The sequence below is a fragment of the Haliotis cracherodii genome, unplaced genomic scaffold (genome assembly GCF_022045235.1).
Source record: "Haliotis cracherodii isolate W230 unplaced genomic scaffold, xgHalCrac1.p SCAF_6, whole genome shotgun sequence".
Lineage (NCBI taxonomy): Eukaryota > Metazoa > Mollusca > Gastropoda > Lepetellida > Haliotidae > Haliotis > Haliotis cracherodii.
Window position 1 is genome coordinate 50391225 of NW_027266319.1, and position 130884 is coordinate 50522108.

General features: G+C 41.5%; 3 protein-coding genes and 1 pseudogene across 3 annotated transcripts; 1 reads left to right on the forward strand and 3 right to left on the reverse strand.

Moving 5' to 3' along the window:
- Nucleotides 1-9850: 9850 nt before the first annotated feature.
- Nucleotides 9851-10466, reverse strand: LOC139446479 (uncharacterized; annotated as a pseudogene).
- A 25420-nt stretch (nt 10467-35886) lies between these two features.
- Nucleotides 35887-81378, reverse strand: LOC139445154 (isoleucine--tRNA ligase, cytoplasmic-like). The gene is made up of 30 exons (XM_071226259.1): nt 81213-81378; nt 77895-78019; nt 73555-73711; nt 72720-72839; nt 72460-72594; nt 71613-71697; nt 70895-71023; nt 69569-69656; nt 69390-69450; nt 69075-69173; nt 68614-68736; nt 67241-67332; nt 66702-66800; nt 64824-64950; nt 62469-62542; nt 62109-62303; nt 59335-59421; nt 59104-59187; nt 58591-58735; nt 57401-57521; nt 56477-56646; nt 55696-55817; nt 54983-55085; nt 48035-48118; nt 46561-46851; nt 41116-41211; nt 39822-39983; nt 38947-39195; nt 37478-37765; nt 35887-36428 (listed from the first exon to the last, which is right to left on the reverse strand). Exons 2-30 carry the CDS (start codon nt 78008-78010, stop codon nt 36291-36293), a joined length of 3840 nt encoding a protein of 1279 aa, XP_071082360.1. The 5' UTR covers nt 78011-78019; nt 81213-81378; the 3' UTR covers nt 35887-36290.
- Nucleotides 81379-81621: 243 nt separating this feature from the next.
- Nucleotides 81622-89422, forward strand: LOC139445455 (protein kish-B-like). Its single transcript, XM_071226600.1, has 3 exons — nt 81622-81717; nt 82401-82532; nt 84533-89422. Exons 1-3 carry the CDS (start codon nt 81708-81710, stop codon nt 84613-84615), a joined length of 225 nt encoding a protein of 74 aa, XP_071082701.1. The 5' UTR covers nt 81622-81707; the 3' UTR covers nt 84616-89422.
- Nucleotides 89423-101265: 11843 nt separating this feature from the next.
- On the reverse strand, nt 101266-119619 carry LOC139445411 (dentin sialophosphoprotein-like). Its single transcript, XM_071226551.1, has 12 exons — nt 119511-119619; nt 118719-118770; nt 117623-117707; nt 116571-116636; nt 115996-116051; nt 114644-114745; nt 113510-113723; nt 110834-110938; nt 106541-106825; nt 105946-106060; nt 104772-105071; nt 101266-103997 (listed from the first exon to the last, which is right to left on the reverse strand). Exons 1-12 carry the CDS (start codon nt 119617-119619, stop codon nt 101794-101796), a joined length of 3693 nt encoding a protein of 1230 aa, XP_071082652.1. The 3' UTR covers nt 101266-101793.
- Nucleotides 119620-130884: the final 11265 nt, after the last annotated feature.

Sequence of the window (130884 nt, forward strand, 5' to 3'; positions counted from 1 at the left end):
GTCATTTAATTCACGGGTGATGAAAGAACGTAGTGTAATCAAATCCGCATGGCGATGGACAGCTCGCTAACCGGGAGCCTTGCAAGTTGTAATGGCACAGGTGGTTATAAAATACCCGCTACCTCTCCTCGGGTTTATTGATTCTGACAAAAACACACTCAAAGGACAGAATTCATCTACTTTCACGAGGCAATACTAGCACTCCGATTGCCGTATCTCTCATACTTAGATGTAGACTAACGACAGTGGTTGCGCTAATAATTAACATTGATTTGTGGAAAAGGGCGCTAGAGGGCATCTTATTTAAAGGCATCGATTCTTAATTACGTTAGTAAATGGATGACCGAAAAGTAAAGTAGAACATTTGTCTACAAGGGCCGCATAACAAACAACCAAAGGACGACGGTATCTAGTTAGCCCCAGGGAACGTCAAATTATAAAATTGTGGGAACTTTGTAATATTGGCATGAAAATTACCATGTGCAAATGGTAACAATTTGACCTGTGGGTTGTGTGACCTTTGAACTTCTGACTCCATCAAATACTTGACAATAGCTAACATGAGTGAATCTTTCGAACTTTCGAATCTAAGAAAGGGCACGCCCGTGACCTAAGTGAAGTTTTCAGGCCGCGGGCCCTTTTTGAGAAGACAAAAATGAATTTTTATTTTTTTAATCAAAGATGGCTACTTGGCGGCCATTTTGGATTTCCACTTTTGAAGCTTTGAAACAAAACTTGAAACCCCTTAGAGTAACAACTATCAACACAAAATTTAAAACATCAAGCTATTTCGGAGATGTCTAAAATGTAATATGTTGATGGGCGACACATAAGCTTACCTTTCAGGCTTGTTGAGAATAGAAAAGCTTTCCGAAAAACTCAAAAATTACGTCTAGCCATTACTCTGACATAAGTTACCGATGCATTAAATGTTTTTTTATAAATCTCAACCATGCAATAGTTGAGCTGAACAAAGTGGAATTCCATTCCATATGAACATTTCTTCATTTCTAAAATTATGCATACCTCGAGAGCCAAATAGAGCCGTCATTATACCTTGTTCTTTCATATAAGTGTTCTGCCGTTCTGGTGGGATACTTTGTTGTGGGCCGTGGATGTATGTATAGCAGAGAAGCACATGCATGGTAGTTTAGTAATAAAGATCTGACTGATTAATGTTCCCTTATGGTGGAATTACGTGTTTACTGGATAGAGTGAGTGAGTGAGTTGGGTTTAACACCGATTTTAACGGTATTCCAGTCATATCACGGCGTGTCAGCTTAATGTGGGAGGAAAGCCCAAAGTGATGCAGGTCTCAGACGTTTACCACTTCGGTGAAACCCACGAGCACGGGTATGGTGCTGACAAACCTAGAAACATAATTGGGGCGAAACGGGCTTCGAACCCACAATCATAGGTTTCTGGCGTGCCCAAGTGACGCAACTCTGCACAGCGAATCGCGGCGCCTTAGACGACTGGGCCACCAGTGCCCCCTTACTGGATAGAAAGCATATATACTGTATAATAGAACATTGAATGCTAATTATTGTAAACATGTGCGTGTTTAAGTTTTGTACTGTATTGCAGGAATACATGTATGTGTGTCTGGCTACAAATCGTTTCTGATTTGTTTTTATTTAAATCCTGCTGTCCGACTGACTTTATTATTTAATCATTATTCGGTCACTCTGTATAATGCCAAACACCTAAGAACACACGCAAACAACCTTAAGTCATATCTAAATATAACAAAATTGGTATTTACATGTACATGTACAGAGAAATTGCTTTTCTTTCCACCTTTTGTCAATATTGATTCTTAGAGAAGATTCGTCGTTATCAATTCCGAAATGACTTATGTCAGAAAGGCGACTCTAACACTTCAAGGCCATTGAAACGCCATTGGTAACGTTAATAATGAAGGATTCATCTGCCGACATCAACAGCAGGGGTACTTTACACCGCAGTTTTGTTGGGAACGGTTCATCCTCAAATAGATGTCTTGATCTGGGACCAACGTTATACAGATATCTTCCCACTAGAACTGCAACATCCCAGAGTGAGTGAGTGGGTGAGTGAGTGAGTGAGTGGGTGGGTGAGTGAGTGAGTGAGTGAGTGAGTGAGTAAGCCACTTTTGGCAACATTTTAGCTATATTATTTCGGGGGACAACAAAAATGGGCTTCACACATTGCACCCTTGAGGAAAATGGAGCCGGGCCTTCTGATTGATGAAGACCTATGTTGTCTGTCAACAGTGTTGTATATGATTAATTATTAATGTAAGTAGACCCTGGCCTATAATCAATTCAGGCCTATAGTTGTGTGATGAGTAGATTCCACCAACAAATCACATTACATGTGAAACATAATATTTGCAATATTGAAACATAGCCTCCAATCGAGGTCGTGTGCCATCTTTGCTGCCGTGTTCGAGTATTACAGGGAACTTCGAGTTGGATGTAATCCCCCCCACCTTAGTTGGCGAGGGATGGGGTGAGGTTCGACCTGTTTATCTTATTTGTGTGAGTGATTGAGTATGGTTTTATGCCGCTTTTAGCAATATTACAGCAATTTCACGACGGGGGGACACCAGAAATGGGCTTCACATAATGTACCCATGTCGGGAATCGAACCCGGGTCTTCGGCGAGACGGGCGAACGCTTTAACCACTCGGCTACCCGACCGCCCCTTATTTGTGTGAATCAGACATACAAATATACAGACCTTCGTGCTACTAATCTGCATCTTTTCATGTAAACAATGGTTAAAAACCCATCCTCTAATCAACGATATGTACAGGACCAAGGTACTATATTATGCCATTGTAGAATACATGACACATTGCGACCATTTTGAGTAAACTTGCATACAACTGTTGGGTTTTCAGAAAACTCTAGATACCGCAATGTACTCGTGAATATAATTTCCTTAATACCTACCCCGTTATAAGGTCAAAACACGGTTTATATAACTGGATCCCGAAATGTCAGAGAAATGTACCTCCCCTGAAACACGTTCAATAATCATGTGCTCGATCAATTCCGATTCCAGTCTATTCGCGGTACCATCAAACTAAATATACTTAGATAAAACTATTTCAAGTAAGATGAAAGGAAATGAGTTTATTCTTAATTGAAAACGATTCTCAATAAATATAAAAGACAGACCCCTTTCCATAATCATAAGAAATCACTGATATAAGCAGAGTTCATAGTACGATCCCGACTGTATCATGAGCTTGTGTTCATGAATCACCAGGTGTTCGCGAAGATATGAGTTTATCCTGCCCCACCGGGAAAACAAAATATGAAATAGCAACCTACACTTCAATATACTTCTACTCACACATAAATGAAAACCTGCCCCGCAAGTGTATACGTGTAAGAAATACGTTACCATGTTTCGCCGAAGCAGCACAACAATCCAAGCTTATGATGTAGTCGAATTCTTACAATTGGACTTTTCTTATGATTATGGAAAATGTTTTGTCGCTTTATTTGAACAATTTTTAACAGGAAGTTTCTAACAGGAAAATAGAACAATTTAAGTCATATATTACAAGATGCGACACTTACCTCCAAACCAGTCCATTTCAGTGAGGTATTGACAAGACCCCCGAGCCTGTAGATTCACAACCGACCCTATCCATGCCGTGGCTGGTCAATACATGTCGTTTTCTCCAGCAGTACAGCTAGCTGTGTGCTCCAACTGAGCAACTGACGCACACACCCTCCCTGCTGCAGTCCTGTAAAGTCGCCCTCACCGACGTCCGCGCACTCGATGCTCATAGTGAGGATATGAATATATTTATACAGATGCTCTGTTTGGGATTTCTTGAGAGATAAACGGTTTCCGGATTGCGTATTTTCATCAAACATTCTTCTATGTGAGATTCAAAAACATTTCTCACAGTAAAACACAATACAATTTTATTGTCATATTTGTATTGATTTGTGAGTGTTGGGATTTCTTGTCATTACGATGTATGTAATACTTGGCCAGTGCTGGAGTGAGTATTTTTTTTACGCCGCTTTTAGCAATATTCCAGCAATATCACGGCAGTAATTACGTTCAACGGGATACTTCTATCGATATTCACATACATTACACTGATATACAATAATATTAAGAGGTCAGAAAATGTCACTAGCAATGTATATTACTAACGATGACAACTTCAGACATCTCAAAATATATTTTGAAGGGTAAAAACGTTCTTCCTTTGGTCTGCACACATACACACACGCGCGGCAGAATATCGAATGGTTCCTCCTTTACAGTGAGTATTCTGAACAAATGAGCGAGTGAGTGAGTGAGTTATACCAAGTTTGATTTTTACGTAATTGAACACTGAAAGAACTTTAGTCAATTTTGATTATGTCTATGTAACCATCACTCATTCCTGCAACAATTTGTAAAAGTGAGGGAGTGAGTTGGGTTTTAACAGTATTCCAGTTATACCGCGGCGTGTCAGCTTAATGTGGGAGGAAAGCCCCAAGTGATGCAGGTCTCAGACGTTTACCACTTCGGTGAAACCCAAGAGCACGGGTGTGGTGCTGACAAACCTAGAACGGACCAGACAATCCATTGATTGACATCATGAGCATCGATTACACGCAACTGGGATACGATGACATGCATCAACCAAGTCAGCGAGCCTTACCACCATATCCGATATCAATCACTGGATTGTCTGGTCCAGGCACGATTATTTACAGACCGCCGTCATATAGCTGGAATATTGCGGAGTGTGGCGTAAAACAACAAACAAACAAATTAATAGAGTCGCTTGTGATTACAAAACGAAAACAGAATCAGTATGAAAGACAGAAGGCTAAGGTTAATATGAAACATGGCATCAACAGATTAACGATTGCTGCAATGTTGCTTTATTTCTCTGTATCAGTGTCATTGGTGTTTACGCTTTTCGCGAACACCTGGTGAAATTGGGTTTAACGTCGAGTCCAAGATTATTGCACTTAGCCACGTGCATGCACTTGTGTGTGTGGCTGCTTGTACTAGTCCGGACTGATGCCGGATAGTGCTAGCTCACTGAGATACCATGCCGCAGTTTAACATGAATACCCCACTCAGACACAGTACACTGACTCCGAGTCGACCAGTCCTTGTTTAGCCCCTTAATGCCGAGCGCCAGGCAGGGTAACAACAAGTACCATCTTTTTAAACCATTTTGGTGTGACGCGGCCGGGGATCGAACCCCGGACCTTCCGCTATCCAGGCGGACGCTCTACCGCTAGACCACGGAGGCGGTTGTCATTACTGACCTTCAGTGGTCAATCTATATTAAATGTTTTGCCCTTTACGCCCAATAATGACGCAGATAATAGAGGCTGATTATTATCTGGCGTTATTAGTACGTTAATTACGTGCATACAGTTCGTTTTTATTCATATTAAAACACGGTAAGCACAAAACGTGCTGGGTGAGCCTGAATAACATAAAAATGGTAGGACACAACACACACATACACACACACACTGTTTGTGCAGGTCGGGTTTTTTTCAGTTTCCATTGCAGACTCATGCAGAAAGTAATATTATTTTTAAGGGTTTCATTACGATTTATAATTTAAATATTTAAGTAGTTATTTAAACTTTTACAGGTACGCCATATTGAATATTAGTCTTTTTTCAAAGCTAACACAAATCCACAGATTTTAATGAAGCTTTTGAAAGAAGAATTGATAAGCATGCTTCCAAGTGATTAAGCTATTGACGAGCATCGTTATCTTCAAATTACCTTATTAAATATAAGCCTACACTACCGCACATAGAAGCATTATATCTGGAATTCCTCAAGGACACACTGATTTCTACGGAAGCCTTTCAGGGCTATTTGGGTTTTTTTTTTTTTTTTTTTTTTTTTTTTTTTCGGGGGGGGGGGGGGGGGGGGGGGGGGGGGGGTATCTTAAAATTTCAACTTCTGTTACTTGAAATTTCAAGATGCTATTCTGAAATTTCAAGATACATACTAAGTTGTAATTTCAAGATGCTAAGTTGAAATTTCAAGATAATAAATTTGAAATTTCAAGATAATAAATTTGAAATTTCAAGATTCTAACTTGAAATTTCAAGATAATAACTTGAAGTTTCAACTTAGTAGCTTGAAATTTCAAGAAACAAATAAAAAAACAAATGACCCTAAAAGGCTTCCGTAGATTTCCAACAAAGAAAACGAAATATGGATTTTTCCCTGTAGTAAATAAATAGACTTTCCAATTGGACATGAAATCGTACCGAAGATGACTTTTCAAACAGTAATAAGACTACACTGAACAACAATATAATCACTCTAATATTGAAAGTCTCCGAAGCTGAGCATTCCAGCTATATTGTAAAGACAGTCATTATGTCTTTCTCTCGCGTTACAATCGGTAATCGATTACACATGCAATTAGCATGCACGGTACTATCAAACATCGATATAAAGTCTGTCAGTGATCAACGCGCTACGACGACGACTGGCCTATGTCTGTTTGTATTATATAAAGTTTTCATATAGCCTACTTCGATCATGGTCGTGTTCGTCTCTTCCTTTATTTATCAATCAGATGAAAATCCGGATTACAAGGACAAATATTTTGGGTAATATAGTGATAAAATCCACTGAAACTGCCATGCGATAGTCCAGTATCTCACAGGGAGATTAATACCAGCGATAATGTTTTTCTTTTTGTTTGAGTGAGTGAGTGAGTGAGTGAGTGCGTGGGTTTTAATGTTTGATCAAACAGTCTTTCAGTTTTCCAACATATACAGTAGACTGCGGTTAAAACGAACTCGCTTATAACGAACTGACAGATAAAACGAACTTACTTTTTGGTCCCGACTATTTGCTGTAGTTATGCTGTATATATGCTTATAACGAACTACGGTTATAACGAACTAAAATTAGTAGTCCCTTTGAGTTCGTTATAACCGTAGTTTACTGTATATTATACTTATGTATGGACGCAGGTTACAAACCAGATGATAGCCAAGGATATAGATCTGGCAGACTAAGGATTATTAGGGTGAATCTTGTCACGATTATAGGAGGCAACTCTGCAGATCCATTGCGGCGTCTTAAATGACTGGGACAACCATTACCCTTAGATCGAAACATGGGATATGGCTATGCAATTCCTGCGCCCAAATGGCAATTAATTTCGTCTGTTTAGAGGCAACCGGTGTTTAATAACTCTTGATTGTCTGTTCAATAGGTATTTGTTTTTGCTCGATAACTGCCACATTTCTTAATTTATTCGACATATGTTTTAGTAACTAGGGATTGATAAACCACTTCTCATTTTGGTTATAAGTGTAAAACACACAGTACGTCAGGATTCGACCTCCATCTTTCCTAACCCGTCCCTGCTCAGATCTTACAATCTCAACCAAAACCTTTACAAAAATGTAAAATGGAGAAAAATATTCCCGAAGCTGCGATTTTAATTTCCTCACACGGTGTAAATTTACATCATAACATATTGACATGCTTAAACACTCACTCGCTCATGATTTATTCTATGAGGAAGTTTCTACTCTCTTTTTCCACTTTCCGACTCCCTTTGAACATCTGCCCTTGTCTTTCTTAGCAGCACTGCCAGATGATCCATCGACAGTGGCCAGAGCGTCCGTTACACAACAGAGACGTGTACCATCCACTCATTATCCTGTGCAATATGTGTGTGCAGCGTTCATGCTGAATAAACAGTACCGTTTACGTACACACATGTACATAAATTGAATACGTTTTGTGTTCGCTGTTTAACTTTCCATTCGCTTTGCTTAATTGGAGACCCATTGATTAAATGTTTAAGTTATTTCTCAATAAGGAAGTATTGAAGTTTTCACTGCTAAAATTTTGATCATATTAATGCATGACTTATGTACTTAAATTATTTAAAATGAGTGAATTTTACGCTGTTTTGAACAATATTTCAGTTACAAGATACTGTATTCATTTTGATGTTACAGTATATGAATATAGGTAATTATATGGCATTTTTATATCATACCCCATATCACTCCGAGACCCCCATATCAACCCTATACCCCCATTTCAACCCGAGACCCCCATATCGATCCGAGACCCCCATATCCCCCCAAGACCCCAACATCAACCAAAGAACACCATATCACCCCGGGACCCCCATATCACCCCGAGACCCCATATCAACCTGAGACCCCCATATCACCCCGAGACCTTCACATCAACCAAAATACACCATATCACCCCGGGACCCCCATATCACCCCGAGACCCCGAGACACCCATATCACCCCGAGACTCCCATATCAACCCGAGACACCCATATCAACCCGAGACACCCATATCAGCAAGAGGGCCGAAGGATATTGTGTATGACACGAAAACTGCCAAAAATAACCTCTGGTTGAATGAACGACGAGGTACTTTTGACGAATTCGTAGTTTGGTTCGTTCGGGACAGGAGCTGTAGGATAGGTTATGCATGAACTCGTATTCGAATCTCACTTAGTTCGAGTTCGGCCCGTGCGTAGGACAAGCCTGGCTGGTGAGCCAGTACATGATTTCCACATGTACCATGATAGACACTTTTCATGTGGTATTTTGAATTATTTCAAGATAATGCCAATCTAGAGCATACTAAATGAATTAATAACCAAAGGATTATGTAAAGATAAGTGTGGAGTATGGCCACGGCTTCATTCGTGAAATTACAGGGGGATGATATTTTGCATAACCCTGCAGGTTGAATGCCGGACCGAAGGCAATAGGACAAACAGAAAAGCGCGACTCGAGAGGATAAACACATAACGAGTCATCAAAAGGCGAAATGACTTTGATCCCCCCAGGGTACACCAAAGGAGGTCAACCAGCGTGTCATTAAGCAAGCTAGGCCCTCGCGGGTAGCGCTCATCGAAGGCCTCCGGAAATTACTATGCCCAACCCGCAAGTATTACGCCACAGGACTGTGTCCACACACAGACCCTCCAATACTTAGCACAGAAAAAAAGAACTTCACATTTAATTGCCAGTAAACACCTTTGACCGGTCATCAGAAGGAAGTGCTCCAAAGCCTCCTGATAGGTATTGACAAATATATGGAAAGCCCTACATCTGAAAGATGGACACCATCATGCCTGTACATCCCCAAGTCCTGTGCCCGAATACCATGCTTTATGTCTCGCTCTCCAACCCTTAGCACTGCACTCATGCCTGCTCTATTCAAGCGCTTCCTGGCCTCCTCCACCGATTTGTAATTTGCGGTCCTATGCCAATAGTGACGTGGCAGTAACTCAGACCATACAAAGACTGTGAAGGGAAGTATCTCAGCAAAATATGTGACATCCTCTGTGACACTGCGAACCAAATTCCTAATAGCGGAGCTTACCAGATCATTTGAACCTAAGTGGAGAATCATGATACTTGGAGGTTTCCTTTCAAGCTGGGTCAGCAATAGCTCTCTCCAGTGCATTCCTCTCTTGCCAAACCAACTTAAGGTGAACCCCGATTTATGTAAGCCTAGACGCCTCCCTCTTTTTAATCTGAAACTCTGCCGCTGAGCCCAATAGACAGATGATGAGCCTACAATCCATTATCTGTAAAAAAAAAAGACTTAATTAATGCATGAAAACATTTTCATACAACATACAATATGCAAATACATTGGTAAAGCAGGTAATAACATGATTAGAATGAAATGAAATGACTAGGAAAATAACATATACATGAATGTATAAAAATGAAAAGTACATGATATATGATCATGATGATTGTTATGAAGCTGAAGTTAGTTAAGAGGGTTTAGTGATGACTTCCCCTGAGTAAGAAAAGTACATTAATGGAATGAAAGCATAAATATACTGCTCAGACAATTCTAATGTAAGAAACGTATGCAGCAGACTGTCAGCGACCCCACTGCTGTATCTTTTCTGCAGATACACCCATGTCTGCTGCAGAGGAAGCCGCCCCGATTCTGAAGGAGTGGGATTTATACAGGGTGGGGTTTAAACCCAGTAGCCTTACACATTTGGAAACAATAGCTGAAAACTGGTATCTAGTGACTGGCTGAATGTCATTATGACAAAACAGGTAAGTTGAAGCTGGTGGTCGGACTTCCAAATACTGACGAAGGCAGCTGACAGGGCACATCCTACTTCCTGGTATGGTGTGTATGTACAATTGTAACTTTCCCTCTCTGATCCGTCTTCGAATGCCTGATTTGCACTCTCAAAGCGGTTTTCTCAAGAGAAACATCTTGTAACATCAACGGTCGATCCGAATGCTCACTGTCAGTGTAAACAAGTTCGCCAACCCGGAAAAAGCCGAAAAACGCTAAAGAGAAGGCAGCCTTAAATAGTATTGCTTCATATGATGAATTGCATATCACTCCTAAAGCCACAGGCATCTGCAGCAAAATCTTATAAGATATTGGAGCTCTGACATCTACTTTCTTTGTAAGGCGTCTGCTACCTTCAAGCATCTTCCGGACAACGACATGAACTGACGGATCTGACAAACCTTGTATCCTGTGTTGATAATGTAGACTAATAGTAGACTGAGGAAAAAAAAATTAGTGAAAGATATCAAATGTACTGTATTAGCTGCTCTACCGAGACAGGCGAAACTTCTTGTAAGCCTAAAGCCTGACGGAAACTAGAAAATGAATGTATTGCACTCATATAGGTCTTCCTGGTACATGTAGCCAAGGATGCCTTAATCAATCTATGGGACTCAGCTTCAAGATTTTCCAAACCCCTGATGGCACTGGTGTTGCTTTTCGTTCCGCCTCTGGAGCGAGCTGGTGAAACCTGGAAAACCCCAGTCGGTCTTGACCCACTCGCATTTTCACCTGACGAAGTGTGGGAAGGCGCCGTCCTGTCTGCTTGAACTTGACTGGGTCCACGTGCTGTCGCCAAGTTATCTGGCTGTCCCATCGCTGCTTCGGGCATGCCGGGCGGTGACGACTGCGAAGGGGCCTGTTTCCTTGCGTTTCGTCTTCGTGGTCGCTCTTGTCCCATGTGTCGGCCGCTTTCTCATTTGTTTCCCTCTCCCTGACATGTTGCGAAACACGAAAATATATGCTCGAACACGGAAAAACAGTTTGCATGTAATGACCGCCGAAAGCGAAAGGCTGATGGGAATTCCTTCACAATAAAGGTTTATTTCAGTTAGACCCGAGTAACCTCCCTTAGCATGCAACATAAATACTATAGTGCACAAGTTAAATGATGGGTCACCTATCTCAGGAATGCCCAACTGAAATAAACCATTTTATCCTGTAAAGATAAAATTAATTAAAATGCTTATTTTTTCAGTCGGTTTGTCCTCTAAAGTTTTGAAATTACTGCATTGATTGTACGTATCCGTGGTTGCAGGTCAAGGCTGTCCTTTGTTCCTTGACCGTTAATGGTCTACACAGATGAGTGAAGATACCGCCTGTTTGGTACCAGACTCGCATCCAAAAGTTTGACCAACTGCGCTGCTGAGATATATTTTACAGGTGATTCTGTTAGTTGGTGTGATCACGTCATGCCGTGCTTTGTACGTAGTAAACTCGACCGCTTGGTGTTTACAGGGTCATGTCTTTTGACAATACATTTTCAGTCTAAACATTTGGTTTTGGAGTAAGGGGTAAAGAAGTTCCAAACGATTTGCTCCCAGGAGGTGCTTGTGAAGGCCGGTGCACACGAACCCTCGTAGTCTGTTAGAACGTCATTAAGAGGAAATGAACTGTAAATGTTTGACAGTTAAAGCGAGGAAGTACATTTTCACAGCTGTAGGAATTCTTGTTTCTCATTCCAAATGACGTCGCCGTTTGATTATGTCTATGTTACCATCACTCATTCCTGCAACAATTTGTAAAAGTGAGTGAGTGAGTTGGGTTTAACGCCGCTTTTAACAGTATTCCAGTTATATCGCGGCGTGTCAGCTTAATGTGGGAGGAGAGCCCGAAGTGATGTAGGTCTCAGACGTTTACCACTTCGGTGAAACCCACGAGCACGGGTATGGTGCTGACAAACCTAGAAACATAATTATATATAACTGGGTCAAACCGGGATTCGAACCCACAATCATAGGTTTCTGGCGTGCCCAGGGGACGCAACTGTGCACGGCGCCTGAGACAACTGGGCCACCCGTGCCCCCAATTTTTAAAAAGTCATCTGTGGTTGGGTAATTTTGTGTAAAGATAAATTGGTTCGATGAAAAATGGGTAAGAAATGATGTTGCAACCACATAACCCTACCATGTTAGAAATGTTGTAAATTTGTAGAACGATGCTCATGATGTCACTCATTGGATCACTCGATTATTTACAGACCAACGTTATACAACTAGAATACTGCTGAGTGCGGCGTTAAACAAACAAACAAACTTGTGCCAACAAAGAAAGGATTACAATCGGAGCAAATCTTGGATTCGAACTCAGGTTTGCCAGGTCTGGCTATGAGACGAAACTCTGCACAGCGCATTGCGTCGATTTACATCACTGGGCCACCCGTTAACACCTGCACTAAATATATAATATGCATAGTACGATGCATCGTACTATTTATCAATATTTGAGAGAATCACGCGTTGGACAGAAATGCGAAATTATCATCAAAATTGTATTATTGATTATAAAGTATTAATGTCAACAATTGGAACTTATATTTCCCTGGCGCACATCAAAATACAATCTACTATCAATACCTAGTTAATAATATTCATGACCCGTGAAGATCCGGGTTAGAGTGGTGTAAAAAGCGACTATGCTTGTCGTAAGAGGCGACTAACAGTGTCGGGTGATAAGGCTCGCTGACGGTTGGTGCATGTCATCGTATCCCAATTGCTTGGATCGATAATCATGATATCAAACACTGGAGTGTCTGGTCCAGGTTCGATTACTTACAGAACGCCGTGCGGCGTTAGACAACGATCAAAACAAAATAATAATATTCATATTAGACGCCACAGGTAACCCGGACAGCCTTTATCAAGTCGACAGGCGTTTGGGCCAATTTACAGAAGCGGACGTAAAATCTCCATCAAATAGTATCGCTAGGCCACAACCAGGCAAGTGCATGAAGGTATTTTAATTTCAACGTGTGTTAATCCCATGGGTTTTGTTTGTTGTTAAACGCAGCACTCAGCAATATTCAAGCTATATGACGGTTAATCCCAAGGGTAAAACGTGTGTGTTCCTTTGAATCTGATATTGTTGTCACTACTTTAGTAAAATTAAAGAAAGCACACAGTGTCAAACAGTTCAACTCAGATTCCGACACAAAAATGCCAGGCAATGAGTATCTTCACCTCATCTATCCAACAGGGTAAGACATCCCCCCCCCCCCCCCCCCCCCCACCCCCATTAAGGAGCTTCCTTAATGCAGTGAGATGAAAATAAATCCTTTTTACCACCATCTGCTCACTGTGCGACTGTGGAATGTGTCAGTGGCCTATTGCCTTCTACACCTGCCCATTCACATTAAACCTTTTCACCACTCTCTATGGCCAACACATTTATAGTTTAATTTTCGATCGAGAAAATCATTTCCTGTAATGATAACAATTGTTATAAATTCTGTCATCAAAAGGTGAGCCGCGATTAGGCTTTTTCCTGTTGTCATATAAGTGTGCTGTGTGGTATTGGGCGGTTTTACCCATATTGCCACATTTAATTCTCAATGATGCATCGGGTTCTATTAAGAATGACCTGTGTTTTGCTCAAACAGCCTGTGCGAGCTAGCAAGTTAACAATGAATGCGAAAAACATTGAAGGGGCTTTTCGTAATATGATCATTCATAGCGTGTTCATTCATTGGAAACTTTTCGCCCTAAACATACTTCGCTCTGTGTGTTATAGTGAGTCTTTGCTTCTCTCTACCACATTATTTTATTGACAAGAGCTGAAAGCGAATGTGCTGTGAATGAAGTCAGGTTTTGTACGATTATTCTATTATGCTAAATACCCTGTACTGTATAAAAAAGTGTTTATGTATTCATCACATGCTAGAAACGTTCAGCTCTAAAGAGTATCGGATTGCGTTTAAACCCAAAGATGAAACAAACATTTTACATATTTACTCTAAGTCGTTATGGTCTAATCGTAAGAAAGGACTAGTTCGCTCACTTGATGCTAACAACATCCCCGAAATTTAAACATTTAAAGGCCTAAACATTTTAAGAATTGTGTTTAGGATTTCAACATGTTTGATATCTAAACATATTCCCAAAATGAATGTGTTTAAAACTTAAACGTGCTCGCGGTGAGTGGGTGAGGGAGGGAGAGAGGGAGAGAGGGAGGTTTTACGCGGCATTTAGCAATATACCAGCAATACCACGGCAGGGGACACCAGAAATTGGCTCTACACATTGTACCAATGATGGGAATGCAACCCGTGTCTTCGGCGTGACGAGCAAACGCTTTAACCACTAGGCTACCCCACCGCCCCCATAATGTATAGAGGTTATCATGCGAGTGTGAAGTAGCATTTATTAAGGTGAGCTAAATACATATACGGTGTCTATTTCTTATACAGGATATTTATCATTCCAAAATTCACAAGCATTATAACCGCTTTTAAAGGTGATTCTTAAATTCTAGCGTCACAAACGGTTCCTAAACATTGCAAGTTTTCCAGTTTTCCCGATCCTGAGCATTGCACGGTGCTTCGTCAGTCGGACAGTGGCAACTGGCAATACAGTCAAAACTGAAACATGTCTAGGCAGTGACCTAACTAGCATGTCGGCTAAAAGGCAATAAGGAGATAAACCAACTGTATCGAAATTTGTTGTAGTCCCACTGCAGGTTTGATACCCCTTATTGTAATCTGTAACCGAGCGCTTTATTTATATTTAATAACCGAACTATTTATATAATCAAGTTGTGCATATGTGTCCAGTGTATTAAGAATGAAAATGTTGACTTTGTTGCTTTTAAGAACACAATAAGAAGTATCTATGACGTTGAATATCATATTGCACGTAGAAAAAACGACTTCTCTGCCTTTAATAGAAAATGGGCTTTGTTTCCTCAAACTGCAAAATAACTTATTCACTTGATGTTTGCAACATAAATACCATAAATACCGCATCTTCTTAATTGTATACATAAATATGCCTTCATCTGTACCATGATGTGGATTATGCCTTCTTCTGTACCATGATGTGGATTATGCCTTAGGCCTCCTCTGTACCATATCCTTTTGAGAAAGACCGATATTCATAAAGCTGTATTGCTTTCCGAGTGCTTATGTATCCTGTGTAATGACTGAATAAAAAAATTTAAAAAAAGAAAGAAAAAGTTGTGCATACGTAGCAGGTGGTTTGCGATATCTCCCAAACGGTAATACATATTACGAATGATAGGCGACGAGCTTGAGCGAGACAGAAGGCTGGTCACGTGATTGTTTTCAGCTTCACAGCCGGCGGATTCCATCCCAACCCCCAACCCGTGTGATAGATATGTGTATATTATTATATGTGACAGTCAAAAGTAGATTACTTTTTTAACATTTTACGAGCAGCGCAAGATTGACACAAAGGGAATTAAATAGTTTTACCATTTTAAGATTGCACAGGTAATCATATGAAGGTATGTTTAACCTTGAAAAGAAACCTCATTGTCAACACACGTACAGGCCCTTGTTATCCTCTCTTCGCAGAGAACGTTGGTCACTAGGCGGCAGATAATGTTAGCCACTGAGCGGGAGAGAATGTTTGCAACTGGGCGGCAGAGAACGATACCCACTGGGCGGCAGAGAACGTTAGCCGGCAGAGTGAGTTCGTGAGTATGGTTTTACGCCGCTTTTAGCAATATTCCAGCAATATCACGCCTCGGAACACCAGAAATGGGCTTCACACATTGTACCCATGTCGGGAATCGAACCCGGGTCTTCGGCGTGACAAGCGAACGCTTTAACCACTAGGCTACCCGACTGCCCCGCTGGGCGGCAGAGAACGTTAGCCACTGGGCGACCGAGAATGTTAGCCACTAGGCTACAGAGAATGTCAACGACAGAGAACGTTAGCCACTGAGCGGTAGAGAATGTTAGCCACTTGGCGGCAGAGAATGTTAGCAACTGGGCGGCAGAGAACGTTAGCCACTGGGCGGCAGGGAATTTTAGCCACTGGGCGGCAGGGAATTTTAGCCACTGGGCGGCAGGGAATTTTAGCCACTAGGCGGCAGGGAATTTTAGCCACTGGGCGCCAGAGAATGTTACCCACTTGGCGGCAGAGAATGTTAGCCACTGGGCGACAGAGAATGTTAGCCACTGGGCGCCAGAGAATGTTAGCCACTGGGCGCCAGAGAATGTTAGCCACTGGGCGGCAGAGAATGTTAGCCACTGGGCGGCAGAGAATGTTAGCCACTGGGCGGCAGAGAATGTTAGCCACTGGGCGGCAGAGAATGTTAGCCACAGGGCGACAGAGAATGTTAGCCACTGGGCGCCAGAGAATGTTAGCCACTGGGCGCCAGAGAATGTTAGCCACTGGGCGCCAGAGAATGTTAGCCACTGGGCGCCAGAGAATGTTAGCCACTGGGCGGCAGAGAATGTTAGCCACTGGGTGGAAGAGAACGTTAGCCACTGGGCGGCAGAGAATGTTAGCCACTGGGCGGCAGAGAACGTTAGCCACTGGGCGGCAGAGAATGTTAGCCACTGGGTGGGAGAGAATGTTAGCCACTGGGCGGCAGAGAACGTTAGCCACAAGGCGACAGAGAATGTTAGCCACTGGGCGCCAGAGAATGTTAGCCACTGGGCGACAGAGAACGTTAGCCACTTGGCGGGAGAGAATGTTAGCCACTGGGCGGCAGAGAATGTTAGCCACTGGGCGGCAGAGAATGTTAGCCACTGGGCGGCAGAGAATGTTAGCCACTGGGCGGGAGAGAATATCAGTCGCTGAGCGGCAGAGAATGTTAGCCACTTGGCGGCAGAGAATGTTAGCCACTGGGCGGGAGAGAATGTTAGCCACTGGGCGGCACACGGTTAGTGTTATGTAAGTTAGTTTGGTGACATTTCGTCAATTAATCGCGAGTTTCAGTTTCAGGGGTAAGTTACATCTGGTATTTCCACTCCCTAGTTCCTCGCCTCTACCACTGCCGTGCTGGACGACTAACGGGATCGGGGGGTCAGGCTCGCTGACTTGGTTGATGCACGTCATCGATCCCAATTGCGTTGATCGATGTTCATGATATCATGTGGAGGCCCATGAACCTTCACTCGAACAGCGCCGCATTTAACTTTCTCTGCACTAAACTGCACTCAAATAAATCAAATCCAGCATACAATTGCGTTTTCCACCCTCAGTATGAAAACCTGTTTCGAAATCTGTCAAACCTGATTCCGTCACTTGGAATCAGAATTCTACTACACATCACTGCAGCTAAAATAGATCTAAATATAATATCACCTTCCCGACTTCTGTCTTCCCCTCCCTGGCAGATGGTGAAACCAGAGGTAAACCTCACTCTAACCCAACTCAAAAATTCCGAAACAAATCCTTTGGTTTATCAACAAGCCTACAACCAATTGCGAACTCAATATAATTCTCACAGGTCCATTTTTACAGACGGGTCCAAGGATTGTGGCAAAGTTGATAGTGCCACCATCATTGGATCTAGAACTGTCTCCTCAAGAATTCCAGATTTTAGTTCAATTTGTACTGCTGAGGTTATCTTAACAGCTTTGACCTATATTCAACAACAAAACCAATCTAAACATTTCATCATCTTCTCTGTTTTGTTGTCTTGCCTTCAAGCGCTTAAAAGTGTCTCCCCATATCACCCTATTATCCTTGACATGTTAGAACTCTATAATGATCCTTCTACTTACCAATGTGACATCATCTTTTGCTGGTTGCCAAGTCATGTAGGCATAATAGGTAACTCAAAAGTCGATGCTGCAGCTAAAGCAGCTCTTGACAAACCGTTATCTCCACTTCTTTCCCCGTACAGTAATTTCAAACCAACTATTAAAAGCTATACTCGGAATCTTATGCAAAAGAGGTGGGACATCCAGGTAGGAAGCAATAAACTTCACGAACTGAAACCAACAATCGGTCATACCTACTTGTGTGTCAGTCAAGACATGACGAGGTCGTTTTACGACGATGTCGTATTGGCCACAGTCGGTTTACCCACGAATATCTGCTTAAGACAGATGAGGACGAACCTCCTAAGTGTATCCTTTGTGATGAAAGGTTCACCGTCAAACATATATTGCTTGACTGTGTGGACTTTGCAATCACAAGGGATTCTCCTTATCAAAGCGTAAATCTGAAAGATCTCTTTTCCCATGTCAGCTTGCATCTCATTATCGGCTATTTGAAAGAAATTGGTCTGTATAATAAATGTTAAATATGTATGTGAATAATTAAATGCTTGTTTTTAAATTTGGTGTGATGCTATTATCAAGTGACATTATTGAAGGCTCTGTCCTGGAGGTTAACGTAGCGTAAAATACTGTCCCCCTGTGTGACATGTAATCCTATCATAATCGATGTAACTATCATCAACCATTGTTTTTTAACCAACTCATTGCTGAGTATTTTTAATATTGGCTAGTATTATGCATAACCACCAGTGGCTAAAGTGATGACGTAATTCCTGCTGGGGCATCATGAAGGAAGCTGAGGTACTGTAAGTCCCCATGATCCCCAGGGAGGTGGCCTAGCTTTGGTTACTGCTGGCCTATAGCCCCTGTTTTAAAACTGTGTACATGACATTGTTATGCTCAAATATGTTTCATAAATTGTTATTAAATATAGTATGCTCAAATATGTTTCATGAATTGTTTTTAAATATAACTTTTGCATAAATGACTCAATTGTGAATAAATTAACTTGGTCTCGTCGCTATATGGCTGGAGCCGGTGCACAGCCATTCATACATACACATACTGTCGAGTACAGATTTCCCTGTCAATTACTTCCAACCTCCGATAACCTTTTTGTAACACTTTGACCCTACTGCACACCCGTGTCTTGGATAAGCCTTTTGGCTGCGGTAGTGGCCACCCTTTGAAGTATTGTCTTGTTGATAAATATTTTGCGTTCGTTTGAGTTTAGAAAAAAAGTCATTTTACAAAACGCTCGGCAAGACATGTTGACAAACTCTCCTTTGAGGTTGTGCCGCGAAGCATGAAACGCAATTACATTCAAGCTGAATCAAAAGTGCTCCATTCAGAACTAGCAAGTCACGTGACTGCTAGCTGACGTCTGCTGAATCATGTGCAACGAGAAAATATTGTAAAAAAACAACATTGGAAACTACTCAGATTTGGCAAAAATATTCGGCATACTTAGGACAACCATCAACAGTATTATTAGAAAATATGGACGAGTGGGTTCGGTGGGAAATGTGGAACGAAGTGAGCAGAGGAAATCTTTTTGTATTAGAGATGAGACCAACTTTTCACGGGTCGTTAAAGGAAACAGAAAAGCAAGTCTGCAAGAAATTACCAACATTATTAATGTGGGAAAGGGGTTAATTTTCTGTAAAAAAGACTGTCCTGAGAAAGCTGAAAATAATGGGCTATCGCAGACGACCCGTTGTTGAATTGTTTTTTGTTCGAGAAGTATCTAATCTTCTCTGATTCTAAGCAACAATAACATTTTCTTTATCACCACAAAGTAATAATAATAATTTCATAATATTATTCAAGTGTATATACTTGTTTGTGAGTCATGAATTGTAACTATTGTCGGGAAGATGCACCTTTGGTCAAATGAAAAGAACATGTACTAGCCCGGATACAAGCAGATACGCAAGTTGACCAGGTCATAGTGACCTGGTCATAGTGATCACATGACCATGGTTCTATCTGTGCATGTAGAAGGGCCCCTTACATGAACCTGTGGAATGTTAACTATTGATTTTTACAAGGATGAGTCTCACAAACCAGGTAAGATGTGTACCTATATCGTCGTACATAAATTTTGTTTAAGTTTCTTTAATAATTTCATTCTTCTATACGTAATGCTTGTATTTAGTACCACGTGGATGGATCAGACAGCTATTCGTTACACGCATGTGACATTTCACAGATAATGAAAACTGACAATAACCTACACACCGCCTTATTAAAACAATACGGGTCTCTATACAAAAATCCTCATCTCAATTTAAATTAGTGTTCAAGGAGTGGCTAACAGCTTTTTAGAAAGTAAGAGTGTATCAAAATATATCAATATGAAGCTTTGTAGTAGTGTTGTATATGTATTTAGATCATATGTGTACCACTAGGGCATGGTCTCTGTGTTTAGAGTTGTTCATTAACTGCTTGACTGAGTTAAAGGGTTTATTGTTATTATTTAATCGATTTTTGTCTCCTTCCGTGTCTCTTTAACAAACATATGATATCATCTATGGTATAAGTTAAAAATACCACATGCATAGGCAATTATATCATGCTAAACGGTTTGTATGTGAGCCCTGTTGAATCATATTTATTCACGGGAAATCAATAAATAAAGCTACAGGAATTGATTGTTGATGAAAGTACTCTAGAATCAATTATGCAATTGATTCCACGCACCGCACCGCACCGCACCTCACGCGTTATCTTTAACACAATGAATAGAAGTGACGCAAAACACAGTATACAGTAGTATTAAATATTTAATGTGATTTCACAACGATGAATCTCACAAACCAGGTAAGACTATATCACCATGCTGAGAAACTACATACGTTCTTTAAACTATTCTTAAACGTGTAATTCTTATAAATGTAATGCTTGTATTTAGTATCACATGAGTGGACAGCTATTGGCAACAGGTATATGAGATCTCACAGTTAACGGAAACTTACAATAACCTAATCATCACTTTGTCAGAATAGCACGGGGCTCTGCACACAAATCATTCTTATCACTATTTCACTATTGGTCCAAACGTGGTGAATGCCTTTTGAGAAAAGGAAGTGTGTATCAAAATGTATCGGTAAAAAGCTTTGTTATTGTGTTGAAATACGTTCACGTATGAATTCCCGATATATATATATATATCTTCCGAGCCGATATTTGCTTTAAAGAGGGGATTGGATGGGTGAAGTAGGCATCGGTATGGTGCTGCTAAAGTGAAGCAGATAACAGATTACAATACTGCAGTGTCGTGGTGTTGTACTTCTATTTAGTCCTTTTGTGTGAAACTGAGACATGGCCTCTGTGTTATTAGTTTGTACATTAACTGCGGGAATGAATGAGCGACTGAGTATGGTGTTACGCCGCCTATAGCAATTTTCCGTTTGGGAATCGAACCTGGGTCTTTGGTGTGACAAGCAAACGCTTTAACAACTAGATTGAGACGCATTAACTGCGAGATTGAATGAGCGACTGAGTATGGTTTTACGCCGCCTATAGCAATTTTCCGTTTGGGAATCGAACCTGGGTCTTTGGTGTGACGAGCGAACGCTTTAACAACTAGATTGAGATTAATATGAATACTAATGGACCTGAAGTAGAAGGGAACTTATTTCAATCTTCCATATATCTTGTACAATGATGTGATACTATACGATATTCAACGGAACTGCTAAGTAATACCAAGAACATCTCGAGAGATCTCGCCAGATTCGAAACAGGCGAACAGGTCCCCATAAGTCGGATATGATAAAAGTAAATATCTAAAAAGACTCCATTAACAGTGCAAAGTCACGGTAAATGGTTTGTTTTATGAGATCTATTGAATCATATTTTTAATAACGTAAACCATAGTGCGTGAATGTTGCGTGACGCTGCTTGTAACACTAGTCCAGCCATATCACGGTGGCCTGTCAAACATCGAGCCTCGGCCAGCCAAACAAGCGGCTGATGTTATTAGCATGTAACGTCACAGAACAACCTGACCTGACAATCTGATCCAAATTAGTTGCCTCTTACGACAAGCAATAGAATGTTGGGACCTATTCTTATCTGGGTCACCACGGGAATTCAATACCAAAAGCTCCAGGGAGTCAATGTTGACATTGTGATATTAATCCTGCCACATATCACTTTGACCTGTAAATTACTGCATGAGAAACCATCAATAAACAATAAGTCAAAAGACTTGACCAACCCGACACCCACTTTCTAAAGGACACGCATTGACTAGGGGCCCGGTACGCACAGAAGGGAAACTATAATACAAAACATACTAAACGTTATGTGTATTTCCAATAGCTCTGGCATATATCACCTATCGTGACAGTTGACATGCGTTCAACTTGGGTCAAAACCAACAGAATGCAGGTCGGCCTGGAGAAACTCCAAACAGGTACCTAGTCAACATCGGATTATGTCGTAGATGTTTTTCAAACAAATAATCTGCCAATTACGTTCGAACATTGATCTCTGTTGTCTAGTAGATAGAACGCTTGCCCGGAGAACGGAAGATTGGTGGTTCAAATCCCTGGACGCGTCATACCAAAAGACGTTAAAAGATGACACTTGTTGTTGCCTGCCGGTGTCCCGGTATAAACTCTCCCCCGTACAAATTCTCCCCCCGGAGAGTTTATACCGGTACAGACTCTCCCCCGGAGAATCTGTTCTGAAATAAAATCTCCCCCGGGCGGATATATTTCGCGCACCCCTCAGTATAAAGTCTCCCCCATGATTATTCGGTTTGTTGCAATGTCTTTAAGTACTATATTCTTTAAATAGATATCACTAATGTAAGGAGGGTTGCTTTAAAAAAAAGATTATGAAATATGGTCATAATGAATTGATATTTTAGTATATTTTATTTGGTAACTGTACCTTCCATCCTAAAATAATTATAAGATATATATCATACCAAAAAAATTGAATGAAATGACTTAATGTAACAAATACATGTACTGTTACTGTTGTAACTGAATTCAGAAATCTTATTAATCCTCGCAAACATTCGGTTTTAACACTAACTACTTAAAAACTGTCAACATATCCATGCGCGCCTCCTGCTCAGGCTGTCCGTTAGGTCCGTGGTTATACTATACTCGGATTTAAGATCTAAAATATATTCCTTAATACAGGCTATACGATTTAAAAATGGTATCAGTGGCTAGGATATCATGGTGCAACCAGGTTTCTGTTAAACACCCCCCACACATACAAGTAACTAAATGTATATTTAGATAAATATTTAACCCAGAAAAAATAAAGGAGAGAAAAAAATAAATATAAAAGTACATAAACAAATAAACATTAAAACCTTGAGGAATGTGAAAAGCCATTGTGTAATGCTAAAGCCGAAGACATGATAAACTGTACCAACATTACAATGTTCCCCGATATGCATGCTTTACCTGGGTTACATACCGGTGATCTAAGTTAGAAATATATGACTGATGTAAATTCTTTCAACACGGTAATATCGCATATGCTTGGATTATCTTTTTTCTCTCAAATGTGCTCCATTCAAGAAAATTATATAGAATTATGTATTTACTCTCCCCCATGTATTTTGCTCTTTTATGTAAAAGCTTTTTACACCTTACACATTTTAATTACAGATTCCGTTGTTTTGATTTTAACGCAAACAAACCAGGCTTTTCAATGTATTTTGTTTCAACAGATTTTTAAATATATGAATGGGGATTGACAAACAAGCTTTACTGGCTTATGTAAAAGCCGCCGCCCTTTAGGCTGAGTTTCCATGTGCGCGGTTTGCCACGCGGTTTGGGGCACGTTTAGGAAGGCGGGTAAAATGCTATATACAAAAACTATGCTTAAATGTTCGGCGACTTAGTTTCCATGTGCTCGGTTTGCCACGCGGTTTGGGGCACGTTTAGGAAGGCGGGTGAAATGCTATATACAAAAACTATGCTTAAATGTTCGGCGACTTAGTTTCCATTGTGCGCGGTTTCACCAACTGCAAACCGCTAGGGGCTAGCAGTTGGTGAAACCGCGCAAATCGGGGGGGATTATTCTGGGGGCGAATATATTTCGTGACACCGGAACTACTGATGTAACTGATTTCAGAAATCTTATTAATCCTCGCAAACATTCGGTGTTAACACTAACTACGTAAAAACTGTCAACATATCCACACCGCTATACTCTGATTAAAGATCTAAAATATATTCCTTAATACAGGCTACGATTTGAAAATGTTATCAGTGTAATACCAGGGGCTAGGATATCATGGTGCAACCAGGTTTCTGTTAAACATACAACATCATAACTATCTTCAGCACTGATTAAATCTACTTTAAAATCTACTAAGACTGCGTACGTTTATATGTATAATCTTTATAAGCAATGTAACCCAAAATATAGATAAATGTGTATCATCTTCCTGAAATGATTAGCATGTAGAATAGATTCAAAAACACCTGTATTGAACAACATCAACCGGCATCGTTAAAGCAAAGTGTACATGTAATTGTTACAATGGGGCTGGCGGTGAATCTTAATGAAGAACATCTTGTTAAAAAGACACACCGAAACTGATTTGCATAACTGATGACCACAACACATTGCAAAATATGAAAATAGTAAAAATGAAACAATTTAACCTCACACTGAAGAGAAAACAAGAACGACACAGAGACGTAAAATAGTACGTCATATAGAACTGAGATAAAGTACTCTGAGAAGGGATTCATACGTTATATACAACTTAAAAATATATTATTATGAAAAACGAAAGGAAAGGTGGGACCCCCCCCCCCCCTCTCAACCCCCCTTCCTCACCCTCAAAATCAATAAAATAATAATAAAAATCCCCCTCCCCCCCCCCCCCCCCCCCCCACACACACACACACAAGTAACTAAATGTTAAACTCAGAAAAAATAAAGGAGATAAAATAAATGAATAAAAAAACACATAAACAAATTAACATTAAAACTATTGGCAACTGCATGGCAAGTATTTATAAAACGACCGGGGGAGGAAATATTCTTGGGGGGAGATTTTATTTCGTAGGGTGGGGGAGAGTTTATTTCGAGAGGGGCGGAACTGTACCGGTATAAATTCGCCGGGGGGAGATTTTATTCTGGGGGCGAATATATTTCGTGACACAGGCGCTCGGCATTAAGGACATTAAAACAAGGACTGGTCGGCTCGGAGTCAGTATACTGTGTCTGAGTCGGGTATCATGTTAAACTGCGGCATGTATCTCAGTGGACCAGCGATATAAAACTGGTATAAGTAAGGACTGGTACAAGCAGCCACACACACTGGTGCATGTATGTCCTTATTTAACTGCAAGAATCAGGAAACCGACGTTAAAACCCATTTCACCTCACGTTTTGCTGACTTGCGGTAAAGGCACTTAGTCACAGTAGCAGCAATGCTTACCATAAGAGGTTAATTCACTGACATATCTGACGTTATCAGTGTTTTGTCCGTGTACTGAGAGGGACGGCTGTACATTTTGATGCATGTTTCTCTTCAGATATCTGACCCGTGAAGATCCGGGATAGAATAGGTCTTTAGTAACCCATGCTTGCCGTAAAAGGCGACTATGCTTGTCGTAAGAGGCAACTAACGGGATTGGGTGGTCAGGCTCGCTGATCTATGCTCATTATATTAATCACCGGATTGTCTGGTCCAGACTCGATTATTTACAGACCGCCGTCATATAGCCGGAATATTGCTGAGTGCGGCGTTAGACAACAAACCAAATCGGATATATGACGTTTCGTCGGTGTACTCAGAGCCTTGCTTTTTACACTATGATGTATGCAACTCTTTAAAGGTTAAAACCATGCATCGTTCACTTTTACTCAGATATCGGACATCACCAAAGTGCACCTAGGTCGGCTGAAGGACTACTATAACCAAATGCTGATCACTGACAGGGAGAGATTCTACAACGCCATTATGTCTCTTGCAGACGAGACAGCTTTATATCACGAGGAGTTGTCTACCTTGGAAAATGGAAGGCCAAAAGCCGAAATAGAAGTAAGTCTCTTTATATCGCTGTTTCTCTACAAGGCCCAGTGCCCAGTTCCACAAAACATCCCAAGTTCAGACTAAACTCGGGGATAAGGTAGCCGTATCATTACGACTGTCGTAACTTCCATAAACTAACAATGGTTTAGTCAGAGCACTATGATCACTTTGAATAACGGGGCACAGGCCCTGACAAATCTTTATAGAGATAAATGATAATTTGTCAATAATTCTTCTGTGTACATGTACTAATTCCCAAAGCTTCACACGGCGACATGTCAACAGATGTGAGCAAGTCTTCATTGGCGCTGTCACTCATGCATACACTCTGATGAATATAACCGCCGATCCCTAGTTTGCCTATATGATTATGGTCATCACTGTTTCCAGGGCGACTGCTGGTGGGAGCGTATCTTCCATGAATACATCTACTACCACTGTAGATTTCTGTCTCTGTTGCTGCACATCGGGGTTGAGGAAGAGGAGCTTGCTCTTAATTTATATATCCGTATTTTCAACATCTTGGAGAACATGGACCAAATCTGAACGTTTATCAAGAGGACATTGTGGAAAAGAATGGACTGAGAGTTAAACATTTCTAATGTTTATTTGATAATTTATTTGGTTATGAGACGTTATGGTTTCTATAATCTAAATCTTTGTAGCTGTGTTTTTTCTGATATTGTTCAGCGATATACAGTGTAACTGTTTTCAAACAGAGTTGAAGGTGCTGAAAAAAAACTTACACCAAACTGCCGAGCAGAAGAAAGTATACACAGATGTTGCATGCAGATCCGTGACTTGCAGAGAGTGCTTTTAAATGACAAAGCAGATTCTGCATATTCCATGATGATGGCGTCCTGGGGTTATCGTTGCAAGGTGTGATGGTTTGGGGAGGAATTGGTGGCAACCAACGGATGGAACCCCAACTACCAGATCTACAGGGATGAGGTTCTTCATCCCATAGTGTTGCCATTCTGGGGTGGGGGGCCCAGTTGTCTAAGGCGCCCTGATTAGCTGTGCTGATTTGCGTCCCTTTTGCACGCCAAGAACCTATGATTGTGGGTTGGAATCACGGTTCTCACCGAGTATGATTCTAGGTTTGTCAGCATCATTCTTGCATCACTTCCTCCCACATTAAGCTGACACGCCGTGATATAACTGTAATACTGTTAAAAGCGGCGTTAAACAGGGGAGCACGACAATGCAAGGCCGCACACTGTTAGGCTTGTCCAGGATTTCTTAACTACATGCCATTTTTCCATGGTCAGCTCCCTCACCAAACTTTAACCCCATTTAACACTTGTTGGATCATCTGGATTGTCAAATCAGAATGCATCCTCATCCACCTAACCGATCGTGGTGGCGAGTTATGTGAAAAATGAAATTAGACTGAAACGATCTGATTTCAAAACAAAAGAAGCCTTTGTTGAAAATTGTTTGATATTGTCTATGTATTGTGACAGTGCGCAACTTATGATTAAATATTTATATTTATTTGTATGTATATATTTTCTATGCATTTGCCATATAGACTTCATGTAATTCATTCTAAACAATTACTTACATTGAAATGTCACTTTTATATTCCATTGTACCAACAGCCAATACATAACGGGCTAACAAATGGTGGAGAATCCGGAACAACAATCTTTTGAGAATCACAATCCAACTTACCCTCACCCTGCATATAGTCTATCAGTGGTTACATCCGCATTAATTGACTACCTTTCCTTTATGCTTCATGTTATTTCCATTATATGTCTCATTTCAATTGTATACCAACTTAAAGCGAAGAAGGCACAGTAAATCTTAATTTCACTTGAGTTTACAACAGGTTTTCTATGTGAACTTCCCATACTTAATACATGTCCATCCAATTGGGATGCTACCTTGCTATATATCTTCCCAACTATTCATATTCAATGGCCAGATTTTAAAATTAAACATACATTATGGCCTACCTATCAATATCCCAACCAAGTTCCATAAGAACTGCTTTAACGCTTAATGCATTCGAGAAATCTTAAAACATCCTTATCGACTACTGTTTCTATATCCCATCATGGCTTGTACAATATTCTTCATCTGGACAACTGTCTAATGTTGGTAACAGACTTCCATGCTAGTTGACCACAGCTGTCTCAGTAGTTAGCAGGGCAAACATGGGTACGAACAATAGATTATTGTGTCAAGCTTGTCACCCGAGAGTAGTGTGAAAGTGCAAAAATGTATGATTAAATACTTCCCATTTTTTTATGTTTATTTGTATGTATATATTTTGTATACACTTGCGATATACTTCATCAAGTCTTTGAATGGCATTTAGAAGTCATACACATAAGGAAGAGAATTTATGGATGTCAACTTCTTTATTACGAGAAACACGTTTCGGATTATATACTTACTACTTCACCTGATGAAGGAGTAAGTATATACTCCGAAACGTTGTGTTCCTCATAACAAAGAAGTTGACATCCATAAATTATCTCCCTTATATATATTTTATGTAATTCATTCTGTACAGTTACAAATATTGAATACAATAAACATTGGAACATCTCTTTGACTGATCAGTGACTCATGCAACACTCCCTTCTATTTTAAAGTTAAAATAACATCTTGTTTATCCAATGGTACACATGCATTACACTGGACACTTACCTACCATATTGGATTAGGTCACCTGATGTTCATATAATAAGAGATTCGCTCGTAAAAAATGGAAACGAAAACGGGGACATTTGGGTAGAAATTAACATTAAATTTAAGTTCTGTGCACCACTTCCGGTCTAGTAAAAAAGAGACTGGGTCCTTTATTTATGTTTAAATCGAAAAAAAACTATATGTAATGGCTCGTCATGTTTTTCTGTCTATGGATTTGATGTGATGCGAAACATCAGAGCGTGAGAGAAATCTGGAAATTAAGTGGTCGATAACTGGTCCAGCGAGACGTCAGACCCTAGTAACAGATAAAGAAGCTTTATTACGCTTCTTGAGAGTGAAAGGATTAATTGGCAACTGAGAGGGCAAGGTTTGTGCCAAATGTGCAAGGACAAATCCTACTGTAGTGATGGCATATTTTGGCATGTGGAAAGAAAGTTTCAATTAGACACAGTTCATGGCTTGGGCTTGAAGGGAGTAAACTGTCCATGGACAAATTCCTTCTAACCTATTGTTGGGTGTATAGATTGCCCCAATATTTTGGAAGGCGTGAGTTGGACATTTCATCATCCCATACGATATGTTCTTGAAATCACAAGCTTAGAACGTAATAAACAATATCGTCTCTCGACGAACAATCTCGATCGGTTCGGCAGTCTGACAGCGTTTCGTTTACCTGTTGTCATGCCCTTAGTAACGTGACATTAGGGGCAGATAACTCTGAATGGCAAAACTGCTTCAAAATACACATGTCGAGACGCTGACAATTGGGTTTTAAAACTTACGAGGTAGTTATAATTTATCTCAATTAGATCTGTTACCAACAGTAAAACAAAATTTTCAATAATATCTTCGTCATTCTCACTGATCTCTTATTATTATAAAAACACTTTGCACAATAACGTTTTTTTCTAAAATCATAAGGGTGAAAATATAATATTCATAATATTATTAACAATTGTATGAAATTTATTAAATATGTCATGGTTTGAATACACAATGCCACTTAGAAAGAGGTCAAATGTAACAAATGTCATATTTGGGGCACCTAATCACTCTGGCAGTGTGGGTTCGAATCCTGGACGAGACACAACCTAGAAAAAGGACGAGAATCTGTACTTGACTAACAAAGTGTTATCCCAAATATAACATTTGTTACATTTGACCACTTTCCCATATGGCATTGTGCAGTCATAGCTTTTGGCCATGGGAGCCGTGCCATTTTACACTTGTCAGAGGGGTACACCAAGGACGTGATTTAGACTACCAGTTGTCGGACTTGCATTTTGTTGAAGCCTCGGTGACCTAGTGGTTCAGATGACTGTGTGCTGGCGGTTTGGTGCCTCACTCTGGCAGTGTGGGTTCGAATCCCGGACGGGACTCAACCCAGAAAAAGTACGAGAACCTGTACTTGACTAAGGAAATGTAACATTCGTTACATGTCATGGTTTGTTTAAGTTCTTATTTTGATACATCATTTCAAATGATTTCATGCACCGAAACCGTAAATAGCAAAACACCTCAATGGAGAAATTACAGTTAAACCAAACTGCATTGGCGGTCCCTGGCATGGTTTCGGTCACTCTGGCCCTCCATCCTATTTGGGCGAAAGACTACTTAATACAGGTAGGACAATAAAACAGTGCACTGGGGTAGAACTACACCTACTATAGTAGCTAGAGGTGAGTTGGGGCGTTTCATTCTTCGGGTTAATCAGTATGTCAGGATAATTAACTATTGGGTAAGGATATTGTATCAGCAGGATAATATTATTTTAAAAAGAGATTATGAATACTGGTATATCATGAGTGACGGTGGACCTAATTGTCGGGCACTCCAGGTGTTATATAGTTATGGCGTTGGTTATACATGTATATGGATGAACCAAGACGTGGGCTGTATCAGTGTGTTCTTGTCTAGCTTTGAAGACAGGTGTGTCGCAATAGATAATCAAGTTTGGTTTGAAAGAAATGCTCGTTTCGTTAAACTTGAAACGTACAGAAGTATTAAGATCGAAAATAAACTTGAGAATTAGTTGATGATGGTTACAGTGCAAGCCTATCGTATTGCATTGTGTAAATTCCGTTGTTCTCATCATAAACTATTACTTGAAGAAGGGAGAAAAATGGATTCGCAATAAAAGATTATGTCCATTTAGTATTTTTCCAATATGTGAGTCAGAATATCACCGTTTTACATTGACCTACATAATGACCTTCTTCCCAGATACCACATTGTAACTCCCAATAGCACAAAGTTTAAGACCCGTGAAGATCTGGGATAGAATAGGTCTTCAGCAACCCATGCTTGCCGTAAAAGGCGACTATGTTTGTCGTAAGAGGCGACTAATAAACAAACAAATCTTATTATTGCAGTAATATATACTGAGTCAAATTAAAAACTTCACATTTTTAAAAGTAATCCCATATATGATATACAACGGACAAATGTATCAGAGAAGGTAATTTTTAATCATTAATGTCCAAAGAAGGATTTTAATTAACGGTGGTAACCATAATTTGTTCCAAGCACCTACGATATTCGGTAATAACATCAACAGTTTAAATCATAAGTCCCAAACACGAGAATCTGATGGCACACAAGTTCAGTAGCGTGTATGGCCACCATGTGCGTTGACAACTGCCACAAAACGCCACCGCATGGACCTTGCGATGCTTGTGAACACATGATTGGGAAGACGACGCCATTGTTGCTGCAAAATGGTGCCAACATCTTGCAAATTCTGTGGTTGGTTCTGAGAGTGCGCAGACTTCTGCCAAGAGCATCCCACACGTGTTCGATGGGATTGAGGTCGGGAGACCTTGACGGCCAGTCCATGATGTTGACTCCCGCATTCTGAAGGAAATTCCTTGTCAAAATTGCTGTGTGGGGTCTGGCATTGTCGTGTTGGAAGATCAAACCGGGTCCATGTGCTGCCATAAAAGGCAGAAGTTCTGGTGCCAGTACCTGGTCGCGGTAAGCAGCAGCGTATAGGTTGCCACGGATGACAAGAAGCCTGGAACGTGCATTGCCACAGAAAGCACCCCACACCATGACACTTCCGCCTCGAAATCTTTCAACTTCCTGTACACAACACTGGGCGTAACGTTCATGAGGGCGCCTCCACACCCTCGCCCTACCATCAGCAAATCGAAGATTAAATCGGGATTTATCACCGAAGACGGCTTGATTCCAATTCCTCTTAGTCCATCGTAAGTGTCGCTGTGCCCACAATTGACGTTGACGTCTGTGTAATTGAGCCAGAATCGGCCCGCAGTATTGGCCATCGTGCTTGAAGGTGAGCAGTTCTCAGACGGTTTCCAACAGTTTGCGCACTCAGTCTACCACTAAACAGTTCATTTCTGGTTGATGTAGCTGTCAAAAATCGGTTACGGAGGTGACGTAAGCAGTCTGACGATCCTCTGCATGTGACGTCACACGCGGTCGACCTGGCCGAGGGCGATCAGCGGTGGTACCCGTTTGCTGTAGACGCGTCTGTAATCATAAACAGTCCGTCGACTACAACCCATCGTCCTTGCGACTTCAGCTACGGACGTTCACGTTGCACATTTGAAAGGCGTGGCATGACAAATGGCCGTAAAGACTTTTGATTTCTTGTGTTTTTCTTTTTTTGTTAATGACCGCTAACAAGTATGGCTGAAAACACGCGCGGTATTATGGCCACGTGACCAGTTGCACGTGAAAAAACTGTGCACATGATTTTGATCGATTCACCTGCACAAGAACGGGTGTTATCTGAAGACAATACGTGGCCATTACTGTTTAAATATAGTTCAGTATATCACCAACAACTATTATTGATATATGGAGTGTAGCGGGCACGACAAGTTTGTTTGTTTGTTATTAAACGCCGCACTCAACAATATTCCAGCTATATGACGGCGGTCTGTAAATAATCGAGTCTGGCCAGACAATCCAGTGACTGACATCATGAGTATCGATCCACGCAATTGGGATACGATGACATGCATCAACTGCTTTTGGTGCTTTGTTTACTAATTTATCCATAAGATGTTTATTTTTGGTGTTTTATCAACTTTAGATATTTTCATGGTTTTCATTTTCTTCATTGATAGAGTTTCTTTTGTTTCTGTATGATCACATGTCCGCGAATTGTTTCCTCTCGGTTGTCATCGATTGATTAATTTATTTATGAGTTTACTTGTGTAAATTCTGTTTTCTAAGTGGCAGAAGAAACTACATCTGTTTTCTCCCCCTGTTCCTTCCTCTTGATGAGTGTCCATTCCTTTAGATTCTTCATTTATTCTAAATCTTTTTTGTATTTTCAGAATTCAGCTACTTTTTCTTCATCAATGCTTTGAAAATGATCTTTTATCTTATTTTCTAACTATTGGGTTTATTCTGGTTTCCAACTGTTTTGTATTTTTTTCTTTTTGTCCCTTTTTAAGTGTTGTGAACCTGTTTCAGTTCTGGCTATCGCTAAACAATGATCCGAGGACATCCCACTACGGGTCAGAACGACCTTTAGTCCGAGAGACCAAGCCCCAGTTTTAACATAAATACCCTACTCCGGCAAGTCCTGCGTCAGACAGGGTAACAAGTGCCATCTTTTAACGCCTTTTGGTATGATGCTTCCGGGAATCCATTCCCCACCTTCCGGGCAAACTCTCTATACCCACTCGAGGTCAATGTTTGTATCTCTTAAATCGAGCTGGTGGCACCATTCTGACCTGGACTCCCTTTTGAAAGGCAAACCAGTGGCTGATAATGTGAGCACCAACCCACAACAGTTCAGAAGGCAAATGTTTTCTACAGATCTTACCACAATTTGCTACTCCTTCAAAATCATAAGAAACAACACAACATATATTTTTTTCAAAACGTTTATCACTTTCTTACATAGCACCCATGTGGGGCTCGAAATTCAAACAGGACATCTCAAATCTATTGTTTTCTTATTGATGCATTACTGCACTGATTGTTTCACGATGTCTCTGTATAATATTTACGTCATGAGATTTAGGTGTGTACACTGTTTCTCCTACCTTAAATGAACATCTAAACAACCTATTATCCAGAAATGTATATGATCTTGTTTTACGTGCAGTAAAAAACTTCCCAGCTGCGTCTGGTTGACCTATAAATGATTGAGTGTTGGCCATGCAAACTGGTGGCTAATATTAAGAACACTGTGCTACTCTGTTGGGTATGATCACAGGGCAAGAATATATGATCCCAATTTAGTCACCTCTTTCAAAGAGCAATAGTGAGTGAGTGTGTTAAGTTTAACGCTGCTTTTAACAGTATTCCAGTTACCTCACGGCGTGTCAGCTTAATGTGAGAGGAAAGCCCGAAGTGATGCAGGTCTCAGATGTTAACCACTACGGTGAAACCCGGGTATGGTGCTGACAAACCTAGAAATATAATCAGGGCGAACCGGGATTCGAACCCACAATCATAGGTTTCTGGCGTGCCCAAAGGATGCAACTCTGCGCAGTGAATCGCAGCGCCTTAGACGACTGGGCCACCTGTGCCCCCTGCAAAGAGCAATAGCTTGGGAGGGACCTAATTTATCCTAGATCTCTGCATGAAAATAATGCATCTGATTTTAACCTCCTTATAATGCAAATTATACAAAGATTGCAGGCTTTCCTGTCAGGTAAATACTGAGGGAAAAAGTTGCTTCTTGACCTTTGGGAAAGAAATTTTATTTGAAATGACGACTTTTTGAGTAAAGTGATCTTTTCCACTATGAAATATTTAAATTCATTCAAATCGAAATGCATTAAATGCATGTAATCTTTTCATTATCAGGGAATCAACATTCCAGTGTGGAGTGAGTGAATGTTGTTTTAAGCCACTGTCAATATCCCTTCAGTGTGACCTGATTGTGAAAAACAATCTGGGCCAGGCAGACTAACATCCGACAAAGATCCATGCCATCAAGCCAGGGTAACACACAGTTTGTCCAACTGATTTGATTTCATTTGCCCCATGACGAGAACGGGATATGTGAGACCTATTCTCAGCAAACACAACAAACAAGTGTTCTATTATCTACATATTCTATCACGCTTTTTTGAGAGTGACTTGTGAGGGAATTACAGTGACACATTTCGGTGATACCTTAACCTATAGTTCAGTGAAAAGGGATCTCAAGAAGTTCTAATTAAAATAGTGGCATTTGATGTCTTTTTCTCAACCCAGTGATCAAATACCCTTCTCTCTATATGAATACACAAGTAGTGAAATGTGATCACAGAAATGTAACCTATCTACTATCATGTCATATTTCATTGAAAAACTCAATGCATCAACAATTATACCATCTTGTGTTCTCAGTATGACTTCGACTTTGCAAAAGCTTCTTTAAAAAAACTCCCTTATGTCTATATTGCACAATATTTTACACGATACATTTTCGTCTTGTCCAGCGGTAGAAACTAACAATAGTCCACTAGTCTTTATAATGATAACATATAGCAAAACCCTTAATAATGGCAAATTTCTACTAGTCCTTATGAAACCTTAACTATTGGGCAGTTTGGCAAGGACTACAGGACTAGTGCCAGTTTCTAACGCTGCTTGTTTAAGAATCCAGAGGGTCACTTTTAATTGACTTAAATTCCTGTGAAGCTGGCATCTAAGACAAACAATAACCCATGTTACATAGCACTAAGATAACACATATTAATTCGGCAAACAATAGAACTAGTGCTTTAAAACTCTATCGTATGAGTATAGTTATCCTATAAAGTAGACATTATTCTTAAGTAGACAATGTGAGCTGTAGCTATAATTACGCTTCTAATTGTTCAAATCATTTGGAGGTAGTGGAGTGGTTAACACGTTCACCTGTCACAACAAAGGTCTGGGTTTGATTCCTCACATGGGTCCAAAGTTTGAAGCCCATTTCTGGTGTCCTACCCTGATATTGCTGGAATATTGCTAAAATGACATAAAAACGAACTCACTCACTCAAAACACTTTTTTAAAGATAATAGGATTTGATGGTTAACATTCAAAAACTTCTTTTTTTTAAAAAAGCTTAATCTTTGGTAATGAAATAATGTTAAATCTCAATTGCTCTCATTTTTTGTACTATGAATGTTCTTAATCAGTCAATTGAGTTTACTTGTCTTTGAAAACTTAAGTGCTGTACACGAATAAATTCTCTTAATGTACAAAACATATACAAACAAAAACATCCCATGAACATGATGAAGTTCAATAATATAATAACCACTCTGAAAATATGACATTTTATTTTCTGACAAACAATTCATTAAACCTAGAACAGGTTTGGAAGTATCCATCAAATGAGTGATGAGTGATGAACTTTTACTGATCTAGATATTTGATGATTTTAACAACTGATAAACATAACCCTTCACTGATTCAGATATACATCTCTTAATGAGAGTGAGGTTTTGTTTAATTGTCAGTGTTATTTCAGCAAAATGGTGGGCTCCCACTTCAAAAGGTAATTAACGTGACCATGTAAGGAATCAAACCTGGTACTTCTATTTGACATGCGAGTGCCTTAACCACTATGCCAGAATCCCCCAACATCTTTGTCATACTGTCCCAGAATAGAACACAAACATACCTCCATGATGGTGAAGAGTAATTTGTTTGTCTGACGCGCCAGTTCGTTGATTTAGGAAATAAATCACATGAGCAATTAATCAAACTTCAAATTGTAAAGGGCGCAAATCAAAGATAGTAATTGTCTAAGTTATAATATCATAAATTAAATAACAAACTAAACAATTCCCATCCGTAAGTATGTTGCTACACAGATTCCATGTCCACATTAACTGATGATGGCGTATAGCGTTTCACTGTGTAGACTCAGCACGTCTTTCACTGTTGCCGACGTTAACGCTCCCTTGTTGTCTCTTGTTTTGCTGACCGTCACAGTAGAACTGTTGACACCGAAAACGGCTCTAACCTGGAACCCAGAACAATATTTTCTGTACCCATAATAAACTTTGTCATCAGAGATGTTTTCCTACATAGAAATTCAGAATAGCCACTTTTAAAGAATATGTTAAGAATATTAATCAAGTAACCAAGATGCATAGCTCACAAAATACATGTACATTTCCAGACTACAACTTGGCAAGCCATGTAGTAGTTTGTTTGTTTGTTGTTTAACGCCGCACTGAGCAATATTCCAGCTTTACGGCAGTCTGTAAATAATCGAGTCTGACTCAGACAATCCAGTGATTAATATCATGAGCATCGATCCATGCAATTGGGATCGATGACATGCTTCAACTAAGTCAGCGAACCTGACCACCCGATCCCGTTAGTCGCCTTTTACGATAAGCATAGTCACCTTTCACGGCAAGCATGGGTTGCTGAAGACCTATTCTATCCCGGAATCTTCACGGGTACAAAACCAGTATAATTAAAATCAGATCTGTTTCTATACATCTGCATGAACTTCTGACAACCCCTTCAAAGGATGTCGCAAAAACTGACGGCCAATTCTAAATGAAAGACATGTGGGTTCTTGAGACCAACAAATGAAAGCTTTCCAACATGATTCAAGTTCATTTATTTACCACTACAATTTAAAAATTTAAATTTTAAAAATATAATACCCCGAGTACACACATTTTTATTTGATGGTGCTCATGTTCGGTTGTAGGTGCTATAACACTCAGAAATGACAGGGTGTTTACAATATTCACAACATAATTGTACAGCCTTTATTGTAAACATTCAGAACTGGCTGTTTAACTTCACTTTCAAGATACAGATTAAGATGACATGGTCTGATTGATATGCTCACTCATACCTAAAATTTAGAAGCCTCAACGCTTCTTGGCTCTTCACTGACATGACCTTTGGAGGCAATGTCAGATTTTCATGCAGAGAGGAATTGTATCGGTGTAAAATATGTGATTGTATGGGGAATGAGACAGAACATAAGTATAGAAAAATGTAAGGATATATATTGATAATGAAAAGGATATGAACAAAGTAACTCACCTGGTCTACAAGTTGGTCTACAGAGAGGGTATCACCTCGAGGGTTCTCTAAGAGTAATGTCCCCTTCTCAGCCTTGCCTTTTGACCTGATGACCTCAACATTAGCAAAGTGACACACTGGTGTGGTGACCCCTGCTGGTGTTGGACCTGACTGATTGGATGAACCAGATATATAAAGTGTTCGCGTGGAGTAGTCGGCCATCTTGGAATCAGGTGAGAACTGTTTTGTGCGAGCAGCATCTTCGAACACCTTCACTTTCTGTCCCCGAACGCCAAACACTCTTTGTGCCTGTTGTCACAAGTATCAAAATGAAAGATTGCATCGATATTAAAACACTGCCATCAGAAATATTAAGCATTTTTGTATATGGCTCTGAGCCAAAAGGATAAAAATAACTAAACAATTGTTGAAAATTATTTTATTTAATATTTCCTGATTTGATGGATGAGAAAAGTAAAAATATTTTGTTCCACTACAAAAATAATATTAGGGTTAATTATTGAGGATGCACCCACTGCTAACAACTAAATTTCCCGACGGTATGGATTGTTGCTCATATTTTCAATCACTGATTTGTCTGGTACAGATGCAATTATTTACAGGCCAATGTCATGTAGCTGGAGTGAACTGACAACAAACAAACAACGAAACAAACAGTGTTTCCTGGCATGGACAAGGTAAACAAGCAGTAGCTTGTATATAGTACATCATATTGCTATATATATACATCCACTCCAAGTGGGCATTGTGACCAACCAACTCGCGTTACAGTCACACTTCACCATATGCATCAGGATATATTCTCCAAACGAATCTATAGGTTTCACAAGTTTGGATACTTACACAAAGACAGAGATCATAAATTTGAAACATTTGGCTTAATGGTGTCTTATTCTTGTACACGCACGCCAAAACATCGTATTTTATTTTATTTTATTACGCACACTGCTTACTTAATGCATATCAAACTTCACATTGATAGATGCAGAAATGACTGATGTTAAAAAATGATATTTCAATATGGCTGCCACGGGCAGCCATGTCTAATATCAGATCAGAACTGAGCACAATTCAGAGACACAACAGCTGGGATCCTTCATGCAAAGTTTCAGCTTCAAAGCCTTTGTAGTTTCAGAGATGTCGAAAATGTAAAATTAATGGCTGACAGATGACAGACAACTCCCCACAAAATTAGCTCACTGACACACAGCCAGGTGAGTGGAAAATTAAATCTTGACCAGGGATGAGCAACGTTCCATCCCATCAAGTTGAACATATTTGTAAGACATTGGACTCAGAACTCATACTATGAAAAACATTAGTTAAACTACCATAAGCCCAAATCCCTTATATAGTCTGATGAGCCTCTAAATGAATCCACTCAAATAAGTCAAATTAAATCACACAACTAATTGTGATCAGCAAATAACCCTCAAGTGAAATCTAACAATTTCCAAACACAAGCCTACCTCAGCTGCCAAGTCTTTTGCTGCCAGTGGGAAGCTCCCGACAGGGTTCTCCAACAGTAATGTGCCTTGTCTGCCAGTGAAACCCTCTTGGGCAACAGCTCCTAACAGGGTCAGATTTAGAAACCTACAATTAGGCTTCACACCATTCTTGACAGTAGCCGGAGCAAGATGTGATGATGTGGAGCGTGATGGAGTTCCTGATGCAGTGCCTCGTCTTACGATGGCTAGTTCTATCTTGTCAGACTTGATCTGGAATGAACAGAGAAACAGTATATAACCAACCAATGGTGTAAAATTGGATGTAAAATAGTGCTCCAATACTCTTAAAAAGTGTCACTGCACTGTAGTACATCAAATTCACATTCAGAAGAGGTTAGATATCTAGCTGATGAGCCAGAGAAATTCTGGCTCAGTCAATAAAAGTAGAAATTGGGATGGTGGTCATTAAAGTTTTGGACTTCACTGACTGGAACCGCCATTAGCACGGACTGGAACACCAACATTTATAGAAGAAGCCTCAGAAATCCCAAACAGACAGGCCAAGGTAAATCCCCTATTTGCTTAACAAGTGTACCGATGTTCAAAATTAAGCATGAAACTTGCCCTAACCCTAATAACAAATAACGAAAGAGGGTTCCCTACACTCAATTGCTTCATGTGGAGGGGGGGGTCCAGTTGTCCGCCCCCCACCGCCCCCTTAAAAACCAAATGTAGTATGTTGAGGCAGAAAAATTGACTGAGAGAGGATTTTGATATTTTGGACCCCTCCCTTTTAAAAATGCTGCATCCACCCTTGAGCTTGAGTGGCACACCTGAAATTTCAGACACTTTGAGACGCTGTTTAATAACATAATGGGTGTCTGCAAGACCCTTACCTCCGAGCTCTCCTTGATGAGTTGTTCTCCCTGGGCAGGGTAGATAGCCAGGGGCTGCTTGATGGTGGAGAAGATGAAGTCGGAGAACTCGCTGATGATACGAGTCAAGTTTGAGGAGGCCTGGTAGAACACGGTGATCTCATCTTGGGGAGCCAGATTTGCCTGGAGAGCAGTATGAGATCATTCAACACTAGATTAGCTTACATACATAGTTGTGTGTGACAGTGAGAAGGCCTGTTGTTTTTTCTTGTTTGGTTGGTGTTTTAAGGCAGACTTAACAATAGTTCAGCTTTATGATGGCGGCCTGTGGGGCCTGTAATTTGTCAAGACTTGCAAGAATGACACACTGACTCACTAAGTCACCTCTTAAACCAGCATATTAGGAACCTATTCTAGCCCGGGATCCCCATGGGGAGGAGTGACAATGAGATTGTGAGGAGTGAGACTGTGAGAGAAGGCTGTGGGTGAGGAAGTGTAAGTAACATTGTAAGTAAAAAGGCGTAAGTAATAAATTGTAAGTAGGAGCGTAACTAAGACAGTAAGTAAGACAGAAAGTAAGAAACCATAGATAAAAAATTGAAGTAAGGTTGTAAATATTAAAACATAAGTAATATTGTAAGTAAGAAAGTGTAAGTAAGATTGCAAGTAAGAAAGCGTCAGTATGATTGCATAAGAAAGCATAAGTAATAAAGTGTAATTAAGACAGTAAGTAAGAAAGCGTAAGTAATAAATCGTAGGTAAGATTGTAAGTAAAAAAGTATAAATAAGATTGCAAGTGAGTGAGTGAGTGAGAATATGGTTTTACGCAACTTTTATCAATATTCCAGCAATATCAAAGCGTAAGTAAGATTGTACGTAAGGAAGCGTAAATAAGACAGTAAGTAAGAAAGCGTATGTAAGATTGTAAGTAAGAAAGTGTAAGTAAGAAAGTGTAAGCAAGATTGCAAGTAAGAAAGCGTAAGTAATAAAGCGTAAGTAAGATTGTACGTAAGGAAACGTAACTAAGACAGTAAGCAAGAAAGCGAAGTAACATTGTCAGTAACAAAGCGAATTTAAGATTGTAAGTAAGAAAGCATAAGAAAAGTTGCAAGTAAGAAAGCATAAGTAGTATTGCATGAAAGAAAGCGTAAATAAGGTTGTAAGTAAGAGAGCGTAAATAACCATTGTAATTAAGAGAGAGTAAGAAAGAGAGTAAATAAGATTGAAAGTAAGTGGGCATAAGATTGTAATAAAGTGCTCAAAAGTAAAATTGAGAGTGAAAGTTAGTTATTGAGAGTATGGTATGAGGCTTCACCTTCTTCCTGAGTTTCTGTATACGGTTGATGACTTCTCTGGCCACCCCCTCATCCAACATGGACTGGTCCGGACTCACGTCCAGCAACACAAGGAGCTGAAACATGAAGCAACATCAGCATCAACATCAACATCAGCATCAACATCAACATCAATAACCCGTAGATCAGAATTTCAGGGAGTCCAAAGTCAGGCTGGTACTACATGTCTACCACTTTGGCTGACATATATTTTTTGGGGTACTGTATTGACCAACCATGCAAGGATCAAAGAGTAAACTTGGGGGTCCAAATCCACAATCAGAAAATCCTGACAGGACCAAGGCAGGTAATTCTACAAAGCAAACTGCAGCATCTTAGATGATTGTGGCATCTAGACCCATCCACACAGTCACTCACACCTAAAATACCATGTTGTCCACAATCAAAGTGCATCCAGTCTTACGCATTTTGAGTACTCATTGTTAGCTGAATGAGTGAGAATGGTTTTACGCCGCTTTTAGCAATATTACAGCAACATCATGGCAGGAGACACCAGAAATGGGCTTCACACATTTTACCCACCTTGGGAACTGAACCCGGGTCTTAGGCGTGACGAGCAAACATTTTAACCACCGGGCTACCATACCGCCCCTGCATTGTTAGAGTGAGTGAGTGAGTATGGTTTTACGCCGCTTTTAGCAATATTCCAGCAATATCACGGCAGGGGTCACCAGAAATGGGCTTCAGACATTGTACCCATGTCGGGAATCGAACCCGGGTCTTCGGCATGACGAGCGAACGCTTTAACCACTAGGCTACCCGACCGCCCCCTGCATTGTTAGATACTTGAACAGAATATGTTTTTCAAAGAACATAAACTATCTACAGAAAATATTGTGGTAACGTATTACTTATAGAATAGGAAAATTCTACAAATTACATTAAGTAATACGTTACCACTGTTATACCGAGGCTGACTACCACAGTAGGCGGTGGGGAGCACCTACAACCCGAATCCTGACTGCTAGCGTTCCTTCCGACCAGCGGAAGTAAACACCAAGGCGGAAGCACTCGATGCGCATGCACCTAGCTAGGCGTTACCCTATAGGAATACCAAAGCACTGTCAAGCGCATACCGTAAGGCTCAATCGTCATTGCCAAAACGATTGGTGACTCCAAACGGCCCCACTGGATAGGTATTTCATCGCCGCAGCGGATGAGAACACTGTATCCGCGTGAGCTTAATCTTAGATCAGGTTAAACAGTCGAAAAGAGGGAAATTAATTTCATTCAGACCGTATATCCCAGAGCAAGCCTACTTAAAGTATGCATTAAGCATGCATCACAAGGTTGGGATACACGACAGACAATTAAATACATAATTGTCAAAATACAAATAAGGACAAAGCACACAAAAAGCCGCCCTGACCTGTGGTGTGAGTGCGCTGGTTTGAGGGACCCTAACTCCTGTACCCACGGCAGTGGGAACATTGGAGTCGACCCAGATTGACCACCGTGCAAGGTCTGACGCCTGAGGAGTTCGGAATTGCGCTGGGCACACCCCTTAGGTGCCCGCTTGCGCCGCGATCTGTGGGCCCAGACGGTGCACACTCTCCACGACGGCATCAGCGACCTGTTTGAGGTAATGATTGGCAAAAACCGAGTTAGAACGCCAGTAACAACCTCGTAATATTCTGCGAACAGAGATATTCGAGTGTAGGGCAAATGTTGCCGCTAGCGCCCTGATCTCGTGCGGGTTTGACCCCGCTACCGGTAACCCCCGAGACCGGTACGCCAGATTGATGACAGAACGAAGCCACAAAGCAATCGAGTTGCGAGTTATGTCAACCGTGCAATTAGGGTTACACGATATGAACAGACGGTCACGCCCTTGTCTACGTTCATTCGAGAAAAACCTTTACTCCTCAGACGCTCGGTGACAACATCCACGCGTGCAGATTGAACTGCCCTGCGTTTGGATGAAGCTGACGGAAGTGGAAGTGGCGACTGCGTGACCTGGGTCAGCAAGTCGGGGTACCACAATCTGTTCGGCCACATGGGCGCGATCAGTAACATTTGACAGCGAACTCCTCGGAGCCGGCTTAGAATGTGTGGTATCAACGCTGTCGGCGGGTAAGCATTAGCGTCCAAGCCCGTCCAGTCTAACGCGAGAGCATCGTGATCGATGGCCCTCGGGTCCGGGACTGGTGATACAAAAAACGGGAGTTGATTGTTGAACCGCGTTGCGAACAGGTCGACCATCGGACGACCCAAACGTTCGCACAGCCACTGAAACACTACTGGGTTCAGCATCCACTCTGTGGGGCTCGGATCCTGAGGCCTCGATAGAGCATCGGCCAGTACGTACCGCACACCTGGGATGTGACGGGCGCGTATCTGGCACGGGACACTGTCCACCAGAGCGTAAAACTCGAACGTGAGATCGAGTAGCGAGTGACTGTGGGTTCCCCCCAGTTTGTTCACATAGGACACTACCGTCGTGTTGTCGGTCGCAAGCATGAGCCGGGCGTCGACGAGACGATGCTTCCAGTGATTGACTGCGTTGATCACTGCCTTGAACTCGAGACAATTGATGTGAAGACCTAGTTCGTCTATGCACCACAGCCCCGAGCTCACCACCCCCTCTAGATGGGTGCCCCAGCCCACTAGAGAGGCGTCTGTATACAGGTTCAACGTGGCCCGGTAGGGCCGCATAGAGACTCCTGATAAGACATTGTAAGGGACCGTCCACCACTCCAGATGCGGTCGGAGCCGATCCGGGAGGGCGACGGTTGCACTGTTCACCTCCGTTGCTAACAACTGGATTAAAAACCGTTGCAGCGGGCGGAGTTGGAGACGACCCCATTCGGTGCAGTCCTGGGCTGATACAAGTAGCCCTAACAGCTGTTCCCAAAAGTGAACTGTCTGTTGCACCACTAAGACTTTTGCAATCATCGCCTGAATCTTGTGCCACCGGTCTGGGGGGACAGAGAGGCGATGGGACACCGTGTTGAACCGACCTCCGATGAACAGTAAGTTCAGAGAAGGGGTTAACTCGCTCTTGGGAAGATTGATAATCCACCCCAATTGCTCCAAGAGCCGACGTGTGAAAAACGAGATGGCGTGACAGGGTGTCCGTCATTCGATTTGCTACTAGCGAGTCGTCCAGGTACGCGAAGTACCGGACACCCCTCCTGTGGAGGAACCCCACTATGGGGGTGGTTAACTGGGTGAACAGCCAGGGAGCGGACGTGTGAATCATTCTGAGTTCGGCACTGTCCTACTTGGGAACGAGAAATATCCTGAAGTAAAACCCCGGTGTTATTTCTGGTAGAGCTAACTCCCGTACTGCCCCTTCTCCACCAACCTGCCGATGGCATCGGCGAGGATGGGAAGATCGGTTTCCGAATCGAAACCTGCCAACGGGGCAACGGTGAGCGGCGGATTCACTTTGAGATCAAGCCGATAGCCGTACCGAATCGTGTTGACCACCCACGGGTCGTCGAACACTTGTTCCCAATTCTCCCAGTAAGTCTGGAGTCTGGCTCCCACTGGGGAAGGAGAGGGGGCCCTGACAGGCTGTGGCAGGCGCAACTGTCCAGGGCCAAGTGACTCGGGTTCACCTAAGGGCCAACCGAAGTTGGCGCTGTCGGCATACGAACCCCTCCAATGAGAGTCACCTGGAGGGGCCCTTGCCGTCCTTAGACGACTTGGGCTTCCCCCAGTTCCCCGTCTTCCCGCGAAAGGGCAGCTGATTGCCCATACCGGAGCCCACAGGGCGGGACAACTTCCCAGAGGAAGAAGAACCCGACCCCTTAGACCTACCGGCCGCAGCAGCCTGGGGCGCGCTCCGGTTAGGAGCGGCACCCAGGCGCCTATGCAGGGACCCAACAAGTGCAAGTGTGTGCCGAGAGTCCTCGGCAACGTACTCCAGGGAAGCATTTAAACTGAGCAGGCAGTTGTAAATGCGTTGGTCACGGTCCGTGGGAGAACCTTCGACCAGACTGGCCGCTGCAGCCAAGTAAGTGTCTCTGTGAGACATGGAGTGCCGAGCGAGGGCGTCCAGCTGGTGCAAGGTAGCTTGCGTTACCGTAGCAGCCGGTGGGGCACGGACACCCAACCGCTCAACATGGGCCTCCGCGGTAGGACCAGCCTCGGGAAAGGCAAGGTCATGTACCGGGAATAAACCCTTTCTCCACGACGTCGGAGGCAACGGGAGACCCCGACCGGAGGCCGTCGCGAAGGCGTTCTCCAAGGAAGGCTTGATACCGCGCAGCAAGGTTGATGCGGGGAAAGCCATGTCGGAAGACTCATCGTATACCTCGGAGGAACCCACAGTCGTGGATTCCCCGCGGTACCGGCCGGGGCATGTCCTCAAAGAGGTCATAAACCATGGCCACGCGGTCCTTAACCGATAGCGAGAGCAACGGTTCGGGGGAAGGACCGGTGACCACGGGAGCCGCCGCCGTACCGGTGGACCCCGCGGCCACCAAAGTGGCCGGGGACGGAACAGCCAGCGGCCTATCCTGAGATAAGGCCGCCAGCTTGGAGTCCACAAGTTATGCAAGTAATGCAGCGACGGAATCCCGGACAGCCCACGGGCTGCCAAGGGATCCGCCGCAGCCGTGGTGGTGGTACCCGCAAGGGGACCCCGACCGGACGATCCGGCCACCACAGGGGTGGAAACGGACTGCACATACAGCCGGTAGCACTCGCTTGCGGCACACCCCGCAGCTCCTGGTTGCGGGGGTAGAGGGGTTGGAGGATGGCGAAACATCCATGTCAGACATTTTGTTTGTACTATGAACAAAGAGCACAACATGGTTACAACACACGCACCACAAATAGTCACAAACGAGTATTTTCACAAGAAAATAAACGAGCAATGGGAATATAGAACATACACATATAACATATAGAGGAATAAGTGATGTAAAAACCCCAAGATATACTAGAACAGGGGAACGTAAGACGCAACGTGCATACGAGACACCCCGCAAGGGCGGGAAAAATATTTCCTTTTGGTGGGAAAAATATTTCCAAGCGTAGTTACAGCAAACGCCCCGTAAAAGCACAGTTTATTAGAGAGAATAAACAGTAATAAATATCACCGAATGGTTGGAGAAACAGGAACGCTTGAGCAGTTTATTGTACGTCTTGCTAGAGCAAGCGAAGAGACAAGAGTGAAGGGTGTCACATGGCAGCTAGGTGGCTACGCACGTGCTGCATGAGGTAATTGAGATCTCTGTGGTAGACAACAGCCTCGGTACAACAGTGGTAACGTATTACTTAATGTAATTTATTCTAAAATAGGATGGACATACAGCAAGTAAAATAACAGACAGACAACACCATGACGTGCATGAACATAGTCAATTAAGTTTTCTTAGAGTTATCTCCCTTTAAGTAACATAAGCAAAAACAGTTACCAGTGCTGCAGAATATTGTCATGGAAACCAACTCACCTCTCCTTCTGAATGAGCTTCATACTGTTCACTCTTGCCAGCCACTTTATCCTCAACGCTATACATTATTCTCAGATCTTCTCGTGCCAGGACATGTCCTCCCACAGTTATCTCCCCTGATTTCTGGAACGCCACAAGCTGCGCATCTGTCAGCTGTTGGATATCCTTCATAACGTTCTTGAAGTCTCCCTTGAGTCTGGCGCCAAGGACTCGGTGATCAGGCTCGGCCTTCAGACGGACGCCATACTTCTCCTTGTTGGTTGTGGTGGTCAGGGACCGTACATTCAACTCCTGGATGATATTGACAAATGGGAGATTATCTCTTAAATCAATGTAGAAATAAGTAACCTTTAGATCTAACCGCGCTAGTTTGAATTTGGAACCAAACATGCAGCAGGAGGTTTCAAATGGTAAATTTAGCGCAGTTAAATATACAGGTAACCTAGTCCGATATCAAAAACACAGTAGGTTTATCTCCATTCTACCATGACTCAATAAAATGCAAACTCTTTGGTGTTAGGTAATACATTGAGTGAAGCGGCATGGAGTATATATATATACTCACCACAAAAAGAAACGTGAACCATGGAAACACATAGAGAAGTATGTACTTTTAGAAGAGATGTGTCCAAGGTATAAGATTAATGACAAAACTAACAATCAGTCAAGTTTTACCACAGAGTGTCTTTTTCTTATCACGATATGCTGCATGTGATTTCCAAACTTTACACGCTTTTCCTGCACAAGACAAATGGTGCATCTCGAGTCATGGATCTATGACGTCACATGATGGTTTCATGGGCGTCTGTTCACACAACATAACAGTATGTTCGTTTGTGCGTCAAACTCATCAAGTACCTCTGGAATATGAGTAATTCTTCATAACTGACCAACAAATATGCAGTTCACGTTTCTGTTGTTGGTGACTATACATACACAAAAAGCAAATTGTTATTCAGTTGTGTATGCTCTGGTTATCTTAGATTTCTTCAGTTTGTCTACACTTGCCACAAAACACAGATATCAAACCTAGAAACATAATCGGGGCGAACCGGGTTTCAAACCAATAATCATAGGTTTCTGGCGTGCCGAAGGGATGCAACTCTGCACAGTGAATCGCGGCGCCTTAGACGACTGGGCCACTTGTGCCCCCTTCAAAAAGCCATAGCTTGGGAGGAACCTAATATATCCTAGATCTCTGCATGAAAATAATGCATCTGATTTAAACCTCCTTATAATGCAAATTATACAAAGATAGCAGGCTTTCCTATCAGGTAGATACTGAGGGAAAAAGTTTTTCACCGATGCGAATCGCAGCGCCTTTGACGACTGGGCCACCCGTGCCCCGACACACATTCGACCAAATCATCAACTTTGACAACTGATCCACTGAGTTGCCTTTGAAGACAAGATAAGGCTACAGGGAACCCATTCTAACACAGGTCCTCATGGAGAATAGTGTACATAACCTGACCTGTACGATGTATTTCTCCAAGGACCTGATGTCCTCCAGGGCACTGGGGTCTTGATGGATGGCAACCACTTCCTTCAGAGGGTACTGTAGCAGACAAAAACACTTGATTAATCAGATCAAATCATCCATAGAACACTTAATCCAGACAATCTCAGTGAGTGAGTTAGTTGGGTTTAAAGCCGCTTTTAACATTCTTCCAGTTATATCAAGGCGTGTGTCAGCTTAATGTGGGAGGAAAGCCTGAAGTCATGCAGGTCCCGGACGTTTACTTTGGTGAAACCTTGAAACATAAGCGAGTGAGTGAGTATGTTTTTTTCGGGAATCGAACCCGTGTCTTTGGCGTGACAAGCGAATGCTTTAACCACTAGGTTACCCAACCGCCCTGGCCATCTAAGAACAAACCTGTGCAAAGCCATGTAGCCATGACTACTGTGTGAGTGAATGTTGTTTTATGTCACAATTAGCAGTCAGGTCGCAACTACATCACACAATCCTATGTTTGAGTACTGAGGTCTATTCAAAAACTAGATACTAAAAGATTGATTCTCTCCTTAACTTGGACTTACAGACTACAACTCTACAACTGCTTTGTGCATGTGGCCCTGACTCACTCCCCTGGCCAAACAAGTAGACTTGCACAAACTTTTACAAACCTGTAGAGGTTATGAATTCTCTGATGAAATCCTCCTTGGGGCACTTATTGCATTTTCCTTGCTCAAGAAAATCTACATGACATAGTTGTAACCATTTTCCTTAATAAAAAATGTTACCACACAAAAAACTTCGTTTTTGTATGATATACAACCACCCTTACGGGGCCTCACCACCAACGGCGCCTCACGCCAGGGGGAGCAACTCTCACCCAAATCACTTTCCATATGTCAAATGCTGACGGAATGTGGGGAGGTGGGTGGCCGTGCCCCAAGGAGGATTTCATCAGAGAATTCATAACCTCTACAGGTTTGTAAAATTCTCTTTCTGATTAAATCCTCCTTGGGGCACTTATTGCATCAGGACAGACTCCCAAAGATAATCTAGGAAGTGGCATCCGTCAGCAACAGGCGTAAATAAATACATCGTATTTGATTATTCAACAGAATAAAATATTGAGTTCAATAAATGGAACCAACCTTATCGTGAGGCACCACCGTCGAAAGGCGGGGGCTAGAGACAGGGCGTGGTCGACCATATATTATGATAAAGCCTGTTTTTGCGGCTTGTCATAAGTTGAGAACTCGAAACACCTCCCACCCCCACACTTTTTTTGAACAAGTGATATAGGGGCGTAGATCACGAGAGACCATAACCAGCGTTGAGCTAGGCCAGAGGGTACCCGTGGATCGAAGGAGCGCGTGCGCAAAATACGAGTATTATCGAGTAGTAAGGACTGATATTTATCGACCGCAGAAGATAAAATCCGGACCATTACTGAGCAGTATAACCGGAGGACTGTCTAAAATCTCGAATGCTCAATCGGCTAGATATTAGAACTTTGCCCCGTTCGGAGAACTGACTGACCAAACCGAGGACGCTCGCTTGAGTGTTTGTCGAGTTGGTAAGGTTTGATGAATCGTGCTCGGCTGGCTCCAAATAGCCGCGGAGCAGATCTGCTCAATGTGCAGAGCCGCGGCGTACGCTTTTGACGCAGCCACTGCTCTAACCTAATGAGCCTTCAACCTGGTAGGGGGGTCCCTGCCTGTAAGCGTATAAGCTGTACAAATGGTTGAAACTATCCACCTCGAGATAGATTGTTTACTCGCAGGTGAGCCAACCTTCCTACCGCCGTAACAGCAAAATAGTTGGTTATCCTTACGGACACAAATATTTCTGCTGACATAGGCCTTAAGAGTCGTGCGGACATCCAAGACATGAGCATGTCTTGCAGTGGTCCCCGACGAGGAAGGCTGTGAAAGAGCAGGTAGCTCAATAGGAGCCGTTCACGTGGAAGCGTGTGCGACCCTTTGACGGTAAGAGTCCGGTAGTCGAAAACTGACTCTGTCCCGGTGATATTTATCGACCGCATGGAAGACAGTTATTTCGGGATCGGCTGACATAACACGAATGTCGCCTACCCGTCTGCCGGATGTTACCACCACAAGGAACGCCGTCTCCCAGCTCAACAGCTGAAGAGAGAGAGACGACAGATCCCGAAAGGAAGGACCGGACAGCCAATCGAGAATGATTGACAAGTCCCAAGGGGGACTGATCCGCCGGACTGGCGGTTGGATCCTGTCCACACCTGCTAAAAAGCGCTGCACTAATGGGTGTGCACCCAGAAGTGCCCCGTCGACAGTGACGTGAAAAGCTGCGATAGCTGTAGAGTACCCCCGGACTGTTGATGCGGCCAGGCCGTCATCTAGTCGCGACTGGAGAAACTCAAGCACGGATACGAGATCTGCAGAAAAAAAGATCTGCAATCCCTCTATCGACACACCAGGGCGCATAGCAGGCCTATCTATCGTACTCTCCGCGAAGCCAGTATTGTGTCTGCAACTCGTGCAGGAATACCGCTCTTCTGGAGGCGATTCCTGACAGTGGCCAAGCCACCCATTGAATCCTGTGATTCGGGTGGAGGTCCCCGTTCTTGGATAGGAGGTCCGGTCATAAAGGTAATATAACAGGAGGCTGAGCCAGAAACCTGAGTATTACTTGAAACCCACTCTGCGCCGACTAAAGAGGTGCCAGGAGCACAATTAGTCGCACAGGCTGAGTGCTTAGCTGAGACAGGACCTTGGAAATCAGAGGTACTGGGGGGAATGCCCACAGAATTCTGTCCGTCCAATCTAGCTGGAAGGCGTCCGGTGCCACCGACCTCGGGTCGTGGACTCGGGAGCAGAACGTTGGTGTCTGGTGATTCATCACAGACGCAAACAGATCCACCTGTAACGGCCTGTATAACAGGGAGAAAATTCCGAATATCCCCGGGTCGAGCCTCCACTCGTGAGGAGCGAGGATCCGGCGAGACAGAGCGTCCGTACGGACGTTGTCCACCCCCGGGAGATAAACAGGTAGCACCCTGATATCGTGAGAGTCGCACTATTGTAGGAACTGCCACGTCTTTCGTTGAAGCGACGGAGACGCCGTTCCCCCCTGCTTCCGGATGTAAGTCATCGCCGTTTGGTTGTCCATCTCTAGACGAACCACTTGGCGACGAAGCAGACCCGGGAAGCGTTGGAACACCAACCTGACCGCTCTCAGTTCTAGCACATTGATATGCAGTTTGATCTCCTGCTGGGACCATAGTCCCGAGGCAGTGTGATCATTCAGAACGCCTCCCCAGCCGGAGAGTGACGCGTCTGTTTGAACTGTGAGAGACGGAACGGGAGTGTCGAGGGGGAGCCCCCGGGACAGATTCCCGACCTCGGTCCACCACTGGAGGTGTGTAATGAGCCACTACGGAGTCTCGAGCACAGTCTCGAGATCTTCCGAGTTCGCCCAAAGTCGACAGAGTGCTTGTTGAATGGGACTCATTCTCAAGCGCCCCGCCAGACCAAATCCACTGTCGCCGCCATGTTGTCCAGTAACTGGAGCTATGTACGAGCAGTGTGACTTGCGCTTAAGGGACTTGATATCTTGTGACAGAGATACACGTCCTCTCACCGTGTTGAAATTAGCCACTAGGAAGACTAGATTCTGAGTGGGGCTCAGATCTGACTTCTTGAGATTGACCATCCACCCTAGAGTGATCAGAATATCTATCACTTGTTGTGTAGCTATCTGACTCAGGGATTGCGATAGAGCTCTTAGTAACCAGTCGTCGAGGTACGGATGGCAGAACCGACCTTTTGACCTGGCCACTAGGGCGGGAATCAACATCAGCTTGGTAAACACCCTCGGGGCCGTGAAGATCCCGAATGGTAGAACCCTGAACTGATAACACCTCCCGTCGAAAGAAAACCTCAGGTATTTCTTGAACTCGGGGTGTATTGGTATGTGGAGATAGGCGTATTTAAGTCTATTGACGTTAGCCATTCTCCTGTCTCGACAGGTGAGATCACTGTTTGGTGACTAGGAAACAAGTCGAGTAGAAGCCCTCGCTTTCCTGTCCCTCGGGACCCGGTTCGATCGCAGCTTTCATAAGTGCGTCGACCTCGGCACGGAGGAATTCCGCCTTCTCTCGGGTAGCAGGCACCGGAGTGTGCTTTATCCCGGAGAAGGGGAGGGGCGGATGATGTTTCCACCGAGGCAAATGGCCATCCCTTAAAATGGACGGGGTCCAGGGATTGTGATCTAACTGTCTCCGATTCCTTCAGGAATAGAGCCAGTCGGCCGCCTACGGGGACATCCGGCTGGAGGCAGTGGACCCCGGCTGTGGGCAGTTCGATAACTTGCGACTGTGGGTTCACCCGGGGCTCTTCGGGCGCTAATGGGAACTCATCGTTCCCAGCCCCGCGAATAAGCTGTTGGTCTCGACCAGCTGCCTTGCCCCGCCCGTGCCTCTCTTGCTCCTCCCGGCGCCCTTATACCTGAAGGAAGCGGCGGCTTCCAAGCAGGTGTGGACGTCTGACCCGTGCGTTAGCGTAGGAGGGAACAATTGGAGAGGCCCGCTTACGCGGTTTTAACGCTTGGTACCTCCAACATGGCCTTATGAGTCTTTGATGGAAGTATACAATTGAGCGGCCTCTCGGACCACCTGCTGAGCCCCAGGGAAGAGGGTGGCACCCTCTTATACGGCTAAGCAAGTAGGTCTTGGCGTGTGTAAGTCGAGTATTTAGATACCGACATCCACCGCCTGCGCATGCCCATAACAGCGCACATCATCTGCGAGGCACAGCTACGAATAGCGTCCCGCGTAAGATAACTGAACTTCCGTTAGTTGCGCGGCCAACTCCGAAGAGTCGACCGGCCCCTCTCCCGCTAACTCCCTCTGTACAGCCGACAGATACGCGGAGTGTACGGACACACGGAGCTGTTGGCATGCATTATTATATTGCTCCTCGAAGCATATGTAAGCAGCCTTCAACTCCGCACCGCACACGGGAAAAGGGGGGCAACCGCCGGCCCTGCTTGACCTTAGTGAAGTTGGGTGTCTCCGACTCTGGCATGGGCGCAGCCACCTGAGGCAGTACCTGGACAATCCTGTCCCGCACGTGCCTCTGGACCCGGCCCGATGCCGAGTCCCGGTGCCGAGGTGCCGGAGGTTCAAGGGAACCCACCTGGCACCGGGCTAGGTATCCACTAGTGGAAGCCTCGGCCTCGGTAGAGGCGTCTGGCTCCGCTAGGGAAAATTGTGCGTCGGTGGTGCACGGGCCGGCGCCCGCCACCACTACGCTTGGGAGCGACCTCGAGCCGGAGCCGAAGCTCGGTCTCGGATCGTCCCCGAGACAAAGGGAACCAACCTGGCCCCGGGCTAGGTATCCACTAGTGGAAGCCTCGGCCTCGGAAGAGGCGTCTGGCTCCGCTAGGGAAAATTGTGCGTCGGTGGTGTACGGGCCGGCGCCCGCCACCACTACGCTTGGGAGCGACCTCGAGCCGGAGCCGAAGCTCGGTCTCGGATCGTCACCGAGACAAAGGGAACCCCCCTGGCTCCGGGCTACGAATGCACTAGTGAAAGCCTCGGCCTCGGAAGAGGCGTCTGGCTCCGCTAGGGAAAATTGTGCGTCGGTAGTGCACGGGCCGGCGCCCGCCACCCCTCCGCTGGGGAGCGACCTCGAGCCGGAGCCGAAGCCCGGTCGCGGATCGTCCCCGAGATCAAGTGGCCTGCCTCGGCCGACGCCGGGCATAACACAGATCTCGAAGCCGCGTCCGGCGCCGACAACGGGGAAGGCTCAGCCCGTAGCTCCTGCCGGAGCCGAGACTTCACCTCCTCCATCATCGACGCCATCGGCGACTTAAGTAACGCAGAACAGTCTGCCAAAGACAGTGCAGGAGAGGGTGCAGTGCTTACTACGGGGACCCTCGAGCCTTCTCCCCCGGCCCCCGGAGAGGGAGCGGGGGAGACAATCTCGGCAGCTTTTTTACCCTTTTTAGATGGGGAGGGGGGGATGTCTTAGTAGATCTGATATCTACCCCCGCCTTTAATAGACCTCTTTAAAGTGGAACAAGTCAACTTGTCTCTTTTGGGGGGTAAAGGCAATGTCCTCCGCCAGACATATCAGGCAGCGTTCGTGCCTGTCTTAGAACAACCCGTACACAGTTTGAAGGTCTTTGTAAACAAGACCGTAATTTCTGAGATGGGCGGGAAGGGTATTAACGTGTATCAGTGCGATATAAAGATTGGAAAGATACGTGCATAAATTGTGAAACTAGAAGCAAAGGCGTAATGTAGAATGCGATTTGTAACGCGATACGAATAGCCAATGTCGTAGTATAATTATAACACCAAAGGGGCGTGTTACGCGCTAAGGTGTAAAACCCGTAAAAAAGGTAAGTGTAGTTTATAAATTAACACACCACCTTGGGTTTTGTAAAGGAAAAAAAAATTGTAGACCAATGCTGTATGATATAACAAAACCCCAAGCCGTTTCTTAATGGCCTTGGTGTTACATGTATCAGCCCGTGGAACTACAATATGGACGCCATTACGGCCATTTGAATTCAAAGGTACCGTGCACGTGGCGTCAATTACAACTCTATAACTTCACAATGCGAGGTATTACGCCTTTGCAATGAAAGAAATGTACCATACATACAGTTTGGTCAGCCATGGTTCTTGCCGAACGATAGATTTCTCTTATTTTGTCTTGTGTGAAAAATCAACACGTCTGTCTCTTACAGATGACATAAGGAAAGTGATTTGGGTGAGAGTTGCTCCCCCTGGCGTGAGGCGCCGTTGGTGGTGAGGCCCCGTAAGGGTGGTCGTATATCATACAAAAACGAAGTTTTTTGTGTGGTAACATTTTTTATTAAGGAAAATGGTTACAACTATGTCATGTAGATTTTCTTGAGCAAGGAAAATGCAATAAGTGCCCCAAGGAGGATTTAATCAGAAAGAGAATAACACCTCACCTTCACTGGCATAGTTTTCCTGTCTCGGATGACTCGGCCCAGCTCAATGACAGTCTGCATGCTGGAGACAGCATTCTCAATCTTTGTGTCTATCAGTGTGGCCCTGTTCAACATGACAGAAGACATGTATTCAGCACCATGCAGCAGCACAGACAGGCCTATATATGGCCGTGTGTAAACCACAATGAAGGGGTAACTTTACTTGGAGCCAAACAGGCAGTGATATGGTCTGGGTAACGGAATTTCGGCAAACTGTCTAGCAGCTATATCTATGATCAGCAAACTAATTGCTATTACAGTGCTAACTGTGTGCCAACAATCTGTAAATGTAAAAAAGTCTGTCAACAATCAGCAAATCGTCCACAGTCAGCCAATTTGTTGGCACATGTTTCACAGACTAACAATCTGCAACATTCCTCCAAAGATATGCAAAAACGCCTGCCACCAGTCAGTAACCAGTTCATTCACAATCTGTCTGCAGAGAGAGAAAATTATAAACAGTCTGCAAACAGTCTCCCTGTCTCTCAGCTTTGCCTGTCTGCCAACAGTCTGTCTTTCAGTTTGTCTGCCTGTTTGGCAACTGTCTGAGAACTGTCGGTCAACTGTCTGTCAACTGTCTGAGAACTGTCTGTCAACAGTTCTGTGTCAACCTTTCTCTGTGAACTGTCTGAGAACAATCTGTCTGTCTGCCTGCCAACTGTCTGCCAACTGACCTGGGTTGAGGCAGCATGAGGAAGTGGACACTCCGGGTGTCCTCCTTGCTGGTGGGAGACTGCGGCTGGTAGCGGCGGAGATTCTGGTACATCAGCTCAGTCAGGAACGGTGTGAACGGTGCCTGCAAGGGAGACAATCTAGCATCTGTACCAACTGTTAACAAGGTTCAACTTGTTGCAGACTACACTGGAACCCATGTTCTCCTGGGTATTTCAGATAAGAGAAAAATCAATATTGTTGCAGCTTTATCTTGTCTTACAACAAGATCAACAAACTAACAGACAGTGTCAGAGAAAAAAGTTCAACAAATATGGTTTTACACGGGTTTATTTGTTTGTTTGTTGTTTAATGCAGGACTCAGCAATATTCCAGCTATATGATGGCAGTCTGTAAATAATCAAGTCTGGACCAGACAATCCAGTGACTGACATCATGAGCAACAATCCTCGCAATTGGGATCGATGACATGTATCAATCAAGTCAGCGAACCTGACCACCCTATCCCGTTAGTTGCCCTTTACGACAAGCATAGTCGCCTTTTACAGCAAGCATGGGTTGCTGGAGACCTATTCTACCCCGGATCTTCACAGGTTTTTTACACTGGTAGAAGAATGGGTCTTACACATTGTACCCATTAGCAAACACTTCATCTGCTAGGCTTTACCATTCCAGAGAAGGCATTTAGTGTGCAACTTGCATGTGACCTGTTGAAACCTAGCCAGTCACCTTATAACTGAAGAAACTAAATTAATTAACATTTGAAACATCTGAGTCACTTACCATGACTTTAGTCATGGAAAATAGGACACTGTAGAAGGAGTCCAGGGCCTGGCGACAGTCGTCCACGCCGCCATCACCCTTCAGCCGCTTTCGGTTCATCCTCACGTACCAGTTTGTCAACTGGTCAACAAACCGGATCAGGCGTGGCGTCACCGTGTACAGGTGGTACACTGCAACATGAGGAGATACTCAGGGCTAACCAGGGGATACTTGAGACATGACGAGGAGATGCTCACGGCTAACCAGGGGATACTTGAGACATGACGAGGAGATACTCAGGGCTAACCAGGGGATACTTGAGACATGACGAGGAGATACCCAGGGCTAACCAGGGGATACTTGAGACATGATGAGGAGATACTCAGGGCTAGCCAGGGGATACTTGAGACATGACGAGGAGATACCCAGGGCTAACCAGGGGATACTTGAGACATGACGAGGAGATACGGCTAACCAGGGGATACTTGAGACATGACGAGGAGATACTCAGGGCTAACCAGGGGAAACTTGAGACATGATGAGGAGATACTCAGGGCTAACCAGGAGATACTCAGGGCTAACCAGGGGATACTTGACATGACGAGGAAATACTTGAGACAAGCATCGGGGAAATATCTATCACTGTCTGGTCTAGCTAGCATTTAATATGTATATGGATTTATATTCTCTAATGAAGAATAAAATTCAGGCTGAAAAGATTGTCCGGTGTGTGATATGCAACATAGCAATAGGATACACAATTTGCTTACTTCTAAAATGACATTCATTTGTTTCATTTATCTTAACTTGTTTCTCTGTTTTATTTTAATTCTTTTCCTCTTGCAGATTTTCTGCAGACTTGTACACACAAGGACAGAAACCATTACGTCCAAGTTAAGTTGTGAATCGCTTTCTGAAAGTTCCCCTCTGAAGGGGTTGACTCACGAGCCATCTCCTTCCTGACGAATGTGATGAGGGACTGTGTGAAGGAGAGGATCCATCGGTCCATGTAGTTCTCTGACACCTTCACCGTGTCCTCGTTGTACACGTACGTCACACCCTCCTCCTGAAACATGCAATATCAGGTCATACAAACACAGGAACATGTGACCTGACAAGAGAACCTGTAACACAAGAACATGTGACCTGACAAGAGAACCTTAACACAGGAACATGTGACCTGACAAGAGAACCTGTAACACAAGAACATGTGACCTGACAAGAGAACCTGTAACACAAGAACATGTGACCTGACAAGAGAACCTTAACACAGGAACATGTGACCTGACAAGAGAACCTTAACACAAGATCATGTGAGCCTTAACAGCACAAGAACATTTGACATGTGAACCTATATTGATTGATCTATTACACCAATATGAAGAGTGTTTAACATGTGATAACACAGTGTGACAGTTTAATGTCAAAGAAAGGACGAAAGTGACCCAGCTTCTACATGCTTGAAAACTTTTGCAAAACCAATGACCACAAGCGCAGTGGATCATAATGACCCATAATTCAGATCCATTATTTTGAAAATTATCTCAAACACGAAAACACAAGAAATATCTACATCCCATTGTATATATCAGGTTCACATATGCACAATGCCAAACGTCAACCTTTAAAAGTCAGATATTTTACTGACTCCATTGCTCGCTCAAGATCTCGACACCTCAAGCTCTATAGGAGCTCACACTGGGTGAAAACTAAGCGAACTCTTATCACGAAAATCACCAAAATGTCAAAATGAAGGCTGGGCTGGTTTTGAACCAATCACATACCAGCATTCTTAAATAATTCAGCTTCACTGCTTCACCAACTCATTCCTCTCCAACAATATACAATTTTGTTCCAGATTGTACACACTTTTGGGTGTAGATACGACAGGAAGTAAAAGAACCACAACACAGTGTGGTCATTATTAGTCTCCATTCGGAACTACCTGTTTACATTCCTTTTCACTCACCTGTACCAAGAACTTAGAATGCTGATTGGCAGGATAGAGAGTTCACCTTACATGCATTCCTATGGACGCTTTGACTGACGTTAATGGACAAGGGTATCAAATCTAGCAAAAGATCTGATTTTAAGAAAAAGTTTTCAATTGAAGAAACTACTGCCACAAGCCATACCCTCTCCAGCCGGTCTATGTTCTGCATGAGGAATCGGTAGGCATTGTACCAGGGCAGGAAGACATCCTTGAGGACATCCCTCACACCAGACTCCTTGAAGCGCAGGTTCTCGGCCCTCACAGACGGGGAGTTGATCAGGTACAGTCTGAAATAATTGCAATGCCAAGTCATGTGATTCTGTATCCATCAGTGTCAAGAACCCACTCCAATGTAGACCAGTTTGTGTGATCAGCACTAAATACCCTGCCTGATTTATCTAATGGCATTAGTAGTTTGTTACAAATAAAAAACAACTTTAATCAATAATATAATCAAGTAAAACCCTCCCATCCCAGATTCTTTCAAATCGGACTACCTTTATAATATATGACTAGGAGCAATTCTACAAAGACATCTTAGTGCTACTTCAAGTGTAATACTTCAACCCTGCTTCTTTGCACCAAGATCACCAAGAGCCCTTGTTTTAAAAATTGTTGCTTTGCCAACCACGACACGTCCATCAGTTCAACCGACCTGAGTGCATCTGCACCAAACTTCTTGACGATCTCTATGGGGTCGGGGTAGTTCTTCTTTCTCTTGCTCATCTTCTGTCCATCTCTGTGATATAGACATCATGGTTATAAAAACACAATTAAAACTGGAAATTCATGCTGGTTCGGTGGCCCCAGACAACTAAATTCCGCTATGGACAACAAAGATTCCAGTTTACTTGCCATTTGAGGTGTTGATAATTTTACAACTTACTCTGCCAGAACCAGTCCGTTGACAACCAGATTCTTGAAGGGCGGCTTCCCAAACAGCAGTGTGGACAGTACCAGCAGTGTGTAGAACCTGGGGCAGAACACTACAGTCTTCATACAGAACACTAGTATCCATACAGAACACTACAGTCTTCATACAGAACACTACAGTCTTCAAACAGAACACTACAGTCTTCAAACAGAGCACTACAGTCTTCATATAGAACACTAGTATTCATACAGAGCACAACAGTCTTCATACAGAACACTAAAGTATTCATACAGAACACTACAGTCTTCATACAGAACACTATAGTCTTCATACAGAACACTATTATCCATACAGAGCACTACAGTCTTCATACACAACACTACAGTCTTCATACAGAACACTAGTATCCATACAGAGCACAACAGTCTTCATACACAACACAACAGTCTTCATAAACAACACTACAGTCTTCATACACAACACTACAGTCTTCATACAGAACACTAGTATTCATACAGAACACAACAGTCTTCATACACAACACTACAGTCTTCATACAGAACACTAAAGTCTTCATACAGAACACTAGAGTCTTCATACAGAACACTAGTATTCTTACAGAGCATTAAAGTCTTCATGTAGAACACTTAAGTCTTCATACAGAACACTACAGTCTTCATACAGAACACTAGTCTTCATACAGAACACTACTATTTATACAGAGCACTAACGTCTTCATACAGAACACTAGTATTCATACAGAGCACGACAGTCTTCATACAGAACACTACAGTCTTCATACGCAACACTAAAGTCTTCATACAAAACACTAGTATTCATACAGAACACTAGTCTTCATACAGAACACTACAGGGAGTGAGTGAGTGAGTTGGGTTTAACGCCACTTTTAACAGTATTCCGGCTATATCGCGGGGTGTCAGCTTAATGTGGGAGGAAAGCCCAAAGTGATGCAGGTCTCAGACGTTTACCACTTCGATGAAACCCACGAGCACGGGTATGGTGCTGACAAACCTAGAAACATAATCGTGGCGAACCAGGATTCGAACCTACAATCATAGGTTTCTGGCGTGCCCAAGGGACGCAACTCTGCACAGCGAATCGCGGCGCCTTAGACGACTGGGCAACCCGTGCCCCCAGAACACTACAGTCTTCATCCAGAACACTAGTCTTCATACAGTTTACTAAAGTCTTCATACAGAACACTAGTCTTCATACTTCATTTGGGAGTTGTATTTTCAAAGAATTTATCATGGTCGAAACATACTTACAATGCTTCATTACAGGCTAAACGGGTATTGTTCTCGGTTCTAAAATCCCTTTCATCACTTAAACCTATTCCACTTTTTTAAAATATTCGATACTAAAATTGCTCCAATTATGTTATATGGGGCTGAAATGTGGAGTTTTGAAAACTGCAAAGAAATAGAAAGTATCCATGTAATTGCTTGTAAACGTCTGCCAGGTGTTAAAACGTCTACTCCCAATCATGTTGTGCGAGGAGAGTGTGGAAGATACCCACTGTACATTTCTACTTATAAACGCTGTATAAAATATTGGTGTAAACTTATGTCCCTCCAAAATTCACGATATCCTAAAAAAAATTATGATATGTTATTTCAGCTAGCCACACATGGTAAAACTAATTGGGCTACAAAAGTCAAAACTCTTTTATACAGCCTTGGATTTGGATATATATGGGAGAACCAATATGTTATTTGCCCCGAATCATTTATTTCCGAATGTGAAGATCGGTTAAAATTTGCTTACGAACAGGACTGGCATTGGTCTTTAGCAAATAGTTCTAAAATGTTCCATTATACACTTTTCAAAAATTCATTGAGTCTAGAGTTGTAATTGTCTGCTATCACTATCAACAAATTTCGTGTTGCACTAGCCCAGTTTCGCTGTAGCTCCCACACTCTCCACATTGAGACTGGTAGATACGTTAATACTCCACGAGAGCAGAGATTGTGCAATAGTTGCAACCAAAGATATGTCGAGAATGAATATCATTTTTTATTAATTTGTAATGCTTATGATGAACTTCGTCTTCAGTATTTACCACAGAAGTATTTTGTACATCCTACTCTTGCTAAATTCAATATGCTTATGGCGGTAAACAATGAAACTGTAATTAGAAATGTTGCAACTTTTATATACCATGCTATGAATGTTAGACTCCAAACACTAAGCCTATAAATGTTAATGATGGACCAAATATTGTACCATGGGCCGCAGGCCTACACATGTACATGAATAAAGAATTGAACTAGTCTTCATACAGAACACTAAAGTCTTCATACAGAACATTACAGTCTTCATACAGAACACTAGTCTTCATACAGAACCCTACAGTCCTCATACAGAACACTAACGTCTTCATACAGAAAACTAAAGTCTTCATACAGAACACTTAAGTCTTCATACAGATAAATAGAAAACATAGGAGACATAGGTCTCCTTTCGAACCTGAATGGTTCATACAGAACTTGAGCCACCAAAGCAAAGGCCTTTTAAACATGTTTAAGAGCTTTTCAAAGCAATTATCACACTTTACAAGCGCAAGGGCTTTTCAAGACATTCAAGTTTAACAATTTTTTAAGCTAGACTGCCAAATTCAAGGGCTGTTCATAGCCAGACTGCCAAATTCAAGGTCTTTACAAAGCCAGATTGCCAAGTTCAAGGTCTTTTCAAAGTCAGATTGCCAAGTTCAAGGCCTATGAAAGGGTATTAGATTTCTGATCATGGTGCAATATCTAACCTACCATCCACGGGTCTGGTCCACTCCCTCTGCGATGAAGTCAGCAGGGAAGCTCTCTTCAAACTCCTTCTTGTGTTCGAATGGGAAGTGAGCCTGTGCATAGGGCATGCTGCCACTCTCAAACCAGCAGTCAAACACCTCACTGACACGGCGCAACACTCCCTTACCCATCTTGGAGGGAATGGTCACCTTATCAACACTGAAATAATAATAATAATAATAATAATAATAATAATAATAATAATAATAATAATAATAATAATAATAAAAAAAATAAAAAAATGCGCCTGGGCCACCCGTGGCCCCTAATAATAATAATAATGTATTAAGATCAGGTAATCAGCTTCTTTGGGCTATAACTCACTTTTCTCTGTGAAGATCCTTCAGTTCCACACCCGAGAGTTCCTTCAGTTCTTCAATAGATCCTACACACACAATCTGGAACAATGTCACAATGTGCTATATAATGATGATTAATGACAAGTGTGCTTCACACAAGAAAACATTTTGTCTTTGTCAGCGCTGTAATATATTCGAAAGAAAACTCCATCACATTTCGCTGAATAAAACATGGTAGAACAAGACTTAAGTCAAATATTGGTTATAACACTTATTATCACTGTTCCCATGATAAAACTCTGCCAATTGAGTGAATGTTGTTGAATGCCGCAGTCAGAAATATTAACAAGTGCAAAAGTGAGCGTGGCTCACTAATACCCCCGACCCACCTAGTGTGTCAGTAGTTACAAATTAAATACCTAGGATAGGGTCAGGCAGGGTTCCCCCTAGACTCCAATATCTGAGAGTCACATTGACTCAGCCAATGAATTTTTGGGAGTCAAAAATATTTTTTGAGAGTCAAAAGTTTTATTGTATGATTAATGTAATTTAAAGTGTTCACTGTTAATGTTAAGCTTAAAGTTAAGTATCTTTTAAATATTATATGTCTTTAGTTTAAGTTAACAAGTGCTAATTAATGTTCTCAGCTGATTGTTCTACAGAAAAATAAAGGATATATGAATGAAAAACAAAGTTTGTTGGTTTTATTTTTTCACAATCTTTCATTACTTCACAGCTCATGAAACAATTTACAGTGACACTAATACAGGATGAATAAATAACATCAGTCTCAACTGTGAGACATAATTTTTAATCATGGATGGATATTAAAATACATTTCATGTCAGATTATAATTTAATACCACGAACTCATTAACATCTTTTATCTAGTTATCTTGTATTATCTATCAACAGTGAAGTTGAACTGAAGAATTGTGAACACTCATAATATTTCCTGGTTGAATACAGTTTATTAGCAACAACAAACATGCCCAAAGCTTTACATTTCGTATATACCATATTAATTCGTGTATAATACACACTTGTGTATAATACCAACCCCTAATGATGGGCAATTAAATCCTGAAAAAAATATCTCTCGTGTATAATACGCACAGACTTTTCTTCAGTCTCATTTCAGGCTGTCATGATCTGTCATTGGAAATAGCATAACAAATCCGAATTGAATTACCCAAGTTAATCCTGTTGTTACACTATCTGGTAATATAAAAAAGTGTTCTCTGCATATCTGACCTTATGTTTGTCATCTATTTTATTAATTTTATTTAAAATTTCATTCAATAATGTTTACCTAAATTTCGGCAAAAACATGTGTCCCTCTGATACTTACAACTTCCGTTTACCCCGTTCCATAGGTTCCGCTTAACCACATACTTTGACCGCGCCAAATCACATTATTCACCGCAACAATGATAATATTTTCTTTTGTTTCATTTTGTATGAGTCTACACATCTAGATAAACATATGTCATGGTTAACTTTTAGTGCGAAAATATGCTGAAACGTGAAATACCATGTCCATTTGCGTAGTTTTCCTTTGTTTACATCACGTGCTGTCATCGAAGCCACACGGAGTGTGAGAGTTACGTTCACTTTGATGAATAAATATATTTTGTGTTGTACCTCACAGTCGCACAGTTTTAGTAGCATACCTATATAATTATGCAAAACAATATGTAAAGCCCCCGGCTGTTCTGATTTTAGCGTATGTTTTAAAACGAGAGAAAAGTCTGGTCATGTGACAGGCTATGCAAATTAGCCCGTGGCAGTGGTGTTATGCGAAGTTATATTACTTCTAAAAACGACGATTAATTAAAAACTAGACGTAAATTTTAAGACGTTTGCATGTATTGTCTTCGGAAAATGTTTATAAATTCAGTTCAGGTGAGTAGTTGTAATATTTTTATTCCAAAGCAGGCAAACCACAACATCGATATTTTAAAATTGAGTCAGTCATGGCGCAGTCATTTATTTCTGGACATATTTTTCCTTAATTGAGAGTCATATACGCAAAAATTCTGCGTCAGGGGAAACCCTGGTTAGGGTTTGAAATATTCATTAAAAAAATGGAAAATTAATAAAAAGAATTTTTTTCTTTTGACTGCACCCCTCCATATGACACAGATTATATGTACTAAGTTTGAGATGAATCCACTGAATAGTTTAAGAGAAATCGTGCGGACAAAGTTTTCAGACGGACGTTAGGGTTTGAAAAATTCATAAAAAAATGGAAAATTAATAAAAATAAATTTTTTTTCTTTGGACTGCACCCCTTCATATGACACAGATTATATGTAATAAGTTTGAGATGAATCCCCTGAATAGTTTAAGAAAAATGACGCGGACAAAGTCCACCTACCTCTTCTCCATCTTCACTGACCCAGAGCGGGATGGGGGTGCCCCAGTACCGGTTACGAGACACAGCCCAGTCTCGCGCATCACGCAGCCAGTTGGCAAATCTCTTCTCCTTTACAAAGTCCGGCACCCTGTTGAACAAACAGACTGTCAGTATAAGAAACACTGTTGACAACACAACCTGACAAAAACACAGACAATGGCCCCCATGATAGCAAAAGCCACCGCTTTAGCCCCTGGTAATTACATGTACCAAGTTTGGATGAAAAATCTTTCACAGTTTTTAAGTTATGCGGAAACGAAATACGGACTGACAATTTCAGCATTTTATGATTTTAAAAAGTAAAGTGATAAAAAGAAAGAATATGAATTTTACATGCTTAGCATATCTTTTGTTGAATCAGCTCCAAACAAAAAGAGCCCCGTGAAGATTCCGGGGTAGAATAGGTCTTCAGCAAGCCATGCTTGTCGTAAAAGGCGACTAACAGGATCGGGTGGTCAGGCTCGCTGACTTGGTTGATGCATGTCATCGATCCCAATTGCGCGGATCGATGCTCATGATATCAATCACTGAATTGTGTGGTCCAGACTCGATTATTTACAGACTGCCGTCATATAGCTGGAATATTGCTGAATGCGTTGTTAAACAACAAACCAACCAACCAACCAAACAAAAAGTACATCCAGCCATTTTAATCATCACTACCAGACGAACTTAATTGAAAGGCAAACATGTCAGTTTTGAGCCATCACACAGCACCCCTTTCTCCCCTTCCCACTCCCCCTCAAACTCTGTCATGGAAATATTAGTGTCTAGTAACCAAAATTTACAGTTACACTGACATTTTGACCATGTTCGTTCCCTTACCTCCAAGGTAACCTTCACTTAATGTGTTAAGAGAGAATTTTCCCCCAAAAGTGTAAGAGGTGAATCTGTAAGAAATAAAATTGGTCTGTCCAATATCAGGGATGGGTATAGTAGGTTAAAAGTGTATCACAATATTTTGCAATGCTCAAGGCTGTATTGCGATACGTATCACGATATCTTGTATAATTGTTAATTTTAAATTTAGAAGCTCACTTCCGACAGAATGAAATATTTGGTTCATCAATTTTGCCATCCGTTTGAGTTAGGCCAAAGTGCTTCCACACTTTGTCTTTATACATTTTGAAAAACTGACACGAGGACACTGAGAATCAATCTGTATCTTCGCGAACTTGCATTTTGGAATTTTGAAAATATGGAAACATTTCGAAGGTATTTGGGAAGTTTGTAACATTAGGTGAGGTGAAATTGGCTTTAACGTCGCGTCCAAGATTATTGCACTTACATGGTGTGTGTGTGTGTGTGTGTGTGTGTGTGTGTGTGTGTGTGTGTGTGTGTGTGTGTGTGTGTGTGTGTGTGTGTGTGTGTGTGTGTGTGTGTGTGTGTCTGTGTGTCTGTGTCTGTGTGTGTGTCTGTGTGTGTGTCTGTGTGTTTGTACCGGACTGATGCCCATTTATAGTGCTAGCCCACTGTATACTCACACAGTATACTGACCGAGCCGACAAGTCCTTGTTTTAACCCCTTAATGCTGAGCGCCAGACAGGGTAACAACAAGTACCATCTTTTAACGTCTTTTTGTATGACGCGGCCGGGGATAGAACCCCGGACCTTCCGCTCTCCAGGCGGACGCTCTGCCACTAGACCACGGAGGCGGTCGTTTGTAACACTAAATACATGATAAAAAGCCCTAATTGAAATCACCCCATATCCGAGCATTAAAAAATGATATAGTGATACGTATCGTGGAAAGAATGAACCTCAGTTACCGATATACCGGTAATACCGTGCAGCCTCAGTCCATATCATCACCATCACAATCATCATCATCACTCTCACCAGTATGTCTTCTGGTTGTTATCCAGCAGTTTCTGGGTAGCCTGCTCGACACGGATAAACCAGCTTGGCACCGCCTTGTACATGAGGGGCGTCTCAGACCTGCAGGAATCGAGGGGACATAACAGTCACACAAGGCGTCATGACACGAGTCTATTGGAACCACACAATAACTGTTATCTAAAGAACTATTTCATTACGCGATTTTGATTGAACTGTGCATAGACTCATTAGTCCACCCAAAATATTGCCTACTTTGGCAAGGGTGGAAACTGGACTTTTCTTATCAGTTAATTCCCTTGCCTCAGGAAGATGTTGGCACACAAGGAATTATTAACCCTGATTAGGGACGACATACTCCTAGTTGGGACCTTTCTGAGTGTGTCATCACACCATCGACCATTGGTTGTCAAATCTAGTGTCCATAACAGTCTGCCATTGCATGCTTATCGCTTGCTCTTATATAAATCAAAATTTTTCCCCAATTGAAATAAACTCAAAATCTCAAAATAAGTATTCTCTAACTAAAGAAGGGGACTTGCCTCCAGCAGAAGGGGTAGTTGTGCCTGGCCGTGCCCTGGTGGACGAGACGACCCTCTGCCTTCAGCTTCTTCATGATCTCTTTGTCTGCATCCTGCAAGAAACATGTAGCTGTATCACAAACTACATATCTACAAAGTTTGTTGGTTGCTTGTCATCAATCTTAAGCAGTCATTAAATAATCAAGTCTGGATTGGCCAAACCAGTGATTGACGTTATGAGCAGCATTCCACAGCCGGAGTACTCTATCAACCAAGTCACTGAACCTGATCACCCAATCCATCAAATCTCCTATTATGTCAGATAGGTTTCTGGGGCTTTGTTCTAAAACTGAATCTACCACAGGATATCCTCAAGTGGGTTATTAGTTCTGACAAGGTAATCATTGACAGTAAGCATGGTAGAACATCTTGCATGCCCTACAGTGAGAAAGCTGGATGTTCAATCAGTATAAGCTTATTTTTTCTAGAATCATATTGCAATAGGTGTATCAAACTATGAAAGAAACTATCACTGAAATACTGAAATGCTTTTGAGCAGAAAAATAGCAAAAGTAAAGTTCGTGAACACAGGTTTGATGTAATTTAATGCGGTGTGAATATGCTATGCTTCATCAATACTGTACAGGTTCGTATACAGAATATTACTCCATCCGTCAACACATGTGGCATCTTTGGAGAGAAGACCCTATTATTAACCAACGAATCAAGACACAATCTGGTTCGAGCAAGAGGTGAATGACCAATGACCTCTCAGATAACATCAACAATATTTCTTGTGCAATGCGCCTCGTAGCCATCAACATGACAAAATATTTCCACAGAACAGAAGTTTCAGACATACTTCACTTGCAGAGTAGGCTCTGTGAGTACACGGACTCATTTCATTACTTCACTGAAAAGGCCCATGAAGATCTGTGTTAGAATAGGTCTTCAGCAACCCATGCCTGTCGTAAAATGGCTTCTTTGCTTGTTGCAATTCGGGGGTCAGGCTTGCTGACTTGGTTGATGCATGTCATCTGATCCCAACTGCGTTGATTGATGCTCATGATGTCAATCAATGGATTGTCTGGTCCAGAGTTGTTCATTTGCAGACTGCCATAATAAAGCTGGAATATTGCTGAGTGCGGCATTCAACAACAAACATTCAAAGAAAGAAACAAACTGAAAAGGGACATGCGTTACTTTAACATAACATGGCTGTGCGTGTCCATGGGTGATGGAGGAACACAGTGCATACCACTTTCAGCAATATTCCAGCCATGTGACAGCAAGGAGCTCTCAAGCTAGAATGGGCTCCACACATGGCATGCATGTAGGAATGAAACCTTAAACAGCAGGTTGCCCCACCACCCTTTGTCCTTGACCCCACTGACCTTGAAGTACATGCCCTTGAAGTGTGTGACCTCCTCTGTGAACTTGCCACTGGCGTCAATGGGACACACCATCTTCATGTCCTTGCTGATGATCTTGTACTTCAGACATGTCTGGTAATCGTCCTGGAAAACGATACAAGGTCAAGGTTATTCACAAGGTTCAAGGTCATAGTCAAGTAACATCTCTTCATGCTGACCAGGGTAATGGAACAAAAATCCCACTTGGTCTTCAGGCAATGAGTCTTATAACTAATTTTTATTATATGTTTATTTTTGTGTGTGAGAAGTGTTCTGTTAACGTTATCAAAATATCAGAATTTAAACCTTTTTGTTTAACAGAATAACTGAGGTGTTGTGAGGCGGTGTCCTACAATGCATGTTGTGCCAGCGAATCAAACACAATGTTATGTAAATGAATTGTTCACACACGAATATAAGTAACCATGTTAACTCCTACATACTTCACCAAAGTACGGCGCCTGATGGACGACGCCGGTACCGCTCTCTGCTGTGACATAACTGCCTAGAAGAACTCGGAAGGCTCCATTTGTCTTACCCATCTGAAACAACATCAACAAAACACTCAAATCATACTTCTAATTATGTATAAAAATTATGCTCCATGGTATACTTTTCAATTTCTTAAAACTAAAAATTTCAAACACTGCTCCCCAAATCACTGTTTTCTCTACTAATACTATACCTTGACATGTGGAACTTAACCAATGAGTATTTAATATGTTTGTCAATCTACCGTTCTCAGAGTAACTACTTACACTCTCGAAGTATGGAAACAGTGGCTTGTATTTCTTTCCTTCCAAAGTCTTGCCCTTGAACCTGTAAGAAAATCAAGATGTGTGTCTTCATCTCAGATGCAATCAGATGTAATCAGTTGGAAACAACTTCATTCCAATCATACACTAACACAGACAGTGGATGTTGACATGCTTCTTACTTCTCTACTATGGTGTACTCCTCCTCCGACTTGAACAGAGCCACCAGTCTAGCCTCCATCATGATGTACACCTTCCCGGAACTCTTGTCTGGGGAGAGAAACATCTGTTAAACGCTACCGGTTAAAAACAAAACCAAAGACTTGTCAGCTGAAGTGAGTGAGTGAGTATGGTTTTACGCCACTTTTAGCAATATTCCAGCAATATCACGGCGGGGGACACCAGAAATGGGCTTTACACATTGTACCCATGTTGGGAATCGAACCCGGGTCATTGGAGTGACGAGCGAACACTTTAACCACTTGGCTACCCGACCGCCCCTTTGTCAGCAGAAGAGAACACCAGCAATAATTACAACTTCATAATAAATGCCAATGAATATTATTTATGTTAAAACATCCACTTCTATTGAAATATTTAGATATTCAACGAATGTACGTGGGTTACACATTATAGACTAACAATAGTCCAAGGTTCATACAGACATGGAAAATAACATTGATAAAATTCAAGGCCTTTTCAAGTATTTTTAAGGCTTTCATCATGTCATTTTCAAGGCTTTTGTAGTTGGGTTATTAGCCAGCCTTTCAATTATTTTCAATCCAGCAAACTGTATATCAGTTGTAAGACCTAAATAGCATTATGAACACCACAAGTTTTCAAACAAGATTGATTTTCACAACCAGCACATGAAGTCCTCAATTCTTCAAGGTGTTTGGCAAAGAATCAAATCTATCATTGGGAAAAATCACACTTAAACATCCTTGGTACACAACTATTATTTGGTGTGTTTTAAAACTTTAATTGAGTATATGTCAGTTTGTACAATAAATATCCCATTCATCATCTATGTATTCATCTGATGAAGGGGCAAGAAGTTGTCTAGTGATTCCGTTGAGTTATAAATATACCAGTTCATTGGATCCGCGGCACATAAAATACCGGAACGCTGACATGGTTGATGCATGTCATGGTATCCCAATTGTGTGGATCGATGCTCATGATATCAATCACTGGATTGATGGTCCAGATTTGATTATTTACAGACTGACGTCATATAGCTGGAATATTTCTGAGTGTGGTGTTAAACAACAAACAAACAGTACTTAGTCCATTAAAGTTTCAGGTCTTCAACACTTTAGGCTAGGTGTTTCATTGGTTGTATTTAAGCCAACCCGGAAGTTGACACATTGATATGAATACTTTCAGGTACAGACAGACTGGCAGACTTAAAATATTTCTGTAAGGAGTTCTTATAACATCTACAAACAGGATAAGATAAGAAAGAGTACCAACATATATTTAACATGTTTAAAGGGCTCACTGACCTTTAACTTTGACATAGTCAAGGTCTCCGTTGACACAGCAAGCCAGGTTGCTAGGCAACGTCCATGGTGTGGTTGTCCAGGCGATGATGGACACATCAGGAGACTCTTCCAGTGGGAAACTAATGTAGACTGAAAGAGAAGCCAGGATAACAGTGATGCTGGATTTGTATCAGTGATACTATGTCAACCCGTGAAGACCTGGGTTAGAATAGGTCTTCTGCAACTCATGCTTTGTCGTAGGAGGTGACTATGCTTGTCGTAAGAGGCGACTAACAGGATCGGGTGGACAACCAAATGTCATCTTTCTAAAACGATTTCGTTTCATGTCTTTACCACCCTAATTTGAACTTGACACAAGAAAACCCACACAGAACAAATATATTCCCTCAATAGTACCCATTTTGGGATGTAGGTGCCATGGCACTCGGAACCGACAGGGAGTATGAAATAACCATAACAATATCTTAACATTGCATTTTCTTATTTCCATTCAGAACTGCTAGTTTATGTTCATTTTTTAGATACAGAAATCAGATATGCTGCTTTCAATGATTCAGTCACTAAAACCAAGAATTTAGAAGCCTTGACACTGACAAGAAAGTTCACCTGAAGTAATCTCCTATGGAGGGTTTAACATATATCCACCCCTAGAGTTGATCTGATTTTATGAAATTGTGTCCAGTGCATCGGCATGAGTTGCAATCACATGAGAACCCACCTGCGGGGTCTGTGACCTCCTTATAGTTCTGACCCGACTCAAAGTTTGACAGGGGTGTGTTGCAGGCTGTAGAGTACGGCATCACCTGGAGAACAAGCAGGTCAGAGTTCAGTGGACACTGGGCTTCAGCACCCAGTCAGCATGGTCAGGAAGGAATAACATCAACTAGGCACGACTAATGTCTGCCAGTGAACCTATATTTCCACACTCGGGTAGGGGTGAACAGGACAACAAAGTCATGATAGACATATATCTCTTTACATAAGTCACGATATGACACGTATCATGATACGTACATTTACATTAAATTGCATGGAAACTTCTTGGCAATAAATATTTCAGAGCAGGTTCAAAAGGAAAAGTGAGCTTTAGACTGCAATGTTTAGTAGTGAACTTAAAACGATACTCACAACATATTTTGAGATACTTGACTGACAAAAACACAGGTGGTCATTCAACGAGTAGTAAGTAATTTATTTCAGAAAGTGTTTCATCTTGTTTCAATACAAAAATAAAACGTGTATCATTTTATCACACAAAAACTCACCGTGCACTAATGTATTATTTCACCCCTACACTCAGGTACCGAGACACTCCATGCTAAGCGAGTGACTTTAGTTACTTTTTTTGGTTATTTTTGAAGCTGGAAAGTATGGTAAAGTGAGAGTTGTTTTTTTTTCATTTATCCTTTACAGTTCATAAATCATTGAATCATTAGTATGTGGTTAATCTGGAGATAAACATACAGAGAGTGGCTCACCACAGTTTTGCAACATAAAATGTTCCGCAGACAAATATATCATGTGATGTTAAAGTTCACATCATGACCAAGTGATATTTAGCTCACCTTATAGCCCTGGTAGACCAGCCCCTTGTTGTAGAGCTGCTGGAACACCCACCAGATAGTCTCCATGAACCAGGGGTACATTGTCTTGTAGTCGTTCTGGAAGTCAATCCAGCGCCCAAGACGGGTCACAATGGTCTGAAAGAGGAAGCAATACCTTAAACAATGTTCTATGGCTGTCTGAGGAAATGTGACCATAACTAACAGGAGTCATCAGAAGTTGACAAATTCCCCTGGCCCCCACACTGCCCGACTTAACTTACCTCCCATTCGTTGGAGTATCTCATGACGATCTTGCGGCACTCAGTGTTGTAGGCCTCAATCCCCATCTTTGCCACGTCCTCGGGGCCCTTGATGCCCAGAGTCTTGTCAATCTCATACTCCTACAATGAGGTGAGGTGAAATGGTGTTTAACACACGTCCATGATTACTTCACTTATATAGCGACGTGTATGCGTGCGTGCAGGCTTGCGTGCACTTGTCCAGCCTAATGCCAATTTCATGCTGCTAACCCACTGAGTTATCATGCCGAAGTTTAACATGAATACCCCACTAAGACACTGCCTAAAGACTCCAAGCCGACCAGTCCTTGTTTTAGCCCCTTTATGCCCAGCACCAGACAGGGTAACATCAAGTACCATCTTTTAACATCTTTTAGTATTACGCAGCTGGGGATCCAACCCCGGACCTTCCGCTCTCCGGGCAGACGCTCTACAACTAGACCAGGAGGTGGTCGCATCTATCCGGAGCACTGAAAACTAGTTGTTGATGTTATGAGAAAAGTCTCACCCTGTCTGGGTACAATGACACACAATCATCCAAGTCACTTGCCACCCAATCCAATTCAGTCATCCCTTACAACAAGCATAGTATACGAGGGATCTATTCTGCCTTGTAAACCTTTCAGTTATTTCTGTCCTGTAACCCATACAGGGAAAAGAACTGGCACAAGCCTCCTAGCCCGAGTCGGTTGGTCTATTGTTAAGGACACTGAGGGCTAGCAGAATGTTAGTATTTTTGGAAGATGTCATTATATGTTATCAGTATTAAGGCTGGTACAGGTTTCAAGATAAGTTGTATCTGCCCTAGTCCACCTACCACTGGCAGTCCGTGGCAATCCCAGCCAAACCGCCTCTCAACATGGAAGCCGCTCTGATGCGCCCACCGCGTGGCAACATCCTTGATGGTCCCAGCCAGGATGTGGCCATAATGTGGCAGCCCTGTGGCAAATGGCGGACCATCATAGAATGAAAACCTGGAAAGAAAAATATTAATTTGAAAATCATTGCAAAAGGATAGCTCATGACTTTGTTCTTGTTTTGTTTGTTTGTTGTTTAACACTGCACTCAGCAATATTCCAGCTATATGACGGCGGTCTGTAAATAATCAAGTCTGGATCAGACAATCCTGTGATTGACATCATGAACATCGAGCATAGGGATTGATGACATGCATCAGGGAGCCTGACCAAGCGATCCTGTTAGTTGCATAGTTGCCTTTTACGACAAGCATGGGTTGCTGAAGACCTATTCTACAAAGGATCTTCAGCGGACCAGAGGATTTTGGAATAGGAAGGGGATGCACACTACTCAGATCATAAAATTAACAAAACAAAGGAGGTGAGATGAATTTGGGTTTAACCTTGTGTCAAAGGTTATTCCACTTATATAGTGACGTGCATGCACATGTGTGGCTGCTTGTACTTGACCGAACTAATGCCGATTTTAAAATGCCAGCCCACTGAGATACCATGCCACAGTTTTAACATGAATACCCAACTCACACACAGTATACTGACTCTGAGCTGACCCATCTTCCCGAGGCAAGGGAGTTAACTAACTATAAAAGTCCAGTTTCCACCCTTGCCGAACTAGGCTGGTATTATGGAGTTACATTTTGGCTGTACTAACAAGTCTATGCATAGTCCAATCAAAATCGCACAACAAAATCGAAATCTGGTAAACTGTCATGCAGATTTCAGTCAATTGAAGGATTTGCAAAGCATGTGCACCGCTAACTTGGTGTCAACAGTTATTTTTCAAATCTTTTCATGTTTTTTATCAAGGTGCACACGTGATTTGATGCACTTTGGGATGAAAGACCCGTTTTATCACAATACTGATCTAGATTATCGATCAGATCATTTTGACTGGGCGCCGCCATTTTGCAAGTGCAAATGCAAGTGATACGAGAGGTGGAATCTGACTGGTCCATAGGAGAGGTTTAGAAGGGACATAACTTGTAATAACCACTAGTGGGGCTACAATCGAGCCCAGGAATTCCAGCCTAGTTCGGCAAGGGTGGAACCTGGACTTTTAAAGTCAATTAACTCACTTGCCTCGGGAAGATGGAGCTGACCACTCCTTGTTTTAGCCCCTTAATGCCGTGTGCCAGGCAGGGTAACAACAAATACCAACTTCTAACGTCTTTAGGTGTGACGCAGCAGGGAATCGAACCCCGGACCTTTCACTCTCTGGGCAGACGCTCTACCACTAAACCACAGAGGCGGTTGCATACAGAGGGAAAAACATAGGTTGAGTATTATGCCAGACAAAAAAAGATAGGTAGGACGAACAGGATAGGGTGGTTAGACTCGATGACTTGGTTTATGCATGTCATCGATCCCAATTGCGTGAATCGATGCTCATGATATTAATCACTGGATTGTATGCTCCAGACTCTATTATTTACAGACCGCCGTCACATGGCTGAGTGCAGAGTTAAACAACAAACCAACCAACCAACTAATGCCTGGGTAAATGTGATAATGTCATCTGTCCCTCGGTTGGTTGGGAGATAAGACTTCATAGGCTTTCTTGATAAATTCAAAATTTTCAATTCTTCCTAATAATATTTTCACTGGATAATAGTTATTTTCATTCCCAATTAAATAGGCATATACAGTTGTTTGACAAGGAAAGAACAGCTTGAAATTTGACTTTCTTTGTAACCCCCCAAAAAACCATTAAAAGCATCTAATTGTCTTAGGTCTATGTTGGCAAGTGGTCTGCTGTTCACAGCAGTAGGGACGGTGGGTTAACCCAGTGATTAAAGCTTTCATCACGCCAAAGACCCTGGTTTGACTCCCAACATGGGTACAATGTGTGAAGTCCATATCTGGTGTCCCCCACTGTGATTTTGGTGGAATATTGCTAAAAGCAGTGTAAAACCATACTTACTCACTCACTCACTCACTGTTCACAGGAAGAAGCTTAGGAAGATGATTAAGGTCAATCTGTAAATTTGTCAAATTCCTCACTACTATTTATGTTTAGCATGCTTAGTTATAGAAATGTAACGATACAGTGGGGTCACGATACAATACATATCCAAACACTGTGGGTGTGATACGATTCGTATCCCAATACAAAACTTCTATTTCATAAGTTGATATTATTTCTTGTTGAGGGTGAATCACAACCCTGAATCATTTGTTTTAAATTTCAGAGATCAAAGATGGGATATTGTAGGACAGAAAGATATAGGCTAGATGGCACTGTGAATGCTATGCTGTTTATAGCCAACCAGGAATCCTAGAGAACCTGTTTAAGCGGGGTGTTGAAAAGTTTCTGTTCTTATTCAAGTGTTTTTACATCAATATAACTTAGAATATAATAAGAATTGTGATACATGAACAGGGGTTTTAAATCAATGTATTGTACTGTGGGCCTTGTATTGTGATACAACATGTACAATATTGTACTGACATATCGTTACACTATTTGGTTATGAAGTCATTTATCAACAGGGATCAAAATCAGTAGAAGTCAGGAAGGATCAGTGAAATTTCCTTGTGGACTACCACTTTCAACACTATGTAGAGGGCAACTCTGTTGCAACTCATCTTTGTGGAAAATAACAATTAATTTCAAATCCTAATTAACACCTGTGATACGATTAGTTTCCTTGAACTTGAGCATACATCAGTGAGTATGCGCGCACTCTGCTGCACACTGCATGATGCAACACCCAACACTGACAGCATGGCCTATAATTAGAACACTTGCCACACTAGTCGTGCACTCACACAAATATGTCACACACACAACCAGTTTTGGTCACGCGACAGCTATTTTCAACAGATGCATCCATCTGTATGAGTGGACACGGGTCACTGAACAGAGAAACAGATGTAATATTTATCATGCTTATGGTATTCAAAACTAAATGTGGACGTCACATTCTTATAAAAGCTAAATAAATTTGGACATGGATCGCTACATAGTGAACTGTTTGTATGGCGACCTTAAAATAAGGGCCGACTATTTGATATTGAGGAGGGGGAGGGGTGGTGGAGGGAAATAATCTCTTCCACAAAATGAAATAGTCCTCACGTTTTGCACACAAATCTGATCATTGAAAATAATGTCTGCCCCCTCCCCAAACAGGTTGGACCTTCACTTAGACTCTTCCGCACTTAGACTCTTCCAGGTAGGGGGGGCACCATAGACACTCCCAGACAGGGGGCACCATAGACACTCCCAGACAGGGGGCACCATAGTCACTCCCAGACAGGGGGCACCATAGTCACTCCCAGACAGGGGGCACCATAGTCACTCCCAGACAGGGGGCACCATAGACACTCCCAGACAGGGGGCACCATATACACTCCCAGACAGGGGGCACCATAGACACTCCCAGACAGGGGGCACCATAGTCACTCCCAGACAGGGGGCACCATAGACACACCCAGACAGGGGGCACCATAGTCACTCCCAGACAGGGGGCACCATATACACTCCCAGACAGGGGGCACCATAGACACTCCCAGACAGGGGGCACCATATACACTCCCAGACAGGGGGCACCATAGACACTCCCAGACAGGGGGCACCATAGACACTCCCAGACAGGGGGCACCATAGACACTCCCAGACAGGGGGCACCATAGTCACTCCCAGACAGGGGGCACCATAGACACTGCCAGACAGGGGGCACCATAGACACTCCCAGACAGGGGGCACCATAGACGCTCCCAGACAGGGGGCACCATAGACACTCCCAGACAGGGGGCACCATAGACACTCCCAGACAGGGGGCACCATAGACACACCCAGACAGGGGGCACCATAGACACTCCCAGACAGGGGGCACCATAGACACTCCCAGACAGGGGGCACCATAGACACTCCCAGACAAGGGGCACCATAGACACTCCCAGACAGGGGGCACCATAGACACTCCCAGACAGGGGGCACCATAGTCACTCCCAGATAGGGGGGACCATAGACACCTTCCAAGAAAGTTCAACAAATACTGATAAAACAAATACTTGCATCTAATGACCAGTATCGTCATCTGTCTCATGGAGGGTGCACAAATTTGTTTACTTGATCAAGTTGATATGTAAGGATAACAATTGTTTCTTGACTCTTATAATATATCACTTATTGATCCTAGCTGTATGTTCAGGATGTGGAGATCCCAGAGACTCCTACCTGGGTTTCCCTTTGGACTGTTTCACCGATGTCTTGAAGGCGTCAATGTCTTTCCACAGTTTCAGTATCTTCTCTTCCTCTGCAGGAAAGTTGATATGTTCTGGCACACTGGCCATCGTTGATCTCTGAAACAGGAACAACAAATACTGAACACATACAGGATTTACCCGATTTACCTCAACTCTACCATGAGTCATCAGTGTGAGAATGTCAGGTAAAGTCCTGCACCACAGATTTACCTAAGACTCTAAACTATGTTCCCCCGGCAGGCAAACTGGGAAGAAATTGTTAGTTTGTTAAAAATTGGGGTTTGTTTAAAGTTCTTATTTCATTCCATTCAGAGGTGATTAACCAGTGGTAACAATGTGTAATGAGATTGCATTGGTATTTTCTAAATATTCTCACAAACTGATTGATATATTTGGCCCACTTCTGGATGTGATCAATCAGCCATTGTGATTATCTGCATTGCCCAGCTACAACAATAGAAACTAAGAGTTTTAGCCCACTGGTCCTTATAATGATAACATATAGCAAAACCCCTGAAAGGGGCAAATTTCTACTAGTCCTTAGGATACCTTTACTACCATGTAGCTATCTTATATGTGACGTTACATTACTATGTGCAAAAGGGTGATAAAAGATTAGGTTTCAGCTCTAGCACCAGTGACTGTTCATATGATGTAACATAGCCATAACACTTGTAGAGACATTTGTGTGCAACATGCAGAAATCCATGGTCCACTGACAGGCCGTCACGCACACGAGTGACCCCCTCTCAGGTGGTCACTTGTACGCGAGACGGGAGAGCCGTCTCGCGTACACGTTACGTCCTCTACTGATAACCATGGCAACCACCACTGCTTTGATCGTGTTGATTTATCAATTTCATTGATGATTTCCCACTTTTCATGAGCGAAGCTCTAACTCCTGAGAGTCCACCTTTACTGATATACAAGCAGTAGATATGATCAACACATGGCAAATGGAAAATGGTAGCACTGATACTGAATAGATAGATAGATAGACACAATTTTAGTTGTTATCCATAAAATTGTGTCTACTTTGGAATAATATGAAAGGAAGCATTAAAATCTGTTCCTATTTTCTGGTCCTATTATATGAGAATACATGTTACTTCTACAAAGCCATAAAATTATTTATTATCTATATACATTAATACATTGTAACATGAATTGGGAAATACTTAGTTCCAAATTGGGAAGTTTTGTTAACATTTGCTGCAGATTTGGGGCAGAATATCGGCCTCTGAGCAGGTCTAGACAAATGCCTGAAACATTCGGCAAATTTCTGTCCATTCTGCTAAAGCCAACGAAATAAGGAAGCTTCTACCATATTTTCAACCATGACCACTCACAACCTCAATTAGAAAATCACTAATGCTGATTGATTACTTAAGCATTTCTATTGTCTTGTTGACTAGCATATTTGTCAAAACCAGCATACTGTAATCACTGTATAAATCCTACGTACATAAAAACATAATCCAGAAACTGTACAACATGTACAAGTCAAAGAGACATTATCATATTTATTATGATAACACATTGATATATACAACTTCGGCAGTACCAACTAGCATACAGAGCACTGAGTCACTGACACAATAAACATACCACATCTCCTCAACTAAGCAGCCAGGCCTATATTTCTTTCAGACACTCTTTACTCCCGGAGAATTCCATGCATACAAACTACCCAGCATTTACTTGAGGTCTGGCGTTTATTCAAGGTATACAGGTGATACCTGTTACACATGACCCAGGGTAAAAGTGGTCCCCAGCAACTAATGCTTGTCGTAGACACCCTAATGGATCATGTGGTCCAACTCTGAGATTTGGTTAATAGGTGAGGTGAGGTGAAATGGGGTTTAACGTCGCATCCAAGATTATTGCACTTATATAGCGATGTGCATGTACATGTGTGTGGCTGCTTGTACTAGTCCGGACTGATGCTGATTTATAGTGCTAGCTCACTGAGACACCATGCCGCAGTTTAACATAAATACCCCACTCAGACACAGTATACTGGCTCCGAGCCGACCAGTCCTTGTTTTAGCCCCTTAATGCTGAGCGCCAGACAGGGTAATAACAAATACCATCTTTTAACATCTTTTGGTATGACGCAGCCGGGGATTGAACCTTGGCTCTTCCGCTCTCCGGGCAGACGCTCTACCACTAGAAAACGGAGGCAGTCTTTTGGTTGATAGATTGTCAGTATAGCCAAACGGCATAGATCAAGCCTTGACAGTCAAACCAGTGATTGATATTATAAGCAATGATCCGTGACAATCAACCAAGTCACTGAGAATGGCCCCTTGTTTCATTACGTTGCCTCATAACCATGATTACAGCAGCATTAATTTGACCAACTTAAACCCAGAACTTCTACAGGGGTAACAACAACCTATTTAGGACAAGTAACCTTAAGGGGGCTCACAGCATAGATCAAGATCAGAAGCTAGTAAATTAGCAAGATCACAAGCTTACGAAAACCTAAGAGTAGTGCATTTAACCAGGCACACTTTTTTGGATTCTAATTAGTGCCGGGTGGGGGATCGAACTCATGCTGCCAGCTTAAAACTAAACCAGGCAAATGAGTTAATCCAAACTATACGATCACCAGGGATGCCATTAGATAAATTAGTGCTTGTTAACCAACTTATCAGTACCCGATTCATTAAATTTATAAATGCGCGTAGGCAGTAGCCATTTCGGCCACCCATGCTTGCCGTAAAAGGCGACTATGCTTGTCATAAGAGGCGACTAATGGGATCGGGTGGTTAGGTTCGCTGACTTGGTTGATGCATATTATCGTATCCCAATTGCGTGAAACGATGCTTGTGATGTCAATCACTTGATTGTCTGGTCCAGACTCGATCATTTATGGACCGCCGTCAGCTGGAATGTTGCTGAACACCAAACAAAACAGTAGCCATTTCTTCGGCAAAACTCGAAACTGGATATAAATAGTACAGATTTTTTCTCATATTACAATGCATTAATTTGTTAAGACATAGCTAGCTAATACCAAGCATAAGGCTCATAAAGGGGTGCTAAACACCAAGGATAGAACAGCTGAAGAGGTCGTTGTTGGCAGTTACTACAGATATGTACGCCAGGTAAATTAGTTTCTGCATACAGAAATGAACCCTAACCAAAATCCGAATACAGAGAGGTATTTGTAAATGATTACGTGATTAGTTTCCATCATTATATTTTGACTCTACCCAAGTTTAGCATGTTTAGTGAGCAGGTTGAGAACATGACAACGAACTGACGACAGATCACAACTCACCTTCAAGACAGCTTAACAAACTAGCGTTCAATAGGCGCGGCGGACTTTATGCAGGTCTACAGCTAACTCAATCTGAGGCAAGTTTATGCAACAATCACTGACAATAGATAACTATATATATTGTGTTGACGTTGCATCAGCACAAGCCGGGCGACATGTGCGCCTGTGTTATTTCCGGTTTAGGGGTTATGTTAAAACATGCATTTGGAATATAACGAAAACGGTCATTTTTGTGCATGATCAAAAAGATTATTACATACCCTTATTTCAAATATATTCAGATCTATATACCACAGCATGTGTGGTCATCAGACTGCAAAGCATCCCTACAATTATAGTTACATTTATTTTTTTGTATGTTCTTGTCAATTCATGTTTTGTAATTTTGCTGGAATTAGACGCGAGTACTTCCTGTTGACACGCAGAGGCACGAAAACAAACTTCTTATGCCTCAAACAGTCCAGTTCTTAAACAGACAATTACCTCTCTGAGATAATGACGAATGGTAAACAGATGCAACTTATTTTTTCGGTTATTCATACTTGTCTGGAAGAATAAGCTAACTAAATCATCTTGAAGTGCATGATATATGTTTGAACTGTCCAAGTGTGTAAATTCTTGTTGAACATGGAAGTCCCATTTGATTTCATGGGACATTCCGACGATTTTGCTATTTTTTCATTTGACATTCATTAGTCTTATCTTCAGGCTCGTTGGGTCTGCTTCTTCATCTGACATAACTAAAATTCTTCAGAACATTTGGAAAACTCAATATCTTACAACACTTACCAGTGAATATGGTGAATGACAATATTGGCACAGCTAGCATATTCTTCATTTTCTCCTGTAAAACTAAAATACCCAATATTGAAACAAACATTAATTGTGTTAATGGCTTTGTCTACTTTGATGTCCAGTGACATATTAGCATTATAGTGTATCCATGGTAACACCCCACATTGTGTATGAAAAATGTATATGTTCTGCATCGCTCACCATTCCAAGATCAATCATTTTCTGAAAATGTTTCATTTTTTCATAATCAAGTTGAAATTTTAACATGATGAATAGGTCTTATTTGCATGATCAGGATTGACTAATTTAGATTGATTGGTGTCAATGTCATAATCAGGTTTTCATGGTTATATTAATACAATGTATCAATGACCATTTTATTTTACATTGCAGTGTATTCATTTGATGGAATGTTGGTCTTTGGCCTGCTTGTCATATGTACCTGTGCCTACATGCGACGGGTTCCTAGACTCAAACAGTGGTTCCTGTCAGAAAAAAAAGGCTTGCTAGGAGTTTTTTATAAAGGTGAGCTATTATCTGTTTATGTGTATTTTGGGTTAGCCAAAATACATGTTTTCCTGCTGTTCCAACATTCCTGTCAAGTAATCTTGCTTCCTTGGAGTTTTTCGTCACATCTGAGACTTGTCTTCAAGACTTGCACATGAAATATAATATGTTTGTCATCTTGTGCTGAAAAGGTGACATGTTATCAGAAACAGAAGAAAGGAAAAATTTAGATTTTGTCAGAACTCTTGACATCTGACAATACTAGACCCGTGAAGATTCCGGGTTAGAATAGGTCTTCAGCAACCCATACTTGCCATAAAAGGCGACTATGCTTGTCATAAGAGGCAACTATCAGGATCGGGTGGTCAAGCTTGCTGATTTGGTTGATGCATGTCATCGATCCCAATGGCGTGGATCAATGCTGATGATGTCAATCACTGGATTGTCTGGTCCAGACTTGATTATTTACAGACCGCCTTCATATACCTGGAATATTGCTGAGTGCGGCTTTAAACAACAAACTAACAAACTAACCATGCTAACAAACATCCCAATACTAAAAAGATTGCTAAATTTGACCTTGCTGTGTTGCTAATATGCTCAATATGGTAATAAGTGTGCACAATTCTGTCTTGCAAATGTACATGATGTAGTGGTCATAAAATGTCTGAGTCTTGTGATGGGATTCAAACCACAGACCCTCTGGCCCGAGGTCGGACACCTTGTCCGCATGACCAAAGAGGTTAACCCCATCAGTAAGCAGACAAGGAAGGGTTATCATCTGTCGGATGACTCCAGGCTCTGCTACATACTCACCAATCAACAGAAGGCACGTCCGGGGGCACATGGTTGGGTACTGAGACTTTAGTTGCTAAGCCCCACATTTGGTGCCAATTTAGCGGCCATAAAGTTTCTGAGTCCTGTAAAGGGATTCAAACCACATACCTTCTGATCCAAGGTCAGACGCCTTGTCCACATTACCAAAGAGGTCAACAGGCTGACACGGTAATAATGCCATTTTGTGGGATGACTCCGTGCCCTGCTACACAAACATGGTGAAGTTAACCATGATGGCTAATGGTTGTCTGTCAGAGAATTGGGAATACAAATTCAACCCCAAACTATGTCACGGACAAAGGGTACCATGCATTGAAAGAAACATTAGTGTCACGTCCATTGTTAAACCAATTACCAGTCGCAGACGTAACGTGTACGTGACGGGTGCGGTCCGCAGTACTCAGTGAAGTGCTTGATACTAATTAATTCAATCACCGTGGCTGTGCTGTCGCCCGCGACCTCCGCGAAAGTAATTAAAGCGCTATGTAAAATCGCCCACTGCCGAGAGGACCCCCAATCCACCCAAGGTCGTGACTGGCAGGTCATGTGTGCATCCTGATTACAGACACATGACAAGATGAGAATATTACATGAATGGTCATTGAAAGCTCTCTTCTGAATGTGGTCAGTGTAAAATTCTCTCATGTTAAAATGCAACCACTAATGCTAATTGTAGCTGTCGTAGCACTTTTTCACTACAAAACGATTTCAAGTCAATAGTAACACAAACAGATTGTATGTCAAATTTGCCTCCTGCCTTTTTTCTGTATGTGGTAATTTTGCTATGACTTTTACTAACAATTTTACCTTTCTGGATTTTTTCTATTTCAAATAGGTCTTAGGGTCTGATATCATTAATATATATAGAAGTATTGCTTTGAATTGATATCCCAGTTCACACTATATCGCTATACATTTTAACCCCTCACAGGCAGCTTGAGTTCTATGATCCCAAGGGAGTTGAGAATAAAAATCAAGTGCACATTGATCCATTGCCCAGGGTTATGTTGTATGCTTTGAGCTTGCTTTAGGGGTGGATTTGGAACATTATGAATATGCAAATTGTTTGTAGTAGTAGTAGTATTGTTGTTTTTATTTTTAAGACTTTGAGAGGAGATGGGGGTCTTGCCACCATGAATTTACACACAGTTACACATAAATCCACTTGTTCTCCCTTTCAGCATCTGTTATTGGCACCCGACTCCACACACCAGTATCGGTCATCTGTATCCTCATGGCATTCTATGTTCTTCTACTCAAGTAACCATGGAAGCTCACCCCTCATTCCGTCTCCGCCCAGAGTTGTCTGCCCTTGTTCCCTCATCCATCATGACTTTGTTTCACAGTAAGTGTGGGAGAGGCACGAACATTACAGAGGACAGTGGACAGTGGCTGACAAGTCAGCTAGGCAGAAGCTGTGTAATAAATGAAGAACGCGACTTTCTGTGATCACTATGTACTTACCATATTTGTGTACAGATGTCACATGGCATTCATAGTGCTGATGTTACAATTTGCAGAGCTCCAGATAAGATGCTTATTTGCATAAAATATGCACCACATCATGTTTACCCACTTAATTTCAAGTTGCGGTGTAGAAATATGCGTGAAAAACATTATTATTCATTAGTGCAACTACTGTGTGTATTTACCCAATGTGGCCTTTAGCTTCTGTACTGTAATGATCTGTATTAACTGATCAAATGCAGGCATCTCTATGGCAATGATTAATTGATAAAAGTGCTATAAATCTTTTTGTATTTTGTAACTTAGGGATATCACTGCAGTGAACTTGCAACAAGTGAAAAAATTGCATCTTCCTAAGGCAAGGGAGTTAACTGACTCTAAAAGTCCAGTTTCCATCCTTTCCAAACGAGGCTAGAATGTCTGGGCTCGATCATAGCGCCACCAAGCTATTACGAGGAATGTCCCTCCTACTGACCTATCAGATACCACCTCTCTGATCACTTGCATTTCGCAATCAAAGTCTTTGTTGTGATAAAACAGGTCTTACATCGCGAAGTGCATCAAATCAGGTGAGCACCTTCATTAAAAACATGAAAAAATGTGAAACATATCTGTAGACGCCGAGTTGGTGGTAGACGTGCTTTGCAATCAACCAAAATCTGCACAGCAGTTTACGAACTGTATGTCGATGTCGTTGTGCAGTTTTGATTGGACTATGCATAGACTTGTTAGGCCAGCCAAAATGTAACTCCATAATACCAGCCTAGTTCGGCAAGGGTGGAAACTGGACTTTTATAGTCAGTTAACTCTGGAAGATGTAAAGTTGGGGCAGCACATAAGCAGATGCAAATCAGAAGTCATCTGTAACTGCATTTTAGGCACAATTTGTTTTTCAAATTTTTATCTTGTGGACACAAGGGAGTAAAAATGCATTGAATACCAAAAGAAACATGTAAATAGCCAATGATAATGACTACATGTGAGTAAATACTCATTGGCTGTAAAAGATGATCTCAAGCCCTGACTTATCTTGTGTGGTATTTATTAATCATGGGATTTCAGTTGGTCTGACCCAGTGTCTAAAATAACTGCCTGCCCGCCTTCCCGTGGCTGGAAACATTTCTGTCGGGCTGCAGGAAATTTACCTCCACCTGCCCAACTGTCTGGCAGATAATTTCAAGACTACTTACATATTCCGTTTTGTCATAACTCCTCATAAATTCTCAAGTAATTATATGCATTATTTAAGCTGTATCAAGATGCAATTTGTCTTTTATTTTAGACCATTTTTCAATGTTTATAATGTCTGAATGCGGGCAGGTAACTTTGCAAATGGTCAGGAACCTTTCATGGGTCACCTGCCCAACTGTCTTGTTGGGTTTTCAAATTATTTCAGTTGGTCTGACCAACTGTTAAACTTCAGTGATTCCGAGACTACTCAGTTCCTTTTTCTAAAAACTTTTATCTCTTGAAATAAGAAGCTAAATACAGAAACTCTAACCTTATTTTCATTTACGCAAAAATGTGGGCAGGTTATTCTGCAAAACAGTGATATCATTTATTCAAATTTTTCTCTTCACAGTGGCTAATGCCATGACATCGCCTAAAATATGCAGAATTTGAATTTCATGTACATGAAACAATTATGTGGATAAGTTGTGACATACAGAAAAATGAAGATCTAAGGCTGGTTGTATTCGGGGTGGTTTCGGCCAAAGTCGGTTGTATCGTTTCTCATCACCATTCTTGTTTTCATTATCATATTACTATTTGTTTAGAAATGTGTGTATAAATCTCGAGAATTTGTCCTATTTTTAGGTTTTCTCAAGAATGTAAAGTAATTTACAGATTAATTTTTACGTTGGTAGTTTTCTAAGCTATACAGATAGGAATATAGAAAGATTTGAAAGAATGTTACCATGATGTATGGTATATGTTTTACCTTAAAGAGGGGCTGTGCTCTACTGTCTGGAATCCATTATCGGTTTAGGTCTACACTTTGTGATCAGTGACTTGTATATGAGTGAGTGAGTGAGTTGGGATTAACGCCGCTTTTAACAATAGTCCAGTTATATCGCCGTGTGTCAGCTTAATGTGGGAGGAAAGCCCCAAGTGATGCAGGTCTCAGACGTTTACCACTTCGGTGAAACCCACGAGCATGGGTATGGTACTGACAAACATAGAAACATAATGGGAGCGAACCGGGATTTGAACCCACAATCATAGGTTTCTGGCATGCCCAAGGGGCGCAACTCTGCACAGCGAATCGTGGCACCTTAGACGACTGGGCAAGCCGTGCCCCCAAGTTGTATATGACGTTGTCTCAGATTCAGACATTAAGTGCTTCACAGATATTACGAGATATACATCCCAGAATGTGGGTTACCAGGTTACCAGTGTTGGGATGACTTGAAAGGAACCTGCTAGGAGTGCCAATTTGACCAACCTAGTACTCCTTCACATAACATTGTTAAAAGACCTTTATGGATAAGATGTACAGTGTGAAGATACCTTTGCATTCATATGAAAGGTATCTTGTGATGGAACGTTTGTCAATGTCATTGGTACTTTTGAGTTGCAGAGCACCTACCTCGGTGAATCCGATGTCTAAAGAGTGAAAAGTGTGACTCTATAATCAATAGACCAAGATCACGATTCAGTGTTCCTCAACCTTCACGTGTCTCAGTATGAGTTTACAAGCCTCCGTTCTAAATACCCACTGTCACTTGAGAGATATAGAGCTTCAATATACATGTATAACCAGAAAATTGAACTTAAAGACTGCTCTGTTAACCATATTAACAATTCTCGTTAATAGACATTGACTGCCTGTAGTAGGGATTTATTTTGGATTCCAAACTTAAGAAAACCTAGCAGACAAATTTGACAAAAGCAAACAACTTTGTTCAAATTTGAATTTTCTTAAAAGTCCATCCTTAATTCAGGGCTATTTTAATATTTCATTCAATGCAATTCTTTTAGGACAATCAATTTTGACTACCTGTCAAAGGACAGTGGCATGTATGAGTTTTAAAATCTTATTCACAGAAGTCAAAAGGATGAAGTTATTTTATAAAGGTCTATTCATCGAGTTATTTTACAAAGATCTGTTCACTAAATTGTTTTCACACACAGACTCATCAACGTTAAATCATAAATTACTATTTATATGGTTTCTTAACTACTGTCAAACACAAATAAAATATGGCTCGAAAATATTCCGTCTGTCTAAATGTGGACTTTAAACGCACCAATAAATGCGATCAACCATTAATATTTTTTAAATTACTAAACGATGATCTTCGCTGAATTATATCTACTCTGTCTAACAGATACACCAATATACATGGTATATATATTTGTTTGTAAATGCCAATGTTCACATTTCTGTTGTCAATGCTCATGTACATCATCATATTTAGAGGGCTGGTGTTGTGTCTTACCTGTACATACTGTCACACTTGTACATACGGCAACAAGGGTTTTAACATTACCGTTTGGAGGTATTACCATTTTGACTATTTCAGTGGAGAATTCGCATGTTGGATAGTGTAGTACACAGGTGTTTTTCAAGCTGGTAGTAGTTCTTTAACATAGTGTAGAGAAACCTTGTTGGTCATTGAAACCACAGTCGTGGAGGGATTCGCTTGTTGAATGTTATTTACAATGCGTGTTGTTTACATTCTTTAATACACTGGAGACAAAGCTCACCAGTTGATGAAACCACGGTTGACAGATTCGCTTGTTGAATGTTATTGACAGCACGTGTTGTTTTCATGAAATGGATATCAGTTTTTTAATGCACTGGAGACGAAGCTCACCGGTTGATGAAACCACGGTTGACAGATTCGCTTGTTGAATGTTATTGACAGCACGTGTTGTTTTCATGAAATGGATACCAATTCTTTAATACACTGGAGACGAAGCTCACCGGTTGATGAAACTACTGAAACCTACTGGTATAGTCAGCTATAGGCTACTGAGGTTGTCTATTCATACTTGGTTCTCACCCTGAAATGAGTAATGTTTAAAAAATTAGATTCCACCTTAAAGCTTCTTTTCTTTATTACCGCGGTAACTGACTGAAATAAGTATTTTGTGGTTACAATTTTTTATCGAGTTGTGTATTCAAAGTATGTAGTTTTTAGGCTTTTTTAAACAAATTGGAAGTGGGGGCTTTTTATGAGTCTGCAAACAAGTTAATTAAAAATGGTTATGTACCTTTTGTGAGAAAATATAAATGCTTATTGAAAATAAAATTCTTTCATGTTGGCTTGTTTACTGGTGTACAAAACCTGATAGAAACCGTTTGTATTTGAACATGTTGAACTATACATTAGAAATAAGGTACTGAAAGATTTGACTAAATATGATAGAAATGGGAACTAATCAGGTTTTTAGAACAAACCGGTATTAATTATGCATGTCTCGTTGTTCCATCTGTGTACATGTTGTAGCAGTATCAAGTTCCAGTAAGCCTTCAAGATGAATCCTTGTGGGCATGTACTTACAGGACTAACATGCATGCTGATCATGTGTCATATTGTACAGGTATACAACAATTGTACATATATCGTGTATATTGATGGGGAATTGTGTAACAATAAAAATCAGTTTTTCAAACAAATGACTGAGCTTTTATTTATCACCATTGATTAAACATATGAGTAAGATGAAAGTTTAGCATCACTTTCAAGATTATTCTACTTATATAGTGACATGCATGCACATTGTGTATGGTTCCTTGTCCTAGTCCGGATTAATGACGGTTTCATAGTGCTACACCACTGAGATACCATGCCACAGGGCCTGTGAAGATCCGGGGTAGAATAGGTCTTCAGCAACCCATGCTTGCTGTAAAAGGCAATTATGCTTGCGATGAACGGAATCGGGTGGTCAGGCTCACTGACTTGGTTGATGCATGTCGTCGATCCCAATGGCGTGGATCAATGTTCATGATGTCAATCACTGGTTTGTCGGGACACGATTATTTACAGACCGATGTCATATAGCTGGAATATTGCTGAGTGTGGCGTTAAACAACAAACAAACAAGCAAACAAAACCATGCCACAGTTTAACATGGATATCCCACCAAGATACAGTACCGGTAAACTGACTCTGCCATGGCCGTCAACAATCACCTGATGACCTCACCACCTCATTTGTTCATGAGAGCAGGTGGACCAATCATCTTTTAGAGTTAATCAGCATGTTCCAAATGTAAACAATAAAGGCTGTGCCATCATGTTGTGGATATGGCATGTACACCCAAAAGGGAGATCGAGCCATCAATGGAATAGTTGTGTTCTCTGTGGGCTTTCTTTCATTAACATTAATATATCCTAATCAAGACAAAAATGAAGCTGAGACTGAATCACTTTTGAAAGTTGACCTCTGATTGGCTAAAGCACCCCTGCATCCTTCCTTTTGATTGGGTAGTCAAAGTTTGCTCGAGGTTTACCTGACCCAACCGTCTGTGAAGGTGTCCTCTGATCTTCACAGAGAGGTATCATAGAGTAAAATATCTGATCTTAAGGAGATTGTCTTAATTCAAATGTGGACCAAAGCCTCTCAAACAGGACGAGGCTGGTACTAAAAAAATACAACAAAGTCTAATTATCTTGATGAAATAAATATTATTTGAGAAATTCCATTTGGCATTTTCCTCTGAATATTTAAAGTTAAACATTATTTGAGAGCTTTTTGTTTTACAGTGGACACCTTTCCAAGATGGCAGCCATGAAGACAATTATCATCAAATTCTGACATCTAAATTTATTTAAATACCAAACACATAAACATTTCATATGTACTTAAGCAAGATTTAGAATCTTTTTGCCATGAAACATTGATAAACACAAAATAAACAATATTTAAACAAATGTAGAAATAGAAATATCATAAAATGTGAACATCAGATGTTTATCTTCAACAGTTACACAGAAACAAGTGCAAAGGCCCACATGCACAAAGCAGGCTTAGGGTTATGTATGGCTTTCCTTGCAGTTCAGTATACATTGTGGTGGCTGATATTCTTGTACTCCATTAGCATCGGGTTAAGCACAAAGAACATTTGTTCTTATTTTGAGGTTTGAATAAATTATAATGTTTCTGTCTTAAATGAAGCATGAAAATAAACATAAATATTTTGGATTCAAAACAGTAAGTTTCGATTATTTTGAGTCTTTAGAATACAGTTAAACATATACATAATAAACAAGTTTAGTTTTTCATAGTGTTTTGATATCTTCTAGGGATCTGTTCTTAACCAAATAACATGTGGTGTCTGGAAAGTTTAATGATTTCATAACTTTGTGCATATGACCCTTGTTCTATCTGGAAACATCTCAGCAACATGCATATATGATATTTCATTGATTTATATAAATTATTAGTGAACACATAAAAATTCATTCCAATCCTACCAACATGCTTAGGACATTCAGTTTAACATGTTCAATCAAAACATACACAGGCATTCATCCTCAATTGAAAGAAATTCAATCACGAAAAATATGTCAAAGGATGCCCTTGTGCATGGACTCAAATTATAATTTTCAAAAGGGTTACATTCCACATTTCATTCTATTTACTTATTTCAAGAACAGATGCCTGTGAATTTCTAACTACAAAGCCTACACAATCATTTCCCTGAGATATAGGGCCAAGACATTTTAATATTTTTTGATTTACAGATGTTCTGTGAAATATCAAACTTGTTCGCCTTTTCATTTCTTCTAGGTCATCAGAATCTGTAAATCAAGTTTCATAAAAAGTCTCGTCCAGTAATACAAACATATGTCATCATCATCATCATCATCATCATCATCATCATCATCATCATATTTGTGTGTCGGTCTGATGAAAAAAACATTGTCAATACTTCCTGGGTTTGTATACATGGTACACTGCTTGTTGTAAGAGGCGACTAACGGGATCGGGTGGTTAGGTTCGCTGACTTGGTTGATGCATGTCATCGTATCCCAATCACTGGATTGTCTGGTCCAGACTTGACTATTTACAGATCGCCGTCATATAGCTAGAATATTGCTGAGTGTGGCATTAGACAACAAACAAACAAACAAAACATGGTACAGACTACAGTCCTCCATCTGCCATGAATACACACAGCTGTCTTGCAGTGTAGCTACTATTTTTACCAACAAATCCAGACACTGTCTGCTTCCAGCAACAGGGAAGCCAGTGAGTGCTCTGACCAATTCATGTTTGTTTGTTGTTAAACGACGCACTCAGAAATATTCAAGCTGTTTGACAGGGGTCTGTAAATAATCGAGTCTGGACCAGACATTCCAGTGATTGACATCATGAGCATCAATCCACACAATCATGGCAATGTGATACGACGACATGCATCAACCAAGACAGCAAGCCTGACCAACGATCCCGTTAGTTGCCTCTTACGACAAGCAAAGTCATCTTTTACGGCAGCTGTGAGAGCTCCGATTACATCACTCAAACAGCAATAATACTTGTACCCTTGCCTTATTAACAAATTGCTTCAATATGAAGAGATTTTACTTCTGTGAGTTATTAACGGCCTCATTTCATCAGCACAACTAAAACACTACACTAGACCACAAACCGTTTGTATATACCGTATTCGACCCGCTCTGATAAGCGCACACGGCGATATTTGGTAATATACTGGCTAGTGAACAATCCCAAATAGCACTCCTTCCGATTGATCAATGTACACAAGACTTATTTATTCGCGTATAATACGCACTCGTGTGTTATATGCATTCTTAATTACGGGCAATTAAATTCTGGAAAAATGTATCTGTCGCATATAAACATTTCAGTGTGTCAGCATAAACCACAAAATTTATCTTTCAACTCTCTTTTTTTCCACTAAATAATATTCTAATAAGAGCCCACTACTTCTAAATTTGAGAGCGCCCTGGGCGCTTATTATGTCAAATACGGTAGTCACAAATGATGGTGTACCAGTCTATACAAAACCTGTGAAGTATTGAGATGATCAGAAAACTAAAATAAAAAAACATATTTATGAGACATGTTAAAAATTTAGTCCTTTCTGTTTACACAAATTAGTCCAATAAATCACATAAAAGAGTTAAATTTATTCAAGTGGAGAACATATAGTCCAGGCAAAACTCTCTTTTTTAGTTTTACGGAGGAGTTTGCTCTAAATTTTCAAGAGTTTAGTGGAAATTATCCAGTTTTTGTTTATATTTCATTACTTTATGTTTCTTGCATCATAACCATGAAAAACTATAAAAACAAGAAATCAAATTGGTTTCACCTAATTAATTTTGATTTCAAGTGAAATACCGGTAGAAGATACTTTTGATGATAAAGCTGAATGTGTGGATATATGTGATGAAAATCACATGACCACAAGAAAGACTTAATTGCATAAGTCGTGCTATGGTATTGAATGGTATTGTACTGAAGTCTTGTCTGTTTTAAATGAACTGAAAAGGAAATATTTTTACTACTCCATGTACAATGATGTATGACTAAAAAGAGTGTGTCAATATAACCTTCAACACACCAACCTCAACACATGTACACCAATCTAATCAACTCACACCAGCCAGTGAACCATCTTCCCAAGGCATGAGCATCCAATAGCCTACTTATCAAAGTCTAGTTTCCACCCTTGCCACATCAAGCCCACTTTCCTGTGATAAATATGATTGGACTACAGCACAAATCGATAGTCCAATCAGAGAACTTTCATAAAATCAACTTCCGGGTTCCGAAAACATGGCTGCTGCCATAAAGCTTTTCAAATTCACGCTGAAGTTCTTTCAACAATTAAGCGAAAAGAAGAATTTTCGAAGTCTTTCCAACTTATGAATCAATAAGCCCAAGTATTGAGCTTGTAAGCTGTACAATGATGAGAACAGTCATTAAACACAACTTGTCCTCATTCGTATGAAAGTGAAAGTGACTGTCTTTGTTGACACGAATATTTCTTTTGCCATCTTTGAACCCCTCAACGATTGCCCTTATTTGTCTGTCAGGGATGAATCACAAATATTGTAGTTATTTGATCGACCAGGTCGTCGGACATGATAGTCACCATCTTTATGAAGCCAAACGATCTAAGAACAGCGATCTGATTCGATTTTACGCAAGAGCAGAAACTAGGCTTAGACATAGACGAGTGGACACGCTTGCCTGGGGAAGATGCCAGTGAACATGACATCATCATTTTGTGTGCACACAAAATTCATTGAAAAACCTCTAACCACTATGTCATTCCCACAATAACTGCCTCTAGTACAACATAATGTCGCTGTGTTGCCAGCCTTATGACACACCAGGAAGGAATGCGACACTTATTGTTATATATCTATTCTTCACAATCATCATGACAAACCAAATTTCAAACACCCACGATTACCAAGTCTATTATATCTCCATTCTATTGATATATACCTGAACCCACTGACCACCTTAGCCTCGTACTGAGATGCAAAAAATAGACATCCAATAAGATTATACTGTTCTTGCATGATCTAACCAAGCCACCATTTCAACAATCTCATTAAAATCAGACCTTAGTTCTCGCTACCGCTGAACAAAGATCTGAAGACATCCCATAAGGGGTCACGTCAGAATGACCTTTCATCCGACCAATCAGTGCGTCGCTTACCAGATTATGAAAGTGACAGTCGGAATGTGATTTCTAGTCTCGAAAACTTTAACATGGGGTATTCCGAACAATAGTTACGGGTTTAACGACTGAATCATTACAATCTAGACCATCTATTAGCCAATCCAGGATGTTTTTTGTTCAGGTTTCAAATTTGTAATCGAGAATTTGTCAAAATATGTTTCGAAGTTTGTCGCCAAGTTGAAATTTGTGCCGTAAAGCACGAGAAAGCTGCCTTCTGATTGGTCATTCCATTGGTGACCCATAATGGGATGTGCTCAGATCTTTGTTTAGCGGTTGCGAGAACTAAGAGAGGATTTTAATGAGATTGCCATTTCAACAGTGTTCGTGTAAACTTTGCATGCCACCACAAAAAAAACACTTCAGAAATATCTTGTGTAAAGACTCCCACCTCTGTCTGAGTACTCAGGAAAATATCTTTCCAGTTAATTTGAAAGAAGATCTATGCTAAAAACACGTTCAGAAGAGAATTTTGATTGGTTGATGATTTTAAGATGATGAGCGAGAGAAATCCTGCGCTAAATGTAGTCCTAAAAGAGATGAAGCTGGTGCAGTCACTTCTAAAACTAAGCTCTGGTGGAGAGTGGATCCTGGCCATTAATCCTAATAGATTGGAGACTAAATACACATGGGGATGAATTTCTACTATGATTTTCTACAGCTAAATTACCCATCAATCCCCAAACAAAGACAACATGATGACATACAAGTATGATTATCTCAAAGCTTGTCCTTCATACAAGGGAAAAGAATTCAGAACCATTCCCATGCATATAAAACAAATCCTATGTAATTGGACCTTAAAAATGCTAGATGGTGATCGATCCCTCATCATTCAACAAGACGTAATCAATATCTACCAATATCAATGTGCTTGAATATCATTATAACCAATTACAGTAAACTACGGTTATAACAAACTCAAAGGGACCACTATTTTTAGTTTGTTATATCCGTAGTTTGTTAGAAACATTTCGACTGTCAGACATCTCCGCTTGCAAGATGTGTCTGCCATCCTAAGTTTATCAATACTGAATTTCCTCACTCAAGTCTTCGCATTTTGTACATAGAATATATCCACTTCATAGGTTGTAGCCTAATCACTGTGTTACTATTGTTAATTGAGGGAGTGAAACGAGGTCAAGGTGTCAGTACTTAAGTGTAGATCAATTGCCTTCAATAGTTTATTGCTGCTTTTGATAGGCAGATTGGTGACACGTGAGCATCTTAGCTCAGGGATTAACAGTTTGTTATAAACTTAAACATTATCGTTCACAGGGTACACACGGGACCACAAAATGAGTTCACTATATCCGTCATCAGCGTGTTTGTTATATCCATCAATTTTATATGATAAAATATACAGCAAATGTCAGTTTGTTATATCCAACAGTTCGTTATAAACGTAGTTTACTGCAGTTCTTCCAGTGTAGACCAATTTGAATATGGAGCTTAATACATCAGAAGTATGCATCCGAAAAGAATCATGATTATGATTATTATGATGGTAAAAATGATCAAGGTATTGAAGTGGAATATTGACAAACACTGCTGAATAACATGAATATATGTCGCAAGAAATTCAATCACGATTTGGGTACAGTACATTGATTGCAATACAATATGTGATATAATACATCAAAACTCACCTGATGTTTAAGGTGTATTTGCGACATAAGATGGTAAATTCATAATAAAAGGGTAAACATGAATTTGCAAACCTAAATAAAAAATGTCATGATACAACAAAACAGCAACAATATCTTATAATAATCATCATGTTAGACCATAGCAGGGTAAAAAATAAAAGGATTCAAAATAAAAAATATTTCATATGTTATTCCATCCACCACATATATTCTGCCTATCAAACCTCATAATGGTACATACAAAAATGGCTGAGTAATGACTAACATTGACATTCCAACATGGCTGCTTTGGCAGCCATGTTTAAAATTAGATTGGAATTCTCTCAGACACCATTGCATGAGTCATCCATGCAATCTGTCAGCATCATATGCCTCCTGAGGTATCAGAGATGTTTCAGAGTATGACATATGAGGGACATAGGTTACCAAGTACCACAGCATGTGTGTCTCAAATTTCAGCCCATCCAAACAAAGGGTAGGTAGGTTGTTTTTTCCTAAGTCAGAGTTTTTGGGGCTTTTTGGTTACTTTTTTTCTCTGAAAAATGGATATTGCAGCTAGGGCTGGGACGGGTAACTCGGGTACTCTGGTCGGGTGGGTACTGAGTAGGACTCAGGTACCCACAAGACTACCCGGACCCGTGGTTAGTCACGTGATATATTGTTTGATGACAAAAATTATCTAAAACACTATGGTTACACTACAAGTCACTAATGTTCCCATTTCTTTCTGACAATGCACCCATCCCTTCTAACTTTTATATGTTTGAATAAAGATACAACTTCATGTAGTAAACTTCAGTGTATGCATGACCAGATGGTTTTACACGTGTATCTAAATACATTTTGGCAGGGATACGGTCAAACTTTTCTAAATCGGAAAGTTTGTACCTATCTCTAAATATCTACAACAGGTACCTGGGTAGGGTCGGGTAATAGGGTGAGGGGTACTCGGGTAGTAAATTTGGACTCTTCCCAGCCCTAATTGCAGCCCATCATTGAAAGCCTACTTAAAAGCCTAAATGAAGATAATGACTGGTTTATCTATCATCAAACACAACAGCTAAATACCATGGACAATAAACAATACTGTGATAAAAGTTGTGGTGAAACTTGAAAACAACAAGAAATCAGGTCAGGTTTGGTCAAATGGTAAACCGGAAACACACATGTACTATTTTCCTAAGCTTGCATAAGCTTAAAAGTCAGGTGAGCTAAGAAGTAAAACTTGTGAAAGTGATAAGATATGCTCCATCACCAAAGAGAATGATTAGTGATAAATCCAAAATATATTAGGCTTAAAAAAATAAAAGAAATGATTCTCAGGCTTTGGTCCGTAACTTTTAATCCTGCGTATCGGTCATTTTCATTGCCATTATAAAATGGGTTTTTCAGATTAAACACGATGTTTTATTGGTCTGTTTTCAGTCGTACAATTGGGTATCTCGTACCTCTAGTCGCACGTTAAAAGGAAGCCAGAAGCTGGAATGTAAACAATAAACTTGTTTCCGTCCGGTTGCGCACGCACCTCCCAATGACATGTCACAAATCTCGAAGAATAAGCCATCAAGCAGGACTGGACTGGATTACTTCCCAGTGGGGATGGCTGGGTGGGAACGTACGACTGAAAACAGACCAATAAAACATCGTTTTTAATCTGAAAAACCCATGTTTTAATCTGTTTTCAGTCGTACAATTGGGTAGAATTCGACGGAACACTGGAAGGGGGGTCAGGAAAGTAATCAGAAAGTGACCTCTTTCACGTTGAATGTACCAAGTTCCTCACCCCTGTAGTGACAATAGAACATTCGACCAAATGCACAGACGAGACAAATTGTTTATCACGAACGCACAGCATGGTTAATGCTCTTCGACACACAACTAATTATCGATGCCACAGGACAACTGCACGCGTCAGTTGAACTGCAATCGAAGTGGTCGACGTATAGTTTAGCTACAGAGCAACTCACAGTATACAAGGTAACTAAAACAGCATGTTTGATGCTCTTCGACCCACAAGTAACTATCGATGCGACGGGACAACTGCACACGACAGTTGAATTGCGATCGAAGTGGTCAACGGATAGTTTAGTTAGTGTCAGAACGACTCGTCGTATCCAAGGTAACTAAAACAGCATGGTGAATGCTTTTCAACACACAACTAATTATCGATGCGACAGGACAACTGCACACGTCAGTTGAATTGCGATCGAAGTGTGGTCGGCGCATAATTTAGTTACAGAGCAACTCGCAGTATACAAGGTAACTAAAACAACATGTTTAATGCTCTTCGACCCACAAGTAAGTATCGATGCGTTAGGACAACTGCTCACGTCAGTTGAATGGCGATCGAAACGTGGTCGGCTTATAATTTAGTTACAGAGCAACTCGCAGTATACAAGGTAGCTAAAAAATACGAGCAGTACTATAAAGTATGGGAAGACGATGCATACACCGAATAACCATAATAAAACAGCCGAAGTACTGCATGCAACAAAAAAACAGAAGAATGCGTACATTCACCAACAGTTTTTATTGTAATCTGCGAAGAGATCTACTTGGGGCAACCAGAGTCGATCTTTCAGCAGATGAAAAGCTGCCGGGCGGATCATCCACTCCGTGGGAGACGGCCTCGAAGGTCTCGACAGGGTGTCGACTATCACATTCTTGGCCCCCGGGATGAGACGGGCGCGTACGCCCATGTCTAAGGGTCCTCACTTCTGCCCCCGCCGGCTCTGTCCCCCCCTTGGGATACTTGGAAAAGGAGACCTGGCGACCTTTTCTGTCCACATCTCTCTCGCGGGACGTCTGTCGAGGCGCGTCCCTACGAAAGGATTGTTGCACATTCTCGTTTATATAACGGCGTCGTGGGGCGATCAAAACCGGTGGCTGCCTGGACATGTTGTGTGAAGCCGAAATGATGATGTCACGCTCGGCTTCCTTGGAGTACTTGTCCAGAACGTCTATGGTATGACCGTCAAACAACTGTTGCGATGACCACGGGGCCCGTAAGAGTGTCCTTCCAGGACGATCAGGTAGTTCAGTGCAGGCGATGTAACCATGACGACGTGCCGTAGTAATCTGGCCCGATACATATCGGGACTGGGCGAGGACGTCCGAGATCCACCGTTGCAGACAGGTGAGGATTGATGGCACCGTCCTTTTGTCCTCGTCCTGGGGGTCTTTCTCCTCAAAGTACACTGAGAGGGCCTCGATCGCTGTCGACAGCGCAGCAAGCGGTTGTAGCTGGTGACGAACAGCAGTGTCCATGGATTCCAAATACCTGTCTTCAACTAGAATCTTGGAGGGCGCTGGTGTCTCGAAGAGTAGCCCCCAATCCAAGTCCCTACTCATGGGTGACGAAAACGGCACGCCATAGATCGGGTAACTAGATCGACCAGGCAGCTTGCTGAAACTCTGTCCCTGTAGAGCAGAGGCAAAGTTCTGATCCATATCGTGAGCCATGGCTCTGAAGACATCGGGAGGTGAAAACTGAAGAGACTGCGGCGTATCACCGACCTTAAAGCCACCACGCGTCGCTTTGTCGGCATCATTCGAGAAAGTTAGATAGCCAAGCAAACAACTCAATGTCTTTGGGAGGCCTAGGAGGGCTGTCGTCACAATCCATCGTCGACGTCGACGTCCATGGACCTCCGACGTAGTCGAATCCTTCTTGGTCGACGCTGTCGAGGCGAGTACTGCCGCCGTGATCTGGGCTATCAAAGTCGGGTTGATAGGAAAGTGAGACGAAGGTGTCGATTGATCATCAGCTCTACGACGCTGATCTCCCAAAAACTCACTTCGAGAGCGTCGCACGTCCCCGTGGGGGCGAGGGCTATGATCTCTAACTGTAGAAGTACTACGATCCCCATTGTAGTTATTGTCCAAAACGAACTCATGACGACCACAAAGGCAACGAACGTCCTCGTGTCGTTTACTGTCTCTCGACGAGGCCCTCGACCTGTCGTCCCGTGAACGGGAACGACTTCTAGAGAGGGATCTGTGGTCACTGTCGACCCGCACGACGTTCCTATCGTCGTTGGTAGGACGAGAGACGGACCGACTAGGGTAACGGGGGTGGCTGAGTGACGCTCTCGATCAACCGATTGACGAAGATCAGTCGTGCGGGTAGTATCATCAGCAGGCAAACGGTCACGTGTCTTGTCGAAAAAATAAGTTGACTGAAGCGGGTCTTTATCAACTGATTTCTTGGGTGTGTCCGACGCACCACCCCAAGGGCCAGATGTAGAGGGGAGTCCAGAGTCCAAGGATCCACCCGCTTCGCCAACGCACGAAGATACAAGTTAAAGTTGATAGAAGACAATTGCTCACATTCTTTACAACTTTTATTCCACGAACACATTGAAAACCCGTCCTTATTTATGCAGGAAGGACAATACTTGTGAGGATCTACTTTAGACAGTTTTCATTGACACGAGGCACATGTTGCCACGTGGCACATGTTGCCACGTGTATAATCAAGTGAAACAGTGAAACACGTGTTGAACACAAACAATGGATTACCAAGGATTACATTCCAGGAGTCTACAGGTATGACATAGTATTATTACTGTATTAGAACAACAACTATAGACACACGATAAGTACTAGTAGAATACAAACTAGCAGTCTATCGCGAAAGTCCTTCTCGAGCGACCAGCTCAGAGGCGCGCTGAGAGATTTGTGACATGTCATTGGGAGGTGCGTGCGCAACCGGACGGAAACAAGTTTATTGTTTACATTCCAGCTTCTGGCTTCCTTTTAACGTGCGACTAGAGGTACGAGATACCCAACTGTACGACTGAAAACAGACTAAAACATATATTTATCAAATTTCCATGGTTTTCTCTGTTATACATCAAACAAAATTATTCACAACTGTTATTTTTTTTAAAATGCCTTTTCCAATGTGTGCACAGATGTATTTGTTGGTATTCATGGTATTGTGGGTAGAAAAACAGAAATGTTCCACTCACATGAATTTTGAGAAAACATGAAAGAGAAACACATAATTATTTATGTAGCCTCAGTAAAACTGATTACTGATTCATAACTCCATAAAATAAGCTAAAAGAACATCTTTTTCACAAACAACTTGCATGGAAACAGAGTTCTTTTAAACCCCAAAATAATACATGTTTCTGGTAACCATGGTAACACAAATGACCAATCATTTTAATTGCAACTAGTTGCCAATAAGCCTTTGTACACAAGAATAGTTTTTAAGTTTTACCTGAACCCACAAAGTATTGCAGTGTAACCATGGTAACAATACTTTGGTGAATCGTTACTGTCTTTGTGCCTGACCTCAAAATATGATACAGACATGTTAAGTAACCATGCATACTTGAAAAATCCTCAACAATATATAGGGTAAAGTACTGGTACAACATTTAGTAAACATGGTGGCATTTGATGCCCTGCAAATATAAAAAAAACATTCCAATATGTTAGAGGAACTGTTGTCAGTATTTCATTGTTTTAGCTATATTGGAATTTTAAGAACAGCCCTTTATTAGCTTCAATGGAATTATGTTTGAGACAGTCTGTAGCACCAACTCCAGGACTAGAGTTCACACCATGAATGTTTCCATGGCAACAACCTTTATCATCTGCATATAATCATGATAGTAAAACAATCAGAGAGCGAAATGCGATCACTCAGTACTATTATTTTCAACTTTATCATTGCTGGATTCAACACCATCAGTCCTGATTTCCACATGATCATTGCCACTTTCCACTTTATCATCACTGGTGTCAACTTTATCTTGACCAGTCTCCACTTTATCATGACTTCTGTCCACTTTATCAAGGCCGGTCTCCACCTCTTCGTCATCAATCTCCATTTTATCATAGCTGCTGTCCACTTTATCCTGTTTATCATGACTTCTGTCCACTTTATCAAGGCCGGTCTCCACCTCTTCGTCACCAATCTCCATTTTATCATGGCTGCTGTCCACTTTATCCTGTTTATCATGGCTGCAGACAATATCCTGTTTATCATGGCTGCGGTCCACTTTATCCTGTTTATCATGGCTGCAGTCTACTTTATCCTGTTTATCATGGCTGCGGTCCACTTTATCCTGTTTATCATTGCTGCTGTCCACTTTATCCTGTTTATCATGGCTGCAGTCTACTTTATCCTGTTTATCATGGCTGCTGTCCACTTTATCCTGTTTATCATGGCTGCTGTCCACTTTATCCTGTTTATCATGGCTGCGGTCCACTTTATCCTGTTTATCATGGCTGCTGTCCACTTTATCCTGTTTATCATGGCTGCGGTCCACTTTTTCCTGTTTATCATTTCCGGCCTCTACTTTGTCATGACTGCTTTCCTTCTCATCATCACTCCTTTCAACTTTATCATGGTCACTTCCCACTTTACCATCACTGTTACCATGGCTACGATCAGCACAATCCTCGTCTTCAGGCTCCTCTGTCAAGTCGATGACATCGCTGCTGTTACTGCCATCGTCTATACATCTAGTCGTACTGCTGACCTGGGGTCTGTTTAGCGTCTTCACGCACACAGTCATCAGCGAAGGCTGAGTTGGCATCAGGTTACCCAAAACGTCAAACCGATCACCATTAGCATCCGTCTCGTACAGAATCTCCACCGCCTCGCTGTCCGAGTCACTCTCCGACTCCGAATCCGTGTAATACAGGCTCCTAGGAAACAAAGCACCACACGATCCTTGACTTGGCGGCAGAGTCGCGTCACTGTCAGATTCACAGTTCCGGGACAAGTCCGGTCGCATCTTTTTCCTTGGGCTGATATCGCTGTCGGAACTCGCTAACCTTTTCTCAACCTTTGCCACAAGGTTGCTGAGATTTCTGGCATATTCTGCACTGTTTATAGACATGGGCATTCTACGCTTGTTGTTGAATTTGGACATGACACAATCCTTCCCTCCACTCAGAAAGCCAGACTCCTTGTCACTTTCATCATCACTGTCCAAAATAACTATTTCCTCCACCGACTCCTCCATTGTTGAAGGTGGTAGTATCGGAAGCCTCATGCCAGACCCTCTGTCCACTGTATCCTCCTTGAGCCTGCCGATGTTTGTATGGGGCTTGTCTGTACAGGACTTGTCTGTATGGGACTTGTCTGTACGAGCCTTAGCCGAACAGGCCTTGTCTGTACGGGGTTTGTCAGTGTGAGTCTGTTTCAGACCAGGTATGTTTGTGTCAGAACTGAAATCAACATTAAATCTCTGGGTTTCCCCAACATCTTCCTCCACATTGTCTTCAATGTCTGTCGCATTTCCCTCATCAAACAGATCACAACTGCTTTGTTTCTCAAATACAGACTTTTTCTTAGTCTGTCCATCCCTTTTGTTAGAAGACACCTTATCTCGATTTCCCTGCAAGATCGACACCGTATCTCCGTTTCCTTGTGAGATCGACACTTTATCTCCATTTCCTTGTGAGACATTATCTCCTTTCTTTTGCAAGATACCATCTTTCTTTTTAGGACCCTTGCCATCCCCTGAATCAACAGCAATGTCGCCTTTGATTTCAAGGTCATCCTCCTCATCTTCATCTGCCCTGATCGAGGTGACCTTATCTCCTTTTCCATCACACGTCTCACCATGTGAGACACCATCTCTAGGTCCATGAGACGTGTCGCCATCTCCTTGGTGAGACGTGCTGTCTCCCTGTCCATGTGACAGCCCATCACCAGCAGATCCTGCAGCTCCGTCAGGCACATCAATCTCACACACATCCTCCTGTGACAGACTGGACTCGATGACCACAACATCATCATGGGCGCAGTAGCTGACGGTGGAGACACGGTCCTCCTCGTCACAGTCCTCATCTCCACTCACATACAGACAGTAGGACTCCTCGGTGTTGTCTGGGGATGAAACAACAGACGAGGACTGTTACCTTTCTCACAACAACATTGGCATGCAAAGGGCATTTTACATAGTATTCTGCAATATCTCAATGTTTTAACATGCTTCGAATACATTTGAGCTAGGTCAATATGGTAAAACACATGAACATTGGTTGGGTTCATTGACACACAAAACATCAAACAAGGTACTGTTCATATTAGGCATCCATTAATCACCTTCTTAGGACCATAAATTTGGAGTATGTATACCATACAAGGAATATTACCAAAAGTCTTTTTTCATTGTTCCTATCCAAAAATAAATGGCGATTAGTGCTCTTGTGTGTTTCCGTATCATCAATATCATATATTAGGAAATAAAATTCTATTATGCAAGCCTTTGGATCTTTATAATACAATATCATTCTTAAAATAATGGATGTTTAAGACACAATTTCACTCAATGAAGCAGCTCGTACAACCAAAATAAAAACAATTTTTGAGTGAACTGCCCAATGTATCATATAGTGCCAAATGACATGCAGCCTTTTGAGAAAGAAGCACCATGTTGATGTATAGAGCTTGAAAGTAGAGCATATTTATCGGATCATGATACTAATTTTTTTGGATTGGTTTAACGCATTGATAACAGAAGTGTTTATATGATCAATCATTTGATCACAAGATGACAGACATTTATCTCTTGACAATACTCAGCATGCATCGTCAGCATCACAGAAAATGTATTTACCCCAAACTGGGATATACCATCTTGAGGACGGAAACACTCACCCAGGGTCAGGTCCTCAGCCTTGTCCTCCCCGGCCTTAGCCCCGAACAGTTCCTGTGAGGACAGAGGCAGAGAGGGTTTCTCCTTCCCCGTGTCCTGGGTGTTGGTGAGATCCATTCCCTCATCCTGGATGATGCTCCCCTCATACGAGCTGTCCACCGCACTGGCCTCGCTGTCCTTGGGGGAGGACAAGCTGGTCTGGGACGGGGTGACCTGCCTCTGGGGGAGGCGGGAGGAGGGTTGGATCTTGACTGGACTGTCAAATACCAGGTTCTCGGAGTCACTCTGGGACGAGTCTCTGGCTGTGGGGTACAGAGACAGGATGACGTTACCAGGCAATGATGAAACTCGGAGCTGAGGGAGGAAGCGTGCCTGAGTGCAAGTGAGTGTAGGTGATTGTGAGCGAGTGAGTGAGTGAGTGCGAGTAATAGCGAGTGAAAGTGAGGGAGAGAGCAAGTGAGCAAGACTGAAGGCTGGTGAGCAATAGCAAGTGTGTGTGTGTGTGTTCGTGCAAGAGAGAGAGAGAGAGAGAGAGAGAGAGAGAGACACAGAGAGAGACACACAGAGACACACACACAGAGAGAGACATAGAGAGAGAGAGACACAGAGAGACACAGACACACAGAGAGAGACATAGAGAGAGAGACACACACAGAGAGAGACACAGAGAGAGAGAGAGTCATCTTCCCTAGGCAAGGATGTTAAGTGACTACAAAAGTCCAATTGCCACCCTTGCCGAACTACGATGGAATTTCCCGGCTCTTACAAAAAGAATGGTGTATTGGGAACCTTATCTGACCCAGAATCCCATTGGGGTTCTCTGGGTGGGCAGTAATTCTAGGCTTACAAGATAAATCTGTGGCATCTGGGGGTAGAGTGACAGCAATGTCTCGTAATGAAAGGAAACTTGGGGTCCAGATATCTGTGTGTGCTGATTGGTTGATGGCGAGGCAGGAAACTAACACCGGCAGCAGCATCGTTGTGGTACACAGAAGACTGCTATTCACCAGTGCATAGTTTAACCATTTCCATGTAATGTACTATATGGTGGTTATATTGCTGAATTAGGAATACAAGACATTCACTTCTCTTACATCAACAAGACACTTACATCCAACTCTCTCTATCATTTCAATCACTCTCACCTCATCAGAACAAGCACGCAAAGTGTCTTACCGTGGTACACTGTTCGTCTGACTTTGAGCTTGCCGAGCACACTGTCTGGGGCCACCATGGGCGGAATGTGCTTCAAGTGCACCAGCTGGAGGAAGCTGTTCAGTCTGGCCTGAACCTGAAACAAGTATTTCAGTCTCCATTTTCAACTCAAATCAAATTCTACAGATGACCACATCAAGAATGGAGTGATCGTTTGAAAGCAATTTTTCTTCAAAATGACCGGAAGGCAATTTCAAAAACTTATTTACATTAACCTGTATTTCATTACATTTTTAATTAAATTTTCAGGTATCAAATCTGTAAAAAATCGCAAAATTTAAAACACAGTAGGTTTATCTCCTTCTAACATGAAAAAATAACAAAATAATTAGCTAAATTGAAAAAAGCAGTTGATTTAATTATCTCCATTCTACCATGACAAAATATTTAAATAAACCACTAAACTGCAAAACACAGTTGGATTATCTCCCGACTAACTGTTAAATTAACAGTCTAAATGAGCATACAGTTGTTATCTCCATTCTACCATACATCAGCTGCATTGAAAATACTGCTGCTTTAGCTCGTACTTGACGAAAAATAGATTGACCTTCACCTTGCTCATATCCTGTTCATTGGGCGGGATGACGTTGGGGAAGACTCGGTGTGGTTTGAGGTACATGACGAGGTCACGCACCTCCACGTACGATGAGTGGAAGGAGTAGCACACACGGTGCAGACCTTGGGAACCCTTGGGGTACACGATGAGGTCGTTGTTGCGATACTTGTGGTGGTTGAGTGCAAAGAACATGGTAGAGGGACGGAGGACGAGGACATTGATGTCGCGACCATGTTCCGGGATGTAGCCACATGGAAGTCGAGATTGTGGAGATCTTCCATGCTGGACAGAGAAGGGAGAGTTATAACAGTGCAACAAATACATATTCAGGATATATCAAAGGGCTAAAAAATCCACTTGTCCGTCCGTAATGACGAGTGGTAGCATGTGCAGCGTGAGAAAGAATTGAAGAAATGCTCGTCCTACCAGGCAGGTACATATATTTCAATCATATCAATTCGTCCCTTATTGTTTTCAATAAAATATGCAAGATAATTTCGAACCTGAAAGACGTTTTCAACTCTCATATGATCTAAGTAATAATGAAATACATGTCGCTCATATATCATAAACAGACGACATACTTGGCAACTGTCTGTTACAGAAATAAACAGAAGTGTGTATGCACTGCTTGTTTTTGAAGGGAGATACTAAACAGTTAATGATTCGGCTGACATGCCGAAGTTTTTTATTGGGGATGATGAGGTCAATGACAAAAAACATGATTTAATTAACAAACAGGTTGAAAAAAGGAAAATTTCTCCAAAAGATTATGACCGTAAAAAAAGAAAACAAACTGTTCAGGATGCATGGTTGAGCGAGTTTGGATGGGAGATGAACGTAGATAGCGGGTACTATTTATATTGTACTGTCAGCCATAAAAAACTACTGAGAACATAAAAACTTTATTAAACCTATTGCAGGATAAAATATTGCAGGACGAGTACAAAATATTATATACCTGCCCTGCAGGACAAGTTGGTTTTAGGAAATTGTTCGAGCACTACTAGGGCCCATCCAAGTAATAGTGACAGACAAATCCATTAGAAAATATTACACAGTCAAAAACATTATTTGTTCCTTATTCAAAGTTATTATCTTACAGTTAGGGGTACTATAACACTGCATACGTCCTGTTGCCTGTGAAATGTAAGTCATGTCTGCAAAGTTAAGCTTGGGGCCGACTGTAGAACTGGATCTATATACCTGCCTCCGAGAAGCCAGAGATATCCCCTGCATATGCCTAAGTCCTGATTTATAATATGTGAACAATATGATATGTATCACAATACACTAGCTATTTTAGATTTGAAGTGTGATTTTGATAAAACAGACGAGAAGTTGAATAATGCTAATGCTATTTCCGAGGACCACACTGAGTAACTGACTTGATGTGATAATGCTTATATGTTGATCGGTACCAATCTAGGTCCATGTAATTAAAACATAATGAAGTGCAGTGTTTGAAACAAACGCCTGCCAATATGCTCGTGACAGGTAGATCTCGTGTCGGGCCCGTAGTTTCAAATTTGTATGGGTCATTATGGCCTGCAGTAAATGCACATGTCGATTAATTTGTCACAGTAAGCTACAGGTTTTTAAATGAGGGCCTGAAGAGAACCTGAACAGTTCAGATATTAATAATTAACATCAGTGCCAGTGTTAAAAATAAGCGCCTCCCCCTAGGCCTGTGGCAGGTAGATCTCGTGTCGGGCCCGTAGTTTCAAATTTGTATGGGTCATTATGGCCTGCAGTAAATGCACATGTCGATTAATTTGTCACAGTAAGCTACAGGTTTTTAAATGAGGGCCTGAAGAGAACCTGAACAGTTCAGATATTAATAATTAACATCAGTGCCAGTGTTAAAAATAAGCGCCTCCCCCTAGGCCTGTGGCAGGTAGATCTCGTGTCGGGCCCGTAGTTTCAAATTTGTATGGGTCATTATGGCCTGCAGTAAATGCACATGTCGATTAATTTGTCACAGTAAGCTACAGGTTTTTAAATGAGGGCCTGAAGAGAACCTGAACAGTTCAGATATTAATAATTAACATCAGTGCCAGTGTTAAAAATAAGCGCCTGCCCCTAGGCCTGTGGCAGGTAGATATCCTGTCGGGCCTGTAGGTTCAAATTTGTATGGGTCCTTACGGTGATTTATTTGTCACAATATGCTGTAGTTGTTAAATAGAGGTTATCATCCAAAACTGGCTCCCACAGGAGATATCGCTTGAGTGAGATCAAGTGATCTTTGCAGATCAAATGACATCCCTAATGGCTCTGCTACTGAAATCGTAAGCAGTACTTTTTACTCTTAGTCACTGCTGATGACTGTCTACAAAATGAAAAAGTTGGAAGAGTGATGTTGGATGATAAATTAAATCTCACCCTCGTGTCTTTTGATGTCAAATATATCACCACTCGTTGATAAACGTGGAAAAACTCCTCTTTCCACTTTTATCAACTTGTGTTGATATATTTGATATAAAAAACACTTGGGTGAGATTCTCTACTTGGTCAGGGCCTGCAGCTTCGAAAGTCTGTGGCTCCTGATGGCAGCCTGGCAATGAAGTTTAATTCAAACACTGATGAAGTGTATCATATCTCCATTCTATAATGTTATACATTCAAGTTTGGGAAGTGAAATTTTCATCTCTCATCACCAACTAAGCACCGAATTTTTCCAGCTCATGAGCTTGAAATCTAAAACCAATCAAAAGGCTTCTTCAGAACGTTAGTTCAGCATTGATCTTTAGCCTTTATTATGGCCTCATCTGAACTCAAAATGGAAGACTGTAAAATATGAACCTTCCGCTGCAATCATGTATTGGACAGGGGGAGTAATAATGCTGCTGCAATTGTGTATTGGACAGGGGGAGTAATAATGCTGCTGCAATCATGTATTGGACAGGGGGAGTAATAATGCTGCTGCAATCGTGTATTGGACAGGGGGAGTAATAATGCTGCTGCAATCGTGTATTGGACAGGGGTAGTAATAATGCTGCTGCAATCGTGTATTGGACAGGGGGAGTAATAATGCTGCTGCAATCGTGTATTGGACAGGGGGAGTAATAATGCTGCTGCAATCGTGTATTGGACAGGGGGAGTAATAATGCTGCTGCAATCATGTATTGGACAGGGGGAGTAATAATGCTGCTGCAATCGTGTATTGGACAGGGGGAGTGATAATGCTGCTGCAATCGTGTATTGGACAGGGGGAGTAATAATGCTGCTGCAATCGTGTATTGGACAGGGGGAGTATTAATGCTGCTGCAATCATGTATTGGACAGGGGGAGTAATAATGCTGCTGCAATCGTGTATTGGACAGGGAGAGTAATAATGCTGCTGCAATCGTGTATTGGACAGGGGGAGTAATAATGCTGCTGCAATCGTGTATTGGACAGGGGGAGTAATAATGCTGCTGCAATCGTGTATTGGACAGGGGGAGTAATAATGCTGCTGCAATCCTGTATTGGACAGGGGGAGTAATAATGCTGCTGCAATCGTGTATTGGACAGGGAGAGTAATAATGCTGCTGCAATCGTGTATTGGACAGGGGGAGTAATAATGCTGCTGCAATCGTGTATTGGACAGGGGGAGTAATAATGCTGCTGCAATCGTGTATTGGACAGGGAGAGTAATAATGCTGCTGCAATCGTGTATTGGACAGGGGGAGTAATAATGCTGCTGCAATCGTGTATTGGACAGGGGGAGTAATAATGCTGCTGCAATCGTGTATTGGACAGGGGGAGTAATAATGCTACAAAATATTATAGTTACAAGTATTTGAGACTGTACCAGAAGTGGTGTCAAGTGTTCTCACTGCTTGTTTCCCACATGACAGAAAGGTGTAATTTGATTGGATGTCTATTATTAGAGTTGTGTCATTCAAACCAGACTTATTATAAAGGCATAGAAGCAATGGGGTTCAGGGTATATACCACAACTGAATGGAGAGATATTACTTTGTTTGTTGTTTAACAGAGTGAGAGAGTTTAATTTTAAGTCACATCGGCAATATTGCAAACTTATTGTTAACTATCAAGGGTTAAACATGATAAATATTTTGAAACTTATATAAAAACCTGCCAACAAAGGACAGTAAAATAACTTGTTGTTTAACGCTGCACTGTTATTCCAGTTATATGACGGTGGTCTGTAAATAATCGGGCCTGGACCAGACAATCCAATGATTGACATCATGAGCATCAGTCTACACAGTTGGGATACGATGACATGCATCAACCAATGGAGATATGACAAACTTGATACTCCAGGATATACTACTGACTCACCACAAAGGTACAGGAATGGATCCGGGCCGTAGGGTCTGAAGTGAAGACTTGGTCCAGATCGCCGATCTGCTGATACACGTCACACTTCTGCTGCGATGTGTGTACCTGGAAAACAATCGATACATACCACACAATCTGGACTCCAACTTGAACCAGGCTTTGTGCAGCTGACCAGCAATTGTCATACATGTGTTTTCTGTTAGGTTCAAGACTTGGTCACTCGGTGTTAGGGCCGGGACGGGTAACTCGGGTACTCGGGTCGGGTGGGTAATGAGTAGGATCCCGGTACCCATAGGACTACCCGGACCCGTCCTTGCCACGTGATATATTGTTCAAAGACAAAAATTATCTAGAACGTTACGTTTAAACTACAAGTCACTCATGTTCGCAGTTCTTTCTGACTACTACACCCATTCCTTCTGACTTTTATATGTTTGAAAAACAACTTAAGTGTATACACCAGATCGTTTTATACGTGTATCTAAACACATTTTACCATGGCTATAGTCAAACTTTTCTCAATCTGTCAGTTTGTAACTAATCTCTTGAGACCTACAGGTATCCGGGTAGGGTCGGGTAATAGGGGGTCGGGTAATAGGGGGTTGGGTACCTGGGTAGTAAATATGGACTTGTCCCAGCCCTACTCGGTGTCCATCAGGTCATGAATACTATCTGTACTGAAGCCACATGGTCAAAGCAAAACATACGGCTGTTGACCCATGAACAGTTTCAGTGCATTGAGAGATTGACAAGGGCCATGTACAAGATAAGGCATCTAATTTTCAGGGGAGGGGGAAGAATCACAGCTTCTAGACATACATTTTCATCTCTGAAGGAGAAGCAAATACATTTATATTCATATTTTTGGGGCATCCAGACCTCCACAATACATCTTATATAAAAAAACATGAAGAAACTGAGGTGATTTTTTATTTAATCTCCAAGCCCCCCAAACCCCTGAATATTAAACTGTTTGTTTTCCTTCAGATTGGTTTTCCATCAGGTTCAGCAATCAGTGTGTCAGAGTCCATCAGGTCATGTATACTATCATTACAGAAGCCACATGGTCAATGTAAAACACATTGCTGTGGACCCATGAACAATTTCAGTGCATTGAGAGATTGATCACCTGCATAACATAAGCACCATGGAAGAGTGAGTGAGTGAGTATGGTTTTACGCCGCTTTAAGTAATATTCCAGCAATATCACGGCGGGGGACACCAGAAATTGGCTTCACACATTGTACCCATGTCGGGAATCGAATCCGGGTCTTTGGCGTGACGAGCGAACGCTTTAACCAATAGGCTACCCTACCGCCCCGAACCATGGAATAGAACATCCATCAAATTTTCAGGGGGGAATAGTCACTGCTTCAGACATACATTTATTTACTTTATTCTCTGGGGAAGCAAAAACATTTATATCCATATTGGGGGGGGGGGCATCCAGATGTCCACAATATATTTTATTGTGTACCGTATATGACCGCGTATAAGCCGAATTTTGAGGACCAGAAAAAAGATAAGGTAGAAAGGGGTCGGCTTATCCACGGGATACACTTTCATGATAGTATTTTTCAGATCGTGATCTGTCAGAAACATCGCCTGAATGACGGTCTGATAGATCACAACTTCCCGAAAGTTTGGAAGTTGCCACGACTTGAGCCATTATTGTTATAAATTATCAATAAAGTTATTATTATACACCAATGTTGTCACTATTAAAAAAATGTTATGCATGTGACTACTTCCGATAATAAGTTTTCAATTGAATGTTCAAAGTTTATCGTTCTTCGTAAACTTCACAATCTTTACATGTAACAATATATGTAATTCACAGCTAAAATATATAATCCCCAGATGAAATCGCCAATAGCTATTACGTACGTTTTGCAAAGTTCATAAATTGATAGTGAACAAGTATCTACCTTTATTGAAAGAGGCAAATAAACAACTGTATCGGCGAGTTATTCCGTTCGCCATTTGCAAAAACATGTGATCAGCTGTTTCCTGTGACGTCACAAACGGTGACCACTGTGATTGCTTCCTGTTGTTTAAAAAGCAACACGGTACACAAGGAAATGAGCATTGATAATAACGGGTCGATTGGTATTGTCATGTTGTTTACACAAACATTTTCAAGTTGTGGGTGCTTAGCGATCGTGTTGGGAGTAGGGACTTAATTCCTTTGTTTTCGAGAGATTAGTTTAATAAACTGGAGAAGCCTGTGAGTAAGTGATGGTCATTCAATGTGTTCATAGTATGATAGTTTATTTAATTCAATTGGATTAACATACAATAGTGGTGTAAAGGGGGTTATAAAAGTTGGTATATTTTTACTGACTGACATTTTCATCATGAGTTGGAAACGAAAACGCCATGCTTACGATGCTGAATTCAAACTGCGAGTCACCGGCACATGTCTTGCAGTCCGACTTCACAGTGTTATTTGCCTTTCAATTCCTGGTTCGGCTTATCTGCGGGTCATATCATTTTCTCTCGTATTTCAATGGTCAAGTTAGCACCTCGGCTTATCTACGGGGTCGGCTTATCCGCGGTCATATACGGTATTCAATATATTTTAATAAAAAAACATGAAGTCTTATGGTGACTTTTTTTTTAACTCCGAGCCCCCTACCCAAGAATATGAAACTGTCAGTAAGTCAGGGATCCCACCTTCTGGTGTGTGTTGGTACTGAGCTCCTTCAGGAAGTGTTCATGGCCATACTTGGACTTGCAGGAGATGGACACAACGTGGTCAGCGGACTGAGCCAGCCAATGGGACACAAGCTCACACGCTGCCTTCGCACAATCATTGCGACTCGGGAAGTGGAAGGCGTCCTCGAAGCAGAACGTTGTGTCGATGTACAAACTCTTGATTTCCTTCACACTGAAATCACAATGGTATTACTTCCATAGAGTTGTATATCATGAATGAAACTTGTAAGATGAATGGACAACCACACAAACCAATAAATTGTATGACAAAAATATACAAGTAGCTCCAACAGAAAGACATCTTATTCAGTAAACCATATCGACCTGTAATATTTGTCTATGTCACATCTGCATATACCCAATATATGATTGGTTTTGGTTTGGTTTGGTTTGTTGTTTTACGCCGCACTCAGCAATATTCCTGCTATAAGACGGCGGTCTGTAAATAATCGAGTCTGGACCAGACAATCTAGTGATTAATATCATGAGCATCGATCCGCGCAATTGGGATCGATGACATGCCTCAACCAAGTCAGCGAGCCTGACCACCCGTTCCTGTTAGTCGCTTCTTACGACAAGCATATGGCAAGCATGGGTTGCTGAAGACCTATTCTACCCCGGATCTTCACAGTTCCCAAATATATGAGTAATGGATATAAATGTCCAAGTATTAAGAGTATGAGACTGAATAGTTGAGACTGGCATAATAATGCAGAAATAATTTACAAAATTACTATTTCGTGTTCTTTCGAATAACCCTTGTTGTACCATGTTGGACAAGACATTTTGTAGACTTCATTTCAGGCTCAAGTCAGAAGTAGCTCCCTGGGCTGACCAGTCTTCGTTTAGCCCCATAATGCTGAGCGCCAGATAGGATAACAACAAGTATAAACTTTTCACGTCTTTTGGCATGATGTGACCTAACCCCCGACCTTCTGCTCTCTGGGTAGATGATCTGCCACTATAGTCCTGTTTTCCCTAATGAAAAGCAAATTCTCTGAGTGTAGAGGAGTTCTTGTGTTTCAAGGTGCTTTATGTCATATACATACTCCTATTCCTCCTCACACAATGGTGCTGAGTTCATCCCCTCACCTGTCTCCTGATTTAAATGCCTGTAGAGTGTGTGCATGGTCGGTCTCCCAGCGGAAATCACCGGTGTACAAGCATGTCCCTTCTTGTCCTTCAAACAGAAACCTGTAAACAGATGTCTCTCTGTTAGCTGCCCACAAACATATCCACTCACACAAACATATCCACTCACACAAATATATCCACTCACACAAACATATCCACTCACACAAACATACATCCTACCATGAAATTGGAATTTACTCGATTCTGATTGGTCGATCAGAGGCTATTAAATCACAATAAACCCCCTCTGATTGAAACAGCTGGTTTGACGGCCGCATCACTGCGGAAGCTAATATTCATAGAATACTACTATTTTCAGTCATTGTCGGTAGGCATAATTAAATAACTATATCTGCAATTACAGGTTACAAACTGCACAGATGCAGTTACTACAATATTCAAAGGATGTGTGGCAATACATTTCGTGCATAAAAACACGACAGAAATCATCAAAGGGAATGTATTTACGTTTTGGAGACAACAGAGAGCTTGGAATTTTGGCGCATTTCTATATACGACTGTGACGTCATATCTTTTGCGTCACAATGAGCGATTATACGTCATAATGGTGACGTCAGATGTAGAGCGAAAGCCTTGCAAAGCTTGCTTTGTTTTCTTTAGGGATGCCCACCTCATGTTAGCTTACTAAGTTGCCGTGCTTATATGCTTTCAATGCCTCTCATATGTTCGAGTGAAGTATTACGGTGTAAACGAACTGCTTGAGTATATACACAGCACCATATTTTATTCGGTGATTCCGTAAATCAAATCGATAACCCATTCCAAACATTGAACTCAACCAATGCCGCTTCACTCAGTATATTTGCTGACACCAAAGAGTTCGCGGTTTTTTTAGTCATGGTAGAATGGAGATAAACATACTGTGTTTCCAATGTAGAGCTAGGTTATCTGTAGATTTAACCGCGCTAAATTTAACATTTGAAACCTCACGCTGCGCGTTCGGTTTTAAATTCAATTTAGCGAGGTTAAATCTACAGGTAACCTAGTTCTACATTGAAAACACAGTATGTTTATCTCCTAAATCACACAAACATATACACTCACACAAACAGACACTCACACAAATATATACACTCACACAAACATACATACTCACACAAACATACACACACACAAATATATCCATTTACACAAACATACACACTCACACAAACATACACACTCACACAAAAGCACACTCACACAAACATACACACTCACACAAAAGCACACTCACACAAACATACACACTCATACAAACATACACACACACTCACACAAACATACACACTCACACAAACATGACTTACATAAGTGAGCCTGGACAATGTCCAGCCCCCAGAGGTGTGACCAGCACTGTGGACATCTGAAATATACAACACTGTCAGTTACCATGGTTACAAGATGATGCAGCAGGTGATAATTTTCAAGTAAACTAGATAAACAAAGGAACTTACACTTTAAACATGTTAAATCGTCAAAATGAAGAAAGTAGCACGTTCCGAAACACCCTCGGGATTTCAGATCGGTTCATCCTCTAGACAACAAATAAATGGCATCCAAAATGTCCAAAGATATTTTTCAGTTTGGTTATGATACAGGAGAATGTCCCATCAAAATTTGCTAAAAGGATGAAAATGGCCTAATCTCATTTATCTCTAGCAACATTCCCGCACCAACCCTCCAATTTAATTATATATTCGCCAAATGGTTTTAAACTACAAAGTTAATGGAGTGACTGAGTTTGGTGAGAACAGTATTTCAGTTACAGTACAGCGTGCCAGCTCACTGTGGGGTATAACCCAAAGTGGCATAGGCCGCCATTAAGGAATAGTTAACCTCAGATGTTGATAGTACAAGAAGACATAATCCAGACAGGCCCTACCTTCTTGACATCACCGCCTTTGTCAGGGATTGTGACTGTAGTCGGAACGCTGACATCCAATATTTTCTGAAATTGGTCAATTGTTGTAAAGACATCTATAATCTCCATGCTGAAGATTATCACGAAGCAAATTTCAAAGGTTCATTCAAAAATGATTTCGAACATTCGTGTGTGCTCAACTCCCTGCACCCCTTCTCTGGATCCACCAGTGTATTAGTAATAATAATCCTGTCACACTCAATACTCCTCAGGGAGCTGAGAAGGTAATTAGACACTGAATTGATGCACCAGGGTAGAAACAATCTAATTTAAATCAGACCTTAGTTCTCCTTATCGCTAAACAAAGATTTGAGGACATCCTAATACGGGTCATGTCAGAACGACCTTTCATATGACCAATCAAAGCGTGGCTTACCAGATCACAAAAGTGACATTCGGAATGTGTTTTCTAATCAAGCAACCTTGTAAACATTAACACAGGGTATTCCAGTAATGACAGTAATGACAGTTACGGCCTGTACGACTGATTCCGTAAAAAGTATCGTCTGTCTCTCGCTTCTGTGGGATAAACATTCGAACGGAGGAGGTGTTGCACAGTACGTGGGAAGCACTTCCATACAATCGCAACCATATAATAGTCATTCCGGAATGTTTGTTTGTTCAGTTTTCAAAATTTTAATCTAAAACTGTGACAACATATTTTTCAAGCATAGTCTGAAATGGAAGTCACCAGGTTTAAACGAGTGCCGTAAAGCTCAAGAAAGCTAATTTCTAATAGGCTGATGTCAACTTCTTGTTAGTCGTTTCAGTGGTCGGTCAAAGTTTGCAAAAGATTGTTCTGATGTGACCCGTAATGGGATGTCCGCAGATCTTTGTTTAGCGTCAGCGAGAACTTAGATCTGATTGAGATTGGGGTAGAAAGGTCCTCCATTTTTAAATTGCCCCTGGATTGTGTGGTGTTTTGTTCTATATAAGTGACCTTTTACTTTATAAATATAAAACTTGGTATGTGTCTGTACAGATTTAAATGGCTGACAAGTGAAGAGCCTCACTATGAACTTGCGGAGGTGCATGTACTGTGGGTCGGAGAGCAGCAGAGTCTGGGTGACGGCAGAGCAGTACAGGAAGACATCCATCCTGCAACACAGTGGCACAGATACATGGCACAGGTGCATGGCACAGTTACCATGGTTACATGTCACAACTATTTGTCACAGTTTGAATGTCAAAGTTACATCATGTACAAGAGTTGAGTTGAAAGACGTGACCTAAAGAATTTTTTTTACCACAATCCCCTTCCACACTGATACCCTTTTGCCAACGATGTCCACACCATAACTATATGTCACAATGTCACATAACACATGATATAGTACCAAACACTCATCAGAATAGCAAAATACTACAAGTTGCAGCCTGTTTTCCTTGTGGCGAGTATAAGGGATATATTCTCCCACTAAAAACAGGTGGGAAACATCTTCATCAAGATCATAATGGACCAATCAGATCTCAACATTCTGACATGGAGGTGACATAAACTATCTTGCATCTTGTGTCATAAGAATAGCTCACTGAACTTGCTTGTACTGACAGAGACACAGGTTTGATTGCTGAACACCATGTGGAAAATGAAAGAAACTCATCAGCATGTTCAGGATCTTTTCTTCGAGAGCCACTACAATGCATGCTTAAAAGTCCTCATGCTCAATCTCACTAAAATCAGAGCCTTTACTCTGATATGAAGAAGATCTGTTGACACCTCCATAGAAGGTGGCATTAGAGCTGCCATAGAACACAAACGTACCCCGAGGATTACCACAATGAAACCCTTTTAGGAATAATGCCATGGTGCTCTTAATTTCAGCTCAGAAATAAATGAATGTATAATACATCTACTACAAATTAACAGCACAGCTTTTATTGCTTGCATTTAGAACTCCCTGATTACATTATATTTTGAGATACAGAAATTATACATGCTTGTCAGAATGCTTCGCTCACTCATACTGAGCATTTGGAAGCCTCGACTTTGATTGGCTGATTAGAAAGTCCACCTGACGCGATCCTATGGAGGTATTGTCAGATCTTTACAGAGAGGTATCGTGTCTAAGTAAAGATGCAATGAGCTCAAAGTAATCTATGACTTACCTGGACTGCAACTTTTGATGAAATCTTGGAGAGTCCAAACCCACCATGTGATCTAAGAAACAGAAGGAGAAACTGTGTGTCAGACAACTGAACACGTATGCCACATTCCACATTCAGGGATTACCTGGGATATTTATTTTGGGGTCCAGGAACTCAAAGCCTCTTATGGAAGGGTCCCAGGTTAAAACTGGGGGTACCAGTCAACAAAATGACTGTCCCAGAGAATGTTCAACACTGCATGTAGTAGGCTATCACAAGTCATGGAAGATTGTGCATGCTCAGGAACCATCAGATAAAATAGATATGGAGTTAGCCAACAGAAATGAATCTACAAGTGTTAGCGCTAGAGGATCGTGAATCATTTGCCTGTGTTTTGTACATTTGAATGATTACATACAGAAATTAATTGGTACCAAAGTATGAAAGTGCAGCACTTATTCCAAAAGATGTATACACATTTTCTGTGTCCAAAAGGATGCATTCTGAATTTTTGTGTGTATCCATTTTTTAATTTCTTAGCATATTTTGCACCTACAGATTATTCCCCACAGGCATACAAGAGGGCATATAGATCATTCCCCACAGACATACAAGAGGGCATACAGATCATTCCCCACAGGCATACAAGAGGGCATATAGATCATTCCCCACAGACATACAAGTGGGCCTACAGACCGTTCCCCACAGACATACAAGTGGGCCTACAGACCGTTCCCCACAGACATACAAGTGGGCCTACAGACCGTTCCCCACAGACATACAAGTGGGTCTAATCAACCAATGCCAACTCACCTTTATGACAGTGAGAGAGGAAGAAGACAGTGGAGGAGAGGTTGCGGCCATCGAAGCGGTCCAGAGACACACTGGTGTACTCCCGCATGAGGCCCTGGAAGCAACTCATCCTGTCTGTTCAGTCTTCCTTTCTTTCTGTGGTAGCTGAAAATATTATCAAACAAATATTGATGTAAATGACGTTCATTGACTGGGTCAAAACAAGACAATGAACATTATCATTGATGACAAAGAAGGATAGGCCTCCTTACATTCCAAAACCATAACCATCACAACACATTGGTATTTTTTCGGTTTTAATAAAATCCGAATCATTCGATTGGGATGACTTAATCTTTGTTAACACTTGAGAAAGAATTAAAGTGTTTCAGACAAACATAGTTTCCTGGGGACCTGTTCTAACCCAAAATCCCCATGTGTGACTGAAACCATGAAGGGATATTTTCAAAAAGAGACTGATTATGTTGATATATATCTGATCTAAGTACAAATTGTTGACTTATGACTCATTACCGATAATGAGCGTTTTGTTAAATTACAAAATTACATTGTCCCTCATCTGAGTTAGTGAGTGAGTTGGTTTTAACATGTTTAAAGCCACACTGAACTGGGCCTAGATTTTCGAAATGATCTTAGCCCTAAAATTATCGTAAATTTGTCGTAAGGAAATTGTAGGCTATCGTAGCATATTTTCGAAACTATCGTAGCCCTAAGATATCTTAAGATTGTCGTAAATCTAAGATAGTCCCATACCTGTCGTAAGTTTCTTTTATCTTCATCCAAGATGGCGGCATACTTTTCCATAGATATTTTACCAAACAATTGGTCTGCTTTACGTTCAAACACTAACATTTCATTTTGTAAAACTGTGTGATTCAAATTGACACTTCGTCAACACGAAGAACGCATCAAGGATTTCACGTCAAAAATGTTCTTAATCGCGACAGCGATCCACATAACTGTGGAGTCGATAGCTTACAATATATTTCTATCCGAGTCTATGCTGAAGAAGTGTGAAACAACATACCTTTTCGATATTTTGGGAACGATAAAAATGTCGGCAGGCTACAGTAATGACCATGACCTCATTGATATTTCAGGGGGAGCTAATCTTAGTTCAAACTCTAGTTGAGGGTGGTTTCCCTTCGTATTCGCCCAGGACACCTTCCTCAATGTTACAGTTTTCATATAGCGCAGAGTTCCGCTGTTATATTTTCTGGATCGCATTTGTGTCAATGCTTTAGTCTTTATTTTCGCATTTTATAAAATTATATCAATCTACATATGTAAAAATACCCTAAAGGTTTCGCATAAGTTTTTACATCTAAAATCGTTCTGGAAAGGGTGGTTTTAATAATTGAATTTTAACTATACAGTGTAGTATTTTTGACTTAACAAGGAAATACATGTTATCAAATATTTGTATACTATATCTAATATTTTTCTTGCAAAAGTAATTGTAATTTGTTTCGTTTTAAATTCAATACCTATGTTATCTATATCATCTTGAAAGACAAATATTTGATAAAAAAATGATTCAAAACTGTCTGTTGAACAATTGCATTCTTTAAAAACAATGATTAACGGCATACAGATGTATTCAATTAAATATAACAATTTACTGAAATGTTGACAGTAAAAGTTAAGCACAGATTTTCGTATCGACAAATCAATTAGAAAATGGGTTCCCATGCTTGTTCTGGTTCTCCTCAAAATGTAGCATAGTTTGCAAATTCCAATATATGTTCGCAGAAAAAAAACTTTATTGAATGAAATTTAATGATCAATATAAAATACACATTTTCAACACAATAATCTTTGCATTCACTAAACCGGTTTTAAAATGTTTTAGGTCAGCGGTCAGCGTTTAGGGTCAGCGGACAAATACTAGTAAATGATCCTCAGCAATTCTGTCAGACAAGCCAAACATCATTGAACTACGTTCTGGAATAGGTTTGACACAATACAAATTATTTCGTTCCTTAGTCAGATTTTAATGAAATCAGACAAATCAGTTTATTAGCTCTACTTTATTTAAAAGGATATGAAATGACTACATTATATGTATGTTTACGTTGTGGCGTGTTCCATGAGACAACATAACTTGACAATTCCGAAATTATCTCTCTTTGCGAACGAAAATTAGTGTCACTTTTAAATAGTGAAAAGAATTATGGATCTAGATAGATAAAAAATAATATCATCATCTAAATACTTAAAGCTTGATATTGTATTTAAGTCCTTGGTTAATTCGTGAAATATATTGGATACATAAATAACAAAACAAACTTAACAAGCTTAGATTGTCATAAAATCTTGCTTGTGGGTGCGCTGCTTCCTGAACAATTTTTGTTTTGAGTGTTTCCACATATAATGTTGGTGTTTACACTAATATAAACTTGACTTTTTACATAAACACAAACATATACAGTATACATCACTTAACATCAGACTTGAACACGCATGTTAAATGCTTAACGCATATGCTGTTCGTTCAAAGGTCTCGTCATTGTTATTTAGAATAACGTCCCTTACTTTCATCCTTGACTTTGTACCGATGTGTTTATATTATAAAGTTCTGCGCTGTCATAGGTATCGTAGCTCTGAACGATCTGCGACAGGTTTACGATAGTTTAGAAAATCTATCTTATCTTAACCTTAAGATATCTTATCTTTGAACGTAAGTTGTTAAGATTTATCCTAGCTAAGATCGTTTCGAAAATCTAGGCCCTGTATTCCAGTTATATCATGGCGAGTCGGCTTAATATCGAAGGAAAGGTCAAACCGATGCAGGTCTCAGATGTTTAATGGCGAAACCCATGAGCACAGGTATGGTGCAGACAAACCCAGAAACATAATTGAGGCGAATTGGGATTCAAATCCACAATCATAGGTTTCTGGAGTGCCCAAGGGAAGCAACTCTCTCTGCACAGCTAATTGCAGCACCTCAGACAACTAGGCCACTGTGCAGCCCCTCCACTTTTCTTCATGTCCATGAAACTATTTTTATTTTTACAGTATTCAACATGACCACTGGCAACACTTACAGAGAAGAAGAGTTTTATTGAAGATGTTGTCTTAACCACAATTTGACGCTGCATCAGCCATTCTGAAATGATTAAAATGAAAACTTTCTGTTGTAAAATAAATATCATTATCATCTGTAAACAACAAAACAACAAAAGGGATAAGTATTTATGTATTTACAGATGGAGTCATGGTATGTCAACATTTGCTGTCTTGATTTAGAAACCTAAAAACTAAATATGCATGGTGTTTTATATGATCTCTGGGTTATTAAAATACTTACTACCCGGGTACCCAACCCCCTGTTACCCGACCTTACCTGGGTACACACAGTAGGTCCGTACCCCTGTCAAAATGTATTTAGACCAATCTGGTCATGCATACATTGAAGTTGACTGAGATTTTATCTTTATGCAAAACTATAAAGTCTGAAGGAATTTGTGCATAGTTAGAAAGAAATGTAAACATTTGTCACGAATAGTGTAACCACAGAGTTCAAGATTTTTGCCATTAAATAATATAATCAAGTGACTAACCACGGGTCCAGGTAGTCATGTGGGTACCCGGGTCCTACTATGTAACCCACCCGACCTGAGTACCCGAGTTACCCATCCCAGCCTCATTCAGTTTGTTTGGAAGACATTGTCACCGGAAAGCTAGCTGAGCAGATGACACACCAAGGGAATTAACTCTAATTTCTTACCATCCAGGCTGATATCGATACTAATACAAAATGCAGTGACACGCCCGGCAGGGTTGAATACACGTGTGGTTATTAAACCCGTGTGATATGACCGTCTCCATTTTGGCTCTTTCACACATTCAAAATGCCTCATATCATTGATGTAAAATATGATAATACAGAGTATTGCTCCCTACAATGACACTTGCAAAGAGCATGCTGATGTCAAACAAATTGGAATTGCAGCAGATGAATAACTGCAAGAAAACTGTGCTGTGTGTAATCATTGTCTACTGTGGTCATGGTGGTAGATTCATTACAAGTACCAATGTACCACAGTGGGTATATCAGTCTGTGACTTGAGCCACTAGTAAAAATTCAGTCAAGTGAGGGAGTGCAGGCTAAAACGGCACCTCAGCAAAATGTCACCGATTTCTCAGGCAAAAACGGCACTACATTTAGCGATAACGGCTACTTTGTGTTGGCTGAAAACAGCACATCTACTTTTAATAACCATAAGAACGATTTGTGTCACATGAAACAGCATGTTGACTTTTTCTTACATTCTTCGCGCATGCAACACATCGAAAGGCCATTGTGAATAATGTTGATACAGTTTCAGCTTGACATTGAGTTAAATTGAGTAAAGGTACTTAAAACTTCAAAGTATATAATGTTTCCACAATAAGTTAGCTGCACCTCCCATCCAGAGTCAGTAAATTGTAAATTGGGAGTTGAGGCTAATTTCTAATGTAAACTTGTTTTAACATTTCACGATTATTTGTGTTTGTAAGTGATGATGTGAGTTTAATTTCATATATTTTACTTCAAAGCATATTTTGTTTTTCACAATATGTTGATTTGCGCATAGGCCAAGTTGGAATATAGATGGAGTAGCGGCTAATTTTTAATGTAACATTTAACAATTGCAAGGTACTATTTTCACCATGTCAAAGGTGGCTGTTTTAGCCTGAGGCAAGGAGAAGTTTTCGCGAAACGGTACCGTTTTTGCCCGGTGACGTTTTACTGAGGTGCCGTTATAGCGATAGCCATTTGGTAATAAAAATCCCTAAATTAACAGGTCCTGATGCAACATCAGATTTCAAGTATACCCAAATTTCAATGCTGCACTCTAACTACTTGGTGTTCAGCATGTTCAGACTCGTAGACTCAAAAGGTTTTTTTACACAGGCTGGGATATACATGTCCTAATGCTAAAGTGCCCTAGCACAATAGAAAAATACCATTTGTTGCCAAGGCCACCATACACTAACAGCATGTCTTTAGTCTTTCTTGGGCATAGGGTATAGCTAGTGGTTAAAGACTTAGCTTGTCATGCCGATTCGATTTTCCAGTGTCCCCTGACGCGATATTGCTAAAAGCGGCGTGAAATCATACTCACTCACTCACTCACTCACTCACTCTACCAGTGATGGACAGTTCGCTCACCAAAATATAACATGTGATCTAAGACTAGACCATTATTTTGAACAAGTCTACAATTGTTTGCAAGATGTCCGAGATCTCACATCTTGGAAAAAACCATGAACTTTTGCACATTTTATTTTATTTTCTAGAAAAATATTGGTAGGTCGCCTTCCCGACAGTCTGTTGAGTCTGATGAGTGGAAAGGACAATGTATGCATATGTGTGTTAGTCTGAGCTACCAATCTGTGGGAACAGTTCCAACACGATCAATGATCTATGATAATCACTGGAGCCAAGTAAGCCGGTGTACAGCTGGTGATTTCTAGACGGTCCCCGAGTCATACTGACAGCGCTGTTTAACCTACCCTAAGATACATGGAATGTTATGCCACTGGCTTACAAATAGTTGACATGTCATGCGCAGAGTGACATTGTTCAAATGATCAACTGCTGATATCAAGAATGGTAAAAATATCAACAATTTACCAGACAATACCCCAAAACGTTCTTCCCTTGCGACAGCCCGTGTTTACTAATTACGAACTCGCGTATAACATTAGCAAATGTGAGATTGGTAGGCGGAAGAGGATTATACTAGTTTATCATAATGTTTGTGAACAAATCACACAGTGCTGCTATTTATACTATAGGTAAATAAATCGCTGTTTTACTGTGTTTTGAGTGCGTCGTGTTTCATATTTCATATTTCTCTAATATATGTATAAGATGTAATTCGTTTTAAAGTTTACCTGCGTACACGATAAACTCTAAACAGCGATCCCAGTAGCACGCGCTGACAACGAGCTCCAGTAATCTTAAACTGGGTCCACTTTTAGTACGCGCTGCAATCTTAGCGCCTGTACTCATTTATGTAGACAGGAGTCCAGTCAACAGCAATCTGTTTTCGAATAAAAACGCCCTCACTCCACTCAACAATGACTGTCTTGATTAAATGTAGTTTCTAACCTTAACACCGACAAACTCTGATCACATATGCATATGGCAAATATTGGGAAATTATGTTAAATTTGAAGCAAAGAACAAGTTGTTGCCCCCTCTCCTTACGTTTCTCAAAACGTGCTCAACTGTTACTTTCAAAAATGTAAATGGCGACTGTTAAGTAATTTATTAAATCAGTTTACTTCAGTTTACGATCGTTAAACAATAAGCCTATACTTCATTGCATATTCAAAAAATTCATTTCTAGCATTTCCCAATCACGACTTCAAAAACCTTAAGTTTCCCCCTAAATTTAAGAGCGAATTGGTAACGAGTCTTAGAGTCAACAGGAGTATGTTACACAGCGTATGAATTGGATTCTCAGAATCAGGAGAAAAGTGAATGCAGCTTTGTCAATTGTAAGATCAAAGGCTGCCAACCCCTTATTGGATCGCTGGATTCAGGGGTCTATATAGAGGGTATTTAGGACTCGGTAGGGGGGTACGCGGGACACAATAATAGTCGTAAGCGGTACTTAGATTCAACATTTTAAACAAATTAATGGTGTACGAGAAGGTTTCCTTTATAACATATCTTTCCTGGTATTTTTCAGTAATTAACTTCAAATCGCACCCTTCAAAAATCAATCGCATAGCTTTTGAGATTTGTATTGGGGATTCAGGGGTGAGCAATGAGACTCAGTAAGTGAGTGTGGTTTTACGCCTTTTTTAGCAATATCACGGCGGTGGACGTGGACGTCATTGTATCCGTCATAGATTACCCAGTGTATTATATCTCGATTCCGTTGTGACGAATACTTAGACACATCTCTCCTATGTATAACTTGAAGGGCACAAAATTTCACTCGCTCATGAAAGTAATTTTACAAGACGGTTAATGCGTTCGCAAAGGCACGGGTTCGATTCCCTACATGGGTACATTGTGTGAATAAAAGCGACAAAACACTTCCCATATTCATTGTAAACATCTACCAATAGCAGAGTCAACTGTACGATTCCGACTATATCATGAGCATGTGTTTATGAATCACCATCAAATAGTGATGATACCAGGCATTCGCGAAAATGTGAGCGCATCCTGCCCCACCGGTGGCACCCGTCACAAACACATGCAAAGGCAATCAATAATTGTTCACCTGAAACAAACATGGTAACATAATTATGGTACAAGTCAAATAAGGGAATTGCATCGGACATCATTCTTGTCTCTGATGCGTCAAATTTGGAAATGTCCTCCACGTCTACCACAAAACATTTTGAAAGCTTTACTGAAGCCTTGAATGTTGTAACTTTGATCAACTAACTTCTGGGCAAAGGTCGAATGACGATCTTTGAAATTTTGGTAGAAAGAGCATGCTCGACTTCACCTCAAATCTTGTGTAATGTAGACACCAAGGGATGAAACTGCTGGAATATTGCTCGACATAAAGGGAAAGTTGACTACTGGAAAGTTGAAGTCCTCCCTCTTGTCATATAGTCAAAGCGCAGAGTGTTTTGTCACTCTGAATCTTTATGCATAGATCTAAATATGAAACAGATGAGGTGGTCTCACTTGTCTCCTTTCTTTCTAGTTCAGGTGGGAAAATCAGTGGCAGGGAATTGGCTATTTGATGGTTATTGAACTATATCAGATCGCCGATATACCTGAAGCTGACGTTAAACTTCTTGACAAAATTACCTTGTTTTAACTTTGCCAATCCAAGCAGCAGTTCCGATTCATATGCATAAAGAAACAGATCAAGAATTAAGAAGGGGAGCACAACTGGTGCCCATGGGGGATGCCTACTTCTTGCCGAAACCCTTGAAGATCCGGGTTGGAATAGGTCTTCAGCAACCCACTCCTGCGTAAACGGCGACTATATTCGCTTATTTGGTTGATGCATGTCATCGAATCCCAATTGCGTAGATCGATGCTCATGATTTCAATCAGTGGATTGTCTGGTTTAGACTCGATTATTTACAGACCGCCGTCATTTAACTGGAATGTTGCTGAGAGCGGCGTTAAACAACAAAACAAACAAAATGTATTGCAGAAATGTTTTACCCCCACATTGTACATAGATGTTATCAATGAGGAAGTCAAACATTTCACATATTGTTATCAGATGGCATTTGCTTTCATTTTTGACAAATTGACCTGAACTTCTGAAGACGGATATGTAACTAGATCCAAGGTCACCACGTTTTGTGACAAAAGCCCCAAGTTTTCCCTTAAGTTCGTCATGTGGGAACCCGTTTCTGGTGTCCCCTGCCGTGATGTTATTGGAATAAAAAGCAGCGTAAAACCAAACTCACTCACTCACTCACTCACTCACACACAGGTATTTTCTATTATCAAACTTGGAAATTCAGTATGGTACCGAAATATTTCCATGGGATAAACTGCTTGGCGACATTAAGTTGTCTTTTCGTTCACATGAGGAATTACGGTACCGGTTAAACAGCAATACATTCAATCTATAGTGTTTGGATCTTTTATTGTATTTGTTTAGTAATCGCATTATATTGGAATGCGTGTAACACAAGAGACACCTGCCCCGATCACAAGACATATATGATATATATTGGCACACATCCAACCAATTTTGAACCAGGAAGAGATATATTTTCATTCGGCTTTGTTATCTACTTAAGCATTCCTTTGTAAGGACATAACGGATCCTCGATCGATTGGTGTTGACAAAGCACGTGACCTCCAGACTCGCCAGTGTAGCTGTGAGTGACGTTGCCACTATAAAAATATCAGACTGAGTGAGGTTGTGGTGAGGGAAAATTCAAGATTATTGCACTTACATACGAACGTGCATGCACGTGTCAGTGTGCATGTGTGTGTGCAAGCGTGTGTGCGTATGTGTGCATGCGTGTGCGTGTTCGTGTGTGTGTGTGTGTGTGAGGGGGGGGGGGGGGGGGTTGGGGGGGTTTGGGTCAGGATGCAATGAAGCAGATGGGAGCACTTTTTTTTTAATTCATAATAAGAACCTCTTGCGATAACAGTCAGGTAGTCAACCTAAATATGGTCGACGGTGAACCTTCTCTCACAATGGGTTCCCACAGGACCAAAAGTTGGATTTGACACCTTTGAAACAAATGCAAATACAGTAGGAATTGCCGGACTTGCGCATGATTCCCGACGTGAATTAACTATGCGTTCAAATTGCTTTATTTTGACATATGCCAATACTCAACAAGCATGAAATACTCACATCCCCCGCCAATATGACATGTCGGGTGTGTGCAATGCATTAGCTCCTGTGGAGTGTGTTCACTGAGCCTTTTTGTAAAGAAATATAGTACGTTTTTCAAGATCTGCTCCGGAAACGAGGACTACCGCCATTTTCAGTCTAAATGAAAGTCGTTGCCATGGAAACTCGAAAAATAACTTTTTTTAAAATCCGAAAACTATCAAAAGGCACCAGTTCACCACTAGATCTATCTATGTGCCAAGTTTGGTGAAGAAATATGGTACAGTTTTTAAGATCTGCTCCGGAAACCAGGACTACCGCCATTTTCAGTCTAAATCAAAGTCGTTGCCATGGAAACTCGAAAAATATATTTTTTTTAAATCCCAAACTATCAAAAGGCACCAGTTCACCACTAGATCTATCTATGTGCCAAGTTTGGTAAAGAAATATGGTACGGTTTTCAAGATCTGCTCCGGAAAAGAAATGTGACGGGACGGACGGACGGCACCCATTCCTATATCACTCCAATTCTAAATTCACTATCATAGCACATGCAAAGGTTCCGTGAAGATCCGAGGGAGAATAGGTCTTCAGCAACCCTTGCTTGCCGTAAAAGGCGACTATGCTTGTCGTAGGAAGCGACTAAGGGGATTGGGTGGTCAGGCTCGCTGACTTGGTTGATGCATGTCATCGTATCCCAGTTGCGTGAATCAATGCTCATGATGCCAATCACTGAATTGTCTGGTCCAGACTTGATTATTTGCAGACCGCCGTCTTATAGTTGGAATGTTGCAGCGAGAGTGCGGCGTTAAGCCTCAGTCATACAGACAATGCGACCGCGATGCAACCTCCTGGCGACCAAAATATTTGACAATTGCAATATGGTTTCAGAGGTCTCTGAACGGTTTCACTGAGGTCGCTACAAGGTTTCAGAGCGGTCGCAAAACCCATTCGGTCGCAACCAGCCTTTTGAACATGCACAAAATAGTGGCTGCGACCGATTTGGTCGCTCGGAGGTTTCATTGGACTCCTAGAGGTCCCCATGTGGTGTTATTCTAATCACAGGTTGGTTTCCACTGTGCAGCGATCGGTTTCGTCTTCTCAAGGATGTTGACTCTTTTGCAACCTAGTGGCGACCTATCGGTGATTGATCAGTGATGAGGCGGTGATCGATCGGCGCTTCATCGGTGACTGGTTGTCGATCGGTTACAAAGTGATTTCCGATCATTCGCCGTTGGGTTTTGCAACGTGTCACCGTCTATAAAACGACCTATCTGTGCGTTACAGGATCATTTGGTCATAAGTACTCAGAGAGTTCACATCAATTATTTCCATTCATCACTATGGTCAGTAAAGGCAGAAAATTAAAGAACCAGAAATTGTAGAAGAAACAATAGAGACAACTGCTGTGGTACACAGGTCTGCTACACTTGAGCCAGAACCAACAACATCTCAACAAAGGAAGAGCAGATGGAGCCGGATTTACTGGGTGCTCTAATGGGGATATATCTTCCATCTATGGCCCTAACTGCATGTAGAGAGTTCAATCTCGAATTTGTCACTCAGTTGGCGACACTCTTCAGAGTGTCTTCACTACTTCATCACCATACTCTTCGATGATGGTTTCACAAACTTCACGAACAAATGCTGTATTGTGTTGTGTGCCACTTCGAATGAGAAGGCCAAGCTGTGAGAACTGTTTCCAGTTGCCAGGAACCGAAGGGTGACAGCAAGCTTCAGCCCAGGACTCAAAGGTCTTCTCCAGTTAGTGTCTTCTTTAGTCAATCTGGGTGTGAGTCTTTGTACGAGTTCGTGACACATGACAGGCTCCATTCTGAGGTAACCCACGAAATAACCACTCAGGCGTCAGATTCTCATAGTATCCTAGCTGTGGCCTTCTTACAATCCAAGGTCTCAGCCAATACTGCCTTCGCCTTGTCCTTCTCATTCTTCCGTACACAATAATAGCAGCAAGTGCAGCATTTTGATTTATTCTTTGCAGGCGGAGCAACTGGAACTGTTCTGCTGTTAACATCTTGACAACTTGCAAAGAAATGATTTGATTCAGAAAAGCACCCTTTTTATACGCATTATGT

Excerpts from the sequence above, each read along its gene's own strand:
- LOC139445154 (XM_071226259.1), bottom strand. The coding sequence starts at position 78,010 with ATGGCCAGTGTGCCAGAACATATCAACTTTCCTGCAGAGGAAGAGAAG. Across the intron at positions 69,451-69,568 it reads GAGTACACCATAGTAGAGAA|GTTCAAGGGCAAGACTTTGG; the intron begins GTAAGAAGCATG and ends ATTTTCTTACAG. Across the intron at positions 41,212-46,560 it reads AAGCTCATTCAGAAGGAGAG|CTCCTTGTGTTGCTGGACGT; the intron begins GTGAGTTGGTTT and ends TTCATGTTTCAG.
- LOC139445455 (XM_071226600.1), top strand. Across the intron at positions 82,533-84,532 it reads GCTAGGAGTTTTTTATAAAG|CATCTGTTATTGGCACCCGA; the intron begins GTGAGCTATTAT and ends TCTCCCTTTCAG.
- LOC139445411 (XM_071226551.1), bottom strand. The coding sequence starts at position 119,619 with ATGAGTTGCTTCCAGGGCCTCATGCGGGAGTACACCAGTGTGTCTCTG. Across the intron at positions 117,708-118,718 it reads CATCAAAAGTTGCAGTCCAG|GATGGATGTCTTCCTGTACT; the intron begins GTAAGTCATAGA and ends ACTGTGTTGCAG. Across the intron at positions 106,826-110,833 it reads TCCATTCCTGTACCTTTGTG|CATGGAAGATCTCCACAATC; the intron begins GTGAGTCAGTAG and ends TTCTCTGTCCAG.